We start from the raw sequence: 123,381 nt of genomic DNA on the forward strand, positions 1-123,381 counted from the left end.
CTGGTGCCAATTTATTTATTTATTCTTGTCTTTAGATGTTCTTCATCATAAAAGCATTTGTGACCAATTAGGCGCAAGTGTTGTTTATTTGCAAAAGCAGGTAAACATTTCTATAAAGTACAGACAATGTCAAGAGAATGAAGTGAAGGCACTATCTGAAGATTCCCTTTCTCTCACAGGTAGCACAAAATAGGAAATGGTACACTTCAGTTGGAAATGCTTCATTTGGCTTAGGTGATGGAGCTGCCTGAGTAGACCATGCAGGAGAAAGTACACATGATGCCCTCTCACTGTCTGTGAATTCACCGGCCTATTACCTGCACTATTGTCGCATCAACTTTTGGACATCATGCAAAATTTGCACCACCAGCAGGTAATGTAAAAATTCAGCACGTGTATGAAATTAGCATTGCTAGCTGAATTCAATTCTATAGCATTGCTGGACCAAGCAAACAGACCGGAACTTCTTCTCAATTCAGAAAGCAAAATTTTACAATATTTTCATTCTATGTCCCAAGTTACATATCTCTGTCAAAGCACTAGTTAATAAAAAAAATTCTCTTCAGCATCTGGGAAACCTCCAGGCAGCGTGAGAACATGTGAATTACTAACTGTCTCACATCTGTTTGTGAGATTTTTCTTCTCAGAGGAAAATAAAAACAAGCCATCAGTCTGCCATCTCTATCTCTGAATTACTTCTAAGTGGCTGCTGTCACTAACGTGCACACTGAAATGCCACAACTGAGCCGGCACTTACCGATCAGCACTGATTTTAGAGAATCACAAACCGCTATAACAAAGTGAGTTCCTCTCTTGCAACATTTGTTTTTCTTCACCTGTTACTGGGCTAAATTATCTGAGACATTTCTAAGACAAGGAGCTGATGCATTCATGAGTCAGTGTGGTTGTTATTTAAATATTTATACGTCCCAGTTTGGAAAAAAGAGTGCTCTCCCACACAATTTGTGACTGGCCAATGTGTGCTTTAAAACTCACTGGATCAGAAAAAATGAGCGGCTAATTAGACTGCTGTTGCTGGCATAAGTTGCACAGTCCCATTGATTCCTCCTTTGGGGTGGGAGTTTCTCAGTAGGAATCACATGCATACACTTAATATTTATTTGAAACTGTACAGCTGGAGCTCCACAGGCACCAGCCCAGACAGGCCGATTCAATTTCCGTGCTTGCAAATGGAAACAGGATTGTCCAAGTGGCCAATTTATAGACCTTTCTGAAGTCCAGAGAGGCTGTGTACTTATAAATCACTGGATGTATATATAATTATGTACTTTGCGATGAAAGGGATCATCCCTCTTGGCATATTAAACATTTTACTGCACTACAGCCTCTCTTATCATAGCCTTCACTGTGGTTGTTTTGGACCCCCTGTCTGCACACACAACTCAAAAATGGCATCACTGGGAAGCCCATCTGGAAAACCTCTTAGCGCAGATGATGAGCTGATTTGAAACTTTGCCGTCTTGTGAACAAGAGAGAGAAGAAGTGCCACATTCAGAGAAAGCCAAAATCACAAGCTGCAGTTGGGCTTTTTTCCACTACCTTCACCCTCACGAGCCAAATTTCAGCAACAGTGGTTACACAATTTGTTTGACGTCACTTTTTGTGAACTTCTAACAATTATATTCCTTTCTGGGGCTGCAAGATTACACAGTTTCAAAGTGTTGCCTGAATACAACAGAATGTGTTGAATTCCCACACCCACAGTCCTGGAAACAAAAACACACTTGGTGTATACCTACACATACAAAAATGCGCACATTTTTAGCTATTCCCCATTGTTTCTTCACTTCCAATATCGCTTTTAGCTCAAAGAGTAGAGGAGTAGGAATAGGTGTTTGCTGGATCAATCCCACACTGACACAAATATAGCAGATAAAGTAGGTTTCGACTTGAAAATTTGACAACTAAAATAATTATATTCATATAATTTGATATTTTTAATATTTTTACCATTTTTTTTCTCCTACTGAATGAAGCTGGGAGTCTTGTTAGCTTTGTATTGGAAGCATAGAACAACAGCAAAACATTTAGTCTTAGATGACTTTCAGTGTGACTGAAAGGGACTTCAGATGACTGTGATTATGATCAATTCATCATCTATTGGGTTTTACTTGCTTCTTATAGAATCATATACATATATATATATTAAAATTTAAGGGCATGATGATACATGTGCTATATATTAAGCTTGGCTAGCATAGCATTAGAATACACAAACCACTCTGCTGCCTTCACCTCTCTTAAAGATGGTCATCTACTGTAAATCAATAACCCCCCTCGCTATTGGCACGACTGGGAGCTGACTCAGCCTAATTACCCTCTGGTCCGACCTTTAAATCACACAAATGAGAACAAATAAATAATGACTAGTACCTCTGTCCTATAGCGCTCCCATCAAAATGGCCATGTACAAATGAACTGAAAATTTATGGAAATGTAACAAGCAAGAGAGGAGGGTCTTGTGTTTTGGGTGACAAATTGAAAGCCATTGAACACCCTAGAACTGTCTGCCTGAGTGCCAAGTAAGACAGTTAATCTCTACGCGGTCCTGGCCACTTAATTCCTACTGAAATGTGGCACACTCACCCCTCTCCTTCCTATTCCCCATGTTCTTTTTCCCTTATCACTGTAATTTGGTGTGCAGTGACAATGGGGAAATTTGACAGAGCTATTGACAGTAGCTATTCCACAGTGGGCTAATAACCTCAAGATTTCAGACAATGAGGGGAATATTAAATAGGATTATACTGTGGCCTGAACAGAATAATACAGTAATGACAGGAAAAAGGACTGATAGCATGGTGTATTAGGGCACCATCACCCCAGGTGTGTTTCGTTAATTTATTTTATGTGATCGTTTGCTTTTTTTTGTTCACAGTTCAAAGATAGGGCTTTCCGTTTTAGCCTGAGTTGGAGACAACAAGGTAAATTAATCACCAAGGACAGAAGATTCAGTCTTCACAAACTGTGGATGACCACTGTTTAACAAATGATTCGACTGTAGCGGTGACTCACCTCTATGAAGTGTAAGGAGTACCCGGCATTGCCTGTTGTACCTTTCCTGTCACCATGTCTCAGATGATTAATAATAATAACGTTTAATGAAATTTGCACAGTTGTCCCACGTGCACAAACATGCACAAGCACGCGCAATCTAACACTGGCTAAGCTCATATCGATCCTGCTGCTGTATGATGCCTCTTTAATGAACTCAGAGGAGGGACTGCAGTTTCATTACTTAAGTGTTTTGCATCAAGTGTGCGATAAAACTCAACTTTGCTCTTCTAAATCTAAATTTTAGAATGAACCAGTGGTGGATAAAATCTATTTAAAATGTGCCAGCAATGATCACTGCTGGTGTGATAGCCTATGACTTTGTGTGAATCTCACAGCTTTCCAAAGTCAGCAAACTTCACATATTTCAAAGCATTGTTTTGACAAATCTGACATCTGACAGCTTTATTAAGGATTTCTGGGAATTTTCTCTTGTGCTTGTCTGAACACAACATGTTCTGCTTTAAAGCTGCTGCTGTAGTACACATTGATCTGTGCAGAGGTTGTGAACACTAACAAGGGCCAATCAAGGGTTCTTGCATTATGGATATAGGATATTTGACTCATATGGAGAGCTAACAAGATCCTGGAGTATAAAAGCTCTTGGGACATGAACAATCCATTGTGCTCATCCATTAAAAGTTGGGAGCTTAATTACTTATTTTATATTTTAAAGATTATTTAAAAAAAAAGCACAATCTGGTACATCCCAAAAAAGTTTGTTGGCCTTTTGCTTTTACTTAGAGTGTGTTAAAGTCTGTACTGAAATTAAATCTGCAGTCAAACACTACTAAACACCTGGCTTTAAGGTTGAATTTATAGCACTGAGATTCTATGTTATTAACACTAGTGCCATGCTCACTGTACAAAATGATTACAGCTTTCCATCCTTGTTTCTGCACTACCATTAAACTATTCGTGGCTGATCTCAGTTTTACTGAATCTCTGATATAATTTGCACACACATACTCTACTGTTTAATTGATATGACTTTGAAGGGGGCTCATTTTCAAGTTCATTCAAAAAGACTTCTCTCTTCTAAAATGCAGAACCTTATTTTCGTTTCCAGCTCCATGAACTTGTTCTACCCATTTAATTATTTTGTTCAACTAAACTGCTGAACTGTGTATTAAATAGTTAAAACTAGCTCTACCTTACTGAATTAGACTGGGCTCTGAAAACTCCTTCCACCATTGGTCACAATACAATGTTAAATTATCTGCATTCGATTTACATCTGAGTAAATATGAATTTCTGTTTGATAAGTTGTATAGAAACAGTTCTGACTACTGTAGCTTTATTCATTTAGCAATCTATTAATAAGGTCCTTCCCTGACTTACAGTTTCTCACTAACAAAGCTGATGACGCTGATTGCTGGGTGTCATTCTGTGGTGACAATGCGAGCTGAGGCTCTCATTCGCCCTGTGGGTCATTAATAGCTCCTTAGGAAATGTTGCTGCATGGTTCTCATTTATCCATTAATCCTCTTTAATTAATTCTCTTTCATTTACCTTCGTTAGAAAAAATTAGTAGCACAGGTTTCACTTAATTTGACAAATGCTCTTTTGCTTTATCCCTTGATGCTCGGTGTGCAACAAAGTGTGTGTGCGCGCGCGTGTGTGTGTTTTCAGCTTAAGTGACAGGACGATTAGTCTGAAGTGACTAAATTGAGTCATCTGAGAAAGTTGTAACCAAAGTAGGAATTATGTTTTCAAGATTTGATGATGGAGCCTCCGATTGTTAATCTTAATCTAAACACTAATTATCAAGAAACAGAAGATGAAATAAGTTTGTTAGTCAGCAGGTTGCTGGAGCTGTCCTAAACTGTTTGCCCTCCAGTACATTTTGTTTTTACACCACAGAGAATCCTGATCCTTTGAGCTCCTTGTCTCTTCCCCAACATTTATACGCTTTTTTTTTTTTGTAAAGCTCGAAAAGCAGTCCCAGAGGTTTCAATTAGAAAAGTGTGGTGCATCTGAGTGTATTCACTTTAATAGCAGAGTGATCTCCCGAGTGTTGTAGAAGGGTACTGGTGGAAGTGTTCTCTGTCTCTAACATGGGTTAATTGGGTTTCTTTCAGCTTCAGCCAACAATCGTACATTGAAAAAATGAAGGAATCGTTTTATTGTGAGCTGTACATATTGATGTGTTTCTTCTGATCCACATAAAGAAAAACCTACACTGTTCAGAAGTGAGGTCGCCAGCGCCATGGGTATACTTCACAATGCTGCTGATGAGTATAACAATGAAATGATTTTTGATACTTTTTTACTCTTCTCACACAGAGTTGCATTCTTATAACATTTTTTTTTACCCAAAGTCATAGAATCCATAGCTGAAAATGAATGTAAGACTACAGATTATTCACAAACTGCCATGTATTCATACTAAGTGTCGGTTACTGTTGACTTTTGGCAAATAAGTGTGTTTTCAATGTGTCTTTAATTCTACTTCGGATTAAGAAACACTAAACTGGAAGTGCGTTAAACTGAAGATAAAAACTATAAATATAAAAAGGATAAAATTATGTTTTATTTTGAAAGCTTACATTAAATCTGAGATTGCAGTTTTAAGTTAACAATAAATATAAAGCAAATGTTGAACACTCTAAATTAGCTGCATTAATACAATCATAAATTGTAAAATAAATAAATAAAAGTGATTCTTTAGTGGAAGCTGTGTTAAAGCATAAATCAGTGTAGTGTTTTAAGAGCACATAAACCTACTGAATGGCCTGTGTTAATTATCAGGCTCTCCATCAATTGGCAATGAAAGCAGAATATGAATATAACATTCGTTCCGTTGCGGCAGAACGACTTCATCAATAGCGCTTGTCCATTTTTCATGATGAAGTGGCAAATAAACTTCCAAAATGGACTCCATTTTCCCTTGTCTCCTCCTTACCTCTGTCCCACATCAATCATCAATGCTGTCATCATAAAGAAAGAAAACTGAGTGAGAACTGAAGGGTGTCTTTAGAACAGATGAGTTACTAGGGTAGATCAGGGACCAATAGGAAATTGCCAAACTTTATCTAGATTGTACCTCGAGGTGCTGTAGACTTTCTAATGCTAATAAAAATAGATGACGACGGTGTTTTAAGTAGCAAAAACCGGAGTGTCTGACAAATGGAAAGACTGCTAAATTACAGATAACCTCTTGTTCTAAGATGAACACAGGTGGCAACAATACTAAGTTGCATATGTTTAAAACAGGAAATAAGACTGAATATAGTTCTGAAAAAATGCTTTAAAAAGAATTCTTATTCTATTTCTAATCCTTTGGAAGCGCTCTGGTATCTGGAGCACTTTTTTTTTAATTAGTTTTATCTGAATTGAGGCAAATCAGAAGAAATGTCCTTTACCCAGTTTCAAGTGAAGTGGAACGACTGGTGATGGAGTTGTAGCACTGATGGAAGAGATACAAATCTCTGTTAAAGGCAGACATTCTGTATTTACTGCTCTCACTGTAAATGACCTTCTAGCATGACCCCCGCTTTTGTGGCAGGATTTTGAGTTCATTGTCATGTTTGAAATGTTTTATATTTTGTTATTTATATTTGGGGGGGTTGTGTGTTGTCTTGACCACTACTTCAAGGTCAGGGTCAGACGTCACGCTTTCTGAGAATGTTGTGAATGTGATAACTCAAGGAAGGTGTCACAGAATTTTTAAATTCATACCATAGGTGCATCTACTAAAAATCTCAGATGAGTTCTAATCCTGATGATCTTGACCTCAAGCTCAAGCTCAGATGTCAACTTTTATGAAAATCACCTAGGATTTTCAAATTTATACCCTGGGGTGAAACTGGCGGCACCCAATATTTATTAGTTTTTATTAGTGGTGTGTTGTATTTTGAATTCTGTTTGCTTCCTTTGCCTGCTTTATGCAAATTTTCTCTGTTTTCATCTTTATTACCTTAGAAGAGTTTTTGTGTTTTGTTTAACTCTTAGTAAATAAGAATTTATGCTTAGATTTTCTATTCTTGCATCCTGGACTACTGTTTGATTTTATCAATATTCTTGTTTCATCTGGTTTTTCTTTATCTTTTTTCTAGGGATTATTTTAGTTCTTTGTTTCCCCGATGTCTATAATTTACTGTGCAAAGTGTTGTTGTCCTGCCTCTGTCTTGCTCTGTATTTATGCCTCAGTAAATTGGGACTTCCTTTTACACTACTTGTTGTTACTCTTCTTTGGTTATTACTTGTTCTTTACTTTGAAGGTTTGTTTTCTATCATGTCCCGTTTCAGTTTTACTTCCTGTCTGTTTTCCTTGACTGTGTTCACCTGTTGTTTATCGTGTTCAGCTGCCTCTCATTTCATTCCTACGTTAAATCATTGTGTGTGTGTGTGTGTGTGTGTGTGTGTGTGTGTGTGTGTGTGTGTATAAATAGTCCTGTTATTCCTTTGTTCAGTATTGCTTTGTCCGTGTAGGCTGTGTGCCACTGGCTGTGTATTTTGGTTTCATGTTCTGATTGCTTTTGGGAATCCTGCTTTTTTGTTCCTTATTCTTTCATGAATTCAAATAGTCTGGAGTTTTTGTTTCTTCTGGACAATGAGCAATAAATTCTTACTTGTTGTTTTTACCTCAGACTCCTGTGTACCACACTTGGGTCCTCAAAAACAGCTAATGCTGCGCACAGCTCACTGTAATACCTCCATGGATTTAAGGATGTTGCCTCCACTCAAAAGCTGCCAATTCTGAAAATAGGCCAACATTTCAGATGCATATGCTAGTCCAGTCTATATTTAACCATGTCTGCAGTCATAAGTTTTAAAATCATTATCTTACACTAGCTGGCAATAAAAGTTTAAATTGCAATATCTCCTACCATAATATAACAATAACAGCAAAGTATAACACTTTTTTTTAAATGCTAGAATTGTGAAGTGCTTCAAAATTACTCAAAGACAGGCAAGAAATAAAACTGTGAGCTTTTTAAAAAATAGAATAGGGTGTTAATGTACAGCATCTCTATAGAAAACCTAGCTTGATATTATGAACTTGGCTATGAATAACAAGTCATTTGACGGGTTGTTGCAACACATTTTTTGCTTTTCAGGTGTCATTTCAGGCCATGTGCTTTTGACAGAAAAACCACCCTGATCCTTTTAATTCCATAAAATAACACCGAGAAAGCTTAAAATGTTGACACATGACACATGAAAAGGTAACTGAAGTGGCATACCATTAATAAAAATAACATGGTACACTTAATGTTATACCTTATAACACACTGGCATGCAGTAGTGTATTTTAACACAATTTATTGCCATTCTTTTTGTCATGTACTCAAGATTTACCCCCTTAGCGGTATTTACCCACATAATGAAGAAGCAAAACACAAAAGTTCATGTTATAAGCAGCTAAGGTGTTGGATGGCACACAACTTCTAGCAAAAAGACAAGTAAGCAAGCAAGCAAGCAATTTATTTATATAGCGCTTTCAGATCAGCCCCCAGCTGAACACAAAGTGCTGCACACTTGACATGCCAGAAACGATACATTGAACAAGTAAAAAAATAGAAATAATATAAAATAAAGAAAAAATATTTTTAAAAAAATAAGATGAAAGTAATGTCTGGCTGTCTCTGACTTTCCATGTTTTATCACTGTTTGGTTAGAAATGGAAACAAGACTGTGATTATGAATTTATGTGAAAAAAATCATATTTGGAGTTGAAATATCCACTTTCACAACATTAATCATGCTAAAAGGTGAATATCACCTATCTGTGATGAGCTCCTCAGACATTTCCTCGGTTACTATGGTTACCTGTCCTTGGTCACCATGGTTATGCGTCCCACAACTGTGACGAAACAATCAGAGCACTATTGCTTACAGTCTCATGGTTTCTATTTCAGACACTATGGGACTTCTTTTGACTCTGGAACGACCGTCTACATTGAAAGATGATGCTAAAGAGGTGCAGTGCACTGTTCAAGCGTTAGTATGTGACGACCTGGGTGTGGAGAACAGGTTGATTTAAACGTCTAGCAGCATTAGCTCAGTGTCTGAAGACTATGGGATAATTTTCTGTTAGTTTGTCATTACAAGGATCACCTTTCACACTTCACATAGTCATTGCTGCCAAACCCAGTGACTGTTGCACCTTTAAGGAAAAAAGGCAGCACAGTTTTGTAGCACTAACTGTGATTTATGGAGATCCAGGAGCAAGAGAAGGTGGGAGTCATAATACAAGGACACAGTGAACAGTTTGTAAACAAGCAATCTGATAAAACTGATATAGCACAACATTTCTGGTGGTTTTACACAGTCCTGGTGTCGTTTTGTGAGCATTAGTGGGTTTCATGGGGTAAAACTGCAATTACATTTTACTAATTACATTTTCAAGCCCAGGTAGCATCTGTGGAGACCAGTTGGCTTTGCCAAAAAAAAGGCTACGGCTGCTAAACTAGAATCATGCAGCAAGAGAGTAGCTGCTGTACAGGAATCTACAGCTTCCCACACAGAACAGAAGTTGAGAAACAATAGATGTCAGAGCAGCACCAGAGACTTCCCATGGTGCAATAAAACCACATGAGCAGAACTGAACACTGACAATAAAAAATAGAATCGATGGGAGTGCTTCACATTTCCTATTCCATTGACAGATTATTTCATGGATCACGGCAAACAAAACTGTGGCTCATTCAACAGAGGGAGTGTCTCAGCTCCCATTCTCCAATATGCTCTTTTGATTACTTTAAAGCTGACGCTGTTTAAGCTTTTGTCAGGAGTAGAATTAGACAGACAGCACAGGTCATGGGAACGTTGCAGTCTGACATAGTGCAGATGCCAAAAAAGAGACAGGCAGACGGGGAGATTCACATAATCTAAGTAATTATCAGACGTAAACGAACAAAGTGATTTCACAGATCACTGATGCCCTTTTCTGGAGATGGCAAATTAATGGCTGCACTATATATTTTTCCTGTGCTGTGCAAGTCCTCCGGAGTGCAATAACACTGAGTGTAAGGGCTTGCCATCAGAGAGGTGAAATCGTTTTCTGCCCTGGACACAGAGTAAAGTGAATGGGGGAATTGATAATGGGATTCACTTAATTGTAAATTAACAGAATCTTGTTAATAGGATTCTGTTAATTTAAGATTTGTTTCCTTATTGATTAATTTACTCCTTTTCCCCCCCCTTTCCTTTTTCTTTTGCTGTGTATGTAAAATGATGTTCAATGATAATTACCACCAACCTTAAATTACGAAGAATTGACTCTGTAGCATATCATTAATCAAGCTGACGATCAGGAATAAGGATGGAGATTTACTACACGCTCACAGTTGTTGCCAGCAGCCATAGGTAAAATCTTGGTATTTCAAATTGGTATTGATACAGTGGTGTGAGTGTAATACACCACTGCATTGATGTATTTTACGTTTAGGTATTTTTCATGATCGGAACATATGTGCATTTCAGATAAGGGTATAAATGTCGCTGTTACTAAATGACAAAGGATCTGGAGGAGGCTCTTTAAATACAATCTATTGGATTAGTTTGGATCAGTTTGTTCAGTCAATACACAACAGTAAATTCTGAAAACACTTCAGGTTAGAACAAGCAATTTAAATCTTTAGAAAATCCTGCTGGGAGCATACAATTTATTATCCTGTAGAAGCTGACTCTTTGAATCTGTATCAACATAGTCAGTGCGTTACAGTGCATTCTGTAAAATTTAAATACTGTTTGTCACAACCCACCATCCACAGTCTTTTCCTATTCAATCTTGCCAAACTGCCAGGGTGAATCATGGTTTGTTTGTATTTGTACGTTCTGGCACACAGTCTGGAGGTGTTAGCGGTGGAGGTGGGGGCAACAGGTACTAGCAAGAGAAACAAGTTGGAAAATATTTGTGCACTAGTTCTGCCTGAAAACATGTAGGGGAGGTCCTTCTGAGAAACACATCACCCTTCAGTATTGACCCACACTCCGGTTGCCTTTCACAAATAAAAAAAGAAGAAGAAAGAAATACTGCTATGTAGGGTTTCCATGCATTAATCCCATCAGTGGTATATTTAACAAAGATTAAATAAGTTTCAAATGATTGATTAATCGATGTCTACAATAGTTTTGGGGGTTTTTTTGCACTATAACTATAACAGTATAACTATATAACTATAACAGTGTTATAGTCTAAATACAGATATGCTACTTATATAGGGATTTTTTTTCTTTTGGGATTTTTTTTTTGTACCTATGTTGCACCAAATGGCAAGCCAAAACTACAACTTGTGTTCGTATGTGTCTAAGATAGCCTCTACAGAAGCCTCCGGGAGGGGGCATCTAAGTATGTTTTCACAAGTGCACAAGGTTTCTTCTATTTTGCAATAAGCTCCACAATTCTCTAAATGTCCAAAAAGCAGTAGTTGCCTGTGGTTACGGTCTAGGCAGCCCAACTATTTGTTAAAACATTGCAGATATGTTTATTTTCCAAGTGCCTCTTCAGCTTGCTGGCACCGTGTTAGCATTAGCCAATATCCAATATTTTCTGAGACATGATGCAAGCAGGTTGTGGGCATGTTGATATCCCAGTGCAGCTGAAGTGATGAGACCATAAACTATAAAAATCATAAACTGTAAAAGATTTCTGGTTCTTTAAGTCTATAGGAACTTGATTTCTGACCTCATTAAACACTTTTGAGGTTAATAGTTTGATATGCAAGTTTTAACTGAGGATAAACTGAGACTTCGGGTGGGTATAACTTGAATGATAAGCACTACCATCCAGTGTCTAGCATGCAGTGTTTCTTGGTTTCTCAGTCAGCCAGTCTCTCATCATGTCTGGTTTCTAAAACAAGATAGTAATGATGAAAAGGCTCAACTTGAGATTTCACAAGTGGACTTCATTGCTGTGTCCATCCTTTATAAATAAACTTTTTTTTTTTAATACTTGTGCAAGCTTTATCAGTTGTTTCTACAGTTTTGCTTTTTATCTTGTTTTTAAATAGTACTTCATAATACAGCTCACAACAAGGGCTGTCATTTGCCTAGAATTAAATGGAATTTCAATGGTACTTTATATTAAATTACAATATATATTTATCTACAAATACTTACCAGTACATACACGCTAAAATAAGTTTTTACAATAAATCTGATATTTTTAAAAATGATGTCAGACAATTTGACCCCTTAGACTGAACTCTCATATTTCATGCTTCTTTCACCACTAGTCCCAGCACTGTCTGTGAATTCATCCATGTAACTGCTTCCACAAGTTTCACATCCAAGTGTCCATCTTCACAGGAACGGACCACACTGCGTATTATGTTTTTTGCAAATTTGCAGCCACTATCCGTTGATGGCATGACTCAGAGCAGCCTCCATTTCACGCATTTGCGTCTGCATTAAAAAGCTGAGTCTGTTTCCGACGTTTTAGGATTCGACCAGTTAAAACTGGGGTGGTGACGTCACGATGTGGAATCATTTGGAAAAGAGGGATCTTAAAAGGAAGTTTTAACTGACTGTAAAAAAGAATTAAAGTAACTACAGTAAATTACTTCCAGTTCTTAGAGCTCACTGGTTATTTTACACTTTGGGTTTTCTAGACTGGGTTAACTGGTTGTAGCTTTATAGCCTATGAGCTGTGCATACCTGTTATATGTAGTGCTCAGCTAGAAAGAGACAACATATATTTCCCAAATGGCATCCTGCACTTTAAACACCCTGCAAGGGTTTAATAAAGTAAAACAGGATAATCTAGGGGCAGTCTGGGGCCTGAGGTTGACTTCTTAAACACTAAGTAAGACATCAGTGGCTATAAATCACAATTACTTTCTATTAGTCTTGACTGTTTATTTCTACAGTTCATGGACTGAAGCAACACATATGAAAGGGCAATAAACAATGATATATATGTATATATATACACAGCAGCCAATCTATGTGTGGACAGCTGCATATTTCAAACTGTTTGTGCACTAGTGTCATAAGTCTGATTACTCCATCACTGCAGATGTCACGACAGTCGCCATGTCAGAGAGATCTGGGCTTGAAAACACCCAGAGCCCATTGTACACAGACAGTAGAGGAAGATGCTTAACAGAGTGGTTTCAGAGGGGTGTGAATGTTGAAGAAGAAGACTTACTCAGGCAAGCATAATGCCATATGTCATATTACAGGGAGAAACCTGGAAAAGTCATCTAAATTTTTCATGTAAATTGTTGCCTGTTTTGACAAACGCAAGCATTTAATCTGCCTTTTAGAAAAGCAGAAACAAACAAATAAAATGTAATTTGACATTTTGAACTCATTTTTTACTAACAATAAAAAAGTATGTAGACTCGTGGATTTATGACATGATCAGATTAAAAGAGAATCAGTCCCACATTAGGGACCAATAATTAAAGAGTAGTAGGTGGAATATGTATCTACAAATAGGTTACAATTTAAATGCTATTAAATGCCAGCTGTCCAGGACAGCACCCCAGCAAACTTAACTTAAGAAGAGACCCCTTCATCATCACACCCAAGAATCCCAAAAATGTCATCGCAAGATCTGCAGGTAACTTTTGTAATTACTTGCATCCTAACAAAATGCATTTGTTGTATAAAAAGCAAAACAGAACCCAAACTACAATTTGCCAGACAAAGACTTTCACATCTTCTAGATTAACATGCTCTAAGCATTATTAGGCCACAATAACACTATATGTTTTGTGCGTCCAAAAGAGAAAAAAAAAAGATCCACATACCCAAGCATTTGAAGCATCGTGATTTTTAGGCAGCCTCCAGTTACGGATTCAGCTTTTATTTCTCTGTGATATGAAAAAAAAGTCCTTGAAGATAATGTGGGTTCTTATAGAAGTTTAAGTTGAACCGGACTCTTTAAAAGGATAATGATCCTGAGCACACCTGCAGATCCACAGAGGAATCCCTCTAAAAAAGAAATGGAGTGTTATGAAATGGCTTAGTCAAGCAAAAAAAGAAAAAGAGAGATGTCCAGAATTAGATGCCATTAAAATGTAAGGCAATAAAACTATCAAATATCTTGCAAGAAAAATTCCTGCAAGCGAACGTTACAAACTGGACAAAAAAATTAAATGCAAACATAATGATGTTTCTGATAAGGGGAGCATGCCGGAGTTCTTGGGGCATGTTTATGTTAACAATATTACATCTTTTGCTTGATAAATGATAGAAAAGCCATTATATAGGGTTGCCCAATATATATATATATATATATATATATATATATATATATATATATATATATATATATATATATATATATATATATATATATATATATATATTGTAGAATAAGGAGGGGATGTTTTTCTCATTATCATTTAATATTTTAATATGCCATTATTAATTCATTAGAAGTATATAACCAGCTTTGCATTAAGCATAAATTGAAGTTTTTGATCTTACATTATTCTTTGCATTACAGTGATGGTGATAACTTTAGTTTGATCTTTTCTTACAGGTACCAGAATAATAACATGATTTTCCATTGCAGATGTAACCATGATCATTCCATACACATTGCAGTTTGTTGCTTATTCTAGAGTTGTGCTCAAGGTAATTAAAGGTTAAAAGCTACAGCCAGCGCGAGTCTGGCTGATCTATGGAGGGCAAAGGCTTTGAGCTTGGAAGGCCGCACGCGCTTACACAGCACTTATAAGATGTTATTCTTGATGATTTTGTGCTTAGTCATGTTTTAATATGTTTTAAGTAGAAGTAGCTGATCCAGCAATATTCATTTAATATTATATACTTGATTTAGAGCAATACACACTGATGGTCTTAACAAATGAAAGAGTCCTTGTAGCTGCCATGTTGTGTCTTAGCAGGGTACAGACGGTTCCAGGAGACGGGGGCAGTCAGCGTCTGCCCTCGGGAAGGAGACAATGTTATTCTTTCTGTTAAATAAAATTGTCAACATTGATTGTATTACACCTGTCACTACGCATGAGGGGGCGTTCTAATACCCTGATTTCATAAAACTATGGTGATGTGTTTTTTGAGATGAGATCTGAGACTGTCTGCATACAGTGTCCATCTCCCACGTGTGTGATCATTAAATCATCGTTTGACTCAACCCGACCGGACCAGTGTTGTTATTGTGGGTTTTTCCTCTGGTGTCCATCCCCAATATTCTGAACCTTAACAATATATATATATATATATATATATATATATATATATATATATATATATATATATATATATATATATATATATATATATATATATATATATATATATATATATAAAGAACTGGTAAAGATTTCTTATTCGCAAAAATTCAGTCCACGATCACTTTAGTTGATGGTTTTTCACTGCACTTTGAAGAACATAGGGCTCAACAAACAACGATAGTGAGGGATGGAAACTTTGACAGAAAAGTGGACACTAGTTTGATGTGTTGAAATGTTATGATTGTACACGTAACAGATCTGTTGTCAGACACTTCTAAGAGCGCCGCATATGACTTTAGGCTATTAGCTTTCTTTGGTTTAATGTCTTTGATACCCAAGCTCTGAAGCTCACTTTCGTCGCGCCTTACCTGTGAAACTGTCATGTTCTTGAGGTTTTCACAAAAATATTCTAATTCTAATCATAATTGTATGTTATAAAATAAAGTAAAATGTCATTTGGTATCAATTTAACTTGTCAGACTAAGACAAAAAAAGGACTCAGAATTTAAAGAAACATTATTTAATAAGTAACATGTTTTTTTTGTCATAGTGTCCTTTTCCAATTATTCTGCCCTGTCTGAGGAAAACATTGATTACTTCTCTGAACCTTATTTAAGATTTTGCCCAAGGGTCTAGAAATGACTTTAATCCTCTCCCTTTAGTCTTTTTGAAAAGCAAAACAAAGGAACTGATTTGCAGCCTTTGAGATGTAAGCCTTCTAATCAACAAAGAGTCCAGTAAATATTCTGGCCTTTTGATAGCATCCACACGTCTTCCTTCAGCACAAAACAATAAAGTGCTCCAGTCGTTTGATCAAAATGATTGGTCAGAGCACACGCGTGCCACCAATTATTTTAGCCAAGGTTAGGAACATAAAGGAGAGGGAGATATCTGTGAACCGCTTCCCTTCAAACATTCGGCTCTCTGTACGACACAATTTTAGTGTCGTCTAAGAACCTTCATTTCAAAACGCTACTGGAAATGATCGGCTTAACCGTACAGCCTTTTTATCTTTGGTCTGCTCAAATTCCAGTGTAATTACACACACTGAAGAGACAAATCACAAAATTAAACCTACACGCTGCCACCATCGAAGGTGCCCTTATCATTCTGTTCAAACCAGCTCGTACTGCAGAACCGGGACTTCTGCTGAGCATCACCCAAATGAAAGAGAAAAGGTTTTAGCCGCCCTCACAATTAGAAGGAGACACTGAGCTGAGTTTGGCTTGATTGCCCGAAGTTATTAGCTCACGGTAATTAAGTCTGCATTATTCTCCCTCTGACATCAAAATGATTTTTTTTTTTTCAGTTCTCTGTCATTGCAGGCCGGGCATTTGCTGGTCTGACTGGTGGAGATACCCATGAGCCGACCCTGTGAGGGGATGAAGAAACAGAGCCAGTAGGAGGAGAGGGGTTGACACAGAGACGCGGCGACTGTCCTCAGCAAAGTTGAAAACCTTGACTGTGACTTCAAAGGTCTGTCAGTGTCTCAGCAGGATTTTGATTAGAAGGCTGTGGGATTAAAATGCTGGCTCGAATTTAAGAATAAAAATGTGTCAATGCTATCAGTTTGTTTATTTGAAATTTTTAGACCTCAAATAATTAGACTCTACTTAGCTGAACAGATAAGAAAGGCCTTCTTCTTCCTTAACAATGCATGAGAAGAGTGAGTGCCCACACTCTGTTTGAATAAAGCAAATAGATGTGAAATACAGGTTTAAGAGTATAACTGTTCCTTCTAAATCTTTAATGCTGAGAAGTGAAAAATGCATAACAAATAATTGATATCGTATGTACCACAGTAAGTCTCACCATTCGTAAGTTATTAAAGTCCGAAGGATAGGGCGACTATAGGCAATTAAAACAGCAGCATTATTGCTGACACCACCACCTCAGCTGGGCTCTGCGGATTATACTCCTGATTTTTTTTTTCAGAGGAAAAAAGATGACTACAAGGATACATATGGCTTTTTGATCTGTATTTGGCTTGAATATGACTTTGTAATGGAACTTTACTTCCTCAGAGAAAAGAGAGGAGGACCTCGACTGTGACAATGTTTCCAAGACGTGCTGTATTTAAATAAAAGTCATCTTAGCCAATGTAGGAAACACTGGACCCATGACAGTTTTGCATTTATAAACAGAATTGCATTGGCATTCTCATATAAGTCTATGTAAACATCCAGACTGAAGCTGGAGTGGAGGAAATTGAAGTTGGGATACTAAAAAAAAAAAAACAGCAACGCAAACAACATGAATATATGCTGTATATTTTATCACTGGTTCCATACCTTGAAAGTGCTCTATAATTCAGTTCTTGACTCTTGCAAGTGCAAAACCCTTTTTCTGAAAGCGACAATAGTATACAACACATAAGTCTCCCAAAAACAAACAAGGCAAGTGCAGGAACATATGTACTGTAAAATGCACTGGAGCCGCCGTGGGACTGCACAGGCTCTACTTGTTCTGTCAGAGCAGCATTGTGCTGGCTGAGAAGTCAGCTAAAATAAACACAGCTTTCTCGTCTCACAACTCTGGTAAAAGCTCATAGCCCTTTATTAATTCAAGGGCCTTTACTGTGTTTTTTTGGATGACTCCAGGTTTGCCTGTCAGTGTGTCTGTGGGTAGAAATAAATTACAAGCACACATGGAGCTCTATGCACCAATATCTGCAACCTTATAGCCCCAAATTTGTTTTCCTTTTTTCTCTTTAGCAGTAAATTCAACACTTGTTTTTACATAAATGTGTAAATCACATTTGATTTTATTGACCAAAACTGGGCACCACCTGTGTATCAAGCAGCAGGTCAGATTCATTGTAGTACAGAATACAATAACAGCATTTAAGATTGAGATACTTCAGTAGTTTCTTTTCATATATTTGCATATAGAATTTACAATGTACTGTGCATCTACTTGACCCAGTGTGAGCTTATAAAATACAGCTTAATGAGCAGAGGCTTATGGTGGCCCAAAGGTTAAAGCAGCAGGCAAGCAGCAAGTTAATGAATACTCGTTGCTTTTCACTCATTCGCCATCTTTGAGGTGCCCTTGAGCAAGGAATTTAATCCTGCTGAGTAGCCAAGCCTGAGACTGTGGGTGCACTGTAGAGCCTCCAGGCCTGACTGTGCAGAAGCTGTTAGGCAAGCAGTTAAAGTTTAAATATTTGGTTTGTAATTAAAAATGTGTAGATTTTGTTCATGTCACTGCTGTCACAGAATTGTCTTTTCTCGTGGATCCAATGGGGAAATTATTCTATTTTCAGTCTCTAATTTTTGTTATCAAGTTAAGTTATTCAATGTTTGATGTATTTTTATAAAATATATGCTTGTTGGGTAGGCAAAATCCACAGGAATACATTATTAGTCCTTTCAGAAATTCCATTTGCGCCTTGTGGTGAGTGTCAAATATAACCAAAAAAAGACATCACAATTACATACATTAAAGACACTAACAACAAGAAAGTGTTGCAGTCATCACCTAAATCAAATAGTATGTGCGAGTGACACCTATATCATACCATATCATATATCACCTGGATTTGTTCAAAGGAGTTATAGTATAAGTTATAAAAGACCTCTGGGCACAAGATGTTCGCAAAGTGGGCACACTGTACCTCCGTCCCAATGAAAGTAAGATGTCACCATAAATTAGGTGTGATGCATCATTGAGGGTGTCTGGCCCCTTTCCCACCATACATAACTCTCAATACTCAATACATACGATGTTGTTGGTGATCTGCAGTCTTATTGCCCGTGTTTACAATCCTATTGATTTTGTTCTTAATAACCACAGAAAGTGAAAAATACCAGGAAATAAAACTAAAAGTTTAAATTATCTCTACAAATTTAAAAAAAAAATATGAAAGGAACAGCATACGTCTTTCTACATCAAACTGTCTTAACTTCCACATGAACTATTAATGCAAAATTGCAAAATGGAATCACAAAAATCCAAACTTGAGTTTGAAAAGAAAAGCGACTGGACTTCTTTGAGTTTCTTGAAGACGTTACATAGACCAGTACCTAATGTTTGACTCCACCACCCTGTGGAACACAAACTTGAAGTATTTAGGACCCTGCAACCGCATGCCGAAAATGTTTCCACTAAGGCAGAAGAGAAAGAACAGGAACACACAAGGAGTGCTCAGACCTCTACATTGGAAAAACCAAACAGCCACTTCAGAAACATTTGGCAGAGCATAGAAGAGCCACCTCGACAGGACAAGACTCAGTTGTACATCTGCACCTAAAGGGTAAAAGTCACTCTTTCAAGGATGCCAATGTTCATATTTTGGACAGAGAAGACAAAAGAGGAGGTGAAAAGCGGAGTGAAAGAAGCCATCTATGTCCACTGTGAACAAGCATTCACAGAACAGATGGGGTGGCTTACAACACCAACTGTTTGGTACCTATAATGCAGTTTTGAGATCCCTTCCCTGACGCCTTAACCCCCACTCACATCTTGTGTCAGCTGATCTCAACAGGTCACATGACAGGGTGAGGCAAGGACTCAAGGATGCAAGGTCTGCTGATAATGACCCACACCCTTTTTCCCACCTTTCCTCATGTGATGAGACACATGATCAATAGTGGGTCAATGAGCCAATATAAGGACAACTCCCAATATGGTTTCGAATCTGGCACTCTCTTCCAGTTGGTCTTAGAATGAAAGAAGCTTCTCGAATAAAAGGAACATCTTCAAGAAACTCAAAGAAGTCCAGTTACTTTTCTTTTCAAGTTCCTTAGATTCTCTCTATAACTATTTTTTTTTTAACACTGACCTTTTGTCAAAACCTTTCTGAAAAGTTACTCAGTGTTCAAACGTCTTGATGCATTCTCAATCATCCAGGAAAGTAAATATCAGTGTTCAAATATATTTTTAACACATCTCGAAACACCTCAAAGAAATGTCGGAGTGATTGTCACAAATATGTTGTGTTTTTTATAGCACTTATGTGTAGCTCACAATTTTGAACTGAGTGCTTCCTAATGGTAAACTTACAAACACGTACTTTCAAATTGAGAGGAATTGTATAAATAAAGATCAAATACCGTCATATCCTCCTGAGAACCGAGGAAAAGAGAATCTTCCCATTGAACTTTTTTCTGATTTCCTTCCTCTTTAGAGGTAATAGAGGCCACCCAATCAATGGAAAACCCAGGATGTCCTCTATTTAGTACATCAGGACTTGGTAGGGCAGCTCAAATAAAGTCAAAGATATAGACCAAGAACAAATGTCCATTACAGAGCACATAAATGAAAAGGCTAGTTTTTAGGAGGGTATAATTTAAAAAGCAATCCAAGAGGGGGAAATAAATGTGGGATTGCTGTTTCTTTGCTCCCATAATCAAGAAATATCACCTTTCTACATTTTGTCAGGATACTGTAAGGAATTGTGACTTACATACTTGTGACAACACTCACAGTCAGGTGTATTATAATACTGCTGGATCACAGAACACCCTAACACTCTGGTGCACCAGTTGTTTTGTTTCCAGTTCTGCTGAAATCCCTTTTGTCATTCACCTCAGCCTCTGCCTCACTCAACCTACTGTCTCTCTGGCTCAGAGTGACTTGGCTAAATTAGTTAAATAAACCGGAGAGACAGCGCGAACACCACAGACCGATTGTTGTTTGCATAGTCATCCTGGAACATGGCATTCTTAGTCTGATCTTTTCATATCACTGCTCTGAAGCCACAGAGCTCAGAATAAATTTGGCTATAATACTGATGATACTGTATTGATTTCAGTTAGCTATATTTGCTGTTGAGATCTAAAGTTGTTGTGCTTGCGAGCTATGCACTCATATTTACTTGATGTGTAACTGTTATTCTGGCAGTTTTCCATTCCTGCTATCCAGCAGTTTGCAACAAGAATCGACAAAAAAGGGTGACAGATAATAACAGGATCAAATCTTAATCCTTCAAAATATTTTTGGCAGACATACAAAAAAGTCTGTGGCTCTTCAACAGTCCATTTGATATAGCTGAAAATCCCCTCCAGCGGTCAAAGCTGACAATGTGAACTCTCAACATCACAGTTGTAGTCCTATTTCACAGTTAAAGTATGTGGAAAATCAGGCCAAAAAACCTTCTAATGTGCACTGTCTGAATACTCAGAGAGCTCTGAGTGGATGACTTCACAGATATTTGCTTGAATCTTCACAGTTTTTCCTCCTAAAGTGTAAAAGTTGTGGAAGAAAATCTGACCACAATCACATCAAGCAATCAGTTGATATGAATGTAACTCCATCTCTCCAGCTCTCCAGGGCAAAATACAATACTGACACATTTCTATCCACACACTGTTGCAATAAAAACCTCAGAGAGCTGTTGTTTTTCTATAAGCTTTGAGCTGAGGGAGGTTTGAGTAGATTCTTGTCTTTTGCTGTAAGGATGCACAGCCTGTAGAGCTCCAGGTGCCCAGTTACTTTGGCAACATGAAGCGATAGAGCTGAGGAGATGGACTCTCCTGTTTACTGAACATTTGCTACTGAATGCGTTGTCCTGTCCACCCATGCATTATATATTAAGACTGGTGACCAAGATCCAATACAAGATACATTTAGCATGAAAAAAGGAGTGTTAAGTAAAGCCCAGTGACAAATTCAAGGAAAAAGCCTGAAGCCTTAACCCTTTACATTCAGTTGAGCCACAGTGTGTCTTATATACTGTGGAGTTTGGTGCCATGTTTAAGCTAGATCTGTCCTCTTAGAACAAGTTCTTCTAAGGGAAGATCTAAGGACACAAAGCTAGCTCTTTAAGCTACATCTGTCCCCTTGTTCTAAGGGGACAGATCTAGCTTAAAGATCTAGCTTTGTGGGTCTTTTCTCTTGAGTGACGATCCTTATCCTGTTATTATTCATTTCTATCTCTTGTAGTATCACAATACCCCAAAACAAAGGGCAAAAGCGGTCATGCAACATTGTGCTGAGAATAAAAAGTATGTGACTCTTATGCCATATAGCCTTCACAATCACCAGATTTCAAACCAAGAAGCATCTACGGATAATTTTAGAATGATTTGTCCCCCATCATCATCATAAATACCCAAAATAAACATTTAGAAAGAATGGTTGTGCATCACTTAAAACATTTGAAAGCTCAATTTTACTATCTTGAGTACATTTTCTCTCTTTCTGATCCTTAACTTAGCTTGGTATTATGCAAATTGTTTAATTGGTTGTCATATACATTGTTTTTGAAAGTGGTTTTCAGTGCAGAGTAGTTCATTATCCACTCATTCAGTTGGCTACATAATCAGAGTAATCTGAGGATCAGACAGTATCTGCTCTTTTTGAATCAGTCGCTTTCAGCTGGATGAGAGGAGGATTGATCAAGCCTTGGAATCCATCCAGGCATCATGTAGACTCTATGGATGACTCCTCTTAATCCACAACCATCATGCCACACCGTTTCTAGCCTTTGCTGCAGTCTGTGCACATCTGCAATACCCCAAGAGACTTTCACAAATGATCCTGTAACAGATCCCTGAGCTACTGCCCTGTACATCCACCTCTCCTTGGTGGTCCCACTCCCCAGGGAGAGATGTCCTGCAAAAACCACTCAGTTATTCAAGGCCTAGAAATAGGCAGGGTTTGTAAAAACACCGAGTTGTGTAGACATCTGTTTGCAGACAGTGTGTACTCCTGAATGAGTAAACACTGTGTACATCACTCCTAGCTGTGCTGCTGAGCTCTGATACTTTGTCATCTTCACATCACCGAATTTCCTCCGGGTGGTCTCGTGGGATAAAGTCACTTTAGGCACCTGTGCTGATATTTTAGACAACAGCCCAGTGTTTGGATACATGGACACTTTGATGGGAATTTTAGCTGAAAATCCTCCCACAATTTGAACTGGGTGCATTTAACAACATAGCTGAGCCTCTCAGATGTGTCTTCTACTCTGCTTTGATGATAGTCAAGCCACGCTATCCTTGCTGAAAGATCTCGCCTTCAGCACCTGGCTGTCACATCAGTGATGATTCTCTCCTCCCAGTGCTTAGAGCTTTAAATGTCTTACAGCCGTTCTCCTTTGAGGCACACAGGGTATAATTGTCACTCAGTAGGAGAAGTTGAAGAAGCTGAAAAAGTCAGTATAAACTGAGTGAAACATGAGCTCGGCATAGTGAGGCCTGGCCTATCAGCGCCAATAACAAGAGAGCTTATGGTCCATCACATGCGTCTGTTCTGCACATGCACCTTGCTCCTTTTTCCTACAATGTTACTGACTTGTAACTTCGTACTGCTAAGGCACCTCCTCTTGGACAAGTTGTCAGAAGAACCACTGCTACCTGTCGATCCAGATACACCTGGCTCAGTAGCTGAATGCCATGCTGTCATCTTACTTGTAGTATTCTGAATTCCCAGATGGCTGGATTCTCCCCACTCCCTTCTCCCTATCCCTTCTATAAAGCCACAAAATCACCCAACAATGCAGTTGCACCCAACAATGCACCACCACACAGTACTGACCCACACATATGGTTCTTACTAGAGATGGCACGATACCACTTTTTTATGTCCGATACCGATACCGATATCATAAATTTGGATATCTGCCGATACCGATATGAATCCGATATAGTGTTTTTTAATCAACAAAACTGTTTTTTTAAATATCTTGCTGCATTTTGCAAGTCTGCAAGTTCATACTCAAGTTTAAAACAACAACTACACTAAAGCTATTCTGTTATACCTGTATACAAAAAAAATATTTCATAGTTCAGCAATACTGATCAATCTAATAAACTTAGACCTACACCATCCTCCCTATTCTGGTATTTTAAAGAGTACTTAGCAGAAATATTAAGCAACCTAACTAATAGGGTTCCAACTCCCAGCAACAACAAAAATAAATAAATAAAAAATAGGGAACCACCCCTCACGCGCCACCTCATGATGCTTAATCGACGTAATCAACCTTAATTTGATGCAGTGTGAAAAAAAATGCACAGAAATCAATTATTTTTCAAGAAATATTAAATAGATTCAACATCTTTCTTCAACAAAATTGCAGACTGCACAGATGGTACCTTCCCAAAGGAAAAAGTACTATAGCTTACTAGGGTATATATTAGACTTAATAGTCACTATATACAGTAATTGACTTCTATTCATTTTACATCAAATTAAAACTTTGTGTGTCAGATAATTATTTATTAAAAGCTAGACATTTTAAATGAGAATAAGAAAGAAAAGTATGTCTTTGTGCCCCCTTTTCCCAGTTAATGCCCTATCGACCCCCCTGGCTAAACTTTGCTAGATCCGCCCCTGCACAGTTACCAGCGTCAGCTACATAGAAAAAGATCCTCGAGTAGAAAGTAATATTAAATAAATTCTAACAACAGCTGATCAAGCTTAAACGTGCTGCTGTTGTTCAGCCGCTGGTTTCCTCTTTCTGGTGCAAAGTGGGCCAAAAACAAAGACGGACTCGCGACAGAAAAGCCGATCAGCTGATCATTTAAGCAGTTTCACGATTGAAGTAGCAGCCGGAGAGCGAGAGGCAGTCGCTCGTTAAGCTTAACGCAGGAATGCTTTACATTCAGAGATGGACTTACACACTTGCTTTACTTCTCTCGGGGATAACTTTGTCGGAGATGAAATGCCAGGTTGCTAGCGAAGCTCCAAATGCTATCCAGACCACAGGTCCCGCATGCCACAGCCGCTCTATCACGTGATGCATACTGCTCCGACATGCTAACGTTCTGAGGTGAGTTACTGCGTGTTGCAAGTTTTGTGAGGTGCTTTCGTGATATTTAATGGATCGGATTACATTTTTTATTTTTCTCCGATATCCGATCCAGTAATTTAGGTCAGTATCGGACCGATACCGATACGTAATATCGGATCGGTCCATCTCTAGTTCTTACACACACACTGGACTTTCTGGACTTTGGTTTTGCACAACACTGGTCACTATATTCTTCATTTCCAGTTAATACTTGTACAGCTGCTGTTATTGTGTATATATTTATTTATATTTAGATTTCTTCATACATTCTTATATAGTTCTATATTGTGTATTGTGTATTTTGTTGTACAGTTATTTTATTTTCAACTTTAATTTATATATTTATCTTTATCTTATTCTTCCCAGTTAAATTTACCCTTCATTCTAATTTGTGTTGTACAGTTATTTCATTTTTAACCTTAATTTATATTTTATTCCTTCCTAGTTAAATTTACCCTTTTTAATTTTTCATATTTATTTCCTTTCTTATTCATAGCCTTTTCCTTTTTTGTTTTCTTTAGGTCACGAGCAGTTGTCCAAGCATTTCACTACATATCATACTGTGTATGACTGTGTACGTGACAAATAAAAATTTGAATTTGAATTTGAATTTTATTTTCTCATTGTTGCTATGTTGGATCTTAAGGGGGACCCCTGCATTGTAGCCCACTACTGTTTGTTGAAGGAGTTTGCCACTGGTCTAAAACTAAACTAATCTCGACATTACATAACCAAGGTTTCCATTGATAATGAGTAATATCAGCTCAAAAACCTTCAACTGTAACAGTTCCTGCTCATCAACATTGGAATTAGCAGTTTTTTGGAGGCGACAATGACATGCAAAAATCATGATTGACACGCAAATTAATAAACAGAGATGTACTCAAATATTTTTGTTGCCATTTTAAGTCACATTTGTAAACCTAAAGCTGCATCCTAAATAAAATTTCTACAAAATGTCTTGCATGTCTGAGTTAGAAGCATTGGAACCCTCAAGCGTTTGTTCATAATGTCATCTTTCTTCATTGAGGGGGGGGGCAATATCATACACAAGCATAAATAATATATTGTTTTTAGTTGTTGCAGGGGACTCGGAGAGTGCAAACATGACATATTAGAAGCATTGCAGTTTGTACTTGTTCTTGCTTGCCTCTCACAACATGACTATTTTCACACATTCACTTCTGCACAAGGGGCTTCTGTCAGAGTTATGATACCAAACAAGTTCAAGCAAAATTCTTCTGAGATACAGCGGGATAAATGATGTCCAAATTTCCTGCACTGTATTCCCAAACAGACTTGTCTTGCCTCTCTAATCATCTATGAATCAATATACCAGGAGTGCCAGCATGAGTCAGTGTGCAAAAACTACATGAAACAGAAAAATCACTTCACTTTTTCTTTGCTTTGATACTTTTTAGCCTTTGGTCTGTTTGTAATGAGGGACAGGTGTGTGTGTGTGTTATGTACCATATCAAAAAATTGTATGATTTTTATTTCTCTACAGCAGCATCTAATTTAGGAAATGTTGAATATATTCAATTTTGATAGCTCCAAGTTTTTATGTTACAGTGTCAATATTGCATCACATTATCTTAATTTTAATGCATAAATATTCATGGGAATATGATTTAAAGACAGGTGAATTACTCTAGCCTTTAAAATTTTTCCAGTATGTCATTTAATGCATTTTGCAAGAGCGTGTTACTGACATGTACACTGATTTGGGTAGAAAAAGTACACCTTTTGTGCCTCCACTGAAATTGGGAGGGTAAGTAGCAGCCAGGTGCTGACCAGAAGCACTTAATTATCATCAGCAAGTGTGAACTTTTTGGCTGGTGAGGCGTGTGTTAACAACAATGCCACAATCTTTCCAGCAGCAGACGTCCATTTAGGCGTAGCACGCAGGTGTGTGTTAACAACAATGCCGCAATCTTTCAGGAGCAGACCATCCCAGCAAATTCACTGCAAGGTCAGATGCTCAGAGAAATTGAAAAAAATGGGGGGGAAAGAGCTATATCTGAGACTCTAAAGGCCTGAGATAGCTGGTTAAATGTTAAAGTTCATGACAGTGCAGTTAGACAAACACAGAACAAGTGCGCCTTGTTTGGAATGGCAGCCCTTTCTTTATTACATGACTCTATAGGTAAACCATAACACATGAAGTCTTGCATACTAGTTTTTAATTATATACTTATCACATTGTACCCTGGGATTTTTCCCAGGGTACAATCTGAGATTAAGTCCAAACAAAAACGCATCTGAAACCTTTGTCTGGATTTTTTATCATGGTAGTTTGAGATGGAGTGGGGGGGGGGATCCACTACCACAATGGCTGTGATAGATGCAGTTTCACTCCCATGCTATAAGGCTCATACTCACTCACTGGTTTATTGCAGCATTTGGTGCTTTCTCAGAGGCTGCATCGAATGATGGAACATGCTGTGTGAGATAGATTTGCTCAGTGACCCTCTTCGTAACACTAATGTTCATTACTAGCTAATGTGAAACTTTGAAGTTCCCCAGATGGTGTTGGTCGTTATTATTCATGCTCACTGTTCAAGCTTCATGACCTGTAAATAATATTCTAAACTGTGTTGTTTTCAAAGCTGAAAGTAGGGGAGCCCCGCCTTTTCAAATTTTCAAGTGTCAGTTTCACTGGCTCTTTTAAATACATAGCAACACTGTTGCAGGCGAGCAAATTGTGTTTACTGTTTCAGTGCCTTATTTATTTATGGGATAGTCACAGTAAACTGAATGACTTTAATTATTCCATGTTGGATGGTGGCACAAATCTGCACTCGCAGAGAGCGAGAGTGTGCAAACACCAGAGCATGTAAACATTAATAAACGTTAGTGCACCAGCAAGCCCACTATAAAGTAAAGACGACGCATGAATACAGTCAATAAGCGTGACAAAACTGAAACGATGAGAAGATTTAAAAAATGTAATTCCAGGTCACATACATTTTAATCTTTAGGCAGGAGGAAAAGAGAATACAACTATTAAATCCCCTCTGTGCTCTAAATACTCCACAGGCTATACACTAATACACTCTTAAATGAACAGTTTCAAGCTGAAGAGCACCAAGTTCCAAAAAAGAAGCATAAATTACAAAGATGACCTTTAATTTCAGAGAAGACGTAATAGGTTAAATGTATCAAGTTAAATATACCTATTTATTGAGTCATATTGCTCTGATGCTGATGTTCATGAATCATTAATCCTAAGACAAGACTTAATTACCAATGTCAGTGTGGAAGAAACAACACCAGCAATAATATCATGGCGAAAACTACATATGTCATTGTCAGCTAGTAAGGATAAATGAGCACACATTACGCTGCTAAGAGGTATTTTTAGCTTATAATAACATCAGGCCTGGGCTTTGCTTAATTTGCCTAATAGAAATAGGATTTCCGCTGAATGTGAGACCCTCCTGTTAAATGTGCCAGCCAAATTTAAGTAGACCAAGTATGCATATTTGGATTTTTCTAAAGAGGATAAAGTTTGAGAGTCAGCTCTCGTTTCTTATCAGGGTTTGCTGGTCATGCTATCTGCCACTATCTTGGTCCCATTCTGGCCTGTTAAATGGATTACTGTTAAATCTGTTATGTTTTGGGTGGCATATTTAGCTTATCACTTGCTGTGAATTTGAGCCGTTGAATTTCTCCGCATAGTAATTTGGATGAATAAAAGAGTCTCTTTAGTATGCAGTATGATGGCTATTAGACTAGCATTACACCTCAGGAATCAGAAAGAGAGCTACTGATCCTGACTGATCCTGTGCTCAGGGCTGGCCTCTGCTGCCAGCACAATGATTCATTCCCTCATAACCTACATTTATGCAAAGGATAATATCTGAAGATATAAATCCAGATTCAGTATATTTAAACCTGCAATATTTCTTGCAAAGGCCAAACTCTGTTACAGCTTTAACTGTATAGCCAGAGTTTTACCTGTGTTTTATTGGCTTTCCAAACAAATTAGCTGCTTTTTAACAGACAGCATGTAGTCTGTAAATCTGGTAATTCTGCTTTATAGAATCCTGAACCTGAACAAATTATTCTTCCAGTAAAAATAATTACTCTTTTTTTTTTATTCATTGCAATCCTCCTTTTCATTTTTGTTTCCTCTCTTCTTTGTTTAAACATCTAACTTGCAATACAATTTAAAGTCTTTATAGCTTTTATCAGCTTTTACCAGAGATGGGTGTTACAATGCATGTGCACATCAATCACTTCAGCTGAAATTCCAATGCAATGACAGAAACACCTGCAGGAAAAATTGCTATTCCAACACTGGCTTCCAACACTGGCTACAGCTAACCTGCTAACCCCTCCTCCCAAAAGGAAGATGAACTTAAAACATGAAAGACAGTGTGACAACATGTCAATATTGCATAAGCATACTTACAGAAGTATTATCCCTTGCTTTCCATTCTTTTCTTGGGTGGGTAAGCTGCTGCATTTTAACTAACTACACTTTACTGCAATATAGGGAGTATATTTGCTGTAGTGGTTGGATAAGTTGAGTAGATGATGAAACAAAGAGGTGTGTTACGAAGCTAGATTACTGGGTTAGTGAGGTATCTTGAGCTTTCAGTTTTTAGTGTCACACAAGTGGCTCTTTTTACCTAGTTATGTCATCATAGCAACTTATAATGAACACATAACCTTGTCTTGAGGAGTTTTTGTGTTCAGAGTTCTGCTTTAACTGTGGTTTGAAGCACCACATTTCACTTTGCTTGCTTGTTTGTTTGGTGTATTTGCAGTGAAGATTCTCTGTTGAAGGAATTATAGATATATACCTGTAGAGGCTTACACTCTACTGGTACCAAATGTGTGAGAGAGTCGGAGGAATTCACATGTCATTTATGCAGAAAATAAATGTTTTTAATGGTTGATCTTAACAGATCTGTCTATTTATGGGCTTATATTACTAATAATTAAACTGGCCAAAAACAAATATCTCACATGAGTGCACTGACGTATCAAAAATGTATGTATCAGAACTGAAATTTGCAGCTTTCATGTTAGAAATAAATGCTAGAATGAACAGCATACAAAATAAATATACCAATTATAGATTAATAATTTCTGCAAAATTGCTCTCTTGACTGGGTTTCTCTTTGTATTTTCATAATATGAAACACGCTTCATAATATACAGTGTAATTTGTTCGTTGGTTAGCCTGCTGTTAACTGTACTGAGAAGGTCAGCTGGCTGCAACTAGGGGTAATTTCTTCTCATTTTTATATAGGGTGTGAAGTGCTAGTATAGTGAGAGGTGGAGGGGAAGGGCTGTATTTTCAGAATAAATTAGGTTTTTTGTTTTTGTTTTGGGCCAGAAGTTCCATTCTAGCTTCTTGCCCATGGGATCATTAGTAATGTATGGCAAAGGCAGAATGGTAAATGGTAAATGGCCTGTATTTATATAGCGCTTTACTAGTCCCTAAGAACCCCAAAGCACTTTACATATCCAGTCATCCACCCATTCACACACTGGTGATGGCAAGCTACATTGTAGCCACAGCCACCCTGGGGCGCACTGACAGAGGCGAGGCTGCCGGACACTGGCGCCACCGGGCCCTCTGACCACCACCAGTAGGCAATGGGTGAAGTGTCTTGCCCAAGGACACAACAACCGAGACTGTCCGAGCCGGGGCTCGAACCGGCAACCTTCCGATTACAAGGCAAACTCCCAACTCTTGAGCCACGATCGCCCCAAGAATACAACAGGCTATTTAATAATAATTGAAAATACTCCTTTCAAACAAAACATATTTACTATACTGTGGTCTCAAGCTACTCCTTATTTCTTAATATTTTACTGGGAGAATGCAAAATAAATGAAAACAGTCTGAATTCTCTTAGGCAAGATGTTTTGTTCTTTAAGTAGTTGTTAGGAAAAGTTCTCCAAGATTCTTGAAGGATGTTCAGAGATCTTTGGATGTTGGCTGCCTTTTGTTTTCTGACAAGATGAACTGCATGAATAATGTTGAGGTCTGGGCTCTGGGGAGGCCAATCAATAACTGACAGGTGTCATTCTCAGAAATGAACCTGTTGCAAATCAGACACTTTCCAGATGGTATTGCATGGTTGATCATGCAGTACCATAAACCAGCTGTTCTTCACTAAAACATCCAAGGTGTACTCTCAGTAGCAGACGAACAATACAAGAACCACCAAGACTGAAGATGGAGCGATACTGGAAGAGCATATAGGAGGATGCAACAATGACAATAATGCTCAGTGGCTAGTGGATGTAAGAGTGGACCACAGCAGCCATCCTGAGCAGGATACAGTAACCATCAAAGTAGCAGACATCCAAGAAAACGGTCCTGACATGATCATCACCTACTGGCAAAAGAAGCTAACTGCACTTCATGAGCATCTGGCAGCACAAACAAACAAGCTACTAATGGATGAAATGCACCCGCAATGGCTAACTGAATGGCTAACCCCAGGCTGGCTATGCAAAGATACCCCTGAGACAATTCAGCACATAACAACGGGCTGCAAGACGCTAGCAGCCAGGGCATATCTAAATCCATAAATGGCTGGCAGAGTATACAGCAACATCTTTGCCCAGTACGACCTACAAGTCCTGAGGTCAAAATAGGATATGCCCCTAAGGTTGGTTGAGAACGACCAAGCTAAGATCCTGTGGGACTTCCAGATATAGATGGACAAACTGGTGATGGCTAACCAACCGGGCATAGTAATGGTGGACAAGCAGAGGAAGGAGGCCATATTATACCAAGTGATAGTGACCTAACATAACATAAGAAGCTCAAGAAATACCTAGAAATACCAAGGGCTGAGACAAGGGCTAGAGAAGATGTGGAGGATGAAGGAAACAGTAGTCTCCATGGTAACTGAAGCACTCGGAGCAGTGACCTCCAAGCTGGGCAAAGTGGCTCAAGCAGATCCCAGGAAGCTCCCAGGGCTCTGGTAGAGGACCCGAGCTTGAATGATAGGACCGCCCATATGTATGTGTACTCATTAATCTGTTTTACAGATTCACAGATTAATGCATGTGGAATGAATTTAATGCTTTCAGTGGATAAAAAAAAATAAAACAAAAAAGCCTATATTTTTAATCAGAATTGTAGTCAAAATTGAGAAAAAGAGAAAAAAAATATTGAGAAGAGACACAGCTGAATGCATTGGAAGTCTGTTTCCAAAGGATGAACGGTGATTTTCCAAAATGGTTTTCCAAAACATATTGTGGTGACAGACATATCGCTGCCTCAACTGTGTTGACACGTAACATTTTTGTGTATTTATCATACCTCGTTGGACATTTTGGCCATCGGGCACTCTGACACATTCTGTGTCAATGTTTGTAACAACATACCAGATATGTTTATTTAACAACAACTGCTCATTATCTTAGTGAAGCTAACGGAGAAGCCACAGTAAATAACACGCCTCTGAAAATTTGCATGATCAAATGTGCAGCAGAGTGACAGACAAAGCAGGACTGAATTGTTTGTTTAAACTACAGTATAATGCCTGTTAAGGCCTGTGAGCTGAACCACACCAGTGATTTGGTGAGTTGTATTTGTTCAGTCATTTCATTGTAAACTAAATGAATCTATTTGCTTTCCAGCTCACAGATTCTCCATTTAATATGTCCGACCATCTGTTATAAGAAACATGGCTGATTTCAATCTCTTCATGTTCATAAAGGAGAAAGCGCAAACAATTAGCCTCATATTTCCCATTCATCCATCCATTGTCTATACTCAACATCCTCTGTCAAGATGCAGCATTGGTCAAAAGGCACCGAAAACTCAGGACAGGTCAGCAGTCCTTTACAGACTAACACAATTTCACACTCACATTCACACATCTGGGAAATTCAGTGGATGCAGTCAACTTGACCTGCATGTCTTTGGACTGCAAGAGGATGTTGGAGCACCCAGAGGAAAAGCTGTGTGAAGTCAACTCAAGTTTATTTGTACAACCCCAATATCACATAAAACGTCTCAATGGGCTTAACAGGCTCACAACAGCAACAGTTACCCAACCAAGCCCAAACTCCCAAAGACAAGAAAAAAACAAGTAAAAGGTAACCATCAAAGGAAAAAAAGAAGAACCCTTATGAGAAGAGAACGAGATATTCTCCTTCCTCTGACAGCTGGCATAAAAAAGTGCTGTATTATAGAAAATGGCAGGACAGAATTTAGATTTAATAGAAACAGAAATGAATAAAATAGGTAACATGCAAATACCACTCAGAGAGCTTCACAGTCATTAGAGAGCCGACATGTGGATATGATTTTTGCAGCCCTTTCAGGTAAGTGGCTACTAAATCATTAACACCTTCTGGTAAAAGACTATAATTGTAAACTACACTGACCCTAACTATGGTTAGTGGTTATTCATTTGCGTCATCAGGCATACTTTTAAAGTCTAAAGATTTTTTACAACAGGGAAAGTGTTCGTCATTGTAGACCAAAATGACTGAAGATTACAAAACAGTAATGGGTAAATGTTCCGGTCTCAGCAGGGGACATATTTTGCAAAAGTGACTTCAAAAAGTGTAAATTTTGAGTACAAAAAGATGTTTGTGGGAGCAAGTTTAGCTCTCAGGGTAAGAATGCAAGCTTGAGTCTGATCTGAGGCTCTTGGTTCACCTCACTCTCTTCCCATATTCCTGTCCACTATTTAGACAAAACTGGCCCAAAAATTATATATACATTTTTTAAATGGATGTTTAGAGCTATTGGAGATTATGTATCGGAATTTCAGGAGCAAGACCACGCCTCCAAACACGCTCCTTCCGGTTGTCATCTATATAGGTTCCCCCAGTTCTGCAAGCTGTTCATTCTCGTTTACGTGCCCCACCCTCTCTCCCTAGTGAAATTTAAATTACATTTCAAATGAAGGGCAAGTTATCTGTTTGGCTAGCAAACTAGTGGTGAAAAGTGGTGAAAAACTCTAACCAGCTTTCAGTGCTCTTTATATGCTGTAAAGCCTCCTTCTCTTGCTTATCATCCATTGTGTACAGAGATCCATCTAGGCTATGCATCTGTCTAGAGTTATGCTGCATCTGTGCCTCATAATTAGCCAAAAACTGCAAGAAATAGTTAATAAAGTTCATTTGATCATTTTGGGTTCTAGCATGAGAAAGGCCTTTGGTTGGCTGAAATATGATTTATAAAATTTGAATTTTGATGGCAGGGCACATGCTCTTATTGTAATCCCTTGCAATTTAGCAGTATTTTTAATGAAATATTAAACCTTAGCATAATTTCTAAAGTGATATGTTTGCATCAGTTTTACAAATTTAATATCTTTGAGCACAGAAGAGAGTCCATAAAAAATAACCCCATAGGTTGTTTGTCCAAGTTCCTTATTATGACCCACAGTTACATTTTATTGTGTCAAAGCCTACTTGTGGGTATAGTAATTATGTTGAGAGCAAAGGAGAGAGCTGTTATAAAGAGCTACATTTCAAATGTTGGCACATCAAGTTAAATCAATAGTTTGACAAAACATTGAACTTTAACACTCGAAGTGGCTGTTCATTTTCTGCTTCAAAGCTGTAGCTTTATTCTGTTTACCAAGACCACGGCATGACCTTATCTATTTATTATTATAACAAGGATGAGACCAGTATTATGAAACCTATGGTGCTTATCAAAGAAAGGGACAAAAACCCATTTGGATATTCAGTTTGGAGAACCAGTTGGCAGAAAGAAGATACACATTCGTTCTGTTTATAGGATTGAAGAACAAAGTGCAGGAAAAGATCTGACTCATGGATTTAAGACCAAGCTTTGAATAATACCTCTGCTTAAGCAACTAAACCCCAAATTTCCTGCAAAGCATCTATTGTGTTTGTGTGCTAGATAAAAGTGCATAAAACGAAGTGCTGTGTGAATTTAGTCTAAAATTGCTTTGAGTACTCAGTAAGAGTTGAAAAGCATTATATGCATCAATTTAAGCAAAAACTTGCTTGAATAAATTTCTTATTCTTCCTAAGACAGCAAAGTATAATGCACACGATAAACATGTATTATTATATATTTTTTAAATTAAGATTTCATGTGTCCTTCATTTTTACAGAGCCATAGATATACTAATATTATTATATACAAGTATACAGTTACATATTATATAAACCCATTATATTAATATACTAATTTATATATAGAAGTGTTTATGTACATTATAATATTATGTTCAGCTGTTGAATGCAAAACCCCTTTGCATTAGATACAAATACTTCCTTTGACCTACTTATCTTACTGCAGCACTGTTTAATTTATTCCTCCCTTCCTTAATTTTCCTCAATTATTCCATCTACATTTATTTATTTAAGCTATTTAACATGACTCAAGGAATTACAACTCCTAACACATTAAATATAATGCGCAATGATGCAAGAGACACAGGAATGAACTGATTTTCTCAAGTCAGATCTGAACTTTGTGCTTTATGTCACTGTAGTGCAATCTTCTTTCTCGTGTGCAGCTTAATTTGACATTGATTTTTAAGCTTATTCATTATGTGATGGAGCTGTAGGCACAGCTAAATCAAACAAACTAGGTTCTGTCTTGACATATATGATCAGAGCTTGGGAGGCCAGACACTAGATGGATGAAAGGCAAAGCATCAGTGGTGTCCTGATGTAATGTGTGAGCATATTTATACTGCATGTATTAACACATTACACACCTGTAATATTCTCTTTTATTTAAAAATAAAACATATGTGCAGTTACTGAAAAAATAACTTTCCAGCTTTCCTTTCATCTCACCGTGGAAGACCCATAGGAATTTTGCAATTATGCAGGCTGTCAGGTACAGTTCAGGCCACGTGGATACATCTGCAGAATAATTGAGATGCCCTTATATGGAGCCCTGTGGATGTCAGCTGCTCCAGATCTACAAATATCATGAGTATTCAAATGCGTCAAAGAGCACCAGAGAATGACAACTTACTACAAATTGAAAGTTTAATGGCCAAGCATTGTGATGCAGTTAGAAATTGACATCAAATTGTCCGGGCTCCCCATGGATCACTCTGACTGAGAGTAAAATACAGAAAAGACAAATATCTCTGAAAGGGATTCTTCTTCCTTATTTATCTGAAAGCGCAAAATGAGCTGACAGAGTTAGCCATTAGCTCAAATTACACTCAGGTCTCTTCAAAGAATCACAGCTACTTAATACAAAAGGCTGATGTATCACAATATTGTCGGGATTGTTTTAGTAGTCAGCTCTGGAAAAGATCTACAGCTCTCATCTGAGAGAAGACACTTTTCCAACAAAGCATGTCTAATTTGAAATAGAATGAAGGGAGGGGGAGAGATTTCAATGAGCCAGGAAATGTAATGCATCTGGCCCAGCACCTTTGATGGCAGTCTATCAGCTGCAATATGAATGTGAGGATTTGTGTGGCCATTCATGTGTCATGCTCTCCAGCTGAGAAAGAACGCAGCTTTTATATTACATGGGTTAGCACTTCTACAGAGATCACCTCGGACCTGCTGGACATTTTCCCTCCATATCCTCTCCCGCATTGTCACTGCTGTGCTGAGTGAAGTCAAACAAATATCACCTAGATTATCCAGATGAGAGAGGAAATAGCAAATATAATCTTTGATATTTGAGTCGGTTAAGAGCCGTCATGATGTCATCAGGTGGCAAATTATGTATTTTTTTCATGGTCAGTAAATAGTAGACTCATTTGTAGACATGGTAACAGCACCAAAGTTGATTTAACAAGAAAAATATGGGATTATTTTCTGGTTCAAAATAGCACATTAAAATGAAGCAAATGACACTAATTCACATGTTAGAAGATAATTCTGCCTAATACTTCTTAGTACACTGAGTTATATGAGAATATTAATATCATTCTTTTGTCAGTGCCGTTGATCTGTAGCTATGAGCCACAATCAGCTAAAGCTAACACAAACCTCAGTCTCTGATAAAGACATGCTAACTGGTGTAACTTTTTTGCACCACGGACCAGTTTAATGTCAAACAATATTTTCACGGACCGGCCTTTAGGATGTCGCGGATAAATACAACAAAATAAAATGATTTGACCAAGACAAAAACTGTGGTATTTTGTAAATATAATACTAAACACAAATTCACTGTGTAACTGTTAGCAGCGTCCTCCTGAAATGCACCAACAACATTGAGAGTAACATCCTCCTCTCTGCCCCTTAATGCTCTCTGGTCGCTATGGTAACGCGTAAATATTTCTTTCAAAATAAGACACACAACTACAAAACAGAGTTAAAACCCTGAAAACCCCAGAAACCATAAATTTCAAACCCAAGACTCAACTCTCGCAGCCTGGTACCAAATAACTCATGGACCGGTACCAGGGACCATTATTTAAAGAAACTTTGCAAAATATGTATTCTTACATAACATGTGTTGTATTGCAGTCAGCATACTGACTACAACTGTAGCGATCATTTTAAAGTCTCTTTGGGCTGGAAACACGTATGTCCTCATTAAGATAGTGATTTATGAGCGTGTGTGGTAATGTGAAAGTAATGTAACGAATAGTGTACCAAATTACTGTCTTGGAGATCAATTAATTACTCCCAAAAATGTCATGTTTAATGTGTAATACTTTATTTTTGAGTAATGACCATTGTATAGCTTAAGAATATTCACCTTATCAGAAACGTTCTCAAATTTTCAGGGACAGTTCATAATTAAAAGCTATTGCACCCGAGTTAGCTTGCTGCTAATTTGAACCTGTCGAGAATAATTCAAGTTCTGTGCAAAGATTACGAAATCCACACATTCTAATAGAAAGCCTCTTCAAGCTCTAATAGCTTCTTTTGTACTTGCTTGAAATTACCTTTCAAGCAAGTACCTTACCTCACAGACAGAAAAGGGAATTGGGATAGACCAAGCATTCAGACATGATGGCTGCAATCTGGCAATTCAGGAGTGCAAATGTCAAAGGGCGTTTTGGTGCAGTGAAGAGCATGCAGGGGCCGGAGCTTCTCGAACAAGCAGCATAGCCACTCACCAGTAGTGGGAAATAGAGGACATCTTGCCAGGGTTATGACTTCAAACATGTAACAGCCTCAGCAGCTTCAGGCCAAGGGAACAGATTGCTCCAATTACAGCAAGCCTCACGCACCAGATTCCCCTTGACACATGCAACGGTCTATTGGAGTGGACTTAGGGTAGTGGCATGTTGCTCTGGAGCACTGGGGGCCCACATATCCCAATGCCAATCTGTATTCTGTTTGAACCCGCACACATCTCCTTTTAGCCCTGCTTTCGTTTCAGATTCTGTTCATACTGGCTGTTTTTGGCTGCCAGCACAGGTGATTGGCACCTTCTTGCTGAATTTATAACAAAATCAATTCTCTAACAGCATCCCTGAGCACATCAATCTAAGAAAGATGCTTTCTACCCCCTCATTTTCAGCTTCACAGGCTCAGAGTGGTTATAGATGAATCCCTCTGTATACTCATATCGGCTCTGAGTGCTGTGGTAGTGCACGACTTTAATTGGCAGCGCCAAGTAATGCACAACATGTTAGGAGCTAGCAGCATTGGGAATCACCTTGTTAATTGAGGGCCGCAGTTGAGAGATTGACTAATTGATCAAGGCCTTTACAAGAGGTAGATAATTCATGGCGGCAACAGTGCAAGGGGAGGAGCCTTGTCAGTGATGATTCATGTGTCTCTTGGAGGAGAGTTGGTCTCCATGGTCTCTTTTGTTCAGCAGGCCCAGTTTGAAGGGGATTGTATCATCAGCACTGCCTCATAGCTGCTTGCTTCGCCCTCTAAATCAGAATTAAAAAAGGTGAGGCAGGTGTTGATAGGTTGCCACAAATGATACAGTGTTGTATGTCTGTATGCTTCCCCAGATGGTTGCTGCACTCCCTGAGCACCATCAAGATACAGGGAAGATGTATGGTCCTGTTGTAATGAAAGCATGAAGGGACCTCAAGTCACAGAGGAAATGTCTCCATCACACAGGTAGGAAGGCAATCATGCCCTTGTGTACTGTACTCTGGGAAAAAAATGTGGCAACAATGCCAAGCATATAAATTGAAAAAGAGGCAGAAAAACCTCCGATCTTCAACCTTGAACTGAGTTGTGATTTAAATATTAGCTTGTCTGAAGGCGCTTGTGTTCTCCTGTTAGAATATGCACAAACATGTATGTGTGGCAGGGTGGATCAGTGGTACTGCGGTGCACTGGTTAGGGCTGTCACTCTAACAGCAACAAAGTCCTGGGTCTGAATCTGCTGGTCGGTGTTTGCATACTCGTTAGGTTAACAGGTGATTCTAAAATTTGACTTATGTGTGAATAGTTGTCTGTTTGTCTGTGGTAGCCCAGTGACTGCCTTTGAAACCATGAATTGAAGAAACTGGATAGACAGGACAATAAATGTATGATGAGAACTCAATGAGATTTATGAATGCAGAGCAAATGTGGGGTAATGGAAGATAATATTTTAAGAAACAGTATGGATTTTTGGGGATGCATGTTGGAAAATATGATATTCTATATTCATCTTTTATTGTCAAGTAGCTGTAGAAAGCTTGAATAGAATAGAATAGAATAGACATACATGGATATAGAATAGCATAGAATTATTGACTAACAACAAACTACTGACTTGTTGTCAGTCATTAATGTTCTGTTTGATTCATCCTGATAAGTCACAGCTATTGAATCGTTACAGGGGTAATACAATCTACATAGTTACAATCTAAGAGTCTACTATTCTTGTACCTGTAAACATAAAAAAAGAAAAAAAGAAGATAAGAAAATAGAAACAAATAAATGGCTGGCAGATATCTTCATCTGGGGTGTTTACTCTAAAAAACTGTTAATATTGCATTATTTAACATGTAATTCATGATATACTAAACGTGCTTAGTAAAATATCCCTTGTATTTATTTCAGGATTTATTACATGTTTTGTTGACATTAGGAAAAATATTGGAAAAACAGCTTTACCAGCCTTATCTATTGAGGTGCAATCATTTTATGAATGAATCACTGGGGAAATACATTTTGACAGAAGAAATCAGATCTGCTGCTGTTTTTTTTTTTCTCTCTCTCGCTGGTTTGAGATAGTTGTGAGATATGCATCATTCTTCTTCTCATCCAACAGCCTCTGCTATTTATATTTTCTCCCAGAGTCGAAGTCATCATGCACTTCCAGCACAAATCAAGCAGGGTTGGAGGGTCTCCAAATTTAATTTTGTGAGAGTGTCTCAGGAGAATTCAAATAAAATAGATTTTTTGCACAGTGGTAATTTAGGCAAGATTAAGATAACAGTAACTTGGTGCTTGCTGCTAAAATTGTAGACAGAGCCTGAATGTACTATCAATTTATTTTTTTAAATATGTTGTTTATATTTTCTGAGTATTTAGATTTGTTTTCACTGCAATAAGTAGATGCGTATGTATAAATGTACAGGCATATATGCATGTATTAACTCATGCATCTGTTTTATATTCTTTATGTAAAATTAATATCAATATTTTTATATGGATAAATTTAATTTACTGATGTAAGATTATCATAATGATTGCAGTGACCACACAGGCATATCATGCATGTATAAATACAAAAAATGGCATTTAATGCTGGCAAAATGTAATACAGCTATATTTTACCTTGTATTTTTATCCTCCTATTGTTCACATCATTATATTTCAATATAATACAGGGTTTAATTATATTTTCCCCTTTTCTAATTTGGGAGAAGAGTCATAAACTGCACTGAAAAATGAAATAAAGTGAACAGCTTGAATTATTTCCATGATTTCACACAGACTCTGCAAATATGCAATATTACCATAATGAATCCCAATATTTCTATGTTTTACTTAGCATTACCATCAGGATTAGAGAAGCATATCAAGGGAGAGGCTTGAGTGTGAGACTTTAATCTGTCTAAGTTAAAACATAACCTAGTGAGGCTTGCCAAGTTTGCCTGGAGTCAGTGAACTGCCAAAGCTTTCACATCCTACAAGCAGAGGATTCATCACATGCTTTCAACTGCAGAAAATATGAAAAACAAAAAAATCCTTCCAGTGGCCAGACAGGCAATCAAAGGTTTCTTCCTGCTCATATTTTAAGTTTCGTTTTGTTTTTTATAAATAAAGTCAATAAAGTGCAATAGTCAGAGCTGCTGGTAATACTGACTTCTGAATTATTAAACTATTTTGATGTATATTTTAAAAAAGCACCAGTTTACTAATACGCAGTATTCTTTGATGGGCAGTTAAAATGACTTTGAATTCAATAAGTTTTTGCTTTTTTAATTGTCAAAGTCAAAAAGACAATCAAATGAAAACGAATTAAATTGCAGCCCAGTGGCTATGCAGGACAGATCCCCCCTCAGGGCAAATCTTCTCAGAACTAACATAGAAAGCTTATGAATTGCTCTGAGTTTGATTTCAAATGAAATGTAAGAAGCTTACAGAGGACAAGACGCCTTCAGCCAGTTCATCTGTGTGGTGTTCTTTCAGACATTTCACTGATCCCTCTTTGAGAAAATTTGACAAAGAGAATAAGAGTAACACATTTGTCAAATTATCTAATTAAGGATTAAAGAAAATGTAAAGTCTAACCCACCTGCCTATGGAGCAGTAGAGGATGTGCATCCTGTTTGCCAGTCCATCACAGACTAATACAGAGAAGCTGACAAACACTGACACTCAAGACAGTGCTGAGTTCACACCTGCTGGTCATTTGGGACCTTGCACTTTCTACCTGTGGCTGTGTTGGTTTTCTCCAAGTGCTCTAGTATCCTCCCAGAATCCAAAGACATACATTAGTTTAGCCACTGCTGCCGCCCAACAAATCTGACAAGGCGAGAAAATGTGCAAAAGTGCTTTATCATATTTTATGTCAACTAACGTAAAACACAGAAGTTGTGGATGGTTGGATAATCTGACATTTCGAAAGACCAGTGCTACAGCCATTTCCAACAAAGCTGCAGTTTCCAAGGTTACCAGAAATGTAGCTTTGTAGGACTTGAGAATAGATCATAATTTCTCTTGGATGAGGAGCAAAAAGAAGAAGAAACACTTGTAATAGGAAATCTGTGAAAGTCTGCTGTGTCGGGTGGGGGGGAAAAGGCAGAGGTGGGACCAAGTCATTGTTTTGCAAGTCTCAAGTAAGTCTCAAGTCTTTATCCTCAAGTCTCAAGTCAAGTCTCAAGTAATGTCAGGCAAGTCAGAGTCGAGTCTCAAGTCACTGGTGTAAAAGTCCGAGTCAAGTCACAAGTCTGAAACTTTGAATTTCAAGTCCTTTCGAGTCTTTAAAAAAAACAAACGAAAAAATAATGTTGCAGTTATATGCTAAATGTAAATATTAGACCATGTAATTTTTAAATCTGTGTTTTTCTCAACACATGACAAAATAGTGAACTTAGAAAATATACACAAATTGTGAAATTGCACCTCTTTAAAATGCAGCTCAATTAAACCTAGCTCCAAGAATAATTTTCACCGACAGTTCTGAGATAAGCTGCATGTTATTCTTGGATGCGGTTGTAGGACCAGCTTTAAAATCGCATGACAAAAATATCATACACATTAAAAAAAACTGTATCACCAACGTAGCCTGGACAACATTTGCTAGTTAGATGAAGTCAGCTATCTCATCTTAGCATATTTATATGCATATTTATAATTATACGGTTCTTGGAGTGAGTGCATACACTCATGAAGTTTAGTAACTTCAGGTCACTGCAACAAGCCCAGGTACAGTTTACCGACGGATGGGTACAGGACCTTGAAATGCACCGTGTAGAACGAAAGACCATCGTACGTATCATAAGTTTACCAGTCTCACAAATCGTCGTCATAAATACACATTCCTTAACCGTTTATTAATAGGACCTTTGAGCTCAACGGTAATTAATTAGTAGTGGAAATAATTTCTGGTACCCATCACAGAAATGTAGCAGTGACAACAATATTGTATGCTGTAATCGTACTGGGCAATTAGTGATACAAAAAAACTGTTTTATCCTGTGAATAAAAGTATATGTTTTTGTCAATGTACCATAATAACAGAAGCGAAACGCAATATTGTGTCAGGACAATTCACTATTTATGCACAATAAACAAAGGAGCATAGCGCGACAATTTCTGTTCTTGCTTGTAACCTATATCACCAATTATGTTATGAAAATGACGTATTAACTACTAAAAAACACTGACCTTCGTGTAAATGCTTGGAGCAGACTAACCTGTGAGCTGGAGTGTTCTGGGACGTTATATTTGGTCTTTGAATGGCTGCAATCCAGGCCATCCGTCGCGTCTTTGTTACTTCGGAAACATGAACAATTTCTCTTCAACGACATAATCCGATAACAACCGATCTCTTTACCCGTCGGCTTCCCGTGGCTGTCATGCGACCGGCTATTGCAGTTAATAATACAACAGCTTCTTGACATTTTTGTGTTTCTTTTTATCGCTGTATAACTGATTTTAATTGAAAGCCTGCGTGCGCTAGTACCGCTTGCCACGAGTTCCCAGAATCATTTGCGGTTCTACCCGTGAATGACGTCACATTTTCAATCTCTATATAATATGCATGTTAAATTTTATATTTGGGGTAAAATATCAAGTCTTTTCAAGTAAACCGGTTCAAGTCCAATTCAAGTCCCAAGTCATTGGTGTAAAAGTCCAAGTCAAGTCACAAGTCTTAGAACATTTTTTCAAGTCAAGTCTAAAGTCATAAAATTAATGACTCGAGTCTGACTCGAGTCCAAGTCATGTGACTCGAGTCCACACCTCTGGGAAAAGGTGGATACTGCATCTAGACACTCACACTGGCACAACGTGTACATTAAATGGGTTTTCAAGCGCAGCTGCTCAAAAAGAAGCAGTTTTCTAATATGGAAATTTTTCGCTGTATATTTCAGCACGATAACCCCGGACATCCAGCTCATTCATATTAAAGATTCAAAGAGGTCAGTGTGTCACAATGTGAACACTGAACTTGGATGATGGATCAGCACCCATTTGACAGCAGGATGTGATAAGAGCCCCTGGGTATGCTCAGAGTTGTTTCTGTGTATTTGTTCATCAGAGAGGCAGGTGGTTGAAGAACTGAATCGCTTTCCTCTGCTTTATTTGTGTTTTTGTTCCGGCTCCCACACAACATATAATGCAAGGAAATTAATATTTTTGCAATCTGAGCAGGATGTTGAATGATGCTGATTATAAAAAATGATTACAGCGATGCAGATGAATAAACGGAGGCTTTCCTCTCATATAAAGCATCTCTTTCACGCATGCAAACCCAAAGTGAAATAATCCATCAACACTTCTGCTTTCCTAAATCAATACAATGTGACAACATTTCTACACAGTTACAACCAGGACTATTGGGACAAAGAACACCGCTCTGTCACTGAATCTGCCATGATACATTTTCCTCTCTTCCTCCTTATTTACCGAGGCAGTTGTTTGTGACAGAGACGGTGGCAGGTCACAGGTGCCATGAAAATTAACCATCTTCTTCCCTTCACTGCAAACAAGTGTGAACATTTACCCTCCCTTATACTGAAATAGAACTTTGTGGATGCATTCTCCCGAAGCATTAGGTTTCCGCTTGTGCACAAATGAAGAATAGACTCCTCTTCACAAGTGGAGGTGACTGCTAACCCAGTTGAAGCAGGTAATGTGTGCCAAGGTCAGACATCCACAACTTTTATTTGTTCACAAACCACCAAAAGGCATTGTTGACTTGGTGCATGCACTGTTATGGAGTCTCTGAGTGCATGTATTTTCAATTCTGAGTGCCTTTCTGATCTTCTGTAACCTTTTTCTAACACGAAGAAAAGGATAAGGGATGTTTCTGGAACCTGTAATAGGTACAAAAAGCATTCTCCTGTTTTACACGGAGACACACAGGAATAAGCGACTGTGCATCACAGTTTTGGTCTTTGGATGGAATTTGTTTTTTATGTTCCAACTTTAATTTTGCCAAATGCAAAACAGGAGAAAGCAGAAAAGATTAAATACTTTGTTAATATAACTGGATGCATTCAAGTCGCAGTTGAAAATGAGCAGAATTCTACGAGTTCTCAATTGAAAATGATCTGTTGACTGCATGGGTCAACCATAATATTCATAAACCTGAATAAAATCATTGTTCTGTGCGTTGAAAAGCGTGAAGCGATGAAAAAGATTTTGAGAGTTTTCTGTGGTGTACATAGCTATTTTTTTCCTCTTTGTCTTGACTCGCTTTTGAAGTCTTAATCTCTGTTCTACAGCCTCTCTCTCTAATGTTGGGGGTGTCGTTCATAAATCTGACCTGATGAAAAGCCTTTGGAGTCAAGAATTGTCAACAAAGAAAGCATGACATACGCAACTATCTCTGTTTCCTCTTTGCATACTAAATTGTTAAGCCGTGAAGGAGGAGCACTTTGCTGCCACAACACTGCTCTCTGCTGGTAAATGAACTCCTTGTGTTGGACTGACCTTTGAACATTTGCAGGCTAGAATAAGGAGAGATTAAGGAGTCGAGGTTGTATTTGTTCAAGAAAACGGCTTAAAGCTGCAAAAGAGGTACGATTTCCGGGCAGAAAAAGCAAAAACCTCCTGAAATCATTCCAGTCCTTCAACTCTTCATTGTTAACCTGTTATTAAAAATGCATATTATTCACATTTGCATATGTATGCACTGAGAGCAATCAATCAAACCAGTGTCATTAACGTCTTTTTTCTCTGTAGCTCAGAAATGCAGTACATCAGACATGCACTGTAGAACATAGGCAAATGTGTTGTCCTCATTTACAGATTATCCACATTGTGACTTGAAGATTTAAAGGCTGCATAGCAGTGGCAGTTTTACTAATGACTCGTAGGCTCTCCAGCTGCAGGGGCCTCCAAGACATTTGGAGTAATATCACTTTGTTCAGATGCTACGGTTGTATGTATGAGCTCTACACCAGCACCTTGTCAGAAGCTAAGAATTTCCTGCAGAACCCCTGGAGGTGACCACCCACCTCGTTTTAGCCTTGTTAAAGAACCAAAGGGAAATCATATTTCAAGATGATACCCTTTCTCTTCATATATACTATGCTTATTACTGCATCCAAGAAAGATCAAAGCTACCTAAACTACCCTCAGAGCTTGCAGCCCACTGAAGATTTTTCACAGTACTAGAATAACGAGGTGAAGACTGCTTCCACTTTTATCTCCACCTTGCTTACCAAGTGAGTCCTATTTGTCAGAAGTGAATCTTTTTGGCCAGAAGTGCCATGCTCTTCTTAGAAATGCACCGAGGGAAGAGTTGAAAAAGGGGGGGGATTTTTCAAGCAGGCAAACACATTCAGTGTCATTATTTTTTTCTATTCCAATGAAAGGTTGAAACGGTATATTTCCCCACCGCCTGGTATTGATTTGCGTATAAGCATCACCCCAAGTTTCCATCAATAATCAAACATGACCAGTATCAAGTGGTGACTGAGGAAGCAGAGTAACCTGGGGACTTTCCCCCTTTCTGTCTACCCTGAAACAGCTGTTTGAGCTCTAATTAAAGGGAAGTAGCAGGTGTCACCTGAGCCCCAACTGCAGGAGCACACCTGGTTGCATTAATTTGATCCAAAGTGGTTTTGACGGACTGTCTGCACTCTAGCGTCCCACAGAAAGCCAGTGGAACTGAGCACCTATTTGGAGCATGTGGGCTAGAGCGCTTCGCTAACACTGCTTTGTAGAGGTATGCCAAGCTGGCAAGCCCATGTCTTCGCAGTGACCCAGGGGACGGCTCTGTCATCCCTGCCTCTGACTTACCAGGAACATCTGTAAGTGAGCAGCCCTGCAACGCTGACCTGTAGTCACACTGAGCTGACGGCCGGGTGTGCCAGAGATAATTGTCTGTGGAAACCTCCCCGAGGCTGTAAAGGCAGCTTGTTTCAGATCTCCTGATGATTTCACAGGACATTTAACTTTACACCTCTCATTTGTTACCTCTCCAGGGCATTTCCAAATATCCATTACCAGGTTTCCAAGGAATGTAGCAACCCTTAACCTCTGCTAGCTTTTATGTATGCATAAATTGCCTTGGGGATAAATGTGACACTGAATTTGGTAGTTGTGACATGATGTGTTTTCCTGTGCAAGGTTAAGCAAACAGGTGACCTCTAAAACTGAGCAGTGACAAAAAAAATACTCATTGTGAAATTACAGATGCAATATTGTGTGATTTCTCTGACACTTGAATTGCCTGATGAAATTTACATGACCTCAGAATGAAGCTGCAGCGCTTCAAATGGGTACTGCCTCAGGTCATGCTGCACTCTCTGTGGCAACAATTTCTTTGTGCCATGACAATACATTAATTTCATGAGTCAACAGGCTACGACTGGCAGTTTGTGTCAAGCTAAACAGTGTTTAATTGGATTCTGATCCATGGCAACACCACCGGAGGCTTGTTTCAATCTTCCTTTTTTTTTCAGCAGCACCTGGAGCGTAATGGTGGTGATTACATCCCTCCTGTGGTGCCTCGGTGGTTCTACCCTCACGGCCTCTGGGAATATGCTACTGACAGTCACGGTCCATGCTGCCCTGCTGCCCTGTTTGACTGCTGGCAAACCCTGAGCTGCTGCTGCTGAGATTTTTTGTTGTACCACTGCTGAGACAAGCCCAGGTTCAAAGGGAATTATGATAATACAAACCAAATTAATTGTTTACTGCACAAACCCGGGCACAGCTGAGATTCCAAACAATGTATCAGGAAAGCCTCCTACTTGCAGAGGCATAAAATTAAAACTGTTTACTTGGAAAGAAATTGAATTAAATAAAGCTACTTGGAGAGCACTTTTATGAAATGAAATCATTCAACTTGACCAAAAGAGGAAACGGATATAGAGTACGTGTATTATTATTACGTTATTATATTAGATAATATAATATAAATCTGGTGGTAATGTAATTCAGAAAAATTTAGGTGCTGAAATATGTTATAAGGGACTAAGAACACTATAAATAATTTAACTTTTTAGGAAAAGTGGATTAACTTTAAAAAAAAAAAAAAAATCTGAAGTGTCAGAAACAGTTGTTTACAAATCAGTCTTACCAAAAGGATCTGGAGCTTTAGATCACATTGTCGTTTTCCTTGGTAAATCCTGTATCTTCATCTGCAAATGAAGATCATATAAGATGACTTGAACCTCAACAGAGCTCCTGCAGTCTTTCTAAAATGATTTGACTTATCAGTTGTTTCTTGAAAAGAAGACTACAAATCCAAGGAAACTGCAAGCCGAGAACTGCCCACAGGGTTGTTGTTGAATTGGTTCAGACTCTGTTGTGCTCTGAGGAGTTGTTTTTGTTTTGCATCTGTGTGATTGGTTCATGTCGCTCTGGGCATTATGAAAGGTTGTGCATAAGTTAAACGCATCCTCTAGGAAGCTCAAATGAATAAATGGATGTGTCCTGTTGTGGTTCAGGTTGCTAGTCTTACCGATACAATGATTATGTCATTTTAATGCTTCCAGATTCAGCAACCAAAAAATGTGTTAAAAAAAATAAAACTAAATAGTTAATAGCACATTTTCTATGGTTTATGCTTTACTAACGGTGGTATATTCCCCTGCTTAAAAGAGCCACTGCCATTGGGGGATGTTGTTGCCATGGAGAGCATGCTTGGTCTTCAAAGACGTTAAGTTAGGTGGCGCTACCAGATGTCTCCTTTATATGGAACTGCACAAATATATGGAGACACTGTATATCATTTTGGGCAGCTTTGAAGGGAATTCACTTTTCTAAAATCTGGATTTTACCCAAACCACGTGAAGAAAACAGGGAAGGCATTTAACTGTAGTCAGATTCAGGTTACCGTGTGTTTTGATGCCAATGCTGGAACAGAGAAAGCCACTGATCAATCTGGAAGCATCAAAATGACATAATCATTGTATTGGTAAGACTAGCAACTTGAATCACAACAGGACACATCCATTTATTCATTTGAGCTTCCTAGAGGATGCATTTAACTTATGCACAACCTTTCAAAATGGGAAATATAGTTTTTGTTATAGTTTTTTGTTTTGCATAAGGGGAGATATATTGCAATGTGCAGTGTGTGTGATAATTGGTTAAAAAAAATGCTGAAACAGGTGTGCAAATCTTTTTGCTACAGGATTATTAAGACTATCACACGATGCCATGACAACACACTTGAGTTGCCTTTTGTGCTTTTTGGAGTGAAGGTGTTGTACAAGTTGTTTCAAATAAAATATATGTTTCCTTAACGTGCTAAATGACAATGTGACCTGCATAGTTATTATTTAGTTTTAATTTTTTAAAGTTAAATTGCTAAGATGTTCCACATTGTCCACACAAACAGTCTTTGCCCTAAATTTAATTGTTAGGATGAGCAACATGCTGTTGGTTTTACTTGTCATGAATCGCTGTGTGGCAGGCAAGCAGGAGTGGTGGACCCAAAATGCAGAACTCAGACACGGAAGTGAAACTTAAGGCGCAGCTTTATTGCTGGGAAAAACCTCGTACAAACTAAACTCACCAAAAGAAAACCAAAAGTCAGAACAGAGGAACCAAGGACTGAAACACTGGAAAGAAACACTAAACTGGAGCAGGAGACCAAACACTAGGAACATAGAAGCAGAACACACAGCTAGTTGAGGGTACGACGCGACACCGAGTAGGGGAAGACACAGACACTAAATACAAGAGGTGAACGGAGCAAAGAGGAAACAGCTGGGAGACACGGCTGACGTTGATTACACTGACGAGACAGGGAGAGCACAAAGCTGAACGCACTGACAAAGGACACAGACCTACAAAATAAGACAGGAAGCACACGCCAGACAGAGACAGACTCGTAAACAGGCATAATGACGTCATGGACAAACAGAGGGACATACGGGCAGAGAAGACCAAGCACAGGCAACCTAAACCAAACATAATCATCATAGTCATCAACTAAAGAATCAGAATATAATTGTAATCAAAACAGTATCACCAGAGAATAACCAATCCATAATGCAAAAATAAACCAAAACATAACTCAAAATGCTGGGTCGACCCGACCCAGGACCGTGACAGTACCCCCCCCTCAAGGGCGGGCTCCAGACCGCCCAACAGAAGCACAAAAAACAGCCAAAAACAGAAAACAACCCAACCAGGGCGGGCGGCGGGGGACCAGGAAGGAGGGACAGAGCCCAGAAAGACCCAGAAGGTCAAGTTCAGGGGGCCGACCCGGAGGCCGACAGCGCAGGAGGCCAAAACAGTTCAGTTCCGGAGGCCGACAGCGCAGGAGGCCAAAACAGTTCAGTTCCGGGGGCCGGCCACGCGGAAGGCAGTGGCGGCGTTCAGGAGGGTGTTCAGGAGGGCGTCCACGGTGGCGGAGATGCCCAACAAGCGGCCTGGCTGAAGACGCGGAGGCCGGACCAGGCAGAGGCTGAAGACGCGGAGGCCGGACCAGGCAGAGGCTGAAGCAGTGGCTGGACCAGGTGAAGCGGATGAAGCCGAAGCATGCGCTGGACCAGGCGACGCTAAGGATGCTGAATCCGGACCAGGCGACGGCGTGGAGGATGCAGCAGAGGCCGGGCCAGGCAACGGCGTGGAGGATGCAGACGGAGGCGCTGCAGCAGGTGGCGGCATGGATGAAACTGCTGCTGCAAGCGTGGATGAGGCTGCTGGTGGAGCAGCTGGTGGCTGGACGGGCTCCTCGGGCCCCCCAGCTGACGAGGCAGAAGGCTGGACGGGCTCCTCGGGCCCCCCAGCAAAAACAGTCTCAGAACCAGTGGGCACTGGAGACCTCTGGCAGGAACGCAACAGAACCAGCAGGCGCGGGGGACCTCTGGCAGGAACGCAACGGAACCAGCAGGCGCGGGGGACCTCTGGCAGGCACAGATCGGAACCAGCAGGCGCGGGGACCTCTGGCAGGGACAGAACAGAACCAGGCACACGGGCTTCTGGCAGGGACAGAACAGAACCAGGCACACGGGCCTCTGGCAAACACATGGCAGACTGCAGCTGCACAGAGCATTGAGTCTGCTCAGGCAGCAACGGCCGGGTGCGGTCCTCAGCTGGCTTCTTAACCGCCAGGGGTCCAGAGTCTGCTGGGGGCTGAAACCCAGCCTCTGGGGAGGCCCTGGAGTGAATCTCAGTCTCAGAACTGGCCAGCTTTTGAGGACTGATAACAATATTGTTTGGTTTGTCTCTCTGATTAGGATTCAAGGTTGTGGAACAGTTCTGTAAGGGTTGGATAGACATAGCTTGCTGTACCGGAGGTGTAGGTGAAGATGATGGCTGTATAGGTGGCTGAGCTGAGGGCAACTGAAGAAAAGGTCGGGAAAATGATGGTTGTGAAGTTGGAAACCGAGCTGACGATAAGGCTGATGATTCCTCTACCAACTGAGCTATTGACTGGGCTAAGGATTGAAATAAGGTTTGTAGTAAGTCAGGCTGTGGATGTGACTGTGCTATGGGAAGCGAGGCTGAATGTGGTGGAGGTGGCGACTGAGCTTCGGGCCGGGCGGCTAACTGAGCTTCGGGCCGGGCGGCTAACTGAGCTTCGGGCCGGGCGGCTAACTGAGCTGACATAGCCCCAGAATAAACAGTTCCAGATGAAACAGTCTTAACTCCTGGGTCCGAAGGAGCATCAGAAGCACAGTCTTTTGAACCAAAGTGGAAACGATCGCTCTCAAAATGAATACTGTCATTTTCTGGAACAGGAGGAATAGAAGATCTAGAGTTCATGAAGCTGACGTTAGCGGCCTTGGGGGAAACGGTACGTTTATCCCTCGACACAGAAGGCGAATGTAGGGGGACTTTGTCACTCACCCTAGGCGGTTGGTCGAGAAGAGTCCCAGGCTCCTGCCGGAGCCGTGAGTGCTGGCGGCACGTTCGCCGCTTCCAAGTAGAATCAGAATCAGAAACTTTATTGTCATTGTCATGAGAACAACGAAATTAAGAATGGTCCCCGATCATTGCATCATCCCTAGCAATATCAAAATATAAATAAAACAATAAAATTCAATAAATAAAATAGATAGAATACTTAAAATACTAATAAGATATAACAGTAAAACATTCACATACATTCCCACACACATGCTTCAGACCGTGCATAGATTAACACAAGAGTGGCGTGATGGACATTTTTTTGTAGTATTCAGATGTGTTATTGCAGTTGGATAACAGCTGTGTTTGAGTCTATTAGTCCTTGCTCTGATTGCCCTGTACCGTCTGCCTGAGGGCAACAGTTCGAACAGGGAGTGGCCAGGATGTGAGGTGTCTTTTATGATGTTTTGGGCCTTTTTAAAAACAGTGGGCGTTGTGTAGAACTTCCAGTGTGGGGAGAGGGCAGCCAGTGATCTTTTGGGCGGTGTTAATGATCCCTTGGAGTGCTTTCCTCTGAGCCCCTGTGCAGCTAGTGTACCAGATGCATATGCAGTAAGTTAGAACACTCTCAATGGTGGCTCTGTAGAAGGACACCAGCAGTCTCTGTGTGATGTTATTCCTCCTGAGAATTCTCAGGAAGTACAGTCTCTGTTGGGCCTTTTTCAGCAGCTCGGAGGTGTTCACACTCCAGGAAAGGTTCTCCTCTATATTGACTCCCAGGAAGCGGAAGCTTGCCACCCTTTCTACACAGTCCCTATTTATGAATAGTGGTTGGATCTCTGCCTTTTTCCTTCTGAAGTCTATTATGAGTTCTTTGGTTTTTGAAGTGTTGAGGAGGAGGTTATTGGCCTTACACCATGACGTAGAAGAGGAAGCAGCACTGGCAGAATGTGACAAGGAATGACTCGGCTGTGGCTGCTCCTGCTGTGAAGTGGAAACGCTGGGTGAGTCGGGTGGCACTATAATGATCCCTAACATCTTGTAGAAAGCTTGAGCTGGTGTAAGCTGGTTGCTCGCGGTCTCATAGTAATCCTCCCGGGACCGGCGGGAGCGTTTTCTGTGAGACCGGGGCATCCGGGGGGAAGAAGCAGGTGAGTGGACCGAAGGGTAAGCAGCTAGTGAGGAACGGCAGCACGGAGGCCCTCCAAGCGCTAGCCGGGTCCCGTCAAAGGCTGAGCTGCGCTTCCTCAGTGAGTCTGCTGGATCCATACTGGTCGCGTCGTTCTGTCATGAATCGCTGTGTGGCAGGCAAGCAGGAGTGGTGGACCCAAAATGCAGAACTCAGACACGGAAGTGAAACTTAAGGCGCAGCTTTATTGCTGGGAAAAACCTCGTACAAACTAAACTCACCAAAAGTCAGAACAGAGGAACCAAGGACTGAAACACTGGAAAGAAACACTAAACTGGAGCAGGAGACCAAACACTAGGAACATAGAAGCAGAACACACAGCTAGTTGAGGGTACGACGCGACACCGAGTAGGGGAAGACACAGACACTAAATACAAGAGGTGAACGGAGCAAAGAGGAAACAGCTGGGAGACACGGCTGACGTTGATTACACTGACGAGACAGGGAGAGCACAAAGCTGAACGCACTGACAAAGGACACAGACCTACAAAATAAGACAGGAAGCACACGCCAGACAGAGACAGACTCGTAAACAGGCATAATGACGTCATGGACAAACAGAGGGACATACGGGCAGAGAAGACCAAGCACAGGCAACCTAAACCAAACATAATCATCATCGTCATCAACTAAAGAATCAGAATATAATTGTAATCAAAACAGTATCACCAGAGAATAACCAATCCATAATGCAAAAATAAACCAAAACATAAGAAACTCAAAATGCTGGGTCGACCCGACCCAGGACCGTGACATTACTGACATGTATGTGTTAGATTACATATCGGTGGACTCACTAGCTGAAATCAAGAAATCTTTTCAAATCAGGTGTAAAAAAAATATTTTGAAATTAAATTCCAAGATATTTTCTGAGTGGCACGCTCTAACTAGGCCCTGGGAGGAACAGAGTCATGGGCCTTTCCTTCTACATAAAGAAGAGAAAGGTTGCTGACCCCTGTCGATGAAGTGTTGGAAGGACGACCTGCACATGAAGTCAGTGCTGTGAGCACAGGGACAAACAACAGTGCTGGGCCTCTGACCTTCAGCCCTGTGCTGTCTTACAACCAGAGTCAGACACATCTGAATAATACATCGACCTCTCCTGCTGGGACCACCCTCACTGCTCACACAAGCAGAGGTTCAGAAACACATCATTCACATCCACAGTGTAAGGTTTGTGTCCCTCGACATCCTACACAATAGTGAGCAGAGCTGAGGTTTGGTCCAATATTTATTGCCTATAGGAACTTATCCGATTGAGTGGCTTTTTTTTTTTTAAATCTTCAATGCTTGTTGGCATATTACTTTATTTTTTTAAGCCTTTAACATTATTACAGTAGGTCATTGTTTTAGGCAATTGTGCACAAGTATCTTGTCAAGCACTCAAATACTGATTTTCTTTATTCTTTTAAATTTGTAATTACCTGTTTTTGCAATTAGTCCTTTTAATTTTAATTTTAATTTTAATTTTTTTGGGAAAAGCTTAAAAAGCATAAAAGAACACAAAGCCTTTTTTGGCTGTCACAGTAATTTCTCACCTCCATGCAGGAGGTGAACAAAAGATCGAGCAATGAGGATTCTGCTGTTTACACTGTGAGAATGAATAGAAACATCTGAAACATTTTAAAATCCCCCGTGATTCCTGGAAAGCCACGCTGTCTCTCTCTTGTTTCCATCTGCTTTACATACAAGAGCGGCTGTGCAGTTTGCACTGAGAGAATATTTGAATTTCATAGAGTGTTTGACATTTGATAATAGTGCACTGTGTTTATAGATTCTACACTTCCCTGCCGAAGGTTTCCTATCATGCTTGTTCAGGCTACATACCCCCTAAAAAAGCAATATAACTGCCCTGCCCCTCCAAATATCTCTGTGTGACATCAAAAAGACAAATCCAATTATGGTTTCACTTGAGCTGATAAATATCAATCATCCTTCTTGGAATATCTGTGTTTACATAAATCGTTTCGAGCAGTGGGAGCAATTAAAAGGGAGGAAAAACAAATAGTTGTGTGCTGTCATTTAATGTGACAAAAGAGCTGGGGTCTCACTGCAAGACAGTCTATTGACTGGACTCTGTCATTTCACCTGTTAAGCCAAATTTATAATTGTATGTAAATGAGGTGGTGCTGTCACCAGAGCGCTGTTTCATTTTAACTGAGCTTCAGAGCATCTGGTTAATCATCTAAAAAGACAGAAATGAGACAGACACAGGTTTTAAATAGCCAGTAGTCTGAGAGATTGTGAGCAAAAATGTGTGTGTAGGAGTAGGATATGCGTGGGAGTGTGTATGCTTGGCAGGAAACTGGCAGCACATGACAAACAAACAGGGGTGTGCAGTGCGCCAGCTTGACTTGGAGAAGGGGAGGGTGGGGGGGTCGCAAAGTCCAAGGACTTAGCAAAGTACCATTTAATTCAATGCCATCCTGCCTTTGCAGTGGGACTGTAACCTCACGGGTTAGAGGAAGTGCAGATGCTGCCACCATCTACTGGACCACAAAGGGAATCCCAGTTTCTGCCTTTTGAGAAGGAAAAGAAAAGGCTTAAGTTCTTGAAAATAAATAAACCATAAAAGCAATATTTTGTCATTAATAATTTGATGGGATCAGTTTTTATATACAGCTTTTAATATCTACACTGCAGCGTGGAACCAATATGTTTAGCTATTCGAGTTTCCTCCCGGTGTGTTTTTGTTGTGCCACAGGCGTCAGAGCAGCGCGCGCATGTGTGTGGAGTTGTTCCGTAATTTCACAGATATTATCGGATTATTGGTGTAAATGGCTTAGTAAAAGGTAAATGTGGCATTTTAGGGATTTAATTTGAACTTAAATTAAGTCTCCGTGTTTACGAGTCATCGTGAAACATTGCCGCCAAAACGTTTTTCACAAGTGTGCAAAATTCACAGACTGCTAGTAACAGGAAAGAGACGAAGAATGACAGAAGGAAGAAAGGGATAAATATGGAAAACTAAATATTTTCATGAGGTCTGGTCCTCTATTTCTGTGTCCATAAACCTGTTTCAGGTATTAAGTGCGTTGCGTCATAGCTTTAAATGGGAAATTCCCGGCAAGCTTTAGTAGCAAAAAATAGGAACATTTATATTTATAGGAAAATATATATCTCTCTGTGTGTATGTGTAAGTAGCCACGTTTTAAAGCTACAGCCTTGCGTTCATGTTACATCTTTGTTTCTTGTGAGATTTTGGGATAAAATTGAGCATAGAGTGAATTGCACTGCGTGAGTCTAATCTCCGAGGCTTTAACGAAAAATATAATTGGCTTTCTCCCGCTGCTGCATAAAGAAAAAAAATGAATGAGATAAAGTTCACTCTTTGCTCATACTTTGATGACTTCCATAATGAAATCTCACTGAAGGGACTGTAATTCCCCAAATATCCTAAGTCGTTGGGGTTTCCATTGGATTTTTGGGTTTGCTGCACAGCCCATGTGACTGTGCAAAAATCAGTTGGAGTGCACTCCAGGGTCGTGGATGGCTTAGGCATGTGGCATATCAAATGCTTTCTTTGTTTAGTCCAGTCTGCCTCTGAGTTCACAGGGCTGCGTTTCTGTACTAAAATGAATCAGGCCCTCGGAGTTGGCTGCCTCCTGCTTTGGCATCATCTCCAGCAACACAGACCATCCAAACGCTGATGGAGTCACATGGAGGCGGAGTTGGCGGCTCCAGCAACAATGCGGCAAAAGTGTTGTTTTCGTGCATGTGTCTCCCCCCCCCCGGTTCTGGCTCAGGATGCCCTCACCTGTGTTCTGTTGTTGCCAGTTTAGTAATTAGTTGTATACATCTGTTTCACAGCACCAAAGAGGCTGAACAAGCGTACTGTGTATTTGTGCGACAATGGCAGGCTGTTTTAACAGTTGGTGGGCTCAATAACCAGCTAAATACATAAGGAGTCATTAAATTACATCCCTCCCCTTTAAAAAAAGAAGAGTCAGTGAATTGGTGAAAGTGAGCCTAAATCTGAGCAAATTTAACTTCTAAGTGCTTCATTATAAAAACTTGAGTTGACACTTCACTGTTAACCCTGACTCACTTTCATTGTTCATTTCACAGTAAAAGTAACGACCTTCTTGTCAATGGCATCGCTGTGGTCAAAAATCTCTCCAGTACTGCCTGCTAATGAAGACCAGTTTCCACTGAAATTCAGTGACAAAGTGGAGCTGAGTGTGGTGGAAATGCTGCAACAGTCCAGGAAGCAGTTGTACGGAGACATCACAAGTTCCAGCCGGTTGCTTAATGCTCAGATTATTTTGGACATTTCATGGGAGAAGCTCAACACCGGAACATGGCGGCATGTGGACAAGGAGTGGAGGCGCGTTTACTCATATGGCTGCCTCTTCAAAGTGGCGGCACTGTGTTGTGAAAGTCCTTCCGAAGACAAGATCCTGGAGGCTGTTCGGACTTGTGACATGGGTCTAATCATGGGCGCGGCCATCATGGGTGATATACTTCAGGTTATTGTTCGGATTCTGCAAAGTCACATAAGGACATTGAGCTCTACTAAAGAAGAGGATGAGAGTGAACATGCTGAGGTCAAGGTCAGCGATTTTTTTTTCTTTCATCTGAAATGCACAATTTTCTGTCAGTCCTTTAGTTTATTTAGTAATTACTAACTGATAGTTCTACTTGTGAGAAAACATTCTTGTACATTTCATTCAACCTGATTCAGAGTTCGAACTAATAGTGACTGATGGGGACATTTCAGAGTAAATCTTCTGGACGCTTGGAAAAGAAATTCCTCTGTGACCTTCATTTTGTTGCACTCCATCAGATGTCACTGAAGATTAAGTGCAGCAACTTTTCAAATGTCAGGTCACTTTGTTTAGACACCATCTAAATAGAGATGGAGAGTTTAGTGCAGGGCTGGCAGGATTTTTCGTGCTTTTTTTCCCCTTTTAAAAGCTATCATCTTAAAAAAGCTGTTGAAATAGTCTACCCATCTGTCACGAGCTGCACAGTGGGGAATGGGGCTGCAACTAACAAGTATTTAGAAATGTTGTCTTTAATTTGTTCTTGGTTAATCAGGGCAAGGAAATGGTAGAAAGTAGCACCACATTTCCCAGAAGCTTAAAGTCATACTATGATTAAATTGCCTGCCACACTTACAGTACAAAAGAACACTGAAATCAGTATAAGCTGGAACCCAGAGAAGACTTAATTGATAGTTGTTTACTCACATATGTGAGATATAATCAAGGACTTGTTTTTCTTATCGTTTTCCTCTAAAGGTTGAATTGATTTTTTTTTTTTTCATTTTGAAATCAGAGAATAAAGATTGAAAGCCCGCTTGTCTCTGCAATCAAAGAAGAGTCGGCGGTTCTCAGGATAAAGTGTCCTTCACTGGAAAGTTTCAAAACAAACTTCCTGCTCCCCCTCAAACCGGTGATTTTAGAAGGAATCATCGACCATTGGCCTGCTTTCAACAAACACCCCTGGAGGTTTGTTTGTACAGAATGTATTGTTGTTCAGTTCATGATTGCTATTTGTATTAATTAATTGGCTATTATCAATCATTGTGGTTTGCATATTTTTGTCCGGATGACACCAGCCAGCTGTTTCCCCCAACTATGAACCAATTTACTCTCATTAGTATGCTAATCTCAATCATGCACTGAAAAGGTTAAAGTCGATTTGTAAACCACTCTCAAAATTGTACATTCTGTCTGTGACAATAAGCTTCACAGTATTACCATGTTTGCGCTCCTCCACCTTGGTTAAATGCAGCACTTACATCCAGTCCAGCCTTGTAATCAGACTATTTTACACTTGCGGCAGCAGCAGAGTGCACTTATCAAGCTGAGAGGACAGAAAACCTGGAGGACTTTGGTACAGAGAGGCAGCTGACATGTAGTATGCAGTGTGTATCACTTTGATATCTATCTGTCATTTCCTTAACTATGTGAACAAATAGGGACAACAGGTCTGTTTACTCATCTCTGCATATGTGATTCCTGACTCTCAAGTCTGACACCAGCGTCTGATATAACTTTCTTTCAATTTAATAATATCCTTCACTGTCCTCCCTCTCATTGCTCACTCCTGACAGCAGCCTATTCACTCTGGCATCTGACATACAGCTTCTGGCACCTCAGTCACATCCTGACGTGCTTATATATAAGATGTTTTGAAGCATCGCTTGAAACCAGGATCGCCACATTTATGTGTGACTCACTCAAGTAACTGTCTCCCTCTTGCAAAGCATAGAATACCTGAGGTCTGTGGCCGGCTGCCGGACTGTTCCTGTTGAGGTGGGATCCAGGTACACTGATGAGGATTGGTCACAAACGCTGCTCACGGTCAATGAATTCATTGATAGATATGTTTTGAATAAAGTAAGTGCATCTTGAGCAAGTCTTTAAATCACATTATTTATATCAGTGGTCCCCAACCTTTTTTGCGCCACAGACCGGTTTAATGTCAGACAATATTTTCATGGACCGGCTTTAAGGTGTCGCGGCTAAATGCAACAAAATAAAATGATACAACCAAGACAAAAACTGCAGTATTTTGTAAATATAACACTAAACGCAAATTCACTGTGTAATTGTGTAACTTTATTAGCAGCGTCCTCCTGAAATGCGCCAACAACATTGAGAGTAACACGCTCCCCTCTGCCCCTTAATGCTCTCTGGTCGCTATGGTAACACGTAAATATTTCTTTCAAAATAAGACACACAACTACAACACAGGAAAAAGACCCAGGGAAACAGAGTAAACAATAAGAACCCTGGAAACCATAAATTTCACACCCAAGACGCAACCCTCGCAGCCCGGTACCGGTCTGTGGCCCGGAGGTGGGGGACTGCCGATTTATGTGAATGAGAGAAAGAGAAGACCTTGGGATTTCTAACATGATATCTGGGCTTTTGTTGTTTGTTTTGTGTATCAACATTGAACAGGATGGAGTGAAAGCTTTGGGTTATTTGGCTCAGCACCAGCTTTTTGACCAGGTAGAGTTCAGATTTTTAGTTTTGAAACACCAAAATAAAAGTGAATAATTTTGTCAGTTTAACACTTACTTCTTTAAAAATGACATTTTCAGCACTATAAAGAACGGGATTCTTTTTCTAGCTGTCATACTAACACAAGATTGCTTTTAACATTAGTGGTATTTTTTAGCAGTAATTTCAACATCAGGGCTGGATAATTAAGATCAATTTTTTGGACTCTATGATTAGATTAGAAGGATCACAGCCACAGAGTCACCATTTAGACCGATTTTCACACAGCATCTATATTTTTTTACATTTCTTGGGGATTTTATAGTGCCATGTTTCTAAATGAAACATTTATTTTTGATGTGCAAAAGCTTTGATTTCTTTATATATCACTTGGAAAATACAAAGTCTGTGCAGTGATTTGTTGAAACATCTGCAAACATACATGGGAATACAAGGTAAAAGGCAAAAACCGAGATTATACAATTCTGATGAGCTTGAAAGTGAATATGTGGCACAGTGTGAACGGTCTTAGGCAAGCTTTCTTGTAATTCCTTTAAGTAGTCTTCATGAACAGTTCTCCAGGCTTCTTAAGGACGTTCAAGGCTCTTCTTTGGATGTCGGCTGCCTTTTGTTTAATTCCCTGTTAGGATGATCCTACACTGTTTCAGTAATATTGAGGTCCAGGCTTTGGGGAGGCCAATCTGTGACTGATATTTATCAGGCTGATAAATATCTCTGGGCTGTAATGAGACTGAAAATTCCAATAAATAAACAGACTGTTTGCAGACATTCGGGTGACTCTCTGAGGCTGTACGGGAGCTCATCAGTAATAGTTAAGTAAAAACCAACCTTATGGCAGAATATCTGTGCCAGTTTTCATGGAAATCCATCGAGTATTTATGAATATTTTTCAGTTGGAAAACTATGGTGGATATACTGACAAAAAGAAGTCATGCATTTTTTTTAGTTTGCATGGCAGAAGGTGGAAAAATAATTAGCAATTCTTTTTACTTGCCAGGAAATGTTGGCAAAGTTCTCATGAGAAAAAAAGATACTATTTAGTAAGTAAAATTAGTCTTAAATGCCCTATTACTGTTTGATTATACCTTAGATACCAGAGCTCAAGGATGATATCCGCCTCCCTGATTATTGCTGTCTTGGTGAAGGCGACGAAGAGGATATTACTGTGAATGCGTGGTTTGGTCCCGGGGGTACAGTCTCTCCTCTTCACCAAGATCCTCAACAGAACTTTCTGGCGCAGGTGCTGTTAACTGTAATGCTTTATGAATTAAATTAATGTCAAAGGTTGATCATGTGATAACAGTTTCCTTACCACATGGGATTCCTTCTGTATATACAGGTAGTGGGAAGCAAATACATTCGCCTATATTCCCCCGAGGACACAGGCAAGCTGTACCCTCATCAATCACAGCTGCTTCACAATACCAGTCAGGTAGGATTGACAGTCCATGGAGATAGCACATGTCGGACGTGCAAATGTATGCAGTATTTCCAATTCCAATTTCTGACTTCTTCCGTCTAGGTGCAGGTGGAAAATCCAGATGCCGAGCGCTTCCCGGAGTTTGCCAGAGCTCCGTATCTCGAATGCGTGTTACAGCCTGGAGACGTTCTTTTCATCCCTGTCCGACACTGGCACTACGTCCGCTCCTTAGAGCTCAGCTTCTCTGTCAGCTTCTGGTGGTCGTGATTGCAGTTTCCAAATAAAAAACCATATAGCATGTGTGTAATGAAACTAGTTCAGCCTGATTTCTCCTGCTGTTGAAGAAGGTCACTGGAGAGCTTTTAACTAATGTGAGGCTAATAAAAGTATTAGGACGACCTCTGATTACAAAAACCTTTGATCCATGAACTATGCACACACATTGCTCAATGATTACTTTAATTGTGCTGCTGATGATTGCAACATCTATTATGTGGAAAGCGACCGGCAGCCACAGAAAACAACAAATGAGCAGTTAAAAGTGTTTCTGCTCATTTCATTCTGCATATAATTTACAGAGGGTTGTTAGTCATCTAATTTGATAGGGTATGTTTCTCTTTTCAAATTGGCTTATTTAATTGTGTTCTCAACCTTATTCCCACAAATATTCTCAGATGTGTGATTTCCATAATTCATGGAAATGAGGCAAGTCTTCAAATTTAATAACCAAGTGAGCTACAGGTACAGAAATGTGGTAATAAACACGGCTCTCTGGTTAAACTGACAGCCTGAGCTAATCAAGCAGGTCACAGATGAAAATTAATAAATTAAATGAATTAATCCCCTGGGCATACACAGACTTTGAAATTAAAACCATCTCATTGGTAAAGTACTTTGACAGCACAACTCTTGTTTGGCACCAGAAACGCAAAACCTGACAACAAAGGGAGCCGCGGATTTCAGACCTGTGACAAGCCACAGTCGTGTATCCTGTAGGTCCTGTTCAGTCAAGCCTGGTTATTACAACTATGATGTGAGGAAGTGACAAAATTAAGCAGATCTGCCCTAATGATCTGGATTGAGTCAGAAGTAGCGGCGTTTTGGGAAATCAAGGCAGTGTCAGACAGGTGAACTTGAAGAGTTGTGGGGAATGCTTTGATAAAGCGCTGTAGCTCAAGGAAAGGATATATAATAGACACTTTTTCCTTCAGTTTAAGAGGGTAAAAATACAAAGGAATTGTAGTTCAAAACAACAAAGTGGCCTCAACAAGCTAAAATATTTTTCTGAAAACACAAGCTATATACTGTCTGACTCCGAAAGTGGTTTTGCCAAAAAAAAAAAAAAGCATAAACACTCATGTGAAACATTCCTTTGAACATGGTGGCTTGTGGGCATTCATTTATGCACAGCTCTCTTGAGGTCCCCCCACAGCATTTCGATCAAGTTGAAGCCTGAACTTTAACTGGGTCATTGCAACACCGTGATTCTTTTCTTTTGTTGTAGATTTCCTCCTGTGCGTAGGATCATTGTCCTGTTACATGACCCAGTTTTGGCCGAGCTTTAGCTGTCAGACAAATGGCTTCACATTTGCCTCTAGAATACTTCAGCCTACAGAGGAATTCGTGGATGAATCGATGACTGCAAAGTGCCCAGGTACTGTGGCTGCAAAACAAGCCCAAATCCTCACCCCTACACCACCACGTTTGACAGTTAGTCTGAGCTGTTTGTGCAGATGTGCTGTCTTTGGGTTTTCAAACCTTTCAAACAAGCCACATTTGTTCAGCCTTCTTCTAATTGTACTGTTGTGAACTTTAAAATTCAACATAACTGAGCCCTTTAGAGTCTGAGATGTAGCTCTGGGATTTTTTTTTGCAGATTCCCTGAGCATTGCACAATCTGACCTTGGGGTAGATTTGCTGGGATGTCCACTCCTGGGAATATTGTAGCATTGTTAACACACACCAAACTTAAAATGTCTGTCTCTGGGTCAATTAAATTCTCCCAACCTACACTGCAGTATTGCAATGTTGGTAAAACCAAGCAAAAGTAGTTTTAATATTTAAAAATATGCAAGTTTAGCTATGAGGCCTCTTTCCCTTTTTTGTTTCTGTAGATAAGGTGGCATAATAAATAATGCCCCCTGCATTAAAGATGCCAGTGTTTGGCCTGGTTTCTGCAAATTTCAGGTAATAGACCTATCCAAAGTTGGTTACTTTCCTCACAAGCTTATCTCTCCAAACTTAATAATATGAACCCTGCCAGGATTTAATTCTGTAAGTAAATGCCGTACACTTCACTTAGCCCTTCAGTGCTTTGTTGTTGTCAAGTAAGTGGCACAATTGACTTAAGATCACACAAAACTGCTTACTCTCATTATAATGTAATCAATACTCAATTACCAGTGAAATAATGTGGGACCTCTGGGCCTGTAACCCTTTCCCTTAAACTTAGACCTCGCTTTCACCTTCTTTTTGATTAATGGCAATTGATTTTCAAATAAATCTGGCAAATCAGGATTAGATCCATTCGATTTACAGTAGGCAATAGACAAGTTTTAGTGAGAAAATGCTGAAACCCCAATAAATCTGAAACACAGATTTGGAAAAAGCTCAAGATTATTTCTGTACAGATATGTAATATAAGTAGCTCAATAATGCCACATTGTTTTAAGAGCCAGAATTTGTGAATTGGAATGAAGAATGAAAGAAAACAACCCAAAAATTAAAGTGCAGGCTCTCAACTTGTTTACAGGTCACATGTAATTTAATTAATACACATGAGCACATTAATGTTTATCTACAGATCAAACCTTTTGTCAGCTGTTACCACTTGCCTTGACTCTAACATTTGCACCGCTGACTTAAATGATGATTTATAATAATCATGTAGACCACAACACAGTCTATACTTGAGCCCCCCCCCCAGTGTTTTAAAATTTATTCAGCAAAATTGGTGAAAACATTACATTAATATGCAAGAATGTAAAAAAAAATGAAGTGATTGTCAAGCATTAATTAGTGTCATCTATTCTTGTCATTATAAACAGCACTAAACATCCTGCAGTAACGCTTTAGATTCATAAATTAACTTCAACAATGGCACCGTTATTACGAACATGAGCTTCCAAAGCAATGCAAAGCAGATGATAAGGTAAGTTATTAAAATTCCATATTAAGACCACGTGCAGTACAACAGAGTAATAGAAAAATAACTTTAAAGATGTCCGATGACCACTTTGTAGAGTGAGAGGAAAAAAGGATTGTGCAAAGTACAGTGTAGACTTGTAAGGCAGCTTGGTTTCAGCTATGGCATCAATTCAAACTCTCGTTAGTGTCGATGCTATGTGAATCTGCATGACCCTCGGTGCTTCATTATAGAAAGAGATTTTTAAAAAGCGCTTCATGAAATGAGATTTTTTTTAAATTACAGGATTTCTGATGGCCTCATTTTATCCTGAAAATGAGTTTCAGAAAGCCATTAATGCTGAGATGAATCCTAAAATTCCTGTATATCTACAGAGAAGTTCTGCATCCTCTCCACCACGAAGAAGCAAAGTGTTCCAGTGAAGCCCAGGATGACCATCAGCAGGAGCTGCCACATCAGCATGATGTAACCGCTGTAGAAGAACGCAGCTGCTGCACAGACAGACTAACAAGGGACAGACAGATTTAATGTTGTTGATTAATATGATAAAGTGCTTTTACAAATCTAATAAACTAAGTTGCACAAATTATTACACAAAAATATTACGTTTTCCAGCTTCACCAATCACCCCCTCAAAGTCATATCCTTGAGTAGCACAGCACAACTTCTGTAATGTCTGCTATTTTCAGATCATTGCCATTCTAAACAATCCAAACAATGACCCTTCAACTTAAGCTTTATTTAGGAGTAGTGGAAAAAGCCACAGTGAGCAAAATGTGGCCAGTGGTGAGTGACGATAATGGTGAAGTGGCCAAAAGGGTTCCTGTATTTTCAATTTGCTGTCTGCCAGTGCATGATATTACAGGCAAACCACACCATTCAGTTCATTTTCACATGATGCTCTCCCTCATACACCACAGGATATTATACTGTCGTAGAAATCCTCATAAACAGTCTGAACCTAAATCAACCATAAACATGCTCCTGAGCTGACCCAATGCTCCGTCTTAAAGTTTGGATTCTGCATGCATTCCACTGTCAGTTTGGGTTGGGGTTTATATCCTGATCCCCATAAAAGTCTGAATGTTTCTCAAGTGGAAATGCACATGTGGGAGAGGTGTGGCCTACAGAGAGCATGAAAAACAGCACCAGCACTGGTAGCAGTGCAGCGCTGAAGATGGCGTTGAAGAAGAGATGAGATGTGTTTAAATCACACGTGGTTTTCATTTTTCTGGGCAGAATCAGAGAGCTTTAAAAGACACTAAACATACTATTACTTTCAAACTCATGAACCCCACTTTCAGATTTACTGTTAACAATTTCCCAGTAACAGCAAAATCTGAGCTGGACTTCAACTAGGTGGCACAACCATGTCAAGATTTCTCAGTTTGTTTCTGTTCATTGCATTGTGGTGTATTTTCCACGCCTTGACAAAATCAAAAAGATTTTTTTTGAATAGTTATAAAGCATACATTAATTTCTAGAGCTTAATTTTCAATTCAAAAAAAAAAAAAAAAGGAAGAAGGTATGATATCCAGCATATCTGCCTTTTTTCTTTGTACTGTGACTTCAGGTGAATTTATTTCACTTGGAAGGAACACATTTTGCAGCAGCTTTGGTCCGCTCTGCTAACAACGTCTGAGAACTGGCAACTCAGGATTACCTGGATGAATTTAAAAATGGCGAAAGCCGGCGTGCTTTCTTCAGCATAAACATGGCCTAATATGCTGTAGAGCTGTGTGTTGAAACAGCTGTCCCCGAGTCCAAGCAAAAAGCTGCACAGCAGGGCAATGGATACACTAAGAAAGAAAAAGAAGAAATAAAATCAAAGCATAATCTCAAACAGTATTTTCTTATATGCTAAATTATCATAAAAACTGGATACCTTGGAGTTAGATATGGCTTCTTTAGGGACGTGGTTTCAAAAACAATGGGGGCATCATCAGGGATGTTAAGAAAGATCAAATAGAAAGCAACAAAATGGGCAACCATTCCCAGAAACACCACAGAAGTTCGTCTGAAGCGGCTGTTCTTGCACAACAATCCAAACAAACCCCCACCTGATGGAAAAGGGCATATTCTGCATAAATCAATCAATCTGCACGGCCTTGAATGACTTTAAATAACTTTGCTAAGAGCAGAAAGTGAACGTACCTACTATTTCTCCAATGCCTACAACAATCCCTGAGATCCCAATCAAGCCTTTAGCTGCTTCTGCAAACTGTGCAGTTGCTCCGATACACGTCCCAAACACTCCACTGTAAAAAGATAGCTCAAGGCCTGGAGAACAGGAAGTGCATGCTGTAGCTGCAGGCAGTTTTACTGGAGGCTAAAATATTTAATATGCAAAAGCATTTGACTTACCGCTGTACGCCATGCAAGGACTCAGAAGAAGGGTAGTTTTAGTCTTCAGCAGTCGTAGGATGGTTTCTAAAAGGGAGAGTTACAACACAATGATTTAAAATGCTAATAAATGCCGTTCTTCCACTAATACAATCTCCTTTAGCTCGGTATTGAGCTGAGAATTTAACACAGTCCAATGCAGAAAGAAAATATTCTGTCATAATAAGCCATATATAAATGCTAATTTAAAAAAAACAGCCAAGAGAGACTTGGCTGTTAGAAAAATTCAGATTTTAAAAGAGGAAATCCCACTAGGCTTGTTTATATATGCCTGGATGGCCCTTCTTGACATGAATCAGCTTGCATCTTTGATAAAAGCTGATACCTTTAAGGCAGGTGTGCACGAGTCTAAATGCACACAGAGATACACGCGAGACAAGGTGCAATCTGATCATCCAAACAACTTGAGGCTGCACTGAAGGCAGGTGCAAGTGCAGCAGCAGAGTTTCCAGTTGACAAACAGATAGAATCTGAAATAAACTAACGCATAGGCAGATTCTATGTACTCTGTTGTAATGCTAGAAGATTTTTATCCATATGAAAGCGATTTTCGCCTTCAAGAAAAACAAAACCGCCTGTGAGTGCCTGCTAGTTTCACAAAAAGAGCAATGAAAAGCAATGCAAATAACAGAGAGGGAAAGGGAAAATAAATACTTCGGTAGGAACTTACATTCCTTTTGAATGCTCAGTATATCAGATGATACCCATCTACAGTGCGGGGGGGGGGGGGGGGGGGGGGGGAACAGTGAATAGCTGTACAGGCAGGAATTTCAACTCTTTGGTTCAATATTGGCTGATTGCCAGGAAATCTGGATGTACCCCTTAGGATTTAAAAAAAACAAACAAACAAAAAACTGATATATGTTCCTTCGTACAAACAGGAAGAGAGAACTACAGTGTTGGAATTTAATGACTTTGAAATGTCACTGCAGTTATCCTTACAAATATACACTCAGCGGCTACTTTATTAAGTCACCTGTTTGTGTACTCATTAACGCAAATATCTAATCAGCCCTTGGTGCATAAATATGTAGACATGGTCAAAACTATCCACTGAAGAAGAGTGATTTAAGTGACTTTAAACGTGGCATGGTTATTAGTGCCAGATGGGCTGGTCTTTTAGAAACTGCTGTTCTACTGGGATTTTTCCCACATAACCATCTCTAGCGACAAAGGGAATAGCTTGAAATAGAGAAGGCAAACTGAGAGAGAGAGAGAGAGAGAGAGAGAGAGAGAGAGAGAGAGAGAGAGAGAGAGAGAGAGAGAGAGAGAGAGAGAGAGAGAGAGAGAGAGAGAGAGATAGATAGATAGATAGATAGATAGATAGATAGATAGATAGATAGATAGATAGATAGATAGATAGATAGATAGATAGATAGATAGATAGATAGATAGATAGATAGATAGATAGATAGATAGATAGATAGATAGATAGATAGATAGATAGATAGATAGATAGATAGATAGATAGATAGATAGATAGATAGATAGATAGATAGATAGATAGATAGATAGATAGATAGATAGATAGATAGATAGATAGATAGATAGATAGATAGATAGATAGATAGATAGATAGATAGATAGATAGATAGATAGATAGATAGATAGATAGATAGATAGATAGATAGGTGTGTGTAGAGCTCTTTATTTTCCTGTGAAAGAACATTTATTATCCATGCTGTCTGTCAGGAATATATTCAACAGTGTCACTTTTTCACTCTTCCAGCATGAATAAAACAGATTATAAAAACCTTGAATGAGCTCACAGTATCCATTTAGAGCACATTAGTCTTGTTACTACACAAAGTGCCTTATGTATCCATATATACAGCACATATGGGATTTTCTCAATTACACTTTGCACCAGCATGCATTTACTGCATTCAATATGCACATTTATATGGATGTATAATGAATCCAGTAAATGTATGTAAATGAGCAAGTATCATTTTAGCAAAGCTCGTTAGGTACGCCTCAATGTGGCTTTCCAAAAGTGCAGATAAAACTTACTGAACTCCGATTTAGTATCCTGCATGGCAGTGTTCGCTCTGTGCTTGTACCTAGACAACAACAATTAAATCAATAACAACTTCCACAACACTGAAATTAATCAACAGAGATAAACTGCATACACAGACAATCTCAAACGTCCCTTCAACTAAAGAACAGGTGGAGGAATTTAAAAATCAGACAGTGGAAGGATTGCTCCCGATGGCATTCTTTGTTATTCTGTTGGAGTCATTGTTTCGTTCCAGACTTGGCTAATAAACACTAAAACCCATACATGCATCACGCATACCCGTAACTGTTTTTCACACACAGCTGCTGCCACAAGAGTGCTGGAAAGAGTATGTTTTGCTAACAAGACTTTTAGTCTCATGGTTTGTTTTTTGCGATGGATGTTTGTGAATGATACATTTATGGAATGTAATTTAATTTTCCCTATGACTTTTATTTGCCTTTGATGCAAGATTTATTTATTTTTTACAGATTTTTTCCCCCATCTTGTGATTTCAGTCAAACTTTGTTCATAATTCAAGACATTAAAATTTTAATATGCCTTAAAAATGTTGAAGGTTGGGGTCTTTAACTGCTGTCTCTCTCAAAGAGAAATGTTCTGTCTTCTCTTCCCCAAATCCGCCTGATTGCGCCCTACTTAAGTAAAGCGCTGTGATTAGACAAGACTCTGTCAAAATTGCATTGATCTAGAGAAAAGGATCAGTCCATTTTTTGTGAAGGACAAGAGTGATTTATAAGTCTTGTAGAAGAGCAGCAGTAAGTCAAAAAGTGGGTGATTTAAGAAAAAAAAAACCTGTTTCGTGGGAGGTCTGAAAACACCTTAAGAAGGTCAACTGGATTAAAAAGGACATTTTTGGCCATGTTAGCCGTTGTGTATCCTATCCGAGCAGTAGTTCAGACACTTTATGTATTCTGAGTCATTCTGTGGGTCTGCAGTGAAAAATGTGTAATTATCTAAAGGATATTCATTTACATCGTGCGAGTTGAGAGCAGTGACTGCCCTTCCTCTTCAGAGAGCATCTCCTCTTCATGATGGCTCTTTCTCAACACCAGGAAGCTAAGTGTGCCGAGGATGGATATAACCAGCAGGGACAGAAAAATGTTTCTCCTGCTGTTGTCTGAGACAGGAAGATTAAAGTAAATCGCTTAATGAAAATGTGCTAGAAATATTAATAACATTAAGCTGGAGCATACTCAAACTAAAGAGCATTTTCATGCCGTTAACTTACACAAGTTTGGCCTTACCTGGTATTTCTGTTCTTCCATTCCAGTCAAAATAAATGTAAAGATTACCAAACAACATGCTGTCAAGACAAAAAAAAATGGTGCAAAGAAAATAAGTAAAAGAACATTTCTCAAACAAAGCAGGGATGTACTGGACTTGCTGATAGGTTAAATTCTTGTTTTCCTTTATTTTGATAAAGTTAATAAACCGCCTCCTCCTTAATTTCATGTTAATAGGTATGTATCAACTTCCACATATATGCCAAGGTTTCTCAGCTAGTTGGTGCATTTTAGCGAGATGCCATTTATTTTAATGTTGTGGCTGATTGGTGCAGCTATGCTGCATGCCAAATTATTTTCATTTCACTGTCGTCCAAATATAATTTATTGCGTACAGCACCCTCCAAAATCTCCACAGCGGCATTCAAAATGTACTAGGTGGACAAGGACTCTACTGTGGATGAGCTGCATTTATAGATGTAAAAATGATGCTGATAGAACATCTGTGTCTGATCATGATGGAGATTTACTGAGAAAATAAACTAAAAGATATCATTTAGACTATACTTCCAAAAGTATTCGCTCATCTTCCTTCACACGCCTATGAACGTGTGAATTCATAAAGTTTAATATGATGTCAGCCTATCCTTTGCAGATATAACAGCTTCAGCTCTTCTGGGAAGGCTTTCTTTTTACAAGGTTTAGAAGTGTGTTTATGGGAATTTTGGACCATTCTTCCAGAAGTGCATTAGTGAGGTCAGATATTGATGTTGGACAAGAAGGCCTGGCTCACAGTATCTGCTCTAGCTCTGTCGGATTGAGGTCAGGACTCTGTGCATGCCAGTCAAGTTCTTCTACACCAAACTTGCTCATCCGTGTCTTGGTGGACCTTGCTTTGTGCACTGGTGGATAAAGCAAGAGGCCATCCCAAAACTATTACCACTAAGTCAGAAACATAAAATTGTCCAAAATGTCTTGGTATGCTGAAGCATTAAGACTTCCTTTCATTGAAAGTAGTGTTCTCCTGACAACCATCAAAACCCAGATTTATCCATCTGATTGGCAAATGGAGATTGCCACCGACTTCCACATTGTTATAATACCACTAACAGTTGACTGTGGAAAATTTAGTATCAGGGAAATATATCCTATCCTATCTCCTATCACAGTATCATGCTGGAATTCACTGAGCTCCTGAGAGTGACCCACTCTTTCACAAATGTTTGTAGAAGCAGTCTCCATGCCTAGGTCCTTGATTTTATATAGCTGTAGCCATAGAAGTAGTTAGAACACCAGAATGAAATTATTTGGATGTGTGAGTAAATGCTTTTGGTAATATAGTGTATATGTATAAATAGGGTAAGGAAAAGCTTCATGGGGACGCATTTGTTTTTGGCGTTTGGTAAGGCAAATACACCATGCGAGCCAATGAGGAACACAGAAACTCCTTCAGAATTTATCACAGTTATCACAGTTTAACCACTATTGACTTTCATTATTAGTTCAGTTAAACATTCTCTTCTCTGCTCTCTGTGCAATTTATTATGTGTACATCAAATTTTATGCACCAAACCTCTCTGGGCCTTTCAAACCTTAAAATAGTGACCTTTAATTAAAGTGCTCCCATTTGGACAATCAGAGTAATTAAAAGAAAAGACCGTGGACATGGTGTTAGCTGAATCATTTGAGAAATCATGTATGATAGACAGAAAATGTGGAGAAAGTTTATTTACTGGCTGGATCAAACACTGACTTTATAGGCATAATAATCTGCATTTTTGCCTCCGAGGATTCTTCTTTCGTTTTTTTGAAGCTGTTTATTTGCCTTTCACGGTTAACACTGGAATTCTGTGATCTATTTCTGTCTTTAATTACATATCTACCTAAACTAAAAAATGTAGATGAGCAATTAGTCTGTCCCAGAGCCACAGCAATGGATGAAAGGAGTTAGTCATGAAAGATAACAGTGATTTTCAGTCGTATTCTGTGTTTGTGTCTGCAGGCTGTGAAGAACTGATTCATAAGTTTACTGTGGCAGTGATCACCACTGGAGAGTCAGATTAGCATTGCCCTATTGGGAGCGTTGGCACAGGTGACAGCCAATGTTATTATTATACTAATTCAATTTGCATATTTTAACAAATACAAATTAGTCGTCCGAGCCAGTGTGCGAGAGCAATGGGCCAAATGGAGAAGATGAAAAGACCATAACTGTCACCTAGCGAACTTTAAGAGGCTTTCATGTTTTTTAGATTTTGCAGAGAAACTTATGACTGGTTTAAAGAAAAGATCATTTATAAAATGATCTACTAAATATTTCTTTTTCTTTGTAGTTTGCACTATATATTTTCGAGCTGAAAATACAGACAGAACAAAATGTTGGCAGCTGCACTGCAGTTACACCTTTGATCAACTGGAGCAGCTTCATCAAACAGCAGAACAAAACGATAACAAGCGAAAACACGGTGATCAGTCGTGTTTTATGAACCGGATGTACTGGTGGAAATAAATATTTTGATGCAAGGTCAATTAATTGTAACTTTGGGTTTGTTCAGAGCGCAGATGAGCAGGAAGACTGTTATATTCTCAAATAAAACATTACTATTTACTTCACACAGCCCAAAGTTAAAAATTCTCATATACAGCGTGATGCAAATGAAAACTAAATCAATGAAATGAAATGAAATACTCTCTGGTTTAAAGAAACTTTAAAATGTTAAAGGTTTGTCTTTAAAAGACACAAAGACTGAGCTCCATACCTGCACTGTAGGAGAGCCCAGAACATTCCAGTGTTTCTGTTGATGGTGGAGGCCTCTGAGTTTTCCACCAGAAACTGTCCTTGAGCTGTCCAGAGCACTGAAGGAACGTGAATGAGGGCGGGTCATTGAAGTAGGAAAAAAGGTCAATTAATTGCCCACATTAATAAATATATAATTTTAATTTTTTTTACATTGTCAAGTAATGCATCATACCATACAGTAGCCCTAGGACTTGATAAAAATTCATTGCTCTGCAGTGATTTGAGGCTGCATTAAAAACATTTTTTCTTCATTTTTCCAGCACATGCTCAGCATGAGGTCTGCTTTCTCTGTATTTCCGCTAACATTTACAAGCAAACCAAAGGTGTTAAGCACTCTTTACAGAATCAGCCCCTAACCCATTTAAGGTCTAATTTGGGATATACTGTTTATGTTCATCATCATATCCCAGCCATGATAATCCCTGTATGCATGATTAAACTGCATTTGGATTTTGGCACAGAAATTGAGCTTGCATGGACTGCAAAAGCCAACAACAGCCACCTTCAAGTATTTATGTTTGCTGAAAGTCTTCATCTGTTACTACACTGTATCCTGCCTCAGTGTTCATACGCACATTTTAGTAAGTGGGCTGTGATGTGATGTATGTGACAAAGAAAACTCTGAAAGGTGAATATTTAAACAAATCAAAAATACAAATATATACTCAAAATTAAACATAAAACATGAAAGCCTGAACTGTTGATACACGGCTTTCATGTGGTTTATGCCAAATTCTGACCCCTAGCAATGTCGCAGCAATGATCAGTCCAGGTAAGACTGGGTTATTTTAAAGATATTTTATGCAGAAAAAATCAACACATTAATCGATGATGAAACTGATCAGTTGCAACCCAGCTGTGAAAATAAAATAGCCAGTAAAAACACCAGAATAACGACCAAAAAAACCCCGTCCAATCAGTAATTGTTGACATACTCAGGTTTCAAATTTATATTAATAATTATTCAGTTAAATAATGATAATAACCGTACTGCAATGTTTCACACCATTCTGTATGTCTTTTAAACAGACACTAACTCTCACTTTGTATATAATCTGCATGCAATTGCAAGCATGTATTCAAAGACATTTAAAAGCCAGGCTTGAAGTTCCAAAGACAGTTTAGGAGAGAGCGACTTACTGGCTGCTCCTATGCCGATGAGAACGGAGGTCAAGTAAAAAGACCATGTCGAGGGGACGATGAACATCGCAATGTAACCACTAGAGAAAAACATAATGATGATGAACATGTCTCAGCATCTTTGTTCGTTTCCTTTATGCAAACAGCACGTCAGTATTTACCTGTACAGCAGGCCGCTCAGAAACATGGTAAATTTTGGTCCAATAACTGTAACAATCATTGGTGCAAGCAGATTGGAGAACGAGAAGACTCCATAGATGATTCCAAGGCTGTAAAGTGGGGGCAGTAAGTAGCAGTAAGTAAATAAATGCAAGTTGGTGAACTGAACACCAGCATTTTTCCCCCTGTTTCTCCACCATGACCTACCTGTGGTACCCACTTCCAGTGAAAGTAGAATTTCCCAGGCTTTTCACTACAGTTTGCTGCAAATAGGAAAAGAATAAAAGTCTATGTGAACCACAGGGTTAGAATTTACATATTAAGTCACAGTAATGTCCTTAAGTCATTCATAAGATTTGATTAGTTCAGTGATCACTGAAGAAAATTAGAAACACGAGATGCGCCTCATATAGTCCTTTGGCTGATCTGTTTCATACATCCCATGAGGCGGTTAATTTTTTTTCTTTAGAAATTACTTTAAAAGCTGTTATGACAAGAAAAAAACGTTGTTGTATACGAGCAACATAAATGAACCTCCTGTCTCTTAAATACAAATCTCAACTCAATGCGCTGTCCTCTAACATTCTGGGGCAAAGTAAAAATGAAATGTAATTTAAAAAGCAAAGTTTACGAAGTTACCTCAACATTTCCACAGGTGGTGAAGGCGGTGAAAATAAACAAAAATCCCACACCCAAAATCACAACGTTGAAAGTCCTTCTGTCTGCCATGGCGTCTTCTTAATCGCGTTAAATCAGACACATTTTGAATTCACTGCAGACTCGCGATTCAGTAGCGTCGCTAAGTTTGTACTATAAGCCTAAAGCCTCCCATGTGCACTCGCGTGGATCCATTTCAGCAGCTGCGAAAATAAAGTTCACTTCACAAACTTGTAAAGTTCGCGTTTAGTGAGCGAACAGCGGCCGGAGATGAGCGGTGTGGCGTATATGCAGACAGTTAAAGGAGCAGCACTGTCACGAGAACACGTCTCTCCTATTACCCAAAGTACGCATGACAACTTGTGACTTAAATTAAAAGTTGCTGGGGATTTTTTCTTTTTTTTTTTTTGAGATCTTCCTTTTACTGTGACCTCTTCGTCATGGCTTTCGTCACTCTCCTTTTCGCCTTCAGTTTCTTCTTCTTGTGCAATTTGCGGACATTTACACGCATTTTATCTTTGCTGCCTTCCAGAGGTGACCAGGAGAAACATTCCCCGTGGGAAATAGATGACTTTTTATTGCGCTATTACGCAATAGGAAAAAGTTTATGGAGTACATGTCCCTTCCACGCATAAGGACGTTGGAGTGGAAAATAGAGATTAGTTCGCATTGCATCCTTATTATCCCTAAATATCTCATTTTTGACTGATCAACACAATGTTTTTGCTATTGTATTATAATTATTGTATTAAATCTAAAAGACAAAAAATCCACACATCCACAAAAAAACCAAAACACATGATCAAACAAAGTAATCCAATACTGTGCAAAAGTCTTGCACCATTCATTTCTTCCTATTTTGCTAGGAAAATGGATAAGGGGTGGTTTATGGAAACATTCTGCTGACATACAGGGAAATACACTATATAAGGCAAAAAGAGAGTTCACACAATTCTAAGGAGCTTAAAAATCAATATTTGGTATGACCACCTTTATTCTTCAAAACAATCTGAGCTTTCTTAGGCAACTTTCTTGTTCCTTTAAGACGTCCTTAGGAATAGTTCTCCAGGCTTTCTGGATAACATTCAATGCTCTTCTTTGGATGTTCGGGGATTCTTTACAGATGATCTCACACTACTTCAATAATGTTGAGGTCCGATCTCTGGGGAGAGCAATCTATGACCGATTGTCTTCAAATGTGTGTTTTTCTATCCAGGTATACTTTTACTGCATTGCTGTTGTATTGGGGATTATTATCATGAGGAAAAATGAAGCCCCTGCTAATCATCTACTCTCGAGATGGTATTGCATTGTGAATAAAATCCCAACAGTATTTCTCTGCCTTCATAAATCCATCAGTTTTGACAAGATTCCCAATATAACAGAGCCTGTAGATTTTCTTTATGCTTGCCACTTCTACTGTCCAATCCATTTTTTTAAGGACACACTGCACAGTATGCTGAGATATGCCACGTTTTCAGCTAATAGCTTTTTGGGAATCACTATGTTGGTGTAAAAATACTATCTTATGCCTGTCAAACTGTATTTTCTTTAGCATTTTTCATACATTCAACTAAAGAAATAGGAACAAGTGATATTTTTGCAACAGGCTTTAGTGAAAAGAAGTGCCTAACTATACAATTTGCTAAGTTTTCTCTTATATGTAGATACAACACTGGTTCATCTGTTGAGGTGCTCTGTGTAATTGAATGATGGAATGATTCATGGGTCAGTGTTGAGTGCTTCAGCAAACAAACAAACAATTCCTCTGAAAATCAGATACAAGGTCTGGACTATAAATGTGCGAGAAAGCAGACAACGTCCAAAGAAATACTTTGAAAGACCTTCAGAAGGCCTGGTAGAACTATTGCCACTTTAAAAAAAAATTACAAGCAAGTCTGGCTCCGTGGAAACAAAATATAAAGAAATAGCAAGTGACTTTTGCACAGTACTGCAATCAGGGACCAAAGCAGCACATAAAAGAGAGAAATTACTTTCCACACTGTGTAAGAGACTGTAGAATAACCACAGCCGCAGTTTTAAAAAGGTAGAAAGTTCATTAAGTCTACAGAAACTGTTAAAGTCAGATTATTCATTGTGGACTAATTATCCAGCATCCGTGACACTATTTCAGCATGAAACCAGTAACTCATATCTATGTATATATGTATATATATATTACACTGTAGGTTAATGTCTCAAAAATATTTTCATAAGTAAGATATGCATGTTGGTACGTGTTACCATAATATAAAAACAGTATCTTAAAAAATATTACGATCCTGTCCAACGCCATCAGTTGTAAAATGAGTTCATGAACGCCATCTGCTTGGGGTTTTTTTTCTTTTAATTTTTACTTTTCCATAACTGAAAATCTTGTGTAAAAGAGTTGGCGAGGTAAAGTCATTTTAAATTTCGAACCTTTACACCTTTTAAGGAAAGACTTAGCCAATAGCCATTGATTAAAGTGCCACCTCCCGGTGTCTCCCTTGCTTTCACAACAACAAAGAAACGAAGCCAAGCGAGAGTATTACGTCTCTTCACTTCCGTGTCCGTTATCTTGGCCGTATGTACATCGGACTGTTCGTGCTTGAAAAAGTGTTTTGTTGCCTTTATGTTTAGCCATAATATATCGACAGTAGCGTTAGCTAACCTGTAACAGTTTTTACAAAAACAAGAAAAAGTTATCTTCAGTTGTTTCAGCGTGCGCATGCGCATTTCCATTATCCCTGTTTGCCCACGAGCTAACTGAAACTATTAACGTTTAAACTTTGTTTGGTTGCGTATAGCTATATTAATAATGCGTTTTCAAAATAAATGATTAAATTGTTTCTGTTTCTACGTTGTCACGCGCGAGTGTGGACAGAAGAACAGTTTTAGCTGTTGTTTCCTGAATACTGGACCCATCCTGCTTCCTGTAGTATCTTTGCCACAACCTACAACGGATTGTACACAATCATCATGGCGACGCAGGATGGTGAGTATTGAGAAAATTCAGCAGTATTTCAATAATATCTTTAAATTGAGCTCATATAATGTTAATGAAATTATACGTACCTCTAAATATACTGTAAATATACTGAACTAATAATGGACATTTTCGTCTTTCCGCAGGGTAATTTTTTAACGTTCACTAGTGTTGCGGCTAGCTAATGTTAACGGTTGCTAACTACCATTTACATTTAGCTGGATGTGTGAAGCACTGCGGTTAACGTGATGTCATTTAACATATGTTTTTTGTTTTATCAAGTTAACTTAAGCTGTTAAAGACTTAACTGTATAGGATTAAGTATTGTAGCGATCAAACACTAACATACAGCCTATTTACTTTACTAGTTTTGCAGTAAGGCCATTCTTGTTATGAGATGTGTTGTTTTGCGAGTGCTTATTGTTGTTTAAAAACGTTTTTCTGTTTTCTTTTGGCGGCTATTCGCTTTTATGTATCCCATTTCTCAGCACACATCGAAAGACTGCTTACTAGAAGCGGTGGAAAGACCTAGAAAAACCACGAGGGGGAAAGTGGTTAGCAGATAAGACTAAATTAGACTTCGTTACATCTTTGTTATTAACTCATAATAGCTCCATACATAATTGCTTATTGTGTGAAACTATCGGGAACTGCACGAAAGTGAGATTCTTATTCTCTCTCTCTCTCTCTCTCTCTATATATATATATATATATATATATATATATATATATATATATATATATATATAAAATAAAGAGTATTAAGTCAACTTCTAGTTTATTGATTTAAACGCTTCCAAACACGTCGATGTTTTGTATTATATCAAGGTAAACAAAACAAAAGTCTTATTTAAAGTTGCAAAGTAGACATAGATATGATAGGTAGCTAAATATAGTTCACAGGAATGTATTTTGTAAGTGATAAAGGTGAGCTGGGTTTCCCCGTTTTATTTTGTTTCGTTTTAAGCCATTGTGAGTAAGCCGTCTAGGTTCAGCCTCATTTAGTTTTATTGTTAGTTTTTAATGAGCAGAGTTTTGACACTTAGTCACTCAGCTATTTCACAACTATTTTGGTAAATTATTTGTGTTAAATACAACCTGCACAATTGTATGTAGTTTGAGTCTTCCATGGAAAGAAAGCATTGCTACCTTTCGCTTAAGTATACATATATGTGTTCTGCCGCAGCAGATACAGTCTGATTCTGTGGGAAGCGCCACATTTATCCCAGAAAGTCAAAATACATAATAAACAACTCAATTGGCACTTTACTCCTGGAATTTTTAGGACTGTAGCCTCTTTGTCAGCCAGTCATTTTTCCTTGATATGCTTACCAACAGTCTTTCAAAACAAGTCCTTCAGTGGAAAGAGCTGTGGAAAAAAACTTAAGTTCAGCTTCACAGCTCTGTTTACGTTTAATCTGAGTCACTTCCAGACTAATTGACATTGTGTTAAAGATGTTATGGCTGCATTTTGCTATAACCAACAGCAAAAAAGTCTGTTGTAAACTTTGCTGCAGTTTGCAAAGAAACTGACACGTCATCCAAAGGCAGTAGGTTGACATGAGGCTTTGAGTTCGGACAAAACTGGATTCAAGCTTTGAAACAGATATTGATATTTCGGTGGACGTTTTGTGAAAAAAATATCATGATTTGAGGCTGTTATCATTCTTCAATTGTTCTTGTGCAGGGATTAGCGGTCGACATACAGTTAGTTGAGATAGTTCTATTTATCTGCTGGTCTGCTCATAGATTGCCGTTATCATTTTGTTATGCAATGACTGGGTTAAACTCATTTACTGCAGATACTAGCATTTCATGTCTTATTAACTTACGGTAACAAGGCTGGGAGGATGATTGTTCCCCCCCACTAACAATGAGAACAATAGCCACAATTTCTGACAACTAAGATATCATCACTATGTTAATCTTTCTGTAAAAATCTGATATTATATATGTATGTCTGCCCTAATACTAATCTAATTCATAGGAGACTGCGACAGTGCAGGTGGTTGTCATTTAAGGCAAGGTGGTCAACCTCCAGCATAAAACACAAGAAACACTTGTAATAAAAAAGTTCCCTGAAAGAAAGACATTTGTAACAAATGTCACGGTAGAGTGAATATAATAGGAATATCAACATTTTGGTCTGTTGTTATTTTTAATGCAAAAAGTTTCTTTGTTGTAAAAGAGAGACAAGTGTAATCATCTGATAGGCTGAGACAACACATTTCTTTCTCTCTTTAGAAAACTTTGTGGTTGTTATTGTGATACATTGTTTTTTGCAGTGCTGTTGCTGGCACTGACGGCCTTCCTGTAATCAGCTTCTGTTATGTGTGTCTTTTAACATCTCTTTGGTGATTATGGTGAATGTGATTAACTATAACTGGGAGTTTCCCTTCGCTAGCATAAAAAGATTTGCCTGACAGCACTCATTTGAGTGACCAATAACCAGAACAATTGGAAAGTCCAAGGAACTCAGGGAAGATCTAAGAAGAATTGTAGATGTACACAAGTTGTAAAGGTCTCTTGGAGCCATTTCTAAACAACTGCAGATTTGAACATCATTAGTTCAAACAATTGTACATTAGTACAAGTTAGTCAGATGTGTCATTACTTTGCTGAGGGCTGGAAGAAGAAACAAACTGGAAATTGGTTAAGATGCTCTAGCACCCAATTATTATTTTGTTATTGCCATTAAAGATGTATATTGTACTATCATTCGATCTTGGAAAAATAAATTTTCAAAGAAATCATTAAAATCCCCAAATTACCACCACATGTGAGTGTATGGAGACCTTTGACCACATCTCTATAGGCAGTATCATAATGCATAGGCACTCTTATATGGAAAATTTGAGATATAATAATTTAAACTTGGAAGGGTTACTTTAAAGGAACATAAGTCTAAGATTTCATTCTTTTCCAGGAAGTGAAGAAGTCATAATGGAAACTGAGGCAAAACCAAAAGAAGCTGAATCACTAGGTGAAGATGTTGAAAAAGGTGGTGCAGAAGCGACGTCTCACACAGATGCAGGAAACTCCACAACTCAGGACTCTAATATTAGCAATGGGGATGATACAGAGGACAAGGAAACAGTGGACTTGAAGATCATTTGGAACAAAAATAAATATGATCTGAAAATTCCTGTTGATAGCACCGGAGCCAAACTAAAAGAGAGCATTCACTCACTCACTGGTGAGAGCCAACAGCATACATTTCTTCTTTTAAATTAATTGTTACAATGAGTGTTGTTTAGCAACGCATAAACAATAAGAACTCAAAGATAGTTCTTTCTTTCCTTTTTATTTTAGGTCTTCCACCGGCAATGCAAAAAGTGATGTATAAAGGATTGCTTCCAGAGGACAAGACGCTACGTGAAATAAAGATTACAAATGGTGCAAAAATAATGGTAGTAGGATCTACAATAAATGATGTATTAGCTGTAAATACACCCAAAGAAGTCATCCAGCAGGAAGTTAAAGCTGAAGAAAACAAGAAGGAGCCTTTATGCAGGCAAAAGGTTTGATTTGTCGCCTTATTGTAGAAAGAGTTTTTTTGTTGTTTTTATTTGTCATTTTAAATCTGCACTATTATCTCAGCAACATAGGAAAGTTTTGGACAAAGGTAAACCTGATGACATCATGCCAGCTATTAAAGGAACAAAGGTAAGAGGAAAATTAACCTGTTATTAGCTGTAGATAAAGGTGCTTTTACAGTGATACAGTGTGTTTGAATATACACAACTAAACACAACTGACAGCTGTCTTGTGCCGCTTAACAGGAACGATTACCAACAGTGCCTTTATCCGGAATGTATAACAAATCCGGAGGAAAAGTTAGACTCACATTCAAGCTGGAGCAAGATCAGTTGTGGATTGGAACAAAAGGTAAGATTATAGCTAACCTACTTTTGCTAGCTGCACTGCACCATAAAGATGCTGATAATTTAAATTTCTCATCTGCAGAGAGGACGGAGAAAGTCCCAATGGGCTCCATTAAAAACATAGTGTCTGAACCCATCGAAGGCCATGAGGACTATCACATGATGGTAACTATCTTTTGTGTGGTAAAAAGCTGGTGTGGCTGTTCACTAAAGTGACTGAACTATGTGTGCCTCAACGATGGAGTCACTGTAATAGAAGGTTTTCAGTTAAAAAAAAGTTTCTTTGGTTGGTATACTATCCATTTTTTTCATTTCATTTCATTCATTCATTTCATTTATTTATTCATTTTCAGGCACAACAAATACCTATATTGAACATAAAATACACAAAACAAAAAACAAAACTTGCCTGAAAAAGGAGTGGGACGAAGAAAACTTATTAAATCCCACCCCTATACTCACTCATCAACAAAAAAAAACAATAAACTTCCCGCAGCTACGCCCATCATTGCATACAGACCCATCAACAGCCCCGGGCAGATACAAGCATCTAAGCGGCAGCTCGCAACCAACAATTAGAGCCTTCATAACTGAATACAGAATATATAAATTATAAATTGCATTACCACAGGTAACAGGCAGTAATAACTACAAGTAACAGACACACATACATATACATACATATATATCTACACACACAAGTACATATATGTACATACATACGCACACTTTATTTTTTATTTTTTATTTTGGAATCCATACCAGCAATGGTAAGAGGACAGACATTACAGAGCACACTAAAACCCATCATTGAGTATACTGTGACCAGACCAACTGTTTGTAGAGAAATTTAAATCTATGAATATTTTTGCATTGTTTCAATTGTAAACTCAGACTGTTCCAGATTTTCACACCACATACAGACACACAAAAGCCTTTACGGGTTGTTCGAGTTCTGGGTAATTTGAATTCTCCAAAGCCTCTCACATTATAAACCTTTTCTCGAATTTCAAATCTAGTTTGTAAATTTGCCAGTAAAAGTTTAGTAAAAGCTTTATACAAAATTATGGATGTATTGTAATTAACCAGATCCTGGAATTTAAGTAACTTTGCCTGAAGAAAGAATTTGTGAGTATGTTCTAGATAACCAGCCTTGTGAATAATACGCAGTGCTCGTTTCTGTACTGTGACTAATGGATTAGTTGTATTTTTATATGTATTTCCCCACACTTCCACACAATATGTAAGATATGGAAGAACCAGGGTACAGTACAGAGTACGAAGTGCATCTTTATCAAGGAATTGTTTCACTTTGTTCAAAACTGCGAGGCTTCTGGAAATTTTGGTTTTTATGTGTCTGACGTGGGGTTTCCATGAAATTTTGTTATCAATTATAACTCCCAAAAATTTGTTTTCACTCACATTATCAATTGGTACACCTTCAATGATAATTGGTAATTCTATATTATATTTTAAATTACCAAAAAACATTGCTTTAGTTTTATTTATATTTAATGATAATTTATTTATGTCCATCCATTTTTTTATTAATTTTAGCTCCCTGTTTACAGTCATTACAAGATCAGTATAATCATCGCTACTGAAAAATATGTTGGTGTCATCTGCGAACAGTATGAGTTTAAGTACTTGAGAAACATCAAAAATATAGTATTAGTATTTTTTAGTATTTATTTATTTATTGTCATTGTCAAGAACAATGAAATTGCGTTTGGGGCTTCCATACAACCCAAAAAAAAGAAGAAAATAATAAATACCCCTTAAAACCCAAGTGTACATATTTAACCCAGTGTGACTCCAATGCAATAAGACAATCCTTAGCAATAATGTTCGTAGAAATTCAGACAAAGACCTGAGAAACATGACAAAATACAACAATGCAACCCATTCAATATTATTGTACTGTGAGATATGATATCAGATATGATAGTTATCTATTTAAGAAAGAGGGGGAAGAGAATAAAGATATGATGCACCAATGCAGACCAGTTCATTGCTATTAAGAAGTTGGATATGGTTATTGTCCGTGAGAGGGGGGCAGAGAGTTCAGGAGCCTCACAGCCTGTGGATACAGGCTGTTGGCCAGTCTGGATGTTCTGGCCTGTATAGACCTGTACCTTCTCCCTGAGGGCAGCAGATGGAAAAGGTGGCGCGCAGGGTGATGTTGGTCCAGCAGGATACTGTGCACCCTCCTCAGACAGCGAGTGGGGAAGATATTACTGATCTCTGGCAGACTTGTTCCAATAATTCTGCCAGCTTCTTTCACCACCCGCTGGAGTGCTTGCTGATCGGCCTTGGTGCAGCTGGGGAACCACACTAGAAATCCATACGTCAGAACGCTGCTGATGGCACAGTTGTAGAAGTTCAACATCAGAGATCTGGGAATGTGTGCGCTCCGCAGTCTCCTCAGGTAGTAGAGGCGCTGTTGGGCCTTCCGTACAACTGAGGTGATATGGTTGCCCCAGGACAGGTCCTCGGTCACAGTTACCCCCAAGAATTTAAAACTGCTCACCCTCTCCACCGCCTCACTGCCAATGAAGAGAGGCAGATGGTTGTTATGGCCCCTCTTCCGGAAATCTACAATGATCTCCTTGGTCTTTTTGGTGTTTAAGACCAAGTTATTGTCGTGGCACCATGACTCTAGTTGTTGCACCTCTGTCCTATAGTTTGTCTCATCATTGTTGGATATAAGTCCGAGCACTGTAGTGTCATCTGCAAACTTAACAATGAGATTGGACGCGCAGGAGGAAATACAGTCATGGGTGAAGAGAGTGTATAGCAGAGGGCTCAGAACACACCCCTGAGGGGCACCGGTGTTGACCACAAGGGTGGAAGAGGTGTTCTTACCCACTCTGACACTCTGTCTACGGTTAGTGAGGAAGTCCACAATCCAGTTGCACAGAGAGGAGTTAAGTCCCAGTTGGTGGAGTTTGGGACGGAGTTTGTATGGCCGGATGGTATTAAAAGCCGAGCTGTAGTCTACAAAGAGGAGCCGTGCATAGGTGTTCCTGTGTTCCAAGTGCTTCAGTAATGTGTGCAGCACTGTGGCGATCGCATCCTCGGTTGACCGGTTCTCCCTGTATGCAAACTGGTGCGAGTCCAGGGATGGTGGAAAAGCAGCTCTGATGTGTTTAATGACCAGTCTCTCCAGGCATTTGGCGGGAATGGGGGTGAGTGCCACAGGTCTGAAATCGTTCAGACATGTGACATTTGACTGTTTTGGGATGGGAACGATGGTTGCTGCTTTGAAACAGGATGGTACCAGTGAACAGGACAACGAGGTGTTATATATAGAGGTGAAGACGTCCGCCAGGTCCGCAGCACAGTCTTTTAGCACCCGGCCCAGCACTCCATCCGGCCCGGCCGCCTTCCTGGTGTTAATGCTCCGGAACACACGCCTCAGCTCATGAGTGCTCAGGACCGGAGCAGGGTCGGTTGAGGGGAGAGGGGACAGGACAGGGTCGGTGTTCTCCCTGTCAAAACGGGCATAAAAGAGATTTAGATCCTCAGCCAGAGTAGAACTGTCGGCTGAGGGTGATGGTGTTCTTCTTTTGTAGTCCGTGATAGCCCTGATGCCCTCCCAGACCTGCCTTGGGTTTGTGTTGTTCTCAAACCTGGCCTCGATACGCCTCCTGTGCTGCTGCTTGGCAGTCTTGATGCCTCTTCTCAGGTTGGCCCTGGCAGCACTGTATGCCTCCTGGTCCCCGGATTTGAAAGCGTTGTTCCTTGTTCGAATAAGTTGTTGAACTCCGTGTGTCATCCAGGGTGGATTATTAGGGAACACACGGAATCGTTTCCAAGTTGTTACATTGTCCACACAGAAACAGATGTAGTCCAAGACAGTGGAGGTGTAACTGTCCAATGCGACACGATTGTCAGTGTCCTGCACCTTGAATACATCCCAGTCTGTGCAGTGGAAACAGTCCTGAAGCATCGGAATAGCGTCCTGCGGCCATGTTCTCACGGTTTTGGTTGTAATCCCAGTGCTCTTGATCTTTTGTGTGTATATTGGGTGTAGCAGAAGGGAGAGATGGTCTGACAGACCCAGGTGGGGATAAGCCTGGGCTCTGTACGCATTCGCCATGTTGGTGTACACCTGGTCCAACGTTCTATCTCCTCTGGTAGCACACTTCACATTACGGTGGAAATTGTGAAGTACAGATTTCAGGTCCGCGTGGTTAAAATCCCCAGCCGCAATAAAGACACTGTCCGGGTGTGCTACCAGGCTGTTATTGATGCTGCTGCTCAATTGTGCTAACGCTAGCTTAGCATTAGCATCTGGTGGAATGTAAACAGCGCAGATGTAAACGGCAGAAAATTCCCGAGGGAGATAGAATGGACGGCACTTTAACACCAACAGTTCTACCTCTGTACTGCACAGTTTTTCCGTTACCGTGACGTTCGTGCACCAAAGGTTGTTAATATAGATGCACAGCCCCCCGCCAGTCTTCTTACCCGAGTCCGCAGACCTGTCGGCTCGATAGGCGGTGCGGCCTGCTAGATCGATAGCCGCATCGGGAATGGCGCTGTCCAGCCAGGTTTCAGTGAAAATCATGCACGAACAGTTATTAAAAGTCCGTCGAGTGGCGATCTGCAGTCGTATTTCATCCAGTTTGTAACGGATTGAACGGGCGTTGGAGAGGAATATGATCGGGAGTGGTGGTTTAAACGGACTAGTCTTTAGCCGTGCCCACAGGCCTCCCCGCTTGCCTCTCTTCTGCCTCCGCTCGCAACGTCTCCTCCTGCGGCTTGCTGTTGCGGGTAGCCCCGGGGGTTGCTTAACGATCTCCGGGGGGATGAGATACTCGGATGTTAGTTGAAGATCTCCACGGCTTAGTTGTAGTAGATCATCTCTGTTGTATTGAAGTAACCCCAGACTGTGTGAAATAATACACAGTACCACCAAAAGTGCAAAAGTGTAGGAGCTCCGGGCCGCTGCGTCTGTGCGCGCCGCCATCTTAAGATACATTAAAAAAATATATAATTTATAATTTATGTATACATTGAAAAGTTTTGGTCCCAACACTGACCCTTGGGGAACACCACATGTAATACCAAGTTTCTCTGAATGGTAATGCCCTATGCTAACATATTGTTCCCGACCTGTTAGGTAACTTTTTAACCAGTTACCAGCTTTCCCTCGAATACCATATCTTTCCAATTTATCCAGTAAAATTGAGTGATTGATTGTGTCGAAGGCCTTTTTGAGGTCAACAAAAATACCAACTGCATATTTATTTTTATCCAGTGTATCAGTAATTTCTTCTACTGCCTCAATTATCGCCATTGAAGTGGTTCTTTGCGTTCTGAAACCATACTGACCAACATTTATTATTTGATGTTTTTCAAGGAATTTTTCTAATCTTGAATTAAAAAGTTTTTCTAGAATTTTTGAGAATTGAGGCAGTAGAGAAATAGGCCTATAATTGGTAAAACTGTGTTTGTCATTACTTTTATATAGTGGTATTACTTTCGCAATTTTCATTTTTTTTGGAAAACAACCGGACTGAAATGATAAATTACAGATATATGTTAAGGGACTAGCAATATTCAGAATAACCTGTTTAACTACAGACATATTTATGTCATGATAATCCATTGAAGACTTACTTTTACATTTTAATGTGATATTTATTACTTCTTGCTCATTTGTAGCTGAGAGGAACAGTGAAAAGGGATTTGATTTTATATTACTGATATTTTCATTTTTATGACACGGGATGTCCGCTGCTAGTTCAAGGCCAACATTTATGAAGAATTTATTGAACCCATCGACAATATTACTCATGTTGTGATTTTCACCATTTGCATCAGTAAAATATTCAGGATATGATGTTCCAGAAGATCCTTGTTTAATTAAGTTGTTTAACACATCCCAAGTTCCTTTTATATTGTTTTTATTAGTGTGAATGCTTGAAAAGCATTCACAGTATTGTTCTTCTAATCTTTAAACTATTTTATTATCTATTCCGTACGTTTTTTGTACTCTATCTCCTTCAAAACCGTTCAACTTAGAAAAACCATTCAAACACCGTTAGATTCCTCTTCTTTTGGACATGACTGCTTCTATTTTTCTCATTTTTAACATTTATATTTTTAAAATTATTCAACTTTTTTCAACAAAAATTTCCCATGTATTTCAATGGAGAGACGCTTCAAATTCTCATTCAACTTACTCTTCTTTAAACTGTATCTACTTCCACATACATTGACGTAGAGCCACCATTCAAACTTTAAAACGAAGACAAGACGTTCAACTATCCAACTTGTATTTATCTTTTCAATATCTATTATACTTTTTCTTCAGTTCCAGTTTAAGTTTCATGATGTCTTTTCACCCGTTTCAGAGTTTATAATGGGTGTGTATGGGACGGAATGTTGGGGCTAGAGTGAGACAGCTCAACTGCTAGAGTGAGAGGAGCAAAAAAATTAATCTTAAAATCTTTTTTAAAACTGCTGCTGTGTCCACAGCGTTTACTGTACAGGTATGATTTTACCCTCAAAACGTAGCCATCGCTGTCCTCTTTCATCCAATGTGTTTACTATTGTACTAGGTGTTATGGTTCTTTTATAAATGTCACCAATGCACAGCCTCCTCCCTCCAACTCTTCCATAGACTCTAATGTTAAAATGGCTCAGAAGGTTCGTTTGAAAATCAGAAGTACAGGGTGTCTTTACACTGTCACCACGTCCATATAATATACTCCACAGGCATGAAAACTGAGAATTCAGTAGACTAGACATTGCTGTCGCTCACGGTGAAAGAATTTCGTCAATACGACTTGTACTTTTCATTTGGGAGCGATTTGTTTGGGGCTGACTTTTCTGTTCATTTTAAGCAGCAAAAGTGAGGTGCATGTCTGTGTCCGTGTGTATGGAGGCATTTGGGTGCAGTCACTATAGCAACCAGGCTCACACGTGTCTGCTTAACGAGCTCTCTCTCACTCTGCCAAGATTCATCTTAAACACTTCTCTTTCAACTGCTGCTGTGTCCACAGTGTTTGCTCTACAGCCATCATTTTACCCTCAAAACGTATCCATCGTTCTTCTCTTTCCAACACCGTGTCTTTCAAAAGCTCAGAGATGTAAACCTTTAAAACTGTGTGGATCCAAGTGGAGGGCTCACATTTTAGTCATTCAGTGATTCAAAGAATATGAACTTTTAATATTCATTCAGGTGTTTTCTGACTCTAAAGTTTCTTTTCTCATTTCTTAGATTTTTCTAATTTACAATTAAAACATTTTCAGCTTTTTTCCAACTTCTTCTTCTGTGTAACCTTCAGCTTTTAGCAGTTCAGCACTTTTGTTTTCACGTTAAATTCGGGTTTTTTTTTTTTTATCATTCAACATTTTTAACTCAAAATTCAGCAATTAATTCATTTCAGTGCATACATTCAGATTCAAGCATTCACACTGCAGTTTCTTCAGAAAATGCACTTTCTAGTTTTCATATAATCTTCTTCTATAATAAAGTTGTTTGCTCGTTCTTATAATATCAGTCAATTTATTTCTATATGCTTTATATCTTTGTTCCACTTTTGTTTTTACTTTGATAAACTGTTTATACAGATTGTTTTTCTTTTTGCAAGCATTAATAATTCCTTTTGTGAGCCAAGGACTTTTTACCTTTTTTTTCTTTGTCATGTGTTCGTTTACAGGACAATGTTTATTGTACCACATAGTAAAAATATCTAGAAAATTATCATAAGCCTTGTCCACATCTGACTCTTCATACACCGAACTCCAATCTTGTTGTGCTAAATCGAAATTGAAGGCATGAATTGCTTCTTCATTTATTGTTCGCTTTGCTATCATGATCTTGGTATCTATTTTTTTTAAATCACAGTCACACAAAGTAAAAACTGGTAAGTGGTCAGTTATATCACAGACAAGCAGACCACTATTAATTTGGAAATCCATGACATTAGTAAAAATGTTGTCAATAATAGTGGCGCTATGTGAAGTTATTCTGCTTGGCTTTGTTATTGTTGGATATAGTGATAAGCTGTACATTGTGTCAGTAAAGTCATCAATGGCTTTTAACCTTGTTGGATTTAGCAAATCAATGTTAAAATCACCACAGATAAATAGTAATTTTTGGTTCACCGAAGCAAACGTTTTTTCTATCCATTCATTAAAAGTGTCAATACTTGAACTGGGTGTCCGATATATACAACTTATTATAACATTTCTCTTTTTTTCATTCATAATCTCAATAGTCAAACATTCCAAAATTCCATCAATAGCCATAGACATAGTTGTTACAACATTATATTTTATAGAGTTATGAACATATATAGCAACCCCGCCGCCCGCCTTATTTAATCTATTCATGTATTTTAAATCATATCCATTCAAACAAAAATCTATTCCTTTATCGACATTGAACCAAGTTTCAGTGATGGCTATAACACTAAAGGGGCGAGAAAATTGTTGCAAATAGTCCTTAATGAAATCAAAATTAGAGTACATACTTCTGCTGTTAAAGTGAATTAATGAGAGCTTCCCGTCTAGGTTAATTTCTTTTTCATATTGTTCCTGAGTGAAATAATTAAAATTTTTAACAAAAGAAGAGAGAAAGTTACTTTCAGAATCTATTTCTGGATCTATTATATTATGCTCCTTATATTCACAATCTAGATCAATTACTTTCTGTTGAAGAACTAATTTCAACGTGTCCATGTCATTTCCTGGTGTAATTGATACATTGGTGTCAGTTATACTTGTCCAGATCCTCCATGTTCCTCACTATCAGTACTTTTGCCTCTTCTGGTGTCCCGTTTAGCTTAATGAAAATCTTACAGTTTGTTACCCATGTATGTTGTATTTTACCGTTCTTCTTCAGTTGCCTTGCCTTCCTCGCGATGTCTGCGTTTTTTCGTGTCAGATGCTCATTAATGAAAACGTCCGTGCCTTTCAGTTTGCGTCCTTGTTTCAGCAGTGCGACCTTGTTCTTCCGATTGACAAATCTCATAATGATGGCCGGCCGTCTGTCACTCCTCCTGGGCAGTGAGTGACATGCTTCTATGTGCTCCAGGTCCATCTCTATCCCCTTGCTTTGGAGGAAGGACGCCACCTGTTGCTCTACCGAGCGGGTCTCCTCGTCGCTGGGCTCCCCGACGTTCCCGGCCACCGCGCGCGCATACGAGCGCGGCTTGATTTTAATACCGCTGATGACCACGTCGTTCGTACGGGTGTACTGCTCCAGCTCATCCACCCGCCACTCGAGAACCATGATCCGTCTGTCCTTCTCGGCATTTTGGAGGCGTAGCTGTTTTACCTCCTCCAGAAGCCCCAGAAGCAGCTCCTGCTGTGCCCTGACTGCGGCCACGTCTCCGCACAGCGCTCCGAGGGAGGTTTTAATGTCCTCAACCTCCTCTGGTGTTGGGCCTTTCTTGGGTGGCATACTGAAGCGAGAGCACGAGGCGGCCACCACGAGGGACCCGGAAGCGGAATTTCTGATGATGGCGCCTGGCTAGGCCTGCTGGCTGATGGTGGAGCCTGGCTGTGGCCTGCTGGCTGATGGTGGAGCCTGGCTGTGGCCTGCTGGCTGATGGTGGAGCCTGGCTGGGTCTGCTGGATGTGGCCTGCTGGCTGATGGTGGAGCCTGGCTGTGGCCTATTTGCAGCGGGTGCAGACATAGATGGAGATGTAAATGTATTCATCAGTCCCGATGGGAGTCAGACCCTTGAGTAGTGATGTAATGACACTTGTTCCTAGCTAGGGTTAGGGTTCTTGTCTTTTTAAAGTGCTGTAGCGTTTTGTCTCTTGTTCTTTTGATTTGCGAATAGATACAAAAATCCCAAAAGGGTCACTTACAGGACCCTCAACACATGTCTCAGCTGTGTTCACACGTGACGGAGAAAAGGAGTGGGAGATTAACAGAGTGTGGTGGCAGCAGTGATGTGGGTGCTGTACTGGTCTGTTGTGGTGAAGAAAGAACTCAGTGTGAAAGCAAAGCTGTCTATTTACCAGTCGGTCTACGTTCCTACCCTCACCTATGACCTGTGAGCCCTGGGTAGTGACTGAAAGAATAAGATTGTTGATACAAGTGGTAGAAATAGGGCGAGGAGCTTGGTCACAGTGTAGAGCCACTTCATATCAAAAGGATACAGTTGGTCATTTGGGTTGAATGCCTCCTGGGCGCCTCAAAGGAGAGGTGCTTTGGACATTTTCCACTGGGAGGAAGCCCCAATGTAGATTCAGGACATTCAGGAGAGATTATGTCTTCTGCAGGCTTGGGAACACCTCATTGTGGCCAGGGGAAGAGCTGGGAGAGGTATTGGCGAGAGGGAGGTCTCTATTTAGACTGGGATAACCATTGGAAGATGGAGGACCCTCAGACAGTTTAATACTCATCCTGTCATCCTACATCTTTCCTGTCCAGTGTCCATAATAGCCTGACAATAGATCTCTGGCTAGCTACAGTTGTTTCTTGATTGTTTGTTTTTTTATATAAAATGTTCGTCAGGACATGGTATATCATCTTTAGCTAACTAACAGTATTGCTAATTGTATTGCTGCAAGTCTCCTTCTTCATCCAGTTATTGCTTTTTATTGTTGCTTTTTATTGTAATACCTAGTCAAACAGCCACATTGATTATTTTATTGGAGATTAACAAATCTGAAGTATTTTTCACTCTCAGGAGTATCTTGCTGTTCTGGAGTCTTTGTACCCAGAAATGGCTAACAACATCAGAACGAGCAGATACTTTGTGTGTGTATAGAAGTGATCAATACACCAAAAAAGACTTTGAGACCAAAGTATGTCTCTGTGTAATTTTGTTTGAATTCCATAGCAGCTTCACATGAGTGCATCCAATCAAATAGTATAATGTCTGAGCACATATGAGTGGGGCTTTGAGGGACTTCCCTGGTATTGAGCTTTATTACCACCTCATCAGATATCACCCTCAGTGTAACAGATCTAAATGCAGATAATGTTACAGCTGTAGAGCAGAGATATTCAAATGTATGATAGTGGAGTCAAAACAATGCTTTGTGTTGTCATGTTTTTGGCTCAAAAATGAAAAGTGATGCCTGCAGCTTCCTCCGAGTTTGTTTTTGCATCTCTCAACAGTTGAAAACATATTCAAAGCAGATAGACGAGGAGATGGGAATGATTTAAGATAGAAGAAAGATAAAAGCCAAACATTGGATTTGGTTAGCCAGGTTGTTTACTTTAAAATAAAAGAAAGATTCAGTACAGTGGCTGTTTTTAAATTAAGCATACTATATCATATTAAATTGCAAAATAACATTTTAGTGGATTATAATAAATGACGCTTTGTGTTGAAAGGGCTTCTAAGAGGCACTGCGCACACTCAACATGTTAGTACTGGGTTGTACCCCATTTTTCCTTTAGAGCTATCTTAGTGGTGCAGATTCAAAAAAGTACTGGAAACATTCCTTGGAGATTTTGGTCGATGTCATATTCAGTTGACAGCATCACTCCAACATTCATGCCACGTTCACTATCTCTTAAATCACCTTTATTCCCAATTCTGGTGCTCGGTTTGAACTTCTGGTGTTAGTCTTGGCCATGTTTATGTGCTTAAATGCATTGAGTTGCATTAGAATAAGTATGCCTGATAAAGTATCCAGTGAGTATGTATGACAGTAGACATTTAAGGCTTCCTGAAGTCCAGATTTTTGTGTCTTAACATCTGTTCATAATGCAAGTGGTTGAATTTTATTTATTGCAAAATAAGTTATTTTTTCTATAAATTAAATTTGCTTTTAAAATCTATACAAGACACAATGTGTTTATTTATTCTCAATACATGTTTACATTTGCAAATGCCTCTGAAACCACTTAATGTACTTACCGGTTTGTCTTCCACCTTTGCAGGCTTTTCAGCTGGGTCCAACGGAAGCTTCGCAGTATTGGGTCTACTGGGTGCCTGCACAGTTTGTCGATGCAATCAAAGACACAGTCCTTGGAAAATGGCAGTATTTCTAATGTGCCTCTTTTTTGACAATGATGAACTGGGATTGAGAGGAGATGATAACATGAAACTGGAGTCAGCAGTGTCAGCAGTTTAAGGAACCTCTTGGAGTGTATTCCAAGGACACTGACGGATGCCTGTGGACTAATCATATTCTTTTTAGGTTTAAAGTGCACTATGTGGCAGCATAACATTTCTCAGCCCTGTTGATCATTCAAGGTTTTCAGCAAATCCAAGGGAAAACAATTACAAAAAAATGTACAGAAATTGCTAACACTTTTCTTCAGTTATTCTTAAAGAAATAAAAAAAAATATTTAATGAATTGAATGTGCCAGATCATTGCTGTCTGTCTTCTCCATTCAGTATTAAATCCACGCAAACTTCGTCTGCATTATTTTATTTTTCCAAGTTTTACACTTAAGAACAGATGCAGTTCTTTCCAATTCTCTTGGCAAAAAACTGCTCGTGCTGTCTAGTGGAATAGAGGCTGTGAACAAGCAGCAATTTTCATGTCCTGCCACAAATTGTGAATTAGATTGAGGTCTGGAATATGCCACTGCAGAACCTTTAAAGTCAATCCTGTGCAGTTTTGGCTTTCTTGTTGTGGGTCATTGTCTTGCAGACAAACAAATCTCCAGAGTAGCAGCTTTTTTGCAGACCGCAGCATGTTTTCCTCCAGGATTTTTGCTCTGTTATTAGCCCTGCAGTGATGTGAAGTGCTTGCCTTGTATTAAACAGCCAACAAAAAGTTTTATTATGGACTTGAAATGTTCAGACTTCCTAACCCTTAATTTTCAAGGAAAAGTTACACGATGAGGGGTGGAAGTGAAGCTGAATCTATAAACCACATTATGCAACTTTCTCAAAATGACTTATTAGTCTTGTCATAGCGGAGGTGAGTTGCATAAATTCTAGTAATAAACTCATTTGTCATGATTATTGTCATGTCCAGAGTGGCATTATGTAGTGTTCATTAGTCTTCAACACTTTTTGGCAGATTAATAAACAGCTCTGTATTTTTAGGAGCTGAACAACAGCAGTTGTTGGTATGTTTAATTAGTATTAATTTGTGGTTTTTCATTTTGTTTATTCAAGCAGTGTTTTTCCACAGTAATATTAATCAGCATCACTCACCCCTATAATATGCAACTAAAGCAGTTGTTGAGACCCCCCTCCCATGTGGCTTTAGTGAATATTATGCTGCAGTTAGAGCTATTCCTATGCATCAATGGAGTATGCATCAGATTTAAATAACAAAATGAGCTGCTCCTTGGACTCAGATGTACTTTTTTTTTTCTTGGTTTCCCTTCTTTATTATTTTTGATTAAAGTATCACAACCATTATAACGAAGATGCATAAACTGAAGAAATCAAACACAAATTCAGTTTAACAAATTGTTTTAAAGCCATATTTTGCAGCAATCTTGCATAAATTATAAGGGCAGGGATAGCTCAGTAGGTAGAGTGGTGGCCCCATGATCGGAAGGTCGGGGGTTCGATTCCCCTGAACAGCTACCCTGAGGTACCCCTGAGCAAGGTACCGTCCCTACACACTGCTCCCCGGGCGCCCAGTGGCTGCCCACTGCTTCACTGAGTGAATGGGTTAAATGCAGAGAGGGATTTTCCCCACGGGGACCAATAAAGTACACTTTCTTTCTTAAATGGCTATCAGTATTTAAAAGAAAAACAAAAATACCAATGGAGACACTTTCTATTTTGTCCATTTTAAAAAACATGTTTTTTTTTAATATAGCTTCAGGATTGTCGGATTGTAAACATACACTACTGTACATTTCATTCATTATCACAGTTTGCCAGGCTGATTTCTATACAAGGTTTTAGCTCTTTATCACAGCAGACTAAAACTTTGTAACATTCACAAATGGACCTGATGCCCAGAGATCCCCCCTGTGATGCTTACAAACAATACGGAAATGACAGTTACACTAATTAAATGTGTTTTATCTGTGAATTTCCCCTCTATCATATGCTGCCTCCTATTCACCTGCCTGTGATTGAAGTTCAGTTTTGATGCTTTTACTCTGAAGAAATCAGGCGAGGACGTGTTTTATTGCCGGAAAAGAGTGCTGCCACGACTTCCGCTCGTGGGGAGGCGGGAAATGAAAACGCTGTCGCAAGTTGTCCGTCGCTTGACGCCAGCAGCAGTCTGTCAGTGATGTCCAAAGTAGAGAAGACAGACGTGGAAAGGACACGTCCCCCGCCTGTTAAAGTGCTGTCGGGACAGCTGAGGGCGGCAGGGAACTGGGGCACCGCTGATAGCGGGGCCGGCTGTGTAATTAGACTGGGCAGGGGACGCTCTTTGCCTGTCTCGCTGGTGTGGATGCAGGGGACTGTGCTGGAAGTCCAGCAGGACAGAGACACCGTGCTGTTGATGGATGAGACGGGGACTTTCATTGTTCAGGGTGTTAACAACATCCCCAAAGGGAAACCGTGCTTGTCCCAAGGTAACTGACCCAGACCCAAGCTAGATTCTGTTTCAATCCACACAGAAGCTAAAATTTAATTACACCCCCCCGAGAACAATTATTGGCTATTAGGCATATATACCGGTAAGTGAAAAGAAACTGCTTTTGTTGCTTAGTCATTATTATTGGGACCAATTAGAAAGGGGACGTATATTCTGTTTGGTTAAAGAGAAAAATATAGCTTTGTCCCCATTTACTGCATTTTTATCTAGTGACAGAATCAAACACAAAATGACATTACATTCTAGGAGTTATGAAGTATCTTAATAGAAGAAAAAAATCAACAGGATAGACTCTTTTAATTACAAATAAAAAGTAGAACTACTATTGTTAATGAACTCAGACCTGTATTTTAAAATTCTAATACGGTTTTAACACACTGCAAGTTCAAAAGCTGTAGTTGAACAACAATTTTTAAATGAGATCATTTTCACTCTAGATATTAGTGGCCTGTTATTGAATTCATGAGAATCCTGGTTAATGTGAATATTTTCATCAGTGCACAGCTTGTTAGGCTGAAAGGAGAGCATTAATCCTAAAATCTGTAGCAGCAAGCTGGCAGATTTATCTCTCCAACCACGATTTACCGTTGAAATCACTGTCGGTCAACAGTTCACCACTTGCTGCTGTTCTTACAGGGAAATATGTCATGGTGATGGGCATCATTCAGGCGATCTCACCAGAACCAGCCATCCGTGCAGTGAAGATGGCAGACCTCTCGGAGCTTGCTGCACTTCACAGACGGATGTGGAAGCTTGAGGTGGATGACCTGCAGCAGGTGCTGGCTTGAATGCTGGGCTGAAGTGCTCCTCCTCCTGTAGCTTGCTACATACTACTGAAGTGTCAAATGTTACCTCAGCAGACTTAAAAGATGACTTTCCTTTCTGCTGGACTTGTTTGATGGAGGTCAAGTGATTAAGAAAACTGGTGTGTGGCTCCTAATCCAAAGTTGTCACTGGAGCTGTTAGATGGATAACTTAACCTTGACCAAAAAAAAACAAAAAAAAACAACTATCTTCATTGTACTAGTACCGTTTTGAGGTTTTGACTCTTTTTCAGAATACCTTTAAGTAAACATGGTCAAATAACTTTTCAATAATGCATCAGGTCTTTATTAAAACACTGCATCAGTATTGACATGAGAGTTCAAAACTCCCCATTGTGTATAAAGCCATCACTGAGGATTGCTCTGAACTTGTGTTTAATGTAAATGATTTTAGTTCAACTCTAACAATGTTACCTGTAACATACAGGCTTGTAATATATGGACCATTATAAGACAATACAACAATCAACAATGTATGAAACTGCTTTCATAATGATTACAGTGAGATGGACACCTTTTCTGTATTTAGTTACTGGAATTGGGCATGTGTATGCTTAAATAAAAGCCATTTCAAAACAGATTAAAAAAGGAGCTTTATTTGGTGTGGTGCCCATTACATTGGTAACACTATTAGATAAATGGAAAGTGAAGATGACCTATGCTTACTGATTAAAATAAAAGAATGTCAACTCAACTCTTTATTTAAGTAATTGATACTTAAAACAGTAAAAGGTCATTAACATATACAAACTGTTTGTGGGGGAAAAAAAAATTTGTTTAGGTCAACTGTAAGAATCTGAACATGACTCTGATCAAGGTTTACTCATGCTTCCTCCCTCCCCACCATTTTCAGGTATGACAGAATGGTGCACTGCAAAGCTTCTGGAAAGTGTTTTAACACTCAGTATTTGCTTTTAATGATAACACTCCTGTAATTCTGATCAGAGCAAACAGCCATCATTCAGGGGGCCTGTCCTGTATGCCCTCCTTTAAAATCATGCTGTGATCAGGCTATTTCCTGTGCACGTCAGAGGCCCTCAAAGATGACCTGATTCGAGACTGAATACTGCATCATTTGCAAGTGTGCATGAATATTGTGATCACGTCATTATTTAATGTCTTTAAGCAGAAAACTGTATTTTCCAAAGTCATTGTCATTTGGTGCTATAAGATGGTCTTTTGTGGCTTTGGCAAGTTTCATCAAAAGGAATTCCCTGCGCTCCCTCCATTCTTTTAGTTCCTGCTCCCCGTGAGCCAGCTTACACAAGTCATCCTCTGTGCACGTGCCTTTGAGGAACCTGCCAAAGAGTGACAGCAAATGTCAACCATCGAAAACAATCAGACTCGTAACAAGACACATAGTATGCGTTGTTTCTGATAAACCTACCTCTCACAAACTTTGAAAGTGCCTGTGGGAAATCGATACTGCCAGCAATTCTGATCATCCTCAGAGTTGAAAACTCGTTCTTTGTGTTTTTCTGAAGTGATATGCTGCTGCCACTGCTTCTCACTGTTGCAGTTTTTACCACAGAGCCAACAATGATTGCCAGCCTGCAGAAACAATTCCATTTAATTAATTAACAAATAAATACATTTTAGAAATTTCACAAAAATATGCAGAGTAGACACACTAGATCCAACTATTTTCTGCTTCATCAATAAATAGCACTAGGAACAGAATAACATTGTTGTTAATGAAAACACTTTCATGAAAGACAGGATAAATGATGGATTTAGCAATCATGGTATCACCCACTATTTGGCGAAGCCCTGTTACATAAAACTTTCACACTGGCCATCTTGTTCAATTAAAGCTGGATGCGACGAGTGCCGTCCGAATAGGATTGTAAAACCATATGCTAATTGGCTAACACCTATTCAAGCAGAAACCCTGGATAATTGCCACAATGCTTAGAATAACCAACATTTCCAAAAAGAACTTAATGTTCTATACAATAAAACTTAACAAGTGACAGAGCTTGTTGAACTCGACAAGAACGCCTTTTACAGAGGTCAGCTTGAAGGATAGTTTTCCATAGACTTATACAGGATTTGACCTTTGACCTCATGGCCAATAAATAAAAAGGCACATTTAACGAAATTCAGCACTGGCTTTGCTTCCAGTTAAAAAAAAAAAATTAAATAAAACATTCATAATTCAGGATGCATAATTACGGATGTTGCCACTGAACAAAGCCTCAATTACATTCTACTGAATAGGACACAAATAGACTTTCCGCTTATAATTCTGAAGTATGCTGCCTGGGGCGCATGTGTAGCTAGTGCATTATAATGCAAATTCTTTATATACGAATCCACACAGCCACAAAAAAAATATAGACATCCACATCCTCATAACTCAGTCTAGTCTGATGACTAATTTATATCACACAGACTTTAGCGATCACACGGACGCAGGAAATATAATCCAGGCAAAAGAGTGTACTTAAAGTAAGCACAGGCTTGTACTCCAGTCCCCACATAGCTATTCCTCTCAATTCTACCCCAAACTCACATTCTGTTTAAGGATCTATGCCCAAGTATAATTCTTACTATTTCAGCTCCCATTTCGATCGCCCATTCACTCTCTCTTTCAGACACCCCTTCCAAGTATGTATGAACACAATGAGATTCATAACTTTATGCACTCTTTGGCTTAACTTAATGGGGTGATCGTGGCTCAAGAGTTGGGAGTTCGCCTTGTAATCGGAAGGTTGCCGGTTCGAGCCCCGGCTCCAACAGTCTCGGTCGTTGTGTCCTTGGGCAAGACACTTCACCCGCTGCCTACTGGTGGTGGTCAGAGGGCCCGGTGGCGCCAGTGTCCGGCAGCCTCGTCTCTGTCAGTGCGCCCCAGGGTGGCTGTGGCTACAATGTAGCTTGCCATCACCAGTGTGTGAATGTGTGTGTGAATGGGTGGATGACTGGATATGTAAAGCGCTTTGGGGTCCTTAGGGACTAGTAAAGCGCTATATAAATACAGGCCATTTTACCATTTAATTTGGGCAATTTTTGGTCCACGCTTGGGCTTGGTTAACCTTCATACTACCTATCACACCACACCTGGGCCCAAAACGAAAAGCGAGCCAGGACATAATGCACAGCGTTAAAATGTATTCTGGCATGTATGCATCACTCAGTCCAAGTACACTTTAGTGTACTAGTCGATTAAAAACTGCTAACTTATCTAAAAGGCAGAACTCACCAGGAAACAGGAATAATTAGGGACAATCTAAAAAACAAGGTGAAATAGCATCCACACAAATACCATGTTGTTATACATTAATGAAATAGGAATGATTAAACTACCAGGTAGTGTAGTTTACTTGCAAATTAGGGAAAGAACCACAATTTAATAGTCTAGCTGCAAACATCCCTGAGCACAATATTAACTAGATGCCACTGAGCTACATTTCATATCCACTAACTTATCAACTCACCACTTCCTCTGCGTAGTCAGTTGGCATGTGGATCTGTTTCCCATTTTCTCTGACTGAGTTAGTGGAAGTTTCATCACCCCAGCCAGGCCTTTGAGACTGCAGCCATTGCTCATAAAGTTGATCCATATCTCCAACTAAATGAGGGGATATAATGTGTTTGCCACATCACATTCACCAATTAAATTTTACACATTAAGAGAGCCAATTGCTTCAACAAAACTCACTGTTGTTTTCCTTCATGTAGGTCCAAAGGTCTCTTTCTTCCACACTGTGAGCAAATGTGCAGTTCCCAATGTACTGACACTTCTTGCCAGCTGTCACATGCATGCAAATCTAAACAGAGACCAGAAAACATTTGGTCTCCATTATTCGAAATCTGAATATATTATATGTCTGGAAAATATAAGATGGGAAGACTGTGCTGGAAACATACCTCAAATTGAGATGGAATGGGTTTTTTGGTTGGAAGCGGTCTTACAGTTGTCCACTTTTTCCTTTCATGGGAACTTACAAGCACCACCCGCCTGTCTTTTGCCCACCTGAGACAGAAAGACAGCGTGACTCAATAATGACATAATGGATTGTAGTCCCCCACATACACAAAGACATCCAAATACTTACGTGTGTCTTGCCTTGGCTGTGCAATACTTCTTGTTTTTGTCAGCTTCACTTAGTTGGCCGTTTCTCCAGCACTGGCCACAAACAAACATCATCTTCAGATTCGGAGGTCCAAATCTTCTCAGTGCACTGGGAAGCTGCTGATTATATTTTGAAGGACTTGTTAAAATCTGTGACTAAATATAAATTTTCCCTTCGCGACAATGAAACAACTAAAAGAATTAAAGGAATGTATATACTGCAAGGCTAATGACAATGGCAACAGCTTAGCGTGGGGAAAATAATTACAAATTCAGCAGCAGATCAAGTAAGTTGGCTCACTTACAAGGAAATGAACAATGTGTCATGTTTGTAGTACTGTCATTTTAATGGAAAGAATATCAACCACAAATCCATAAAAACCACATTACATATAAGTTATAAACTGATTTGGATATCATTGAGTAAAATAACACTGAATCCCCAAACAAAGCATCTTACAGCTTGGTGGAGAAACCCCTGTTGCAGCCTCTTGTAGTTGGTCACCAGGTTTGCACACATCTCAGGAGGGATTTTGGCCTACTCCTCTCTATAGAAGCTGTCTGAATCCTTTAGGCTTCTTGGCTGCCAGTTGGCAACTCAAAGCTTGAGCTCCCACCGATTTACTATAGGATTTAGCACTAGAGACTGGCTAGGCCACTCCATGACCTTAATATGATTCTTTAGCCACTTCTTTGTCTGTTGGCAATGTGTTTTGGATTACTGTAATGCAGGAAGACCCATCCACTACCCATCTTCAGTGTTCTGGTTGAGAGAAAGAGGTTCTCGTCTCGCCTTCTCTTAGACACTTAGAAGTTCACTGGCAAACTTAAGATAGGCCTGTACATGTTGATGGTCTTTCCAGCCTTGTGCAGGTCTACAGTCTTGTCAGTGACATCCTCTGACAGCCCTTTGGTCTTGGTGGTGGAAAGGTTGTAATGGAAGACATTTCATAGCCCTTTTCCACTAGTACTTACTTGACTCAAGATGTTTTCCATTTCAACGGCGCACCACTTAAATGTGCATGGGGTCATTATAGCAACGTAGCGAAAAGTCCTATGACGTCATTTGTATGCAACACAAACACCACAACGATGGAGATGGCATACCTGCTGCTTGGTGTATGTAGGGACCATGGTGTTGTTTTATTTGTAGCAATTTCCCTTGCTGCCGGGTTTCAAAAATGGCCGTTTTTATTTTCATAAAGGAGACGCTCTCATGACTGATCAAGTGACGTCAATCAGTGGCATGCGGTCACATGGTCGGATTGCCTCAGATTGCTTGGAATCCCAGCCAAGTAGGTACTAAAAAGGTTCCAGGTACTATCACCTAATGGAAAGCCCTTAAAAATGAGTTGAGTTGAGCCGAGCTGACCCAAGTACTTACTAGTGAAAAAGGGCTCTCTGTGAGAGCACAAGTATCTGTAACTGACTAAATGGCTGTTTGCCCAATCTGTGGGAGTCAGAATTCTGTTTGGGCTGTAGGGTATCAAATACTTATTTCACTCATTGACACGCAAATCAATTTATGCAATCGATTTTTTGTTTTGATTGAATTGTTGTCTCCATTAAAATGAATATACCATAAAAATTAGAGACTGTTTATTTCTTTGTGAGCAAAAAAGAAATTCAGCAGAGCATCAAACAATTACTTCTCCCACTGTACTTTAATTCAGGGCAAAAAACGGTCTAAAATACGGGTTCTTCATTTCCTTATTGTTAAATGTAAAACAGAAATGTTTTACACTTAACCCTTAAATTCATATGTCAGAGACAGGAATTTTCCTTTGGGATCAATAAAATTCTTCTTATTGTTATTTTATGTATGTTTAATGTAGAAATACCTACTAGAGAAAGGGAAAAACAAACAAACACTGGTTTTACCTGAGCTCCCTGCAATGAAGCTGTTGCATTCCAAAACTTATTAGCCTCTTGGACAATGTTTTCGTGAGTGATACCTGTGTAATCCAGAAAACCAAATATCCATGTAATTTGATTAATTTTTTAAAAACATAGCATTTAAAATGACAATCTTTTATGGGAAAGAAAAGGGAGCATTTCAGATGCAATACCACCCAGTTCTTGTATCATTTTCAAAGAATAGTCTTACCAAGCTCGTGCTGCATCATCCAGACCTTCAGCTCGATGAGGCTGTGGGCGTAGAAACAGTCATCCTCTCTCACGCAACCGTACCGGACTTCGTGGCGACAAAGATCCAGCTGGCAATGGGGACTCAAGGGTCTTATTTTGGAATACCGGACTGTATTCTCTTTCAAAATGTGGACCAGGCACCTTCAAAAAGAAACAGAGTGATCAAACTCGCAATCTGATAATTCTTATGTATTTCCAGAATATCTTCATATTCTAAGATCTAAACACTGTAAGAGTAAATCCTTTAAGTCACAAATAAAATGAGGATGGTTTCATGTGCTGAAATGGTGACTGACTTACTTATGATCCTCAAAGTCATGCTTTGTCACAGGATGAGAACAAACTGAAGGGTCATCTTTGTTGGTCTTGCTGATTATTCTGGGTTTGTGGTCAAAGCACACCTGCAGAACAGCACATTTCCCATAAAATATCTGTTTTAGGCATTAAACTAACAAGACAATAAACTATATATACACACTTTTATGCTATACACACTTTGATCACCTATAAAACGTGAGCAGCATAAAAAGTGTCTCTCATTCCATTCCAATGAAAATGAAAAATATATTTACTACTGTGGTTAAATGAGCCAGTTTATTCATTTCATAAATGTCTGCATTGTTTTCTGCATTTAACATATTTGAGCAAAAGAATCAATTTACAACGAGGCCAAAGATTTTCTCCTCAACTCACAAGGAAAAAACAAACAAATCCCCACATGGCCACATGCAGCAGCACTACAACACTATCACTACAGTCTATGAGATGAATGCACACTGATAGATATCCTACTTCACCATCTGTGCATCAGCATATTTATTTGAAACAAAACAGTTTCGCACCAAAACATTTAGCATAATATTAAATGTGAGGATTTTTCCCCCTTGAATTTGTATTTCCAATTACTTTTAAAACACTGAACCGAAAATATAAATCTTTTTAAAGCGAAGATTTGGCACTTTAATATAACTTAACCAGAAGTACTGGTCATGCCTTGCATACATCCACACTAGTTTTGGATAAGACACTAAATCAAAATACACACCCCACAGAGAAACATGAATATCCCATGATGCTCCTGCAAGATCTTGGGAACAGTCAACCTGATGTTGGAGTTTGGCCCAAAAGGATCGAAGAGCAGTTCTCTGGAAATAAATCCTTTCCGCTCCAGAGTCCAAACATCAATTTCTTCTTGGCAGTATGCAAATGTGCAGTGGCCAGGATACAAGCAATCTTTTCCAACAGCCACCTCTGCAACACGCAAGGTCACGTTTTATTATCACAAAGAGTGCTAGAAGCAAAGTCAGTCATAAAACATGTTACAGATGTTCCTCTGAAGATAAATGTGTACATGTTCAGTAGGGATAAGTAGGTAAAATAAAACAGGAAATAGCAGTGCTGTTGCATGATTTTTTCCTGCCTTGCTTTTCTGAGTGAAAGGTACAGAGAGGGAATGGGGCATATTGTTGTTGCTCCTTTAAGCCAGAGGCAGACTTAGTCACAGAGCTGAACTGACATCTGTGTTCATGAGAAAGCCAGTGTGGGGGGGGGGGGGGGGACACACGCTACACTAGACACTGACACTGTTGTAATACACGTCATGCCTCTGATTTCAGAATGCTGGCAAGCTTTCTGAAAACGCACACTGGGACAGCATTACGCCACATTTGTTGGTTTTAGTGTAAACAAGCAAAGAGGGAATGGGACCTACTAAGAGGGATTTCTTATCTTATTCAGTCTCTGTAAAAAGGTGGTAAATGATTCGAGTTTAAAGTGGGGCTATTAAGCTTTTCCTTATTTTCTATGTCATGTATACAGTTAAAATGGTGGATGATCAAATAAAATACAGACCAAACTTCTATTTGGGAGTGGCGACCAATCAGAAGAAAGTTTAAAGACAGCGTAGCCTTAAAAGGGAGAGGAGCTGAACTGGTAATTATATGATAATTAAGGTTTTTTTGCAAAGTTATCAAACAATAACAATGCGGAGCTGAAGATGAACATAACAAAATAAGCGCAATGTAACAATGCAAATGTGCAAAAAGAGCTTTGATAATTCAGGTATTTCTTGGCAAAACAAACGTAAATTAATGTTTTGATTTAGTGTAAAGGAGGGGAACTCCAGGCCGGTGTCCTGCGGGTTTTAGATATCATCCTGGGTTAACACACCTGAATCAAATAATTAGTTCATTACCAGGCTTCTGGAGAACTTCAAGACATGTTGAGGAGGTAATTTAGCCATTTGAATCAGCTGTGTTGGATCAAGGACACATCTAAGGCTACGTTCACACTGCAGGTCTTAATGCTCAATTCCGATTTTTTGATCAATTCCGATTTTTTGATCAAATCCGATTTTTTTGTCTGCTCGTTCACACTACAAATAAAATGCGACAGCAAACGCGCTCTAGTGTGAACGCTCAAAGTGGCCCGCATGCACAAAAGAAGATGTCACACACAACGCGCTCTGTTTAGACCCAGAGCAACAGTATTGTTTGACTGATGGCCCTTAATATAAAGACTTCGGACTTCACGTTTCCCAATTTTTGCTTTAAGTTATTTTGTTATTTACATAATAATGTAAATAACCTAATAATGATCCTTATTGCTGTTTAAGAGAGGAGCGGTGCTTCAAAGGATAGCTGCAGATTTCTGTCAGAATCTGCAGATTATACAGTACAAATAAAATGTTCACGTTGTCTTCCCAACAGTTTCACTGACATCTACACTGGATGGCCAGGAAGCGTTCGCGATGTCTTCTCGGGCGCTTCTCTGGCGCTGATAATTGGCTTCAGTCTTGTGTCAGTGACGTAAAAGGCGGATTTAATGCGACTTGACCATTCACACAGCAGTCGCTTTCTAAAACATCGGATATGTATCGGATTCAGTACCACATACGAAAGTGACCCAGATCGGATTTGAAAATATCGGATTTGCGCCATTCACACTGTCATAGCATGATCGGATATGGGTCGCATAGGGTCAAAAAAATCGGATTTGATGCGCTTTCGCCTGCAGTGTGAACGTAGCCTAAAACCTGCAGGACACCGGCCCATGAGGCCAAGAGTTCCCCATCCATGCTTTGGGGAATCAACATAAATAAATGAAACAGGTTGTGAGAAAGGCATTTACACTAAAAATAAATTAACTAACCTTTGCAAATGTAATAAGGTCCAACATATTGAGTTTTTGTTGGTCTGGGTCGAATGAGTTTCCATGTTTTGTCTGGCAAATGCTTGATTCTGCCAAGTAATACATCCTTTTTGCATTTATGGTCTTCCGTATGAAGTGTGTAATCCAACACTCCAGGCCCTGTGAATAGAGAAAATATGAAACAAGTTGCACCAAACCCTACTTCCCATCCCATCCTCAAAGACGGTGACAAATTTGAGCTTACAGCAGAACAAAAAGCAGACAGTTAAATAAGTGTACTGTCAAAACAATTCCTCACCAGTTTTGACATAGCACACTGAACAGGCTTGTTTGAATTCATGCGTTTCAGCTAGGGGGTTCTTTGCTAAATCAACAGCAGCAGGGAGGCCTTTTACATCAGGCATACCCACAGCCATCCCCATTGGGGTGTGATTATTGTTGATCTGTAATAACAAAGAAAAACAATGTGATATGAGCCTGTAACAAAGATTGAACTGATGATGGTTCGATATTATTGATAAACAGTAATTACCTGTGGAAGGAATCCACTTGGAGCATAATCTGAAACTGTGACAGTAGGAGGGGAAAAAATGCTTATTTGTGTATCTGATACAGATGGAAAAATAGTGATCTTAGCCCAAGTAAAGAGGTGAAGTAGCATACCTGGTTTAAAGTCTGATATGCTGAGACTATCCAGAGAGTCCAGTGGTGGTGAAATGGGGTCAAAAGTGTCCATACCAAAATACGCACTTGACCCCGATTTGTGATAGAGAGGCGGCAGCGTTACAGTGCACTGATGTGGACCACTGGGGAGAAAAGGGTTGATGTGCGATGGCATCAGGAATGGACTTGACATGGAACTGCCTGAGGCAATACTGGCAGGTAAAGGAAGAGGCCCCTTCACCGTAGGAATAACCTGACAGAGGAGATTAGGGAAAGTCACACGTCTGTTCAAATATAAACTCACTGTCTTATTGATTTGCCAGGGATTCTGCTAACTAACCATAGTAGATTCGGGGCCAGCTTGGTCCAGAAGATCATCTAGGTCGTCCCCAATGATGTCCGTATCAAAATCTTGACTAGTATCAAGAATTGGGTAAGGCTTACTGGCTCGGCACCCATTTACGAATGTGAGTGCAGGGAGGGGATCGGACGTGGATGCAGACACAGGCAGGGCGACAGATTCGAAGCCTGGAGGTTCAGATGAGGGGACAGATGAAATATTGTTGGTAGAGGGGAGTTCATCCACCACTGCTTCATTCAGAGGTAGGTGCACTGCCACCGGAAGTTGGATGGGAGCTGGTCCTGGAGTCAAAACACTGCTATCCTGGGTTAACTGAGGCACTTCTAAAAAACACATAACAGGATGGACAGATTGAGTGATTTTAGCCCTGGCATCTTTTGATATGCAAATAAAAAGGTTATCAAGGACCAAAACTTACCAATTTCTATATTTTCAACCGAATCTGAGCCATAAGAAAACTGGAAAATACAAATTGTTATTGATCACCTTGTGTCTTGGAAAACTACTGCTACATATTTTCTTTTGTGTGGCTGAGGTTGCTTACCTTGTCACATGACGCATCTTGATAACTTGATCCTCTCAAAACATTCAAGGCAGGCTGTAAATAAATAAATTAAATCTTTTTATGAATTCACTTCCTTATCATTCGATTAACACAGCAATTCATTGAAAACCACCTCCATGAATCAGAGTGGTTTTACTTGTTTTGAGCGTAACCGGGGACCCATTATGCTCCAAGCTGGGTTTTTTTTGGACAGAGCAGTTTTAGCTCCTTTTCCTTTAAGCAAACTTTGTTCTGAGTGGCTATTCCATTGTGAACAGAAAGTCTAAACAACAGGTGGTCAGGTGGAGTATGTGTGGAGAGCAGGTGTGGGCTCACAGACAGGGACAACTGCAGTAAGCAAAGCAACTGATTAGCATCACATTAAGCCAAAAGTTGTAAAATCTGACTCAAGCTTAACTTTTAGTGCACTCTGAATCCTGAGCTTTTGGATTGTAGGGATTACACGTTTATGTCAAATATTTTAGCTGCCTTAAGTCTGACATCATCATCATTTCCAGGTCCAAACTCAAACAAACACTGATATCGCAGAGTTAAAATTGCCCTAACTTGTCAATAAAATGTTCCGTGTGGTTGCTCTCCCACGTGTTACGATAAAGTTTAACATCCAGGTATCCATGAAAAAGGGGCTTTACAGGATTGAAGTGTAACAGAACCTAAAGTCAGCAGGAAGTTAGCTTGCTAGTTTCCATCTAAAGTTGATCCACCTTGTTCTGACAGAGGGATTTATAAATAAAACAAACAAACAAAAAAAACAAAAAACGTGCAGCTCTGCTCTCTCTTTGAACATCAATGGAGACTGAAAACTAAACAGGAATGGAGGATGAACGTTAAGTTGAGTGTCCCTGTTGGGCAGAGACAGATGCAATCATGTGGCAGTGAAAAAGATGCTGAAAACAGACCAAACTTCAGTCAAGAGAATGCCTGTGATGATCGATCCACAACACAGGGTTAGTCATGCACCTACTGAGCCTCAGAGATATTCTTTTGTGAAGAATAGTTACATCGCAGGGTTTTAAAAACTAAGCCTAAAGATGTGATACATATGAACTGTGCTAATGAACAGCTAGAGAAGCATACAACAATCACAGGAATTTTTTAAGGGGTTTGTTTATAAATAAAAAAAATATACAGAGCATTGCAACATGTAAAAAAGAGAACAGCCTTAATGAACACAGTAGGAGCTTGGACCCAGAAGCAGGGTTTGTAAGTCATTGCTTAATTAGCGGATATACAAAAAAATAAAGAAAATTCTGAAAAACCTAACAGGTCCCCTTTGTCATCATACATCCATACCTTACTCCTCACATAAGCTTTACGGATTTTCAACCCCAAAGTTTTGGCAAGGTCCTGAGTCAGCTGTGTGACACTGGAGTCCTGGGGAAACAACATAGGACAGTTACCGCCTTTGATTCTTTATGTTTTACAGCTATTAATAATCTCCTACATCCTATTCATGTTAAATTAAGATTTTTTTTTTCCTCGAAATTTTTCACTGCACTATTTTACCAACCTGGAGAGTCTATCTAAAATTAAATCTGACAGATACCCCCCTCCATTCATAGTATTCTATACAAATACATGACAGAAACATGGTGCAGTTGAGACCACTACTTTATAAAGCAGAGCTTCTTAAAGCATGGCTGTAATACAAAGTCTTCCTGACATTTTTTGTATCCAAGGTTACATTTGCAGTCCTTCAAGCAAGCAAATTTCTGTACCAGAATGCGTACAGAGGTTAGGGGAAAGAAAGGGTGTGTGGGTGGAGGTGGACAAAAATTTGGCTACAGACCAAACTTTCTTCATTTTTTATATTATCTATGATGATTCAAAGTGCACATGTAGAATTACTACTTTTATACCTTTCCTACAAAGATCCAGTGAATGTAACAGCACATGTTCATACTTCTGGTATATGGTTTATGCAGCACAATACACCTTTTATGAAAACAATCTCTAACTCACTATAACAAAATCTTTAAAATCTCTGTCTGCAAAATACTCCTACACGATCAAGAGTTAAGCAGACAAACTTGGCATACAGGTATGTCTGCCCCTGAAGGTGCTTCTCTGTCATATAGGCCATATGGCCAAGCAACCACCTACCATTAGGCTAAAATGACCAATTACTGGTGATTTATGCTTCTGATACGTCGTAACCTCAAACTCCTATAAAAACCCTATGGTCTCTGCGCTCTACAAAGTCTACCTGTGGAAGTCTAAAGCAGGCCTTTGTTATGGTCAGGTTTTTCCCCCTTCAGGGGCTAACATTGTTGTCCCTCACGCTTTTCCACATCTTTGTATATTTCCCTCGTATACGACAATTGCCACGATTACCCTTCAAGAATTTGCTGACATTTGTGAATCCTTATGTTGATGCTATGGTTGCTATTCCTTTTATTGAGAGGATGATTGTTATCCTCTCATTGATAAATTCAAAAAGTGCAGCAAAAAAGCAGATAGGAGGAAACAATGATGAACAGGCCAATCACAATATTTTGAGGCTGTGCCAACTTGACATGTAGCTACATTTCTCGGGCGGCGTACGTAAGGCTATGCCGTTTGAGCGGTTTGTAGTTACGACATAGATGGCGTATTTTTCCTGCTGAAGCATAAATCCCCAGAAAGAAGGGAGACCCAGGGGGAAATAAAGTTCCAGCATTTTATTTATTTCTCTCAGCTGGGACACAACCACAAGATAATTAACACAAAGCACCAGCACAAACATAAATACCTGCGACAATGTCAGCCATTTATGTAGGTTTAGTTGTAAAGAAAACTGTAAAGACTCCCCACAGAAATCTAAGTCAGGCCTTATTAGCATTTATGCACTCGTAACACTTAAAGCAGAGTATTGTTTTCATTTCACAGCATTAAGTAGGAATAACTCAGTATTCATTTGAATCCAATTTTATTTATATAGCACCAACATTAGCCACAAGGTGCTCTATACTGTAAGATAAAGACCCTGCAAGAATACAAAGAAAACGCCAACAATCAAATGACCCCCTATGAGCAAGCGCTTTGGCAACAGTGGGAAGGAAAAACTCCCTTTTAGCAGGAAGAAACCTCCAGCAGAACCAGGCTCAGGGAGGGGCGGCCATCTGCCACGACCAGTGGGGGTTGAGTGATTTGGCAACATTTGGTAATTTAAAACTTCTCCTGAGCTGAGATTTGAGCACTATTTGTACGAAAGGAAGAGAAATCAGTAAATTAAGATGGCAGAAAGCAAAACCGATTGCTAATTACACTGAAGACCAGGGTATATCAGTCTATGAAACTTTCTTAAGTCCCGCTCATTTGCTAAAGCAGTCATTTGGTGTATCCTCTATATATATCCAGTATGAGAATTACTAGCTAACTTGTCCATGACAAAAAAAAGGTGGGGTGATTGGGCCTCCTTACCTGAGGCACTGCTAGAGAGCATTTGGCAACAGCCTCATAGGCCTCTTGATGTCGCCCCAACTCTTTCAAGGCTCTTGCTTTTCTGTACAGAGCTCTGTAGTTGCCCTCATTCAACCGGAGAGCCTTTTCACAGTCTTCTAGTGCTTGGTCATAGAGTCCCTATGGAAAAAAAACATGTTACATAGTAAGAATACTGAGGCATGGTCTGTGTGCACAAAACAAAAGTTTCCTGTGTCCTAAATTGACATTACACGTTCAGTGAGTTGACTCAGGTAAGGGTGTGGTGTGTTGTTTTTCCTCCCTGAAGACAGCAGAGTGCTTTTACTGCCATGTAACATGACTCAATACAGGCAAACACACTAACAGGAAAGTAGGGTTGATTTTCCACCAGTTTGATTTACTGGAACCCAGTCTCTCCCATTACTAAGTTACATTTTGATGAATGAAACCTACACCTTTCTGGTGTATTGTTTTCAACTAGTTTCAAATGGATTTAATACATGACATACACTATAATTTAATATCTTAGAGCAAGACTAGCCATTTCTTAAGATTCTTTGTCTTTGTGCTAAGCAGTTGCTATCTGTATTTAGACTTGAGAGGTATTACACTCACAAAGAAAGAAAGCAAATGAGCATATTTCCTAAAATGTGACATTTTAAATATATTTTATTTTTTCTAAATGCAGAGTGTTGGTAACAATTTAAATCAAAGTTAAAAGCAGCACGTGTTATTAAATCACTGTCCAAAATCGAATCAATCTAGTGTCAGCTTCACCAGTACAGAACAGAACTCTTGGATGTGTTTTTATAAAGACCAAAAATATATATCTGGCATAAATCGACCTGGTTATCAAAGTTAAACACCCCACACTCAAGAAGAGATATGAAAAAAAGAAAAAAAAAAAAAAACCCCACATGTTTTCAGAGGAGCTAAGCACAGGGTTAAACAGGGGGAAATATAAACCGTCTGTACAGCTATCATCACGAGGAATGCGAGGACCCTGGACAATATCATGGATGAGCTCAGAGCAGTGATTAAGTTCCAGAAGGAATATGGTGAGTGTAGTATGATGTGCTCCAGAGAGACATTGCTACACTTTCTGGACTGCATTTAGACTGTGCTGAGCCCCTGGAATGTGTCCATCTTACTTACAGAGGAAACTTTCTCCTGTCAATGCAGTCTGAATTCAAACTGAATTCAATCTGAACACACTGTTTGTATTCCTTCACTACCAAATTGCTCTGGCAATCAGTTGAGCAACCAAATTTGGCACACAGATAAATCTTAAACCCATTAAGTTTCTTATTTACATGGCAAATAATGACATTATCATGCTGCCTAGCAACCACATACCACTGGGTTAAAATGACCCATTTCTAGCATTTATGCACCTAAGAAACCTTATTAAAACATTCTGTCATTTTAATTTCACAACATCTTCCCATCCACAAAAAATTGAATAGTGCATGACATGTGTCATAGCAACCATCTACCAACAGACTACAATAACAATTACACAGCAGAGCAGGGGAGCAACAAAAAAAAAAAAAAAAAAAAAAAAAGGGCAGTAACTATATTTAACTGTATTATCTCAATATGATTAAGTAAATCACTTTGCCAACAGCACAAACAGACCAAACAATAAGGTAGCTTGTTTTTCACATCCAAAATTTTAGTACAGTATCTTATCCTTAAAGTTTTCCTTCTCACCATTATGCATTTTGCTAACAAAACTAATATGTAAAATTTAAGAGCAAAGTTTGAAAGTGACTTGTGATCAATGTCGTGCTCACAACTTACCGGAACAATATTTAGGTATGCCGCAGCTCGATTTGCATACAGCTTTTCTAGTAAACCTGTTTGAACACAGATATCTTCTGATTCAGCATAATCTGCTATATTCAGTGCTTCAGTAAACATCTCGATGGATTTTGTCCATTCTCCTTCCCTAAACACGTCGTTTCCTTCTCCAAACAGATTCCACACAAGGTCCTTTATGAACACCTGGAAAATTTAAAACATACAAATAAAACAAAACATACAAAGTCCAGTAATATCGTAATACGTCTTTACACAGATGCAGGAAATTACATGTTGCCTTTTATTTTTTTACCCAATAAATTAAAATAACGTCAAATTTGTTTAACTCAAATTTTGATGGAACTGGGTCACCGTACATTCAAATTTACACTGCTTACCTCATACTGCTCCTGACTCCCAGGAAATGGAAGGGTTGATCTAGAAGAAAGAAATAAAAATGAAATTACAAAGTGCCAGCCATTAAATAAATTATGTATGTGTGTGAGAAACTGTAAATTACATTAATTACGCTGATCTTTTTTACCCTTTTTTTTTTTTTAAAGTAAAACATCCTAAAAACTGTATTGAAACCAAACCATCCATTTTGTAATCGGAAGGTTGCCGGTTCGAGCCCCGGCTCGGACAGTCTCGGACGTTGTGCCCTTGGGCAAGACACTTCACCTACCGCCTACTGGTGTTGGCCAGAGGGGCCGATGGCGTGATATGGCAGCCTTGCCTCTGTCAGTCTGCCCCAGGGCAGCTGTGGCTACAACTGTAGCTTGCCTTCACCAGTGTATGAATGTGAGAGTGAATGAATAGTGGAATTGTAAAGCGCTTTGAGGGGTCCCGAAAAGCGCTATATAAATGCAATCCATTATTATTATCATCATCATCATCATCTACTGGTTTGGTTCTGACTGTATTGTTAAGTTATACTAAATAGTAGTGACTGCCAGGAAGTAAAATTGTATTACGATTCTAATCAGGGTGTGGTTTATGTCACAAGCAGTTCACAAACCTACATTTCATTTAGATGTCAACACAGACCTACAGTCATTATCAAGCTTAATATCATCAACAGTCATCAATTATTTGATGCAATGTTAAACTAGCTGGATAAATTGCTACACTAAAAGGTTCCATTGTGCCATTAAATGCTATCATGGAAAAGTTTGTCTTTTTTTTCTCAAAGGCTGTTTTCCACTACAGCTGCTGCCTGGTATGTAGAGTTGCATTTCTTCTTTTAAACAGTGGAGTAGGAGGGCGATATATTCTAGGCAGTCCTTTCAACCAAGGCATGATGAGCTCCTCTGCATACAACAAAATACCACTTTGCTCGTTGCCATGTTTTTGAACAATTAAGTATTTAATGATTCGGTGTGAAAAAATCTAAGTGGCAGACCTATTTCATTCATCTTTGTCAACTTTACACACACAGACTACATCACAGTGACGGCATTCACCATAGTATTTTAAGTATCACTTTTGTTTTAAAACAAAATGCCCTTGGTGGATTAGATGAAATGAAAAGCTAAACTGCTTTGCTCAGCTCTAAAACAACATGTGGTCATAAAGGAATTCTGCCTGATGCTTGAATACGAAGCTAGAAACAAAACTGAAGTAATACCAGTAATCGGCTGTCTCTCTTACCTCCAACTGATATTAACAACCCAATGAGATTGTGGTGGACTGTTAGTTACTCTTAAAGGGGGGGGTAGAAAGACAAGATTTTATTTTCAATCTGTTCCTTTACAATCATCCAATGGGTATTGTGTTATCTGACTTTAAGTATTTTAAGTAGCGGAATTTAAGTATTCGGGGTCTTGTTTGTGAGTCAGCAGAGAGGGGGGCGCGAGATCGACAGACGGATTGGCGCTGCAGCGATGCGGACACTGTACCGGTCCATTGTGGTAAAGAGAGAGCTGAGTGTAAAAGCAAAAACTCTCGATTTACTGGTTGACGTGCTTACTTTCACCTACAGTCATGAACTTTGGGTAGTGACTGAAAGAACGGTATCGCAGATCCGAGCGTTAAAAATCAGCTTTCTCCAAAAGGTGGCTGGCCTCTCCCTTAGAGATAGGGTGAGGAGTTTGGCCATCTGGGAGGGGCTCAGAGTAGAGTGAAGAGCAAAATAGTGTTTAAAAAAAAAAAAAAAAAAAAAAAAAAAATAGTGTAATATCATATGAAGAAGCCATGTGCTACATGCTTAAAACCTCAAGAAATGTATTTATATTGTGTGACAGGATTACACTGTAGGGGGGACGTCAGGGATGTCACCAGAATCAATACTACTTATGATTCCATACCAACATCCACAGGCGATGTATGCACAGAGGTGGCCATTCTTCTGAAACTGAAGAAGGATATAAGTGTTCTAATCTAGCCAAACATGCTGAAGTAGAATACTAGAAACAAAGCCCACAAGCACAGGGAAAAATACAAATGGGACAGCAAAAACTACACTTGGAAGATGGCAAGTAGTGCAGCTCTGCTCCAACTCAAGAAAGGCAGATTCAGCTATGAGAGTACTTTGCACTCAAGGGTGGCTGACAAAGGGATAATGGTTCACTCTTAAAAAGCAGTGTTCAAATAAACCAAACCTTCCACGACACAATGGAGCTGTGATGTCAACTCTGAATGATCAGATTTAGGGCGTTAAGTTGGTGCATTGCATTGATGTCTCATTTATGTTAATGTTTGTACGATAATGTTTAGGTTTTTACAGTAATGTTTATGTTAGCTTACCTGTCGGAAAACTTCTCAGCATGATGCTTGCTAAGCGAACACTATGTAAATTTTGTTAGCCAATGAGTGATACGCAAGAGGAAACAATTAAACAGAAGTAGCTACAAACTTAAGTCCCCCCCCTCACACATTAACATTTCTTCTGAATAGTCTTTCACCTATCTTTAGGTAGTTAATCTGTAGGTTGGATCATGTCAATAATTATTTAGTTTAATTGACATTGAACACTACGCCATCTGAGAAACTATGATATATAACTACATTTCTGATAAGTAACAGTTTTTTCTAATTCTGTTTTACTAGTATTAAGATGAGTTTCCAGGCTTTGCACCTCTCAAATGCCTGAAGTAATGACAGAGAGCATCTTTAGGATGGTTATCAGCATCTGGGAACATCATCTCAAAGATAAGAGCAAGCGTCACTCCAGAGCATGTTCACTGCAATCGTGAATTCATGAGCTGGAAAGAAAATCTTTTTGATTTAATTTAAACCCTAACTTATGGACAGAAGCCGTTTTTAATTTCCTATTTGCACATTAACTTTTGTTTAAATCCTACTAGCAATTTAATTTGTATTACTAACCTTTAGTTGCAGCCCTAATGCTGATGTAACGTAGCTGTAATATTAGTAGGCTATTCTGCAAACATCCTAACATTTCAGTCTGTATTCTGTCAACACAACATGCATGCATTTTAAATAAAAGATCTGACTCCATGTTTTACAACAACTTTTTAATACATATTTTGTTTAACTACATAAGAGGATCATTTTGTTTGAGTATTGAGAATCATGCGATTCTATTGAGTACTGACTACTAAATGTTTTGGTATCGTGGCATCACTATATATGTTAATGTCAATGATACCCAAATTCAAAGAAGGAAAAAGTGAGTCAAACTGATGTTAAAAAAATGTATGTATGTATATGTAAAAATTAAAAAGTAACTTGTTTGAATACCCAAGTAATCTAATATTCTGATACAAGGATATAAACTATTATTGTCACTGATTCCTTTTGCCTATGAATTTTGAGCTTTTGTACCAGCATGTTTCTCCCACTGTTTCTGCCTTAACCTGGAGTAATGAGTCAATGAACCTCACCTCTGACCACAATACTGAGGAGAGTTGTTGAGGATCTCCTGAACCTAAGTAAGCACAGCTCATTACTCAAATTTTCTTTGAAGTGGGTGTAATGTTGTTAATGACTCGTAAACTTAGCAAATAAACTCTCATACGGTCTGACAATGTAATCAAAATGTGAGTGAAAGTCAGAGTGTTTTAGGACACTGGCATAACATTAGCTTACAGCCATCTATCGTTAGCTGTCCAGAGACAGAAGGGCTGCAAGTCTGATGACAGCTAGTGACAATAACTTACTGTGACAACACTCATTATAAATAAACATTATATAGAGTTTTCTTTTGTTAGATCCCTAATTTGAAATCAAGAGATTTCCTCCTCACATCAAGGCTTGAAGTGAGGAGGAAGTCGATAAGGTGGAGACGAGGGAGGAGGCGGATGAAGAGAAAGATGATGAAAATTTTAATGTACGAATCTTAAAACATAAATGAGAGATTGTGGTTTTGCAGACACGTGATCGCTTCCCATGTGACATGAACGTTTCGGCCATTTTAGATGTGTAGCAATCCTGACACGTCAAGTAAGTGAATAACCTACTAAACATTATTATGCTAGAACCCTATGTTTACTTTTAAGTATGGCAACTAACGTCAGTTCAGGAGTGGGGAGAAAGAGGATGAGAGCAATGAGCAGGAGAGAGTAATGGTGTAGGAAGCAGATGAAGAAGAGGCAGTAATATAAATATGAAAAAAAATATATATATACAAGTTATTGGATGTGATCTCTACCGGTTATCACATCTAATGAGGCGGACAGCTCTTGAGCAATATGCACATGACATCACATGCAAAACCATAATAGAATGAAAAACCACACTTTCACAGACCCTAATTTTTTGTATGTAAACAAACCAATAAGATGATTATCAGATTATCAAAATAGTTGCCAAAGCTGACCAAGACTAACTAATAAATGGCTCAGGAAAACAGTCACACACTGAAGAAAAAGAAACAAACCAGGGACACTTACTGGATGAACTGGAGGCCCTTTTGAATCTCCTGCCAGCGGGTCCTTCTGTCCAGACACGCTCCAGACATGTCTGCGTGTTTTGTCCCTTTCCCTCAGTCAGCACCTGAAATTGTATCAGAATCAGAAGATTCAGTAGAGTCATTTTAAAATGACAGGTGAAAACGAAATAAATAAAAAATTACTTCTCATCATTGACTGGACACGGGCAGATTGTACTAACTAAAAAGCTCCTTTGCTCAGTGTTAACCGTCAGTATATGATTTCAACTTATCAGGGGCTTCTTTGCCGCTTGCCTTCCATTATTTCTAGCTTCCGCATTTAGTAATGACGACATGCTTTTAGTTCCGGAAAGTGACGCTAAACATTTTGTTAGCTTGCGAGGTAATGACAGTAACAACAGAGCAGATACGGGTTAGTATAATGTAGAAGCCATAGAAAGCTACAAAACCTACACACCTGAAGAGTTTGACAATAAGCAGAGCCGTTAGGACCCATTTAAACTTAGCATCTGGAATCAAGCGCTCCATCATCGGATAGCTCATTGCCTCATGTAAATATTTTTGGGTTTGTCACGAAATTCATCAACACAAAGTGCACACTGTGTGCTAAACAATGTGCACAAGTCTTCGAGCATTTATCACCTTCTGACAGTACTGCGGCCACGGCGCATAAACCCGGTAAATGAAGCAGTCAACCCTGGATGGTCATAAATAACATGATATCACCTGTCATTTCTAAACATTTTCAAAGGCACTTCTTAATTGTGGTTGCTAATCGGAAGAGAATATGGGCTGCTACCGAGTCATGCGGACGGTTATACTAGCTTTAGACAGTCACCCGTTATGTTCCATTAACTTAACAGTCGGACCGAAATTAACTTTATTATTGCAGTGCTTTTGTGTTTAGACACGCTTTTTTTTTCTTTCTAGCCACTAAGCACTCTCCTCTATATGAAGACAGCACTGTGTGGAGAATACATTTATTTCAACAAAGTTTTACAGGAGAGGAGGGAAAGCGCTTCGTGAATGTCCGATAATGGGCGCATAACAGTTAGCGCACGTGTGTTACCCGCGGCCAGGGACCGTCCAGTTCTCACCAGCCATCACCATCGGCTAGCAAATATTAGCAATTTTCATACTGTTCCAAAATATACCGAAGTGATACAACACACGTCTTCTATGTATGCAGAAATACGCGGACGTTACCAAAAACACGACGCTACTCGCCTAAGTTTCTAGGAAGTAGACTGAACCTAACAAAGCATAGGCATGCCTAAGTTAAACTAGTTCCTCAACGCAAACAATAGCGAGGTGTAGCTGATTAGCTGTAGCTAACACACAATAAATATCAAAGAAATGGATAAGAAGTAGCTGTCGTTCACACTTACATGAATGAGTCTTTATTCCGCACAAACCTTACATCGGCTATCTAAAGGGAGGGAAAGTGATTTTTCGTTATAGCTAAAAGAACTTGGCTAAATGTGGGATATCGCTGAAGGCCGCCCTTTGCTTCTTTTTCTGCTCTGAAGCAAGCGAGCGCAAACATCGAGTCCATTAGCTCTGGTGCCCCTACAGGCACTGAAAGGTTGTAGCAAGTAGGATTTAGGTGTGTGGCGATTAATAATAAGACAAAACACGTGGATATTTGTTTATTCTTATTAGCAACAACCTGTCCAAAGTGTACCCTACAGCTAGAATAGTCCCCTAATCATTGGAATCAGTGTAGCTTACAGAGATAAACTTTTATGTTTTAGACTTAAGGTTTTTTTTTTATTTATTTTTTTTTATCTTTTTTGTTGTTGTTGTTGTGATTTTTAACCAATACATTAAAATATACATATGCAGAAATTATAGCTAACTGTATAATCTGCATATAATTTTACAATATATTATATAATAAACTGATTGATTCTTTTTTCTTTCTTTTTTCCCCTTCTCTCAATCCATACATGGGGCTCACCATAATTCTAAGATTGTCAGTACTTCAGACTCTCTCTAATGCATATACATTGGCAAGGCACCCACTTTCAATCTCCTTACAATCTACAAAGCACAACATTTCAGACCGCTGAGCCCGAGGCATCCACAGCTCCTCTCCATCAACCCTTGTGCAAATCTTTCGTTGACAGCGCGTTTCCTCCTTGAATTTATCAGCACACAGAGCATTTAAAAATAGAAGAGTGGCTCAAAAACTAGAGGGAGGAGCCCATAAGAGACTTTCATGTGATAGAGGTAAAATAAGGTTCACTTTTTCTCGGAGCAACCTGCAAACAGCTCAAGTTGAGTGATTTGGAGACAAAGTTGGAGAGGCAAGGTTGGGGTACTCTGGACATGTGGAGTGGAGGGATGGTGGTTATATATTGAACAAAGGACATTGTATATGGAGCTGCCAGGCAGGAGGAAAAGAAGATAAGCACAGAGATTCATGGAAGTGGTAAAAGAAGACATGTAGATGATTGGTGTAACAGAGGAGGACATTAGGGATAGGATGGGAACAACTTCAAAGAAGAAGAAGAAGACTAAAAAGCAGTTTAAAAAATATGTTACTCCACTGTAAATGAAAAAAAGAAAAAATAACTACTAGTGGTCCACTGCTTCACATTGAGCTTCACACTTATAAACAAACCAAGCTCGAAGTTACTTTACTAACAAAGTCTGCACAACACACTAATTATTCTGTTTTTGTAAAGGAAGAGGATGTGATAATATATACAGGAAATTCAGGAAGTTTTGACCACAAGTAGTACACCAATATGTGTGTATGTGTGTGTGTGTGTGTGTGTGTGTGTGTGTGTGTGTGTGTGTGTGTGTGTGTGTGTGTGTGTGTGTGTGTGTGTGTGTATATATACACACACATAAAGTGTGTGTGATAAGGACATAAAGTGGTTTTAGTGTGTATATATTAAGTGTTGGTTGATTAAAAAAAAAAAAAAAAGACATAGCTGCACAGATCTTTTTGAGCAAGCACACAACCTGTTATTTGCTTCTTTTTCCCTTCCAAACTCAGTTGGAGAATTCAGGAAATTTTGACCACAGGTTGTCAGCAGGGCAGACAGCGCACATTTAAATATTTAACATTTAAGACATTTTCTTTGTTAAATAACAGTAAAAAGCCAGTAATCCTCTGGTACCATGGAAACCTTCAAAAGTGCCTTCATCTTTCTGCAGTTTCTAAATGATAACTAAAATGTCAAATTCATTATAACACCAGTTTAGTAATCTGTGACTCACAGTAACATCTAGTCATTCATCAAACAAACCCAGGTTTGTCCTAACTGGGTAAACTGTAATGTCTGAACCAGGATGAAATGCTGTTCATGTATTAGTATTGCTTCCAGTTTTAGGGAGTTTTATGATAAAAAAAAAAAGAAAGAAAGAAAGAAAGAAAGAAAGAAAGAAAGAAAGAAGAAGAAGCAACACACTGAATGTCACCATTGTGCTTAGTGCTATTTGACTCATTTTACATTTGTAGTTTGCTCATGTTTAACATTAACATCTTCAGCAGTGTGCATTGAGCCTGATGGGATCCTACTGCTGGCTGGATATTTTGTGGCAATGGCTACGTTGAGATAAGGCTGATCGGATAAACAAGAACTGAAGGATGTGTGCCTCAGGAAGCAGTCTGCCAGGTGTAATAACTGCCAGGAGGAGGCGCTTATCTCATATTGTGCAGAAGCATCCCCGAGGAGCCGAATCACAAAAGAAGTGAAGAATACTGTATGTCTTAGCTATCCTTTTTATGATTTAGCTTCCCTGACATTGGCACATTATTGATGACGACAGAGTCAAGTGTGACAGATCTGGAAAAATACTCTCAGAAAAACATAATAAAAAAGATGAGAAGCAGTGATACAACACAGTGCCATTTTCAAATCGGGCTTGAAATTTGTCATTGAAACAGTTTCAGAAGTTAGACACTTGAAGTGCTGCTCTGTAAATCAAACAGACAATAATGATAGCTGCAATATATGCTGAGAGTTTTAAGCAGTGAAAGCCTCTTCTGTTCTCCTCACTGAATTGTTTATTTAGAAAAAGAAGAGTGACAGATGAGACACATGAGCACATCTCTTTATAATTAAGGAAGAAAAGGTATATTATTAGGGTTTAATGACCGTAATTAGCTTGTCTGGTTGCAATTGTTGTGAAGAAGTGGAGACGTATGAATAATGATGTGCTGTTTGAAAGCTTCTATACCTTAAGACGGTGATTCTCAGCCAAGGGTAATTGTAACTTAGATGGTGCTTTTGTAGTTTCCAAGGGATAGTTGAAAAGTTGCAATTGTGTGGCGTTTAAAAAAATAAAACAGATAGTGTCATAGTAAAAAGAAAGCACACCCTCTTTCAGTTCTACATTTTTACATGTCAGGATTAAATAAAAATAACTGGGTCCTTAAAATTAGGAAACTACAAAACATGACTCATTACACAAAATCATTATTTATTGAGCAAAAACTGAGCCAAAATGCAGAAGTAATGTGTGAAAAACTAAGTACACCCTTCCATAAGAATTAGGAGGCGAAATAGCAGCCAGGTGCTGCTAATCAAATGCACTTAATAACTGATCACCACCAAGTGTGAACACTGTTAAGAAAAGGCAGAGGTTTTAGCAGTTTGCAGGTCAGGTGTGTTAACAGCTAAGGGGGGATTTTCTTTTCTTTTCTTTCTTTCTTTCTTTCTTTTTTGTTATGGCTGAATCAGAAAAACATTAGAAATGTACTGTAAAGCACAAGTTGATTAAAAAGAAAAATGAGTCACCAGTGGACAGGAAGATTGTGGCAGTGTAAAATTGATCTAAAAGCAATAAATAAATAGAAAACAATTAGCTGAATAACTCCAAACAATACATATAAAATAGCCAGCTGAAAATAGAAAATGATTGGATAATGATCCTATTATACATTGGTAGATCATCTGGCAACAAAAACTCGAATTGTTCAGGAAAAATATTGAAATTATGGAATATGGCCAAAATGTCCAGGTTTAGCTTACAAATACTAACACAAATGCATAAGTATGAGTGGACTACACAATGACTCTTCAATAGTATTAAAATGACTGTTTAAGTTTAAAAAGTTTGAACTCATTTGGAACATGTAGGTTCAGTGGGTTGGGAGTGCTGGAGCTGATCTAAGACATACTTTTATTCTCCAAGAACAAATATTTTATTAGTTTTTATTTACTATTGTATGGAGACAGAACATTTAAAAAGCTGAAAATAGTGCTCTATAATGCCCGAATTACAGCTCTTCCTGTGCCAAATGAAGTATAAGACAGTTCAAAATCTTACATCACACTCACTTCGGCGAAGTGAGTAAGATATGCAAG

At 39.1% G+C, this 123,381-nt stretch overlaps 5 protein-coding genes across 8 annotated transcripts; 3 read left to right on the forward strand and 2 right to left on the reverse strand.

Moving 5' to 3' along the window:
• The first annotated feature begins 52,635 nt into the window (after positions 1-52,635).
• kdm8 (lysine (K)-specific demethylase 8) lies at positions 52,636-61,669 on the forward strand. 3 transcript variants are annotated; one of them, XM_085404363.1, is made up of 8 exons: positions 52,636-52,775; positions 57,029-57,513; positions 58,241-58,413; positions 59,175-59,307; positions 59,875-59,925; positions 61,028-61,177; positions 61,277-61,369; positions 61,460-61,669. In XM_085404363.1, exons 2-8 carry the CDS (start codon positions 57,052-57,054, stop codon positions 61,622-61,624), a joined length of 1,227 nt encoding a protein of 408 aa, XP_085260489.1. In that variant the 5' UTR covers positions 52,636-52,775; positions 57,029-57,051; the 3' UTR covers positions 61,625-61,669. The 3 variants fall into 3 exon arrangements, with proteins under 3 accessions (XP_085260489.1, XP_085260486.1, XP_085260488.1); XM_085404360.1 differs by lacking the exon at positions 52,636-52,775 and adding an exon at positions 55,651-55,752; XM_085404362.1 differs by lacking the exon at positions 52,636-52,775 and adding an exon at positions 55,783-55,944.
• A 2,605-nt stretch (positions 61,670-64,274) lies between these two features.
• Positions 64,275-75,386, reverse strand: LOC146671934 (UNC93-like protein MFSD11). The gene is made up of 13 exons (XM_085404359.1): positions 74,890-75,386; positions 74,458-74,513; positions 74,253-74,360; positions 74,092-74,171; positions 72,911-73,007; positions 70,173-70,231; positions 69,901-70,045; positions 68,919-68,968; positions 66,867-66,932; positions 66,657-66,782; positions 66,388-66,562; positions 66,166-66,301; positions 64,275-65,006 (listed from the first exon to the last, which is right to left on the reverse strand). Exons 1-13 carry the CDS (start codon positions 74,977-74,979, stop codon positions 64,854-64,856), a joined length of 1,341 nt encoding a protein of 446 aa, XP_085260485.1. The 5' UTR covers positions 74,980-75,386; the 3' UTR covers positions 64,275-64,853.
• A 2,083-nt stretch (positions 75,387-77,469) lies between these two features.
• ubfd1 (ubiquitin family domain containing 1) lies at positions 77,470-94,048 on the forward strand. Its single transcript, XM_085404364.1, has 7 exons — positions 77,470-77,884; positions 80,802-81,071; positions 81,188-81,396; positions 81,476-81,541; positions 81,658-81,763; positions 81,842-81,924; positions 93,629-94,048. Exons 1-7 carry the CDS (start codon positions 77,869-77,871, stop codon positions 93,737-93,739), a joined length of 861 nt encoding a protein of 286 aa, XP_085260490.1. The 5' UTR covers positions 77,470-77,868; the 3' UTR covers positions 93,740-94,048.
• Positions 94,049-95,821: 1,773 nt separating this feature from the next.
• rmi2 (RecQ mediated genome instability 2) lies at positions 95,822-97,223 on the forward strand. Its single transcript, XM_085404367.1, has 2 exons — positions 95,822-96,191; positions 96,851-97,223. The coding sequence occupies exons 1-2, from the start codon at positions 95,903-95,905 to the stop codon at positions 97,000-97,002; spliced, it is 441 nt and encodes a 146-aa protein (XP_085260493.1). The 5' UTR covers positions 95,822-95,902; the 3' UTR covers positions 97,003-97,223.
• Positions 97,224-97,618: 395 nt separating this feature from the next.
• On the reverse strand, positions 97,619-119,601 carry zc3h7a (zinc finger CCCH-type containing 7A). 2 transcript variants are annotated; one of them, XM_085404366.1, is made up of 23 exons: positions 119,446-119,601; positions 118,059-118,161; positions 113,604-113,643; positions 113,206-113,409; positions 111,403-111,561; positions 109,294-109,374; positions 107,980-108,033; positions 107,854-107,893; positions 107,415-107,758; positions 107,075-107,327; positions 106,944-106,978; positions 106,710-106,854; positions 106,412-106,570; positions 104,307-104,512; positions 103,562-103,662; positions 103,221-103,402; positions 102,995-103,068; positions 101,097-101,230; positions 100,909-101,014; positions 100,700-100,808; positions 100,476-100,609; positions 98,426-98,589; positions 97,619-98,336 (listed from the first exon to the last, which is right to left on the reverse strand). In XM_085404366.1, exons 2-23 carry the CDS (start codon positions 118,124-118,126, stop codon positions 98,147-98,149), a joined length of 2,982 nt encoding a protein of 993 aa, XP_085260492.1. In that variant the 5' UTR covers positions 118,127-118,161; positions 119,446-119,601; the 3' UTR covers positions 97,619-98,146. The 2 variants fall into 2 exon arrangements, with proteins under 2 accessions (XP_085260492.1, XP_085260491.1); XM_085404365.1 differs by having other exon boundaries at positions 101,097-101,233.
• Positions 119,602-123,381: the final 3,780 nt, after the last annotated feature.

This window comes from Rhamphochromis longiceps, linkage group LG4 (genome assembly GCF_057381845.1).
Source record: "Rhamphochromis longiceps isolate RC_006_pf linkage group LG4, R_longiceps_female_GT1.1, whole genome shotgun sequence".
Classification (NCBI taxonomy): domain Eukaryota; kingdom Metazoa; phylum Chordata; class Actinopteri; order Cichliformes; family Cichlidae; genus Rhamphochromis; species Rhamphochromis longiceps.

What these genes read in the sequence shown, in the direction of transcription:
- kdm8 (XM_085404363.1), top strand. Translation starts at nt 57,052, where the DNA reads ATGGCATCGCTGTGGTCAAAAATCTCTCCAGTACTGCCTGCTAATGAA. An exon ending in ATAGATATGTTTTGAATAAA is followed by an intron (nt 59,308 to 59,874) that starts GTAAGTGCATCT and finishes AACATTGAACAG; the next exon opens with GATGGAGTGAAAGCTTTGGG. An exon ending in TGCTTCACAATACCAGTCAG is followed by an intron (nt 61,370 to 61,459) that starts GTAGGATTGACA and finishes TCTTCCGTCTAG; the next exon opens with GTGCAGGTGGAAAATCCAGA.
- LOC146671934 (XM_085404359.1), bottom strand. Translation starts at nt 74,979, where the DNA reads ATGGCAGACAGAAGGACTTTCAACGTTGTGATTTTGGGTGTGGGATTT. An exon ending in TGGAAGAACAGAAATACCAG is followed by an intron (nt 70,046 to 70,172) that starts GTAAGGCCAAAC and finishes TTCCTGTCTCAG; the next exon opens with ACAACAGCAGGAGAAACATT. An exon ending in AAGCCATATCTAACTCCAAG is followed by an intron (nt 66,302 to 66,387) that starts GTATCCAGTTTT and finishes TTTCTTTCTTAG; the next exon opens with TGTATCCATTGCCCTGCTGT.
- ubfd1 (XM_085404364.1), top strand. An exon ending in GAGCATTCACTCACTCACTG is followed by an intron (nt 81,072 to 81,187) that starts GTGAGAGCCAAC and finishes TTTTTATTTTAG; the next exon opens with GTCTTCCACCGGCAATGCAA. An exon ending in GTTGTGGATTGGAACAAAAG is followed by an intron (nt 81,764 to 81,841) that starts GTAAGATTATAG and finishes TCTCATCTGCAG; the next exon opens with AGAGGACGGAGAAAGTCCCA.
- rmi2 (XM_085404367.1), top strand. Translation starts at nt 95,903, where the DNA reads ATGTCCAAAGTAGAGAAGACAGACGTGGAAAGGACACGTCCCCCGCCT. An exon ending in GAAACCGTGCTTGTCCCAAG is followed by an intron (nt 96,192 to 96,850) that starts GTAACTGACCCA and finishes CTGTTCTTACAG; the next exon opens with GGAAATATGTCATGGTGATG.
- zc3h7a (XM_085404365.1), bottom strand. Translation starts at nt 118,126, where the DNA reads ATGTCTGGAGCGTGTCTGGACAGAAGGACCCGCTGGCAGGAGATTCAA. An exon ending in AAGGGCCTCCAGTTCATCCA is followed by an intron (nt 113,644 to 118,058) that starts GTAAGTGTCCCT and finishes TCTTTCTTCTAG; the next exon opens with ATCAACCCTTCCATTTCCTG. An exon ending in CATACCTAAATATTGTTCCG is followed by an intron (nt 111,562 to 113,205) that starts GTAAGTTGTGAG and finishes TTTTTTCCATAG; the next exon opens with GGACTCTATGACCAAGCACT.